Consider the following 104,959-nt stretch of genomic DNA (forward strand, 5'->3'; position numbering starts at 1 on the left):
AAGTGTATTGTGCAATAAAATATATGAAAGTGCTGGAGTGCAGATTTACACAGTGCATAATTGCAATCGTCTCATAGTGTCATGCAAGTGTGATGATGAAGCAAAATAATTTTTCTGAAAAATTGTCTTATTTTCCGAAAGTTTCAAATCATTAGGCAGAGAATTCCAAAATTTTGGTCCCATATACTGATTAATTTTTTGGGTTAAGGATTTACTGTAGAAGGGAAGGTAAAAATTGTTTTGATTTCTTAGCAAATTGGCATATCTCGATGAATTGATGAAATGAATATATCTGGAATAAAAAAATAGCATCTTCTACATTGGTCAATAAAAGAAGTTAATCTAATAGTCTTACATGGATTTTCCATTAGTAAAAGATAATATTTAAAACAAATTATTCGTTTCAATTTGTTTTGGCAATTGTCAAAGCTTTAACATGTTTTGTAATTGTTCTGGAGCTAATGTTTGCTGTTATCTTAAATTTTAGTTTGATTTTATATAAGAGTTTCAATCAATGCTGTAAGTGTATTAGCTGAATCAAAGGCTATGGCTGATGAAGGATCATTTGATCCATGTGAGTGCATATGTAACACTGAATGGGCCATGAGAAGACTGCTATCTATACTTCGAACTTCTCAACAATACTGCTTTGACAATGAATGCCTTGGCAATCCATCTGGTAAGATAATGGTGTAATGTTAACAGCACTGTATGGGCTATATGGGTGGACATGGGTAGAATTAAACTTCTTTATGAAACATATTTAACATATAAAATAAAGATTTACATTTTAAAAGACTCCAAACAAAACAAGCAAAAAACTTCAGTGACGCAAAAAGTTGTCTCAAGACCACTCACATGACCTGCGTTTTTTTAATATGCAAACCGCAAAATGCGTACCAAATTCAAACGCACGTTATTGCTGCTGACTCTGCTGAAGATTTAAAAATGTTTTACTTGTGATCGAAGACTAAGACACTCCGTTAGTAAATAACATAAAAACTTTTTCGAATTTACCAGCGTAGAACGTACCACAAAAGTTCAGACAGCCAATATGAAACATGTTATCGGTCTAAAATCAATAGCCTAACAAAATACGTTCGGATGAGAAGGTCCGACCGCATGCAATGAGCTTATCTTTAGCATATGGTTAGATAAAAGATAGGTCAACAAAAGGACATAAAAGACAATAATTATGTTTTGTTTGTTTCTTATAATGACTTGTGCGAATTATTTTGGGACAAATCTGTGTGCGCCCGATTTAGGACGTTTTACCATACCTGAATAAATATGTTATGTTTTAATAGATTTTATTGTGCTATTCTAGTACTCATTCCTCATTGAGTGAACTTGATTTATTGCATTGCTAATATATTGCTTAATATTAGAATACCAGTTATTTACTGGCGGCATTTGACTTGTCATAGTAAGATAAACATTTTGGGTTTTAGAGAATCAGCTGCCGGATTTTTCTAGTGAAGTGTTTCTGATTTCATTTTGGATCCTGTTGGTTGCTTTTCTCTTTGCTAGCAGACCCAACAGCATGAGGAGACAAGTTGGATCAGTTCATAAAAATCCTCCCGTTAGTATGACACTGTTTATTGATAAGCTGTGATTTAAATAAAGCGATGTTGTTCAAACAGCAAGTTTATAGGACATAGATACAAAAATGTTTGGCAATGATGTGATATAGTGGTGTTAAACAGTAACCATTTTATCCACAATTACTACAAATGCAATTTCAATGCTTTTGCATCTTCCAATATGAAGAATTAGCCTCCATGACATTTACAGAAGATATTAGGAATTTTACAAATTAAGGACATATGTAGAATACAGATTTGATTTAACATACTCAGTATGAGAATTCTTAAGGTAAATCCTTGTATAAAATGCAGTGGTACATTTTTTGAACTATTTCCTTGTACCATGTGCATGGATAGTGGCCTTCACAAATTGCATTTCTAAGGGATCAAACTCGTTCTTCACCATAAGATGAGATAAAAAATCTCGCTTGCGCTTCTAAACTTTAATTATTCCTGCTAAAACTAAAAATCCCATGTTTTGTCTAAAATCTCACAACACTCTTAGCCGATCTCCCGACACCTTGTTTTTAAAACTCTGCCCTAGACATACAAAATTTCATACAGTGAAAGCTCTCATTAAATCACTTCAGGGATCTGAATTTGGTTTGTTCGCATCAGTTATGTTAACTTGAGTTGTTCAAAATTTTTTGTGGAATAAGTTAAAAAGTAAATGATCTTCCAATGTATTACAATGAAGAAACTAACAGTTCATAACAACTTCAAACATGTTTAGGATTGAAAGTAACGGTAATAACAAATAAAGTCAGAAATGGGATAAGGATAATGTGATATAATTAGTAACCCACCTGACAATGGCCTATACTTGCATACTTTACTGTGTACGTTAGCAGTTATCTTTTGAAGAAATAGAAGTTGATATCCTTCAGTAGACGTTAAGAGCCATCTATGTGATTGGAGATTCTAAACATCCACAGGTGCCGAACCAGTCGTTGTTGTTAAACTTCATGAAGATTTTTCTCATCACAGCAAATTCAGACTAGTTTTGTCAGACAATTTTCCATCTTTCAATAACTAGGAATTTAAAGCCCCAAATTATTAGTATTTGTTACACATAAGCTCTTGTTTTAGCGGCACCACAGTTGTACTGTATTACGATACTCTTTGTGTCAAAGTGTATCTCATGTTGGTTTAGTGACCATGCTTTATGCTGGACTAGAGTCTGAAATTTCACACAAGGGAGTTCACAAAAATCTTCATTACTTTATAGTTTTAAACTCAATTTAAGTAAAATTTGTAAAATATATTATAGAAAATGCTTAGTAAGTGAATGTTGGATTTATGTGTTGTAGGATAATAGAAGAGATCCCCCTCCTCCTGACATTCCACCAGTTGATTAAAGAGAATACACTTGATACTGGTTTTACACAAGCTTATCTAATAGTGCTTTATAACATAGTGCTTTATAAATAGATTTGTGTTTGTTAATATGTTTAGTATAGGCTTACTTCAGTATTACACAACACATTGCCACTTCCATGTTTTATGAAGTTTTTACTGAGTTATTATTTCTTTGGATGAGCACTTTAACATTTTAAGGTGTAAATAGTTTCATCTCTTCTGTAACACTATTGCTATGACCATGTACAGTTAAATTGTTGTAAAGGTGCAATAACTCTTTATGATAGATTATAATAGATACATTATGGATTTGTATTATAGAATATGGTGAATAAATACTATAAGAAGTGTAGTGTGTGTACAAATTTACAGGCCAGTAATGGATCAGCCCATAATGTAGTGGTATTGATGTGTAGTAATAAAAAGCTGTATCTGTTAATTGAGCTATGTAAACTCAGGGACGGGGAACTTGTCACAAGGGCTGGGAACTCACTTTTCATAAGTGCAGAAATATCTATTGTGCTGGAAATTTTGAAACATATCTTATTTGGCGACAAAGTATGTACTAACAAAACCAAATTCAAAAGAGGTATACTTGAAGCTTACAAACCTGCGCAAAGTCATTTTACAAAATACTGCATTGCGCAAATTTGGGGAAAACTCATATGATATTTAAATAATAAACAGAACAATATTTCACTTCTTGTTATTACTGGTTGATGTTAATTTCTTAATTTTTCTGTTATTAATCATGTAATGTGTCAGGAGAAACTTTTCAAATATTAAACGTTTTAATTCGTTTCTTGCAAAGCAATTAAAAGCTGTTAGCATGATCAGCAATAAAATTGAAATGACAAGCAGAACATTTTTCTTGTAATAAATTTTTATATGAATCGTCTGCATCAACCTGACTGGCCGCAGTGGTGAAAGCTGAATGTTGGTTGAGTTTTGCTTTGACCGTCTCATCGTCTGCAATTGGTGTGTAAGACTGCTCAGCAACTGCAGTCGCCAAAATTGGGCTGGTACAGAAAGACCACCACGATCAAAAATTTCAAACACAGATGACCATGCTCTTTCGGATCGTATGCTTCAGGTTGTGGTGTGTAAGTGTCCACAAGTAAATGTTTGCAACCAGAGCATTTTCTCCTACGAGAGATACTGCAGCCAATATAGGTACTCAGTGATTTTTTAAGGTTTGACTTAGGCGATTGCTAACAAGTTTTAGGGGACCACAGTTTTGTTATTTAAGTATGTGAAATTAACCATAGCTGCTTAAATGAATTATACATTATTAACATATCTTTCCAATATCGAAATACTTACTAAATATCTTTTCTGGTGTAAGTTAAATCTGAAAAACTAAACACTATACCGCTGAATTCTACGGTTTTTCTTCTAGCTATTGTAATCGACTAAACTTTCCATTGTTATGTGTGTGTGACCTACAGATGGCAAAACAGTTGTATCATCCAAATTGGCATTGTTGTTTTTTATAATTTTATGTCGTCCAAAACCGGCCAACTTTGCCAATGCATGTCTAGACTTGTGGTAATTCCCTTTCCTTGCCTTGATTTCCTTTCTTTAGATCTGATGAGCCATGACCTGCTTTGCTACCATGTGCTTTTTAACCCCCAGTTTCTTTGTGTTATATCCAGTCGCGCATCAGCTTTAATCCTAGCCAATTTAGTATGTGTCTTGCAGTTGTTAGCCTGACTTGTTTAAGTGATTGTTTGTATGAAGTATGATAAGTTAGTTGCCAGTAAACTTGTTGTAATGCCTATATTTATTAGCCGAGTGATTGATATCTAATCTACTAGTATTGCCAATTATATCGCTATTGTGTGCAGTTTCACAGGGTAGTGATGATTTCCTTACTTTGGACTTGTTTGTACTTTCAGATGATAAGTAATATTACCCTGGGTTCTGTAAGAAATCACACCCACCCCACACCCATACACGCCCACAGGTTTGTAGCTGTTCTGTTCGAGTGATCCTTTCTTTCTAGCTGCTCAATATAAGACTTTCAAGAAATCCATGTACATTTCAAAAATGATTTGAAGAATCCATTAGAAATCAAAACGCATCATTTTAGATTTCACGATCACTTACGGAAATTGTTCACAGAGTTATTACGATCTATCTCTTCTCATTCATCGAACTTTTAAAGCTCTAAACTGCATACCGAAAAACTCAATACTGAAATCATAGCATGCAACGGTACTTACATACACTGAAGGGAAAAATTAAATGATCTGGAAGATTTATAAGTTAAGCGTTAATTATAGCAATCTGACATTTTATGAAAGGAATTAAATGTCATTCAACAATGTTCATTTTTAAAACGACAATGCGGTTATTGCGGGGTCAATCGTACAGGAAAACATATTTACCAATGAAATCATTAACATTAGAAGGACCGCGACTTTCACACACCTAGAAAGACCGGATGCGTCAATTGACGCAAAATGTTGAACAGCTCAAATTTAATCACACAGGGGTTGTTTTGAGTTCAGTGAGTTAATAATGCAATGAACGGATACTTTAGTACAGTGAGTTCAAAAGTACAAGGTAGGTAAACATGTTTACAAAACAGCTCGTAAATCAACTTTTCTTCAATTGAACAGCAATCATGTTTTGAACAGAGAATGATCTATAGTAACTATAATGTTATGCCTAGGGCGGTAAATAGCAGATACATAGTTAACTAGTTATACAATCACAACTTGGAAGACAATGGAAACAGCGTCTTCCGATTGAAACGCAACCTTTGATTGGAGTCAAAAATGACGTCAGCTTAGAAAAGAAATCGTTCCGTTTTGTAGTGTACGTGAATGATACACTTCACGATGGTGTTCAGAAAAATGTGCGGCTTTCGACGTGTTGTGCTACTGTTACCGCCTTTTAACCAACATGGGAATGCTCTTCTCCGCTTCGAAAAGTGGCATTCTTTCAACGACAATCAACATCGCTCCGACAAGGAGTTGCACCGAATGGATTTGACGTCGTTTTATCTGTTCGGCAAATTTTCAGGCACAGTCCAATCTTTTGAAGCATTGTTCCACGGCGGATTAACACAAAGGCGTCGGTACCCAACTCACACGGAAAGAATTTTATGAAAAGCTGTACTGTATTATTATAAACGAACGTACACTGTAGTTTTGATGGTTTATATTTGTCATTAACTTTTTATCATGTCAGCATAGTAGTATCTTATACTATGAAATTTGTTTAAACCCTGTTGTTACAGTTTCGCCCTATATGTAGCAATAAAATAAATTTTAATTAGTTTGAGAAAAAATTTTTGTTTGGGTGCTATTATCCGCATACGAAGGCAACAAGACCCAATGAACAATTCCAAGGAAAATGCATGTTTATGGTTTTATTTGCAAGACATACGCAAGATACATCAATCGTAAGTGGTCAAAAACAGCATAACAATAAAGTTACTTTAGACCGGGGGTGTTCAAATGGCGGATCTCGATCCGGATCTTTTCAACTTTTTGTGTGGATCCTTTTTCTCACTGAAACAATCTTGCAGCTGTAGCACACTTCACTTTTGACTTTTACTAAGTTATTAATATGTTGTAGGTCCTACAATGTAGGGTACATTTACATAAATAAAGCACCATAAAAATTAAAGCATGTCCAATATGTTTACTATTCGTATTTAGTGGATCATCATGTTGTCAGGTTTGGCTGTGGCGGATCATGGCAGAAATCATTTGAACACCCCTGCTTTAGACTATAGCTTGCCCATCATAGAATTGCACAAGAACACTTGCAATCGTGTTTGTTTTGAAGCATTTAAAAACGATTTAGTTTATATTTTGATCAAATAACGATAACGGTTACAATAACAGTTTTATTTTTAGATGAAAGGTTCTCAATTCGTCCCATTGCATGTACAATTTTCACAAGAAAAATCATTTTTGCACGATCCGCCGTATAATATAACTTCTTCCTTGCACAGCTAAATAAATGTTGGCACAAAATGCAAGAACCGACAACAAAGTTTTGCGCTAATTTTCTTGTTTGGCACAAAATTGCAGTCTGAAATTCAATATTCTATTGCAAGAGTTAGAGATATATAATTTAATTAGGATTTAATGAAATAATAACCAAGGAATATCAAAGTGACATGCAAAATTTTAGGGATTTTTCGATTACTAGTAATTGCAATTTTAATAATTTCACCTTATAATAAAATAAACAAAGAAATTAAGCCTTTTTACACGCATACATGAGGCCTTAAGTCGTGCAACAAATTTCATCGGTTCAGATAAGGTTGTGATACCATACCATAAGCTAAACTAAATGATAAACTCATTCTACAACAATTTATTTTAATGGCAACTACTGGTGTGCATTTTCAAATTAATGGTAAAAACTTTTCAGTGTTTAATAACATTACAAACGTAAAATCAAAAACTTATACAACTCTGATAAGTGTGAAGAGTCGTCATCAGAACTTCTATAAACTCAGTTCCTAATTTTCCGTGGTGATCTGCAATATGAAAAACTGTTGTTTATATTATAACCTCTTATTATTTTCAGTGAGTCATGTTTTGTTTAGTGTTTACAGCCTGTCTTTAGCACCAAGCAGTTGTTTGCATGTAGCATGCTTTAAACATTTAAATTTTGCCACATTTTCTGTTCATTGGTCGCACTGTGTCCATAGTGTGTATTACTGGTTAGGCCTACCACAAGGGCAAGTTTTTGAAACTTTTTTTATAGCTTCCTAAATACTCAGAATTTATGTATTACGATGTTTTAAGCTGCTTTCAGGAATTTTATATTGCAATTTTTTGCAAATTATTTCTTTTTTACATGCAAATTTTATCAAGTTTTGCACAAAATTGTAATAGGATCACCGATTCGAACTGAGTAGTGACCTAAAAGCAATTATTATAGAAATGACCCGGACAAACATCAGTCCAGAACTATTTTCTAAATTTTTAAATTGCCGAGCAACTTCATGCACAGTGAAACGAAGTTTTAGCATGCTACGCAAACTGTTGGCAAAAGATCGCCATTTCTTCCCAGATAATGTTTGGATATATTTAGCATTATACGTAGGTATATAGATCGCTTGAGTAAATCAATTTTGATTAAAATGCTTGTGCATAAATGCAAATTTTTCACAATTTTAATGCAACATAAACTTGCCGTGGTTATGACACAAAAAACGAACGTAAAGATAGTTAAGGATTATTTTACTTTAACGAATTCAATGCCAAAATAGCACAAACAACTATACTGTTGGAAAATGTAGAGGACATGTTCCCTAACATTTAAAACATGGATTTTAATAGCCGAAAAAAATATATAAAGTGACATAGTTTGATTAAAATGATAATAAATATTTTAAGTGCACAACAAATGGACGGTTAAAGAAAACCGCACAAAAGAAAATCCATCCTCGGGACCGAAATCCCGTTTCTGTGGCCAAAAGAGATCACAAGTATCGAGGCTCACAAGAGGCGCCTCGGTCCATCCTGTTGCTCTGTATATGTCCATGATGGCTTATGAATGATTTCATGCGGGTCGAAGTTTGAATGTGTACAACATCAAGCAGACTTGTTATAAGTAGGCCTACCTATTTTTCAACTCACCGAGTTTAAGTCGTGCAAAGACTTCCTTTAGTCCAAGGATAAAGATTATATCAAACAATACCAATCTTCACGCTTATCTATGGTTGGTTTGCCTGCGGCTGAGGTCCCTTTAACCTGACACTGGTAACTGTCCTTATACACACATGTCATGATGCTGATACATTCAAGGTTGCTTTTTAAACAATTTCTGTTTTATTGGCGTTAGCATGAAAAGGGCAGATTTTGAAATACATAGTCCTTTAAAGTGGCACGATAGTGTTGCGCTAACTCTCCGCCAATTACTTAGGAACAATTATAATGTACAAATACAATACCATGATAGTGCAAACTTAGTAAAATATTATGATATGTTCATATATGAACAAGGCGTATAGTCGTATACCAATGCCAACATTATCATCATATATAGGATAACTATAATCAACAACCAACTTCCATTCCACTTAATATTTTAACTTTCTTCGACTGCATATTGCTAGTTATTATCATGTGCAGTAATTGGAGACACATGGTATGACTAACAATATAAGATTGTAACATCATGGGCATAATACGACAATATAATACGACATAATAAAGCAAAAGTAGTGAGAGGAGGTATATCTAGACGGCTATATTTTGAACACTGTTCTCCAGTAAACAGAATGAGTGAACTACAGTACTGTTTGCTTTGGTACACATTTAATTCATATCTGTAATACTTTGTAACCAAATCTTCACAGTTCAATCACCTAAAATCTTCAGAATTTGGAGACTGCTTTGTCTGTCCTTTTGGGAACAAGTCTAAATCAAGTAATGATGTCACCACATTCAATGCTGACAGCTCAACCAATCCTTTAAGCTTTTTTGTAGTACTTGTATAACCTGGCGAAATACAAAACATCATCAAATTAAAAAGAACATTTATTTAACTTTATTTCGCAAATATTACATTTGCAAATGTTTGAAAACACATTTCTTCCACAAATTTTGTAAAGTTTTGACTTTAATTTAATCCTTGTTGGATTGTTAGTGCAGTAAAATCTACTTAATAAATCTGTGGCAAGGTTATTGAGTAGTTTGATCCTGGCCCCAACTGATTATATATTTAATAAGCAGCAATTTTAAAAATCAATGCACCAAAACTAAGGTTGAAAATGACAAAAACCTGACCAGAATACAAAAATAAATATAGTTTAATAAATTTTTGGCTGCATAAATAAAAAACTGCAACAATACTGCTTGTTTGTGAAATCTTAACTGAAATTCTTACTGGCATGTTTGATATCGGGTATATTGTGTACACAATCCACAACACAATCAAATAAATGATAGACCTCTTGTTGAGTAATTGTTGATCGGAATAGAACATTTTGTTCACAGGAAGCTAAACGGTCTCTAAACGAACAAATTTTTTGTGCAAATTAGAAATACAATTCGATTTTCTGAAGCAAAATTCAGATTCATTAATCTCGCCATTAAAAATGGACAAAGGGAACATTTTAGATAAAAAGTTTTGTAGTCACATATTAAGAAAAGTTATACTGTATTGGTAAAATGCAAAAACATCCCTACAAAACATACTCACCTCAAGGAAAACTATTTCGAACCCTACTTAACCAGGCATTTATTTAGGACTGTCCCATAAATAGTAGTTAAATGATCAATTATAATTTAACAAATTGAAATTTTTGAAGAAAAAATTTTTACAAATAGTTTTCTTGCCTACTACAATTTAGGTCATTTACTTAAAGTAATTGCAATATTTCTTAAATGAATTTTTGTGTAAAAGGACAATTCAATATAGGTTAAATTTTTCAACCAATTATTGTATGCAAAAGAGATGTTTGAGCCATTTCTCTTTCAAAGTTTGAATGTTAGCATTAAAAATTCTATCAAGGAAGTTTTAGGATTCTTCATAAAAATAAGCTGTAACAATGAAATGTCTGTCTAACAATGTCACAACTGCAATCTAAGGAAAGTTAAGGTTTTTATGCTCTTTTTCATCTCCTGAAAAAATTTTGAAAGTGGAATGACTGACATTCTAAACATGTTTCGTACTGTATTAACATTTAATATTAACAGTTTAGCCATGTTGAGCATCTATTTTAGCATCACATTCAAGAAACACATTTTAATGTAATTAGACATAACTGTTCATGTCAAACAATACAGCTAAACATAAAATATATCCTTATAATTACAGTTATATAATGTCACAGATAAAAATTTACAAAGATATTTTATGTAATTATAATAAATTTCATGAAGAGAGAATCTGTAAAAAATTGCTTTAAAAATGAAAATATCGGTTTATATCAGAAAACTTACTTAATAAACTTTCCAAATCAGAAGTTGTTATTTCATTACCAGTTGTACTTCCATCTAAACTAAAACAGGATAACAATAATTAATAATTGATTAACTAACAAAAATATATTGTGCTGGTATGATAACACAGTCCATGATTTCAATTTTAGGCACTATTTTGCCGTAGATACAAAGAACCATAAACCATTGAATAAATACTACTACTGTATTTACAGATTATGTAAATTTAAAATTCCATTTAAAATCCATTTACACATTGGTAATTGGTAGGTAAAAACATTATTTACATTTAATACAATTAAAAAGCTTGTGGAATTTATGTTGAGTTTTAACTTAAGTTGAATTACCTTTGAAAATCTATAACCTTTTTTACTATGCTACTAATGTTATCATTTAACACTTGAATGTTTGTCTGGCTGGTGTCACTTGTGGATTGAATTCGTTTCAAAATTTGTTGAGTTAATGAGTTGACCACAAATTGACTAACTGCTGCATTAACAACACTTTCCAATTCACTGCCAGAGTTTCTGATGAACGTAATAATACAATTTTAGTATGATAACCAGAGTCAATTAACAATAACACTCTTACATTGCTTCTCCTAAAGACTTCTCTGTTATTTGTCCAGCTAAACTGTCCAATGCGTCATTTACCACTTGAAAAGATGTTGAAGAAGTTACAGGTTTTGGGTCATCTGGAGACCTGGTAGTTTCCTGGGCAATCAAGCTTCTCAGTGTGTTTTCAAAATTGGTTTCATTCTAACATCACATAAAAGACCACTAAATGAACTAACAATAGAAACATGGTACAGTATACATGTTATTTAATCAGTTTGTTACTTTCACTATATGAAAAACACAAACAAATTGATAAACACAACTCAATTAATTCTAACAAAAATGTTGAAGGTACATAAGCGTAATTGAGGATCGATATAAGGTATTACCACTAGTATAGGTATAGTGATATACCATTGATTGTCATAATAACTATAGAAAACATATTGTCAGTCCTCTGCTATAACCATGAAGGTGCAAATTTGAATTATACAGTAGAACGTTTCAAAGCTTTGGAACAAAAATTAATCCTTGGGTTTATGTTTTAATGACAATGTCATTATGTGATCATGAAAGTGTGTCTAACTTTTTTAAACTTTTAAAGGATTTACGTTGGTCAATTTGCAATTTAGAGAAAGATCTGTGAAACTCTTTAATTCACCTTTTTGGAAACTTCCCACACATACGCAGATTTGTGAAATTTGTTTCATTCGAGCATAACAAAATCTTCTAGAGCTCTAGAAAGATTACTTTCTTGGAAGAAAACACTTTTTTAAGTCAATTAAAAAATTTTCATGATTCTGCATGCTGCTTTGCACAACCACAATCAACAATCAATACTTATGTGATTACAACAGTGTAAAAAAAACAAAAAAGATCAGATTTGTGATTTCGTATTTTTCTAAGACTTTCAAAAACTTGAGTTTAAATATATAGCAGAGCAAACACCACAGAATGAGGTGATGTCTCAAAAGCCAAAAAATGCAATTTTGCTACTGTAGTAGAACACTGACAATATGACAACTCATTTCTTCTATTGAATTAAAGCATTTTTAATAAAGGAAGACGTCTCAAATAAATGTGACATGCAAGTAAAAATATAAAGCAAGAGCAATATCTTTTAAAATTGTTTTTTTTTCAGTAGAATTAGAGTAAATTCTGACTAGAGTAGCTGCTCCTGAATTAAACTATGTTAAATCATCTAAATATCATTAGATATTTTAAAATATAGCAATAAACGCAATGTGATAAAAAAACATCTCCTTAGTTTTGCAGGCATTGAAATAAAATTTATCCAATTCGGAAAAGTGTGTTTTTACGTCTAGAAGTCGATCACTTTTTGAACACATTTTGAAAATTGCTAGAAAGTAAAGCATTTGCACACCTGTTCTTTAATACTTGAAAGTACATCACTCGATTTTTGGAAGGAAAAAATATCATTAGATGATTGACATAGTCCACCTTCTACAGATGCAGACATACTATTTCCAGAAGAATGAGATGTCTGCACATCTTCTTGGTGCAAAATTTTCCTAACATTTGAACATTTATCACATCATTAAAAAAAAACACACATGTATTTTTGCCACCACATAAAAATCAGGTTTAGCTTCATTGGCACAACAAAATAAACTTAAAATAAAATTGCATAATTAAATATTTAACCAAAATAGAATTGCTCAATATTACAATTACAGTAAAAATTGTCAATAGAGAAACCTGAAATGACCTTTGAAAAAGTGTTACTGTAAGCAAATATCATTATTTGTAAAGTCAAGGAAAGTGGTAATACTTTACATAGCGATTTTTTACAATGCAAAAATTATGAATTATTATCAAAATGTAGGCTGCTGGATGTGATAGCTTATGTGTACAAACCTACAAACCAGAGTTGACAAAAATGATGACCTGTTCATTTTAATCAATAGTAGGATACATATGTTTTTCTGTGAAGACAACTATTTCTTATAAAAATCAAAAATCACTGGTTGGATTGGTTTTTGAAAAACTTTTTCAACCAATGTTTACTTATGAGTGTTCTTTTATGAAAATTTCAAGCTCAAAAGACAGAAATGTTACTTTAACTGTTGTGAACTGTATTCGAATTCATTTCTATGCAAACACATAGTTAAATCATACGATCAAAAATCATCGAAATTTGAAGGTAAGTTTGTGAACATAAGCAGGTAGGTATCAGTTGTTTGTGAGATGAGAGAGAAGAGATGAATATTACCCCTGTACTAGAAGAAGGGAAATGAATCAGAAAAATCCATCACTGTTACTCGGCTATGATAGTCTTTCACAACCGAAGATGTGAATATCTCATTTATTACCAGTAAACATTTCTATGTGTTTGACATTCTGCAATTCTAAAAGCTCATGGAAAAATTAAAAGCTGTCCAATTACAAATTTTAGACAGAAATTAAGTAATTTGTTAATACCTAGCTAAATTTCTACTAATACGTGTCACATCTTCATCACTCATGTTGTCCAAGTTTCTTTGAGGAAATTTGAAAAATGCATTCAAGTTGATTAACTCTTTGCAAAACTGTCCTGTGGTCTCATCTTTACACCATGCAAAAAAATAAATAAAACTTAAGCTAATATTGTAAAAAAAATTATATTAAATGTCAATGCCGACTAAATGATACTGGATGGTGTCAATACGTTTATTATCAGTGTTTCACACGATATGAATTGATAAACAAACTGTCATATACAAAAATGCCTACTTTCACACTGCTTGTAGTTAACCTTTGACTTGTGCCTATTTCCAAGATTGTGTAGAAGTCTGTCAATGTCAATCAATGCTTTGAAAATTCGCACAATTAATATGGTCATTTTTTCTTCACACAGAGTAGATCCATAAATGGGGTACTTTTTATCTGTGTTAGATACACACCTCTAAGTCAGCTAAAGTTGTATACAACAACACACATCTGATGAATTTAGTAACTAACTAAAGAAGAAATTCATGATAAACAAAATAAAGAGGCTATTTGAACGTAAGTAAGTTACATAGTACAGGATTAAAGATACGTGGTGATGTAACAGTGCTGGGTAAGCAAAAGTTGATTTTAGCTATTTCGGGTTCAGCAGAAGTTAGATGTAGAACAGAAGGTTCAGTTAAGTGAGGTTTAGGTTACTATGTTATAACATATAAGTTAGAGTAACAATAAACAATAAAAAATAGCTTTTAACGTACGATTGTTTAGACAAATAAAACTTTTTCCAACCAGGCTTCGATATTTGATTCACCCACAGGATTTCATTTCACATTAACAACCATATGAAATCAAAGCACCTTAAGCTACTTAAATTTTACTGAAGTACGGGCAGACCTCACTAACCTGAACCCAGAAAAAAAAGAATGCACACTATCTGAGATACAGTAAAATTGTTAGAAACGAATTTCTTCCCATGCGTTTGATCATTCTAATACAGAAACCTCGCTGTCCGACAAAGCAATTTAGGAACAAATATTTTAATTCAATTTTTTTAAACCAATAATCCGGATTGGGACAAGTGTTGAATATTTGTACAGGATCGTTTGTCATTCACTAAATTGAATGTTTACGCAACAATGAGAATTTTTAAACGAGATCAATTGCATGCACCAAGCGAGTGAAATACTGTCACTGTTCTCTCCTGTCATTTTCCTTTTTCATACCTTCGTTCATTATTTGGAAATCAATCCAGTAATTTATTACATTAAATGTTGGAATCAATCTTGTCATGTGAATGAAAGTGTTTCGTTTCTTTGACATCAGTTTCTCTGAATCGGCAATTTTATCTGTTCCCATTTATGCTACGATTAAGGTAAGTTTTACTTTCGCTTGTAGCACTCTGTAAAGAGCTTCACTATAATATTCTTACAAGCTTGCTACTCCAGAAACCCTGCTAAATCAACATGTTTCAGCAAAACAAAGTAGTCTGCATTACAATGTACTAGTTCTATGGAACAAAAGTCAGAAATTGCTGCATTTCTGCATTCAATCCCATTTATAAATCAGGTAGCTAACTGATTAATATTATCAATCACTAATTTAATGCATAAGATATAATTTTTTGTGCGAAATTTCTAAAAGCAAGAAACATAACAATGTCATTAAGCAAACATTATGACTTCATAAACACTAAATAAGCACTATTACCTTTAAATAAGCATCCAACCAATTGTGCAGCCAATTCAGAAATCTTCAAATTAAGAGTAACAGAAATATCTGATGCATCGGTATCCATACTGGATGTAGAATGTTGAGATTGTTGTGCTTGTATAATCTAATAATTTTCATTAACTTAACTATTGGCATAATTATAACCAAAAAAAATCCGAGTGTTTAAAGCGTCGGGCTTGCAATAATGCAGCCCATGTGCAACACCCAGTGGCACTACCATTGTGAGACATTAATAACACTTGCTCCTGTTCAGTGGTTCTGATGAACAGTGTAAAATTTGGGCAAAATATGTCCATCGGTCTGTGTCTTTTAACGCAAAATATATTATACCTTTGAAGTGTTACAACATACTTGTTGAGGTATCTGTATCCCAGGTTGAAACCACTTGTTGAAGCCTACTCTAGTAGCATAATAAGCATAACTCACATCATTGACAACTTTCTCAGATATTTCTTTGATAATAAATGCCAGGCAATCAAATACTTCCGTCCGCGAACAAATCCTAAAATCATCTTCAAGTATTTTTAACGTAGATTTTATAAAATTAACAGCAAAGGTGCTGGTATTGGAAAGATCCTTTAGCTGAACTCTTTTATAAGATTCCTCAGAGTCCAATTCAGTTGCTAGGAAAAGAAATTAATATAATAAATTATAACACCATAGCTGTTCAAGCCACAAACTTAGTTTCAAAGTTTAGAGTAAAAAAGTTTTAGTATTCAAAATTGATGCTACATACACTTAATATCTATTCATATTAAATCATTCAAAAAATACAGATTGCAAGAATTATCACAGATAACTGAATTGCTCTGGCAATTTTAATCATCACCTGCTTAATAACACTCTTTATCATATATTTTTGGAATTTTTTTTAAAGATTAATGAAAAAAATAATAATTTAAGGTAGTAAGTACAACAGCAACAACAATGTTATTTAAGTCTTATGATTGTACCATTGCTAAAAGCACTAAACACATCATGAACTATGTCTTCAGCAAGAGAACTTATTGCTTGGGCAATAGATGTAGATGACTTCTCGAAATCTGCAGTAGTTATTGATGATACTCCAGCAGCATTAGTATGATTTCCAGTGAAGAATTTTTCATTTGTAAATCCAATAATTTTATCAACCATATCTGCAGCTATAGATGACATTGTATCGTTTACGTGAACTCTAAAGAAATATTGAGAACAATGCTATTCTGCTTATACTAAAATAAAAATTTCATTTATTACCAATAATGCCATCATAACAAAACAATTAATTCCAGTGTACATAAAAGTGTCATTTTGTACATAAAAAAGTACAATAAGCATGTTGTCATGAGACAAAGATTATCAAAAACTTTTAGAATAAATTAAAACAAAAGCTAGAAAATAATTCATATCATTTGAAAATTAAAATGGTATTTTCAGGCCTGTCCATGTCAAAATAGCTTTGAACGTACGATTTTTTCTGGTTGAATAGTGGGATCCTATATAATATATAAGGCAAATAATGGAGCTATATTAACATTTTTACTTGGTGCAATGCAATGACCAATCTGAGTTAATATGACAAGTGCAATGCTGCAAGTTGATCTCATTATAAAGTCAGTTTAATTGTGGTACCAATCCAATTTTATTATGGTAAGTTAACTTAGACCTGCTTACGCAAAAACTGAAGACTGTTGGTGAAGATTAGTACAAAGAGAGAAACTCAACCCTTTTAGTTTGTTCTTTGATTATATTTAACACGTTTCACTTTCAATGGTGCTGGTTTAATGTCCTTAACACCATATTTGTTGTACATGTAGATGCGATCAGCTTGGTTAGTTTACAACAATCAATAAGCACATTTTCAAAATAACAGTATGCAAAAAAAAAATTGACTGTTAAAGGTCCACAAACTTGAAAAGACACAGCTCAAAATGGCACTTATAAATGCTTAGGGTATGTTAAGATTGAATGAGGTGACAGCTAAGACTCATTGTTTGCCAAAAAAGTAAAGCAATTATATCATCTAACAAAGACTTAATTGAAAGGGTGAAATTTAATACTTTATAAAATATTGACGCTGCAATAAAACATAAATTTTGGCATTGCATCAAATTTTACTTCCTGCCTTGATAAAATTTCTAATTTAAAGCACAAAAGCATTATAATAAACCTTATAAATGCAAAGCTTTACAAAAAATACCAAAAATCAAACAGTAAAACTTTACTTGTCATTAGTTTTGTAAAATTGCTGGCGTAAATCGGCAATTTCTGTTGAATTGAGGTTGAGCATTGAAACAATTTCATTACACACTCCATCAAATATTCCAAGATGTAGGTCACACAGCAAAGAAGCAATCTAGTTGAAAGAACCCAAAAGTTAAAATAATTATTGCTCATTATATTCATAAGTTCGTAATGCAGTTTTATTAAACGGAAATTCGATAAATGGTATATATTTTATGGAAAATAGCAGCAAAAACACACATGGATTTTCTAATTGATGTACAAAGGGGTACGAGTTTTTTTGCTTATTCCTTATTTAAACCAGTGCTATTTTTGTCACTGAAGATAAGATTCATCAGTAACAACTTAATAATACAAACCCAAAATTAAATTTGATACATAATTAAATTAATTGAAAATACATAATTGAACATAACCAACCAAACACTTCAATTTAATGAATTTGTTGTAATCATGCATAGCAAACTTATAACACAATGAAAGTAAAATATGAAAGAATTTGCATATATTTCTTAATACCAGCACAGCAGAGATAGACGTGTCAATAAAAAAGGATGATGATACCGACGCCATCACCGACAATATTGATGTACTAACTCTTTCAAGAAAGTTACTAAACTTACAGGTTACATGCACAAACACCACAGTAACAGCTGGAGATGCATGACAGAATTTTTACTGTTGCACCAAATAAGGATCACATATTTATCGCATAGTTTTTTGTAACTGAGATGCCTCAATTTCCTTAAGGCCAAAAATGTAATGTCTGTATGTAATGTCAATTTGTTTGATCATAATTTGATATGGTTCTAGCGACTCATTTACCATTACTTTTTTGAAACGTACCATAAATACAAAGTCTATGCAGCTCTGTAAAAAACAATATTCTAACTCTCTTAACATCAATTGAGGTGCATGTTGACCATACCTTTTGGGTGTATTTAGTGATTAGACTATCACTACACCTCAAAATGTGTATATAATGGTAGGTTGTAGCAAGAAATATTCGTCCATTTATAACAAAATCTTTTTGTGTGTATTACTTTGATTTACAAAAGGAATTGCATAGGTCAATTACTTCCAAGCTGGACTTGTGAAATTTCCCACCAGTTAAGAACTGCTGGTGTAACAAAAATTGTTTTATTTTTTTATCTTGGTCAATCGGTAATAATTTTTTGAATTTGTAATTTAATCTAGAAAGCATAAAAACAATATATTTATTCCTTTCAATTTTTCAATTCCAAATAGAGATAATGTAACGTAAAAAGAGTAGAAGTCGACTTTAAATACCATAAAGTTGCAAACAAAGCAACTAGCGCAGAAAACATAAATTTATTAACAATGTATGAAAACTAACATGTCCTTTCAGAGCGAGAAACGAATGTAAATGTTAAAATCAATATTGTGTAAATATTAATAATGATTCCATACAATAGTAGCTGCAACAGAAAGGAAGGAGGAAAATTTAGAACTTCCAGACAAAATGATACAATAAACGACAATAATAGGTGCAAAGCCATTGCTCAAAATAACAGGCTGTGACGACAGAGGAAGTTGCAAAATGCAAGGTGCAAAAAATAGCATTGAATGGTTAGATAATGTTGGAAATAGTGTAACAGAAGTAACTATGGGCATCGGATAAGCAGATTAGTTATAAACTTTTAATAAAAATGACAAGCCATTTTCATTGGCTTGTTTATTAAGGTTGGATTCAATTGCTTACTATAAAGTGCTCCGTGAATCTTGTATTCTAATCTGTTTTGCATTTGCATAAAACGTTTACAGTAAAAAGTAAAAAGTTTTCGTCGTGATTTAAACTAATGTATGTTGAGCATTTCTCAGTATGATTTTTGACGGCCGATTTGCCTGTTCGATCTAAATGCATATATTCTATGATCCTCGTGTGACAATGGCCTGCAATCTTACCAATGAAAGTACAGCCCACGTAACACGGGCTTTTATATTGGTACACCTCATTCGACAAAAGGTCACTGGGCACGCGGACTTTATTACTAAAAGTAGTTTCCAAATTTAAATGAGGAGTATATGCCAAGTGTTTCAATGTTCAATTTACACTTTATGAGTCTATCCTATTTGCCTATCATGCAATCGACCCATCATCATTGACAAAAGTTTATTTATATGCCTGTTAAACCGCACATGGACCATTTGCTCTAACAAAACTATCTTTAACACAGACATTACCAAATTACGAAAATTTTTATTAATAATAGCTACCCCTATGAACGTGGACACAACGGAAACACAGAGATCTATTCTCAAAATACCTTACATAGGCAAATGTTCCATGTATTTTTACTCCACAATCTAGGGATATTTTTGATTAACAAAATCGAAAAAATTTCAATGTAAACGGCAATCATTTATTTATTTCTTATTGAACATTGATAAAAAATGTTGACATTGAGACCGTTCCTGATTTCAGTACCAGAATACCAAATTTGCAAAATTGGCTGTGAAGATTTTAGCAGGTGGGAAGTGAATCACCGCCTAAGTAAGAGAAGCAGTTTACACACTGTTTTTGGTATTTCTTGTTACTACTGCACTAACAGTCATTTTTAATGATAATTATGTTTATGTTTAACATTTTATAAAACAATCTTTATAATTCAATTCAATCTTTGCCATAATATAAAAAACTAATGACTGCCACAAAAATGGTAAATGAAAAATTTATGGTTCTCAAACAAATTCAGTCCTAAAAATGTCCGCAAACATTCCAACCGGAACATCTACGAAACCATCTAAAATATTGTCATATGTAAGCATGAACTGGAGTAATATGAGTGCAACACGCATGGTAACAGAATATTAACAAGTTTAACAGTTAAACCCATTGTTGTCAAATGAGAGTTTTACTTAAGACACTCCACTGTATAAATATATACAGTAGCATAGACTAGAAAGGTTCATTTTGATAGAGTTAGGCCTAAGTTGTAATATAAGCTTCTCTGCTAATTTTTATGAGTTTACATTGTGCTCTTTTCATAAGGAAATGAACTACATGTTACTCCAGGTAAAAACAACTCCCTGACTATTACCAGTCTTGACTATTACCAGTCCCAACTATACTTTATCAGCGATTTGTGAGTGATCACTGACCATGCACAGTCCCAATCACTCTTCACCCATACTAGAACAGCACATAACCTTATACTTAGCAGCTGGACAAAGCAATCAAATTGACTATTTTTAAATATACAGACAGAAATGAGATAAAGCGACCACCGTATCATGAGGTGATATCACTGAGTTTCTTTTATCGAGAGTCTTTCACACAGAATTTTTTAGTTTCATTACAAAATGCGATTTGCACAATAGTCACGGACTGCTTCAAACTATGAGCCGCCGATTAACATGGGCAACAAACTCTTGCCTCGAGCAAAGCAGGTATTCTAGCCCACTCCTAAGGGCCAACACTACACAATAATGTTTTTGTGACAGGCTCTTATTCCTACGACATTTGGTTCATATTGTAAAACTACTCCAAAATAAAGGAAAATCTCAAAGCCTTAACATTCATAATGCATTCTTTAAATCCCGGGATCGGGTAAAAAAAAAAAACAGTTAAAATCCCAAAATTTGGGGTAGGAATTTCCTGGATCCCAACCCGAATACAAATAGAAAACCAGTATTGAAGATTAATAAAGCCAAAACAAAGCTAAAACGTACATAGCAGTAAAAATTTTATAAGTTATATAATTGAAAGAATTAAATTAAAAAACCTTTTAGTGTAACGGTTAACACTAGAAAGACCAGCAGTCATTTTTGGCTGCTTTGCAATTTTCTTTTCTTTATTACGGCCTTGACTGTTAAAATTGGATCTTGGTCACCCTGTGAGTTCTACTAACTTTGCTAGTAGTGACAGGAAACAAAGAAATGAAAGGGACCCAAGAATTTCCAGAACGAGGTCATTGAAGCAATATACCTAAAAAACCAGCGGTCAAAATTGATCGCTGCATGCTTCTTCTTACTGTCTTTAGCTGTGCCAGGCAGTCAAATGTTATCACAACAGTGCGAGTGAGATAGAAAATTACTGTTTTACTTCCTCGTAATTACCGTGGCAGTGTTTTGTTCAAAAGTTTGAAGCCTTTATCAAACAAGGTTTCAGAAATGTTGTGAAACTAACTATAACCATTAAGTTAGTACATTTCTGCTGTTAAAAGTTGTTTTATAGTCGCAAACAGATACGTCAAAATACTGTCAAAATCGACAGCAGCGGCCGTTTTAGGTTGAGGAAATTCGCGGCCTTTCTAGTGTTAAGCTGATGTTTTTGATATTTCTGTGCTTTTCTGATAACAGCATCAAATTTACAGGAGCGTTACGCTATGAGCTGAAATATGTTTTTACATATTTTCCTATATAGAAATATTTTTTTATATATTGAAGAGGACATTCATTTTGCAGGTTGTGGTGAAATTAACTTGACCATCCTGGACACGGACAAATAATAGATATTTGGCAACATTAAACTTCAACAGACAAAAAGAAAGTTCTTAATTGTTTTAGAGCAAAGCTCACAGCTTATGCTTGAGATGAAGAAAAAATCATAGTAAACTCAGCTCCATTAAACAAGCACTTTAATTGTTTGAGCCAAAAGTAGCTTGTAACCCTATCTTTCTTTCCTGTCTAAAAACGAACTTTATATCACTAAATAACCTGAAAAGTTGGTGCTTTTATCACAAAGTTCACTATCAGTTTCCTTATCCTTCACTATTTGGATATTACTACCAAACCTTTGTATCTGGAACCACTGTTTTTGTTTGAAGCTCAAATACTTGTAGCAATGGAAGAAGCAACATACTGGAATTTTGAATCACATTATTCACAATATTATTTGCAACCACTTCTATGTTGTGAGTCAGTGAAATCAAATCATCAATAAGACAGAATGAACGACCAGTTAAAATGATATCTTCACATGCAAGCTGTGCATGTTTTGAAGGTGTTGCTACCCATGATCCAGTAGCGTCACCTGCACAATTTTCTTTGTCATCTGATACATTTCAACATATATTAAAGATTTTTAAAACATATATGAAAAACATTAATACTGTATAAAGGATATGATTTAAAACATCTTTTAAAACTAAACACATAACAATTTACGTTCTGTTTAAAAATTTACAAAATACAAGCAAGCTGATAAAAACTTATGTTAGCAATAGAAAAGGGACCAAATATTAATTAGAGGTAATGCAGATAAATGTCATACGTATTTCTACAAACCTTGAGATGCAAAACTGTTTTGCTCATCTTGCCATAGACGATCTAATAAATCATTTGGTACAACTGCATCGTGAAATCCCAAAATACTTAATTGATTTTGCAGAAATATCCCAGTCCTGGTTGCCGCAAGTGATTTGAAAAACAAACATGATACAAGAAAAATAGCAAAAGTTTACGTACGACCGTAAATGTCCCAGCTGGGTTGTCACAACAGTTGGAACATTTTTTCAATTTAAAGTCAGAATGTGATAAAGCCCAACAGGAAGACTGCGTGTGCTTTTTTGTTTAACTTAACTTGACTAGTATTACCATCAAAATTGATGTTGTCTAAACCGTGTTAACCAAATTTCAAAGTAAAATAAAAAAGTAGGATATAGTTTGGCACACTGAAGGTTACTTTATATTTCTCCACAGAGCTTTTGCAAGCACAGGCTTGCTTCTTCAGGTGTGCTATGAAGCAATAGATATTACTATTTATATTTATTATCATATAATGATATTGCTTGAATGCATGTAGATATTAAGTCACAATTGTGTTTGTTGTTTCCAAGCAGACCTTTACCTAGAAATTTTTAAATATTTCTTGCCACTTTGCAGTACACCTGAAGAAGCAAGTTTATGCTTGGGAAAGCTTGTGTAGAAAAATATAAATAAAGCTAACCTTCAGAGTGCTGAAGCAGCATATCTAATCTTGTGTAATTGAGCAACCCTTGGAGATGAGGTGGTATTGCCTCATTTTTATATGTTCCAAAAACTTGTTGGCAATGAAATATTTATAAGTAATCAGTAGGACGATTATTTTTTTACCTAAAAATTGAAACTTTTGACAAAATTTGACAGTAAAAAGCTTTTTTTGACAAATTTTGACGTGTGAAGAACACAAGTAGTTAAATTACGCATTATTGTACAAAAAGTTAAAATTTATTTTATTAAGAAGGGCAAAAATCTGAACACAGACCTAGCCTATTCTGAAAAGGGAAATGAGCTAATTACAAATCACTGCCAAATATCTGCAGCTAAGACACAACAAAAATTGTTCAATACATTTGTCTGAACTAAAGATACATCAAGTATCTAAAGCAAAACCGTAGCAAGAGCTGCACCTAACCTACAGCTGCCGCAAAATGACTTAAGACCTACTAGAAATTTTACACGTTTTGAGGTGTGTTGATCATCGCACCATATCAACCTAACTATTTTACTTAATGGTTTATGATTCACAATAAGTAGACAATGGGCCATTTACAACAGTATAAAGTAGGCTACATGGTGTAAAATGTAAAATGAAAAGTTCACCGACAGTGCAACCTCTAAAACACAACGACAATGCAGTTTGTAAACAATTTTGACTTTGTAAATAATTTTGACAATTTTTGACCTAATGCTATAAATTTTTACCAATTTTTGACTTTTTTTGACAAGTCAAAAAATAATCGCCCTAGTAATCACTCATATTGTTAGACTTTAAGTAGCTGCAATACTTACTCTAGTTCAATTTAAAAGTTAGTTAGCATGAACTATATTTTATCTCCACAAACAATAAGGATAAATAGAAAAACCATTATTAACCTAAGGATTTACAAAATTCTGTCACTATACATCACAATGTAATAAATTCACGGTTGTTAAAAAATAACAATTATTATGAGCAATATATGGCTTTAATTAGAACCATATATTTTTGCTATTACTGAACTAAATTGCGCACTGTCACTAACTAGCTTACTTATGTTTGGTGTATGTAGGATATGAATTCATCCCATCAGTCCAAACACGCATACCTTTCTTCATCTGCTTATGCTTGTTTTTATGCTTTTCATGTTGCTTTACCATAATTTTCTTTAATCTTTCTAAAAATTTAAGAAGATTTAGTTTGGGTATATTTTACGGTAACCGTTAGTTTTGCATTAAACTTGGTAATGAAAATTAGTTGAATTTGAGGTTTTTTCCGATGCACCAAACCTTTTGAAATATTAATTGTAGAACAGAGAAAATTCTTTGCACAACTTAAAATTTTGTAAGGAATCATAATAAGGAAACTTCACTGTTATTGTTCGGACTTTATGATTACGCCGTGACATAAAACTAGATATACATTTTTAACGACAAGCCAACAGGTTTGTAATGTTCTGTATATTCTTTTTATGCTTTAGACCAGCGGTCCCCAACCTGTTTTGCGTTATGGACCAGTTTTCATCTGAAAATAGTCTGATGCACCGAGGAATAACAACATTTTGCATCATATATTCTTGGGTTTAAAACAGAAGGATCCAATGGTATACATGTAACTTCTTATCACGGTTAAGTCACACTTACAATTGTGAGTTGCTGGTTAGAATAAAAATCTTCATACTTAACACTGGTGGTTAAATTGTGTCCTGTGACCCGTTCACATGTCACTCATTTTTATGAAACCATAATGCTGTGTCTTTTTTTACATCACAACAGTAACAAGTCGCTTAACCGGTCGATTGCTGTTTTGTTTTTACACTTTCTCAATTTCTCAACAAGTTTGGAAATATTCATCGCATAGGCATGACATTGATAGATACATGGAAAGATGACTGCAATTGTTTTCACTGGGCTTGATTTTTAAGATTAAACACTTTCAACTACCTCACACTCTCACCCAGTTCCAGTTGTTTTTATGTATGCAATATGCAATTAACCTTTACTAGTAAAACAAACCATACATTTTTACAATGGTTAAAAAGATTTAAAAATTGACTGTATGTCAGCATTCAACGTTTAAACATGCTATAAAAACTCACGTTGCTGCTGCTTCAACGTCCTGGCAAACCGATCTTCCCACAGTTTAATATTTCTTTTTCGGTTCTGTTTTTCTTCTTCAAGTATGGCTTTAAGCTCAGCTATCTTTAACTCATGACACCTTTTCTTGTTCTCATATTTCTCTAGTAATTTCCTGAAAGCAAATGTAATAAAACAGGTTTATTTTCACAATTAATTATTGTGTTTTAAACACTAGTAACATTTAAAAACAAATACCATGTACAAGCTTCAATATAAACTCTTATCTTTAGTAAGTTAAGCTGCAACAACACCACCATCTATTCTATCCTGTGTCCATTGAAATATAATTTATTGAACCACATCTAGTATATAAGCGGGGTAGTAATTTACTCATTTGAGAAAGTTGCACATTTTCAACCGATAAATAGTATATTTATTCTAACCAAAAAACGTTCCTACTCTCATCAAATTCACATCCCAGAGTAAAAATATCAGTATGTAAATTAATGCAAGTTTTGTCAATCAAAAAGGTTTATTTTTTCAGTTGTATTATCTGCTATTTGGACATAATAGTATTGTGATGATTTCATCACGAGTCACGAGTTGTTTTCGAGATGTTTGATATTTAATTTGGAATCCTGTAATTCAGTTGTTGACCAGATTTGCGTTCTCCGTAATGACGTCAGATAAATTTCCTCGATTGAACTTGTATGCCACATATAAAAACCGATGTTTTGTTTACAACCTCCCCTTTTCCCTTTTACTGTCTCACTTGTTACTGAGCGCGATGTAACATTCAGTAAGATTTGCCCGAAGGCAAAAGCCTTTGTGTTGTAATAAATAAAATGGGAACTTTATAATTTAGTAATTTGTATAGACAGAATCAAGCAACTAACAGCATAGTCACGCCGTTTGAGGAATGAGAACTCATATCATCGAAGCAGAAGTAAAACAAGTTATCAACCTATCAATCGTCCTCGCTCATATTCAAACAATTACCGCCAGCATACGCGGTCTTTATGACAGATGAGTTTATTGTGTAATACTTCACACAAGTAGTGCACAAGCGAATTATAAATATTTGTCATAGTATTACCATTAATAACACAATTCGAATAACCATAAAAAATATGATTTGATCTCAAAGTCGAAGGAAATGTGTAAGTTTGCCACAAACACAAACAAATTTTCTTATACCAAAATTTTTTTCAAACATAATTCCAAAATTTTTATCTGTATGCTAATAAAATATCATTATTTGCATACATTACACCAGTGGTTCTCATACTTTTTCTTACTTCGTATAACCTCGAGGTTCTGTGATCTTGTTGCGTACCAATAAATTATCGAAAAACTCAACTTTACGCAAAATGTATATAGGATTATTAACACGGGCGTATTAGCAAATAAGCTGGCCCGGTAATTTCAAAATTACAGTGTCATTGTAAAAAGACACACTACCCAACTTTTGGTATCAACAGGCGCCGGACAAATACTTTTGCTACTGGTAGGATTAGTGTCTCAGCAATAGTATGAGCCTTCAAGTTTTGGATCACGAGAAGGGAAACTTCATAGGATGGTTTGACAATCTCTGCCATCTTTTGGTAATTTCGTCCTGTCTGGTCTAAGCGCTGTTCCTTTACATTCTCAACAATTTGCTTGAAATAGCTCCCATTTCCACCATTCTTTTGTGGGTGGTTTAACTCAAGATGGTGTTTACGCAGACCAGACTTTTTTTCATTGCCAAGTTCGGAAAAGTTTTTAGGCCTACTCTGCATTGTGGCAGATATTCTCCTCGGTGCTCAATAGCAATAAAGTCATATTTTATATATTCAGGATTATACTTTCGCTTTGACATTTTGAATAAACTTGGCGAGAATACTATTCTAAAAGCCTAAGTAAAAATTTTATTAAAGTATTTAAAGTAGATACTGATCCACCCTCAGTTATACTACATACTACACTGATTATTTTTTGGTTACCTTTTTGCCTCATTAAATATTAAACGCAAATAAAAAAGAGAACAGCTATTTATATTTTCACATCTTTCCAAACAAAGTGGAATACAGTATTTTGCATCCCCCATGGTATCTTTCATTTCCCCTGTTTCTGTACATTAGCCTACTGAAATAATTTGCTTTCATATCTCACCAGCTTCAACTTCTGCTGTCTTAAGCATGATAATGTATGTCTCTTTTCGAACTTATGCAATGTCGTCATCGTAATTTGGATAGAACCCAGAAAGATAATAATTCCAATCATTGATGATGCATAAAATATTTAACTATGAGTTACGATGACGACATTTAATTCATTAGAAAAAATAAGCTTAACATTTTGTTAAAACATTGATTTAACTTAAACATAAATGCATAATTTACTGCGACCACCTGAAATGACCACTAGTGGTACGCGTGTCACAGGTTGAAAACCACTGCATTACACAAAACCATAATGATAATAATGTTAATTACGACACAATCAAGTGTAAAAACATTAACTCAAATTTTTGACTAATTGATGTCATTTTGTCCATCTTTTAACATGAGCAATGCTTCATAGTTCAACAATTTTTAGAAAATCACTCCCATCCCAAAGCAACCAAACCAATGAATGCTAACCGTGATATCTTTTAAACCTATCCCTCATCATTTTAAAATGGTAGACGTAGCTTTACCGATATTTTAATATGTTTCCTTGGAAGTGTAGTTAGAACATATAGGAGAGCAATTGATATGTCATCACAGCAGAACCTTAATTTTTGGTTGGGAAACTGCGAGTCGTATTTTGAGGCAAATCTATAAATCCATGATTGATATTAGTGTGAAACTGTAACAAGAAACTGTGTGCATATAAAATTTTGTTATTTAACTGTCAAAGCTGAAAGGTTGATTCCTAAGGCACATCTACTAGGCATGTACAGTACTGTATACTATATATGCTGTTTATTTTATCAATTGTTGTGTTGCTGGTTACACAAACTTTAGGTATTCATACTAGAAGACCCTACCACACCTTGCAGAGCAATCATTTGAGTAAAATTTCATTAATCTGTGTCAGTCAGGTCACATTATTGGACAATTTTACCTTAAATTTTCATTTTCTTGTTTAATTTAAATTCTTTCCTTAGTTACCTTCTTTTATAAGCATTTACATTTTTAATGACATGGCATTTAATTACTTTACAATTATCAGTTTGATCATGTTTTTTCATTTATTTGTGCTAATAAAGTATTTACCAGTTTTTCATCTGTTGGCCGTTCTGCTTATAGCACATGCAATGCCGATATGTACACGTAGTCTTCAACATCATATGGAGTTAGATATACACATGCCTTAGCAATTACACATACAATCACAATAATCCTTTGCACATACACATGCCTTAGCAATTTATCACCTGTGTTTGCTTTCTACTACTAGCTTTTTTCTTTCTTCCATTTTCTGGCGTCTGTGCATATCTTCCTCATGTTGCCGAAAAAGCAATTCTTTTCTTACCAAACACTCCTATTTTGAACACAACAGCATTTTCTGAGCCAAAACTCATAAATTAAGAGATGTTATGTGAATTTTGCATAAGCAAATAAAACAATTTTGTTACCAACGTAGGAGTCTCTAGCAAATTATTTGCAAACTTCTCTAGAGCAGAACTTTATAGACATAGTTAGCATTTTAATAGTGTATATAAATACAAACCTAAATCCTAATGATCACATTAAAAATAATACCTGTAAAAATTTTATTTATTATTGTCAGGATTTCTGATTTTACCTGTCACCACTTTAAGGAACATTTTCAGAATAGCTCGCCCAAAAATCAAAATCAACTACCATTTTTATTTAATTAACCTTATTTTGTTGATTTTGTGCCACCTTCTTTAACATCTCACGTCGCTTCTCTCTCTCAATTTCGGCTTCTATCTTTCCTAACATGATTTCTTTTTGTTTTGCTGTCCTATTTTGTTGGTCATCTTTTGCTAATTGAAGAATTGCTTTGCTTCTTATACTCTGTGATTTTGCCATCTTAGCTCTTTGTTTTCTTGCTTGATTAAGTCGAAGGGTAATTGGGTTGTCAGGATCCTACAATGTAAAGCATGAGCCCAATCCAGTTCAACTAAGCTTACTGAAAGTTGTGTAACTGGTAATTTTAAATATGCTCAATGATTATACCAACGAAAAATAACAATACAGTATCAGAAATTTATGTGGTATGAACCTCTAACTATTTTAATTATATTCATAAAGGTTAAATGTTGTTTAAACACAACTACAGTACAATCCTTTTCTTAAAGAAGGTTTGTGTTGGAGGTTTTCATAACCGGGCTTATTGCTTTCTAAGTTAGGGCACAATTATTACGTTCAAATTATTTTAAACATGTTTCTTAAATATATTAAGCCCTAAACTTCCTTTAAAAAAAGTTCATTGAAAAAGAACATTATTGTGTAATTTTCAGTTGTTAAAGCATCAAAACTGGAGCTAATTCCAACTTTAACCAAAATCTTGAAATATCTGCATGTTACATTTAAAAATATGGAAGCTACATGCAAGGAGACTTTCCTTAAATTTTATTTGGCCCAATCCAAGGGTTTGTTAGCTTTCTAGAAAGAAGCTTCAAAAGTTTCTTTTCAATTGTTTCTTATACAAAACGTATTGAATTGCAAAGCCCAAACTCGTAAAGAGCAAACAATTTGCAATCTTGCATTTATGTTGCTCTTCAGCGTATTGCATTGATTTTTAAAATAACGGAATCACCTAACCAAAAAAATAAAATCTGTATTCCCTGCATACTTTGTTTATTAAATTATCTATAGCTAAATACCAAATTCAAATTTTCATTTTGTAATGACAGTAAGTAACCTTTAAACCAAAGTGTTAAACTGCAATTGAACTTTTAAACTACCATTGAATTATAAAACTTCCTAAACAAAGCAAATAGCTATTATTATCAATAAAATGCTCAGAGTTAAAAGATTAGTATTTACAAAAGGCAGCCGAAGGAAGTAAACAAAAAGGACTCTATTGTTTCACTGTAGCCTGCATGTGCGAGCTTGCAAAAATGTAAAGCTGAAACGCAAACACAAGCTGGAATAAAACCAATAAACTAAAATTGTGCAAAATTTACAGCAGGTGTAAAGTTTTTCCAAATGGATTTCGACACCCTGTTTTATACTGCACATCAAATTTCATTTTAACAAGGATTTCTGCAAAATATTTAAAAACTAACTGGAATAACGTAGTGTGTTGTTCTCAGATTAATTAATTAAGTAATTCCAATTAATTAATTTTCTGATTATTTCACTGTTTTATCAAAACTTAAAATATTTTTTCTTTGTTTCGTTGGAGTTTAGGTGAAAAAATATCCAAATTTAAACCAGCACATAAGATGCTATACATGCAACAAGAAATATAAGTTTTTGTACACACATTTCTTCTCTTTTCTATATTGCTGAGCCTCAATTTTTCTTTTTCCACTCTCTCTTTTTCTTTATTCTCACAATATATCATATTCCAGCGTTGTATGCTGAGGTGTTTCAGGTATTGCCGATATAAATTGTATTCTTTCAGTGAACATACAACCTTCACAAAGATTAATAGTTTGCAGTTGCAGAAAATATCGCTAATTTTTAGGTAAGAAATAATAAACATGCATAACACAAAATAGTTTGAAAATAGATATATTTATGCACATCCTTTCTTTTTTCATTTGCCAGTTTTATGGTTTATCTCAAAAGGGTGGGGTGGTTTTTCAGTTATGTACCGTGGATAACTACTATTTTTACACCCACCACTTTAATCTAGGCTGATAAATAAGCACTGCTTCCTTTTCCTTATACCATAATGGAATGATGAAGCTGTAATGTATTTCGGCCTACAATTGAAGTTAATATTTGGCTATTAGAAAATCAGTACTAGTTTTTCTTTCAGTTACTTAACAACTAAAGAAAACAAAGGCAAGCTTGATTTCTCCACAATCAAATAGCATTAAAAAGCATGTGGAAATTTATTATGACTAAATAGGCCATTTGGCAAATCTAAACATAGCATACCAGTAACTTTACGCTTGCTATCTTTGTTAGAATTGTGTTTGATTGTTATTACTGCTTTGGTAGGAGTCCAAAAGAATTTATCATGCAATTACAATAATCACTTAATTATACTAAGTGTTATTTTAATGTTGGTAAATTGGCATAGAAATACAGTGATGTCAAACAGTTTATAGATTTTCAATAAATCCATAAACAACATAAGTTGTTTGAACTATCATAAGGACTAGGTACAATAAAAAGTGCACCAGACATCCATGCAAACGCAACATTTGGTTTTGTGAACATGTCCACCTGACTTGAGTAGGTGAAAAAAAATCTATGTTGCTGCCTTGGTAATCATTTTGAAACAATGATTAATTATTGTTTCAAGATGTCAATTATGATGAATGGTTGTTGCTGGTAAAACCAAAATGCTTTTTACTAGGTTACAGCATGTATTTCTGAAATCTAGAAGTAAGAATTTGAAGTTGCTTAGTAGTTAAATGGACTACAAGTCATTGCTGGTCAACATAAATATACTTTTTGACAATTATATGACAGTGTATACTCATGGGTCGTTTCAGCAAACACCACACATCTTAGGTAGACAATTCCATCAAAAAATTATTATTACACTTTAAGAGAATATTTAAAAAAAATTTCAGTTCGTTTAAAATTTAAGTTTTTCAGCTTCATTATAACAGTACAATGTTTTAATTTTAGTCAATAAATAATTCGAACAACTTTCAATGAACATGTGGGTTGCAATATTCAGCCCACCATTATCACAACTACAAAGGAAGAAAACGTGTGTTACCATAATGTCCAATTAAAATCAAGAAGAAAACTAGGAAACGAGGAAAACCACATTTCCAGATAGGCACAGTCCTATCCGAGTAAAAAGGGAAAAAATTGAACTTTATACTACACTCCCTAACCAAAAAATTTTGTTTATGAGATGCCAGCGATGTTTCAACGGATTAACGGTAATTTGAGATCGCTGATTCCGAATTTTGCATTGGTTTTGCTGAATTGGTTCTAGTTTTCGAGATCTGGTTATTTTCTTTATTTCAGCATTTTTCACTATTTCTGGCATTAGTGACAGTGTTTTAGCTATCACGTCATCGTTTGTGTTTAGGTTGAAACCTCAGAATAGACTCAGTTGTGATTCTCATTAAATAAACCTGCCTTATTTGTTGATGTTCTGACAAAAATTCGCTAATTCATCCTGATTTCTTGAAATATTTAATGCACTGAAGGCAAGAATCGCTGACCTTGCTATCATCAAGTTTGCTTCTTTCGAGTTGTAGGTGTATAAAGCGTTACTCTTCTTGAAAGTAGTGAGTAAGGCGACCGGTTAAGCACTGCAAAGCATTCCCGTACCTGCGTTTACATCAGTACCAGATTTTCAAAAAACAGATAATGAGGAAAAGCAAGAAACGAAACATAGTGAAGCAAATGGTGACAGTTTTATTGATTACGAAGAAAGCTCTTCCACTCCTGAACAGTTCACACAAAAGGAGCTTATCAGAGACCTTAACTTATCAAAAGAAGCATGTGAGGTTTTAGCTTCCAGACTGAAAGAGAAGAACTGTCTAAAGCGTACCGGACTGGAGAAGAGGAACTCTTTACCTTTGTATATGGAAATGATGTAACTAGACTTCTCCTCAAAATGAAAGTCCTAGACTAGAAACAAGAAGACTGGCAATTGTTCATAGACAGCTCTACCAGAAATTTAAAATGCATTCTGTTGCATAATGGCAACTGCTATGCATCTCTTCTAATTCCTCATTCAACAAAACTGAAAGAAGAGTATGAAAATGTGAAATTAGTTTTTACGGAAGATCTGCTATGCTGGGCACCAGTGGTCGATTTGTGTTGACTTAAAGATGGTGAACTTTTTGCTTGGACAGCAAAGTGGATACACTAAGTATCCCTGCTTTATGTGCTTGTGGGACAGCAGGGCAAAGACCCAGCACTGGATAAAAAAGGCATGGTTCACAAGAGAAGACCTGGAAGTAGGCAAAGCAAATGTGATTAAAGAACCTTTGTAACTTTGGTGGTTAGCATCGTGCTAACCATCCATATTCAAAAAGCAACACTGGAATGAACCACTTGCGAGTTTGTTACTAAGCTGCTCGCATTGGCGAATTCCTCGAAATGAAACCTTAAAAAGTGACACCACCCTCAAAAATATTTTAGACCCGCCCCTGAATGAAACTGTAACATGTAATCTAATGTATTTGAAAACTAACCTTGTAAACCACAAAACACAAACTTTTTTGTTATTCTGTAAACGCGGCTCTTGAAATCTTATGGGCAGGTGATCAGGTGACGTGTTATAAACTTTGATTGTTTGATTTTTGATATCTCTTACCACTGTTAGCACGTTAATTTTAAATTTGCAATAAAACCGTATGTATCCTTACAACACAAATACAGTGTAAAAAAGTTTCTTAAATTCGTGGAATCCCAAATTCATGCCCTAAAATTTAGAAAGTTAGGCACCTACATATTTATCTATATATATATATATATCTATAATATATAACACAGACATGATATAGCCTAAAATATAACAAATATTGGTAAAGGGTCATAAATTTTATCAAAAAATATTTCAAGGAACAAACACTTACTTTGTTGTCTGTAGTAAGAAGTCCACATGATATTAATTTTTTGATCATGTTTTTTCCTTTTAAAAAATAATGACATAAATGGGAATCATGTAAACAATGGTATTCATTGCTGATGTAAACATCACTCCGGGGATATGTTCTATCGAAATCACAAGATGTCCGATGTAACTAAAAGTGTTCATAAACATACATGACATGTTAATAACTACTTATAATAAACTGATCAATTTTCCATAATATTTTTATAAAAACTATAACTACATAGAATAAATTATGTTTGCCAATACTGTATATATTATGAAAAATAAAATGTTACTGCACTTTTATCGTCAAAGTACTGTTTCATACTTTAAACGCAGAAATATCCAAGTTGTTATTCATGATTTTTAAATTGGTCTTACTATAGTTTTCCTTACTTTCACTTATAAAACTTACACTGATCCTTTATTCATATATTTTATTATTGGTATATATGTCACAAAGCAGGCATAAAAAACAGATCTAGTTGATAGTATTGCACACTAATCTATAGGAACAATTAACAAAACTTAGAAGTCTTAAAATGTGCATGAAAATAATGACGTTATTAACTTTTTGGTGAAAAATAACATGGCCACTAAATCTCCCAAAAGTTACTTATTTAAAATCATATTATTCAGATGACAGATGAGCAAGAGGTGTGTTCTGGCAACAGCTGGTCATAGCCATACCATAATGCTGTACATCAGTGAATGGTAAAAACATACCATAAAAGAAACCAAACCTCGAGCAGTAATGTGCTTTCTGGCAAAAACCATGGTGAAAGAGTGGTGGTGTTTGTGACAAGTCCTAGATTAATGTATAAAGCAAAATCGCACAGTGATAATGATCTTTGAATAGCAGTAACGATATTGCTTCCCCTGGCAGGATGGTATCATGTTATCTCGATACTTTGACAGTGACAGAAAAATGTCATTAACAGGGTTCCAAGCCGGTCGAACCAAGATTTGGCCAATCTAGTGATGGAGTGGAGTCTATTTCGTGCTTTAAGCTATGTTTGAAATGTTACCGTATTGTATGCTGTGTGTCATTGTGCGATAACGGTTATGTTTTATGTGAAGTGGACATTAATTGTGTCAGAAATGTTATCGTTGAGATTACCTTTCCAGCAGTCTGGGCATAGGTTACATTTTTCACACAAGACCGACTTTATCTGTAAATTGAGAAGCTTGGTTGTTTATTTACCCAAGATGATGCTGTTTAGTTTGTGACTATCTGTGTTATCCTATCGTGCATTATCAACTGCGTAGCTTATTGTTAAAGGTAACTACCATATTTACTCGATTGTAAGCCGCCCTTGATTTTAAACTGTCCTCGATTGTAAGCCGCCCTTGATTTTAAACCGTCCTCGATTTTGAACCGCATATAATGGTTCAGAGTAAGTCATACATAAACAATTCAAGTTTTAAGTCATGTTTCACAATCAATATTCTTTGCTTGTAAACTGGTTGGGGTAATTGTTATTGCTAATCAATTGTTATCAATAGGATTTTATTGGTAATCGAATATGATTCGAACAAACTTAGTATTCGCCTTTAATAGTCAATTGATTAATTGATTGTTTAGGCACTAAAGGCGTACTAATCGATTGATTAATTTCATTTGTAGGGTACCAAAGTGAAAAATTGTCGATTTATTTGTAATAAGTTTGCGGTTAACTCAAATTGTAATCGATTTCCCAGTTATATATATAAAGATTAACTTTTATCTCACGTAGAATTACATTTCAATGTTAACTACTGTGCAGTTTTGTATGACAAACAATAAATAGTTGTTCTCAACACTGTGACAGAAGGCACTGTTAATCAAGCATCATCTATTGTAGTGAATAATGCCACTGAAGAATCATAATAATGTTAGTTAGATTAGCCTAAAGCCATAGGCTATTTGGCTCCAACGTTGCCACTTATTTTGTATTCTGTCCTATTTCTATTCTATTTTTCGAAATGCCGAAAACATCAAATACGCTCAACAAAACTTGGATTTACATGTACTTTTTCTACAATAATGCGAAATTTAACTACTTGAGTTCTTCATACTTTAAAATTTGGGGGAAAAAAAGTTTTTTAAAGTCAAAATTTGTCAAAATTTTCAATTTTTAGGTCAAAAAGTTTCGATTTTTAGGTAAAAAAATAATCATAATACTATGACCAGCAGATTGTCGCTTATGACTTTAGTTTTATACGGGGAGAAGAAAGCAATGCTGTGAGGTAGTGGTTACCAATGGGGCTCATTTGCTTGGGGTCTCGGGGTCGAATCTTCCTATAGCTTGGCTTATTTGTCCAAATTTACCAAATTTTTCGTCCAAATTTTGGATCTAATTTAGTCATGAAAGATGAAAGTTTGGGTCGCAGGGGATTAGCTTTAAATTAAAATACTTTAGGAAAATGTGATTTTACGTTGAAAAAGATTTGTTTCAATTTGCAGCCTATCTAAGTAATTTTATCATGACATGTGAGAGTTTGGGACAGAGGGGGGGTAGTTTCAGGTTAAATAATACTTTGAAAAAATGAGTACATCATTTTAAGTTGAAAATTAGCATGCATTTTAATCGACCGTCAACCCACTTTGATTCTTATCTAAATTACAAGAGTTCTGGGCATTGGATTGTAAATATTTGGCTCGTGTGAGTTGCATATGAATTCCTTTACGTGATAAAAAAAATTGAAGGTAGACAGCGCGTTTTGATCTAGAGACAGACGACCGTTGTTCAGCGCCACTTAGTGGTTATTACGTGTCTTGCTGTATTTTGTATGCCATACCTCAAAAACAGTTTGGGTGATCTCTATGGCGAAATAAGTTACTTCCAATTAGGGTTGCCATACGTCATCCTTTTGGAGGATACGTCCTCTTTTTTCATTGCAATTGAATTATCCTTGAGGACGCACTAAAATTCCAAAATGCTTACATTGAACTTGAAAAGCATTCAGAAAGTGTTAACTTTTGTTTGCACCCAGGCAAGCAATGGAACGATAAATTCAGTTTGGAATATGGATTTGTTAAAGTATGAAGTGGAGTTGAAGATGTCATTTGTGGAACATAATGAATCTTCCATACTTTCCATACTAAACTTAAATGCACATTTACAAAATTGAACTAAATTCTTGCATTCCCAAAACAGTATACGCACACGCTCATTCACATAATCAATTGCGTTCACCAAATATTGGAAAATCAAGTGCCTTCAACACAAACTTTTAAAGTTGTAATAGTGTTGTTTCTTCTATTTTCGACGCTGTTAGTATTGTACAAACTATGAAATAAGGAATAGAAAATTTTTGCGATGGAATATATCTAGGTATAGAATGAAACATTTTGCTGGATATGGTAAATTTCTATTTCTTTCCATTCCATAGCGTGCCCTGGTTGGCGCCAAGGCAATGCGCTTAGTGTCGCAGTACGTGACATGATCGAAAACGCTGCATAGTGTTGTCACAAACGCTTTGTTACAATTGTTCAAAGAGTGATGTACAAATGATGTTTGCTTGTTGCATTAGTTTTGGAAGATTGACCAGAACCAATCTCTTATTCTTTCAATCAACATTGCGGTTATAAAAAATGCAAGTAGATAAATGAAAAATTGAAGATTTTTCAGTGTTGGTAGTTGCAATCATCGCAATTCAACTAACTTATTATCAGAAATAAAAAACGTAGTTAATCTGCATACGTGATTTTTTCGGTGTTTTTTTGTACAGTAGTGAAGAATAAATGGTTGGCTCGGCTACTATGGTGCTTTAGCAGTTAATTAGTTCCTAAATTTAATCAGACGTTTCCTGTATTATTGCGCAGATATTCCAAATTTCATCAAAACTTATTCTAACAATCTGACTTTAGGAATGCAGCAGACAAAGAACAAGAACTAAGTTTCTTTATTAATTACAATACCACTGTTAATTTACTTTCATGTAAAGCAGGCATGTGCAACCTTTTTCACTGGAGGGCCAAATACAAAATTTTGAATGACAACGCGGGCCACATGATTTTTTCAGAAAAAATTAGTATCGTAAAACGACTTTCCTATGCAGTTTATGTTGCGAAATTATGCAACGCAGCATTCTTGCATCACAAAGGGCAATATTTCTATACACAGCGTGCGAAAATTTCCATTGTTTTGATGTAAACTGCATGAAATAGTGATGGCTAGTATGAATTTCTAACATTTTGCTGAGCACCACGCGGGCCGCACGGAACAACCTGGCGGGCCGCAGTGCGGCCCGCGGGCCACTGGTTGCACATGTCTGATGTAAAGTAAATATATATCACGCATCTCAGCCAATTAATGCTATAAGTGCTCTAGCGAATTTCGGGAGGGTCATGGTTTCAAAATTTTACACCATAAAATGCCGCTATTGTTGTTTAAATATCAAAATACAATCCATTTTAAGGCGTAAAAACTCAAATATTTGCGCTCCGCGCCTTTTCGATGAGGTTAGCATTGCGGGTGGTTTAGGTATTGTGTTAAGTTAAAGAAACCTTTGTCTCTCTCCGCAATGCAACCCCAATTTGTTCCAGGCATAGTGACGTCACCTACAGTAGATTTGGCATGACTCATCGTAAGCTTTCCTTCGAAAACCTCGGATACTGCGTTTGAAGTCAGGAAATATTTATATGGTTACAAACTGAAAGAGGAACTGAAGTCATTTACAACCTATTTTTTTAAAAGGATAAAAATACGCTGATAACGAAAATATAAACCAAATTTCTCTATTTTATTTCGTTAACGAGTTATTGGCAATACTATTTTCAAAAAACTGTGGTGGGGCGGATGTGACGTCACCAGGGTTTTTGGTGTTTGATCATAAGTCAAGCGCACATGATATCAGATCAATGGAAAGTTGCTATGCAAGACTCATTTCGCCGAATTTAGTGGTCGTGTTAGACAGTTTTTTTTTTATTTTTTCGGTAATGGATAACTGACTAATTACAAGAGGCGTTTTTAATTGAATTAATGTTAAGTAATGTGCAGTGTGTGGCCTTTGCTCGAGGTAGTCTAAGCCTAGCCTTAGAAAATATATAGACTACAGTTTTATCAGGTCGATTTGACTTTCAGTTTTTCAATAATAATCGTAAATGCAAACTTACAATACAAACCCTCATAAACGTTATCGCGAAAAATCTTTTTTCCTCCAGCCCCGAAAATACCTGGGTTTTTCCGTTCTATTTTCAATTTGTTTTTTTATCATAGGTACTCCGGCTTATTTCGTTCCGAATTGGAAACCCTAAGTCTAATTCGTTGTGTTACTTTTACGCATCGGCCGTAACGGAAATAAGCTGGCACCGATTCGGAGATTCCATTTATATTGCACTTAAATTAGGCCGATTATTTTTTTGTGTTTGAAGAAAAAATAATTTTTATCTTAGTGTTGAAACTTAATTGAAACAAGAACTCTATCAACTCGAGTCAAGCCATGTCACTTAGGCAGCTTTATAAACTGGGATTCGAGGCAAGTCTAGCCTGCAAAAAGTGGCTCAATTTCATAACGGTAACTGGTAACTCGGGTATGTATATGAAACTTTACAAAATTTTACAATCTATTGCCCAAATTGCTTGCAACTTAGAAAAGAATCGAAGTTGGGTGATAACTTCCATTGTTAAATTCTATAGACAATGGAAAACAATTTGCTGGTACCTAAAAAAGATGGCTGTGAACTCGGAAAGGGTCTATTTTCCATGGCAGAGTCATACCAAATCTCCAAACTGAAGTTGCAAATTTGCTATATTGTAGCCTAACATTTGAATTAGGATAAACCATGAAATATAGCTTTAAAGGGACTACTATTTCCGATGAAATAGTTGTACCTTAATATTTCTGCTTGGCCCTATCTTCAAATAACTTTTTTATCGTAAACTTGTAAACATTGTATGACAGTGGTGTCACAAAACGGCCTATTTTTGAGCTTGCAACAATGCAATCGCAAGCTTTAATAAATCTAAGTTAACTTTTATGTGATCCATAGTTAAATATATCCACAGCGTTCCTCTGGAGTGTGCTGGTTTTATTTGTCGCTTATAACACATGGCATTTTTCACGCCCGTTCTGCAACGCAACTATAATTGTGTCCAAAATTAACAACGTTGGTCATTTTCCTGTCAAATGTTGTTTTAGTGCTGAAAAGTTTACCCGAACTGAAAACTTCATTTTTAAACCTAATCTAATTTTTTTTCATTAACATTCTCGCTGCCAGTCAATTTTACGCGTCGGGGTTGAATATGAACAAATTATTACACACAACATAATGCAGCTTTCTTACTCTATACGAGTAAAATCGAGTTAATAAAAGTTTTCCTCTCGGAGTGCTACCATGTATATTCTTTTTTTATTGTACATTATCATATACTGAGTCAGAGCCGGAATTAGGGGGAGAGGGACGGGCCAGTATTTGACAAGCTACATTGTGTCACAAATGAGCAAAAATAAATTAGACCAACCAGACTCCAAGACGGACAACGTGGTGCGAAAAATCTCGTGCCCTAAATCCACTAGATACGATAGTCTACATTGTGTTCATTATGAAATAGACCGTGTTGAAGTTGAAGCAGAGCCGGATTTAGGAGTGACCTGCATGGGGCTCCCACCAATGTTTTGGCTAACTACGTTGCGTCACAAATGAGCAAAAATAAACTGATGTACAATGCAAAAATATTCACCAAAGTTAGAGTCTTGCCTAAATTTAATCTTGAACTTTTCCAACATTTAAACTGCATTGCGTTTTTTTTTTTTTTTAATAGTTTCAAACTGCATTAAAAAAAAATTTTTTTTCAACTAAAACTAATTGAATGTTGATGGCTACACACGTCAATGACTCAAAAAGGACTTGATAAGACTAACGTATTTACGGATGAGACCATAATTCAGACATAGACCCCCTAGAACGGATTAAATTTTTGGATCATATAGGTGTTTCCACGTCGTTTTGTTTATTGCGTTTTTCGTTTGCGACCCCTCTAATTGGCTATGTTAAATTGCTATAATAACCACTGCAATGCTGTATATTAAACTAGATGCCATGGCATGAAAGCTTCAGACAGCATTATTATAAAACAATGACCCAAGTCAAGAACATACAATTTGTTGATTGTGAAAATGACAATTTTTGGTTATCAAGCATCGAAAGAAAGTTTCCAAAGAGCCGACTTCCCAACAATGCAAATTGAGTAATGCATTTCCTGCAGTTGCTCATTACGAAGTGAGTACGGCGACGGTCCCTACCTAACACAAGCTTCGTTGAACGTTATGCCCAGATTTTTTTTTAATATATGAGTGGTCAAGAAAGTATGAAAATCTCGTTGATGTCACTAATCGTGGTGGACCTACTACTCAACTGCATAGGTCTTTTCTAAATATATTTGGGCCGAATCTATTTCAGCAGATTGCCGTAAAAATGCCTTTGTGATAAATGTCAAAATCTTAAAACATTTTTCGGAGATCCTTTTATTTACCATTCTAAATACTATTTTATGCTAACCCTGCCGTAGTTAGGGTCGGGGCATTGGACCATATAAACTCCCTCACGAACCTAACGTTTTTAAAATATAGGCCTTTTTACATTTTCAGTCGTTTTCCTTTATTTCATTTCGTTGTTTGTGACTACATGTCAGCTAAAACCTACACAGAAAAAGATATAACATTAGTAGGCGGCTTGGCGGGATTTCAAAATCGATCTAAAAGGCCTTGCAAATTGTACACGGCATCTCAAAACTAAAAAATATAATTTGGATAATGTATTGTCTAAAAAGATATGAATATATGTAACCAAGATTTTCCTTAGCCAGGAACCTTCCCGCTTTACAGCTAGTCAATTAGCTCGGTTTTCTATATTAACATTTAATGGCATACATCTTAGATAAAAACGACCATCTTTCCACCATAAAGGCAAAACGTAACTCTCGACAACCGTCGCCCAGCCGAGCACAGTACTACACCAAACAAATTCCACGCGATAAAGGAATCAACGTGGAACGTAAGACACGATACTAATTAGACCTTTGGGGTAACTACGTGAGACGTCACGAGAAATCTGATAAAAACATGTGTACAAAAACTAGTAAAAGAACATAAACAAGTAAAACACGGCAGACCGTGAACATGCATAAAAAGAACACAATACGAAGAAAAGACGGTGTATAATGTGGTGTCTACAAAACAGGTGCATAAAAATAATCTCGTGACATATACAATTCATTTAAAGCGGTATTTGAGGAGCAAAGACACAAATTGTTTGCACTTCGCGCATTTTGGGTAGACACACTCGGGAAATTTAAAGCTAATTTTTCAAGCTTTTGGGATTACGTTAACGTAACCCTAATACACCACTACATGCTAACTATACAGTTATGGTTATCGCAACATTGCAGTGATGGTTATCGGTATTTTAATATTTTCACACTAACGCTGTTATTTTAAGTATAGTTACGCAAGACCCCCTGTCGATTGAATAATACCAGCAGCGGGCTAAATTAATTAGACCGACAAAAAGGTGTTGGAGTTCATAAAAATAAACTTGGCACATATGCGCTTAACTTGTAATATTATTAACGAAAGGGATCCAGCATTGGTGGGGGCACTCCACCATATGAACTCGGTTAAGACGGTTTAGGCAACAACTTCGATTACAGTCTCAGACATGGATGGTGATGTAACAACAAGTAAACTTCACACAGTTAAAATTAGTTTTTTTCATACTCATTCTTGGCTCTCCTCACCGACTACCTTTAAGAACAGGCCGCAACCGCGTAACCTAATTAAAGTGAAAGAAGCGATTTTAACACAATCTCTGGTTACCTAATAATTTTTCGGCTAAGCAATTCTAGAAATAGATTTAAATTACTACTAGCGTAAACTAGGAAAAATTTTTTTCAGTTACGCAGAAATAATGAATTTCAACTACGGGAGACGGCTTATGGCCACCAAAGTTGCAAAGCAGAATTTGCGTAAACGGAAAAACGGTCACCAAATGTCTATTTCTAGAATTGCTTAGCCGAAAAATGGTTACGCAATTGCGATTTTCGAGCGATGGTAACTATTTTCCAGTGAAAAAATCACTCTCTTAAATACATGCTACAACACTGTCAATGTCAAAGCGTTCTTATGAACATTTGGTCAGGCAACAATCATGCTTGTTTGCTTCTTGGTGCAAGTAATTTGATAATGTGTTGACCAAAGTGAATTTTGACTGTTTTGGCTATTTATATTCATTAAGCTTTAAATATAGGCTTTTAGCTGATATGTTACTGGTCATCTACAGCTACAGTATCTGTATTGCCTATTGGCGTACTTACCCTTTCTCCTAATTTAACTGTGTATAAAAGAAGTTTATTTCCGGGTATTACGGGCAACTTTGCGCCTAGTGGTACTTCTTCTACGTTTGGTTCTCCATTCAGAGCACTTTCTGCTGAAAGACAAGTCCGTTTCAACTTTGGCACCATCATCAGATAGCTTTTTCGTTCTCTCTGTTTAGCATTAGGCCTATTCTTTTTGTACTCTTTGGACTGCCAAAGCATATTGATAATTGTTTGACTACCGATACATTGTAAAATTAGTAACCATTTTTTTGTTAAACTGCATGAATTCTAGACCAACTCTGCTAAGTTTATCCTGAGCGTTGCCAGAAGTAACATGCTAGTATTATGACGTCACAAACCCGAGTAACAAAAACCAAAGAAACCAAACCTTGGTAAAATTTATGGGCTCTAACTTGCTACAAGCAGGAACATATCAAGTAAGTCATTGTGGTTAGTTTTATGGTTAAGTAACCTACAAATTTAACTTTTGTAGAGCAGTAACTATTTACAGAACACAAACTTTCTTGTCATCCAAAGTTAAACCGTGCCAACAAAATTGAAGAAGGTTTTCTAGGACTCGCCTTCCAATCCGTCAATCCGTTTTGAATACACCTACTGTTAGCTGATTCGTTTGGACGCGTATTATATGAGTCTCCCTTTTCTCTGCTCTAAATTTAAGGAGACGTCAAACCCTAAGAAGAACCCTAGAACTAAGATCTTTATGAATTTGTTGGACGTCCTACGTAGGGCTTTAAAAAACCTATTTAAACCAATCAGAAGGCAGCACTGTTGGTGTTGTTTTCTAGCCTGGGAATTACCCTAGCAGTTGGCGCGCTTCAATGTCCCAGGTCGCATTCAGAATTAGGCTCAAAATTAGCATGAAAGTAGCTAAAAGTGGGTTTTTTAAAACCAAAAATTCTGGTGTTTATTTTGCGCCCCTGTAAAAAAAGTTTGAATTATGGTTTTTTGATGGCATTTTATGGAAGGATAGTTCAAAGCATACTAAATTGACATGAAAAATTTCAGAGAGCCCCATGGAGGATTTTTCGAGTAATCAGTCTTTTAGTAAATTCACTCTATAATAAAACAAACAAAGATTTTATGGCATTTTTGGGGGTTTGACGCCTTCTTAAGATGCGACTGCAAAGGGCTATTTCACTTAATTGACACAGGTCTGCAAAATTTGATAAAATTTAAGAAACAAGAATGAAAACCATGTTTTCTAGCTAATTTGAGTACGCTGATTTTAAAATTGCTGTCGGCTTTGCCGTAATGGGTCGCAATTTTCCGAAAATATAACTTCAATTTTTTGCTGTTCCACACAGAGAGACATAAATTAATGTGAAACTGTGAACACAAAAGCACGTACTAAGCGGCATATATGTTAAGAACGAAATATGAAACAAATACTTTGGACGTAATTTTATGGCAATAGCTTTCTTCTTTTAGATTGACGGGTGTGTTGAGGATCCGAACATTCACGTATCAAACTACAGTAACAGTCCGTTATCATACTGACATACCGTCGCTCCTGATGCCTTTGTTTCCATCACTTTTATGTCTTGGTGAAATCTTTCAGCTGGTTCTTCATTGAATGCCCCTAAGTTTTCTGGAAAATAATCGAGGTGGCTACGCAGGAAATGTAATTTAACGCTGATGTTACACTGTAGGTTATGAAAAACCTGTAATACATTTTCAATAAGTTCGCTGAAGTTAATATAAATAATAATAGAAATTAATGCCTCGTCAGTCATCAAATACCGTATTTGGAGTCCATCAAAAAACCTGCTTTGCTTTTTTCATAAGTAGCGGAAACTTTGTGTATAGGTATTTGAAGCGTTCTCCCTTTTTGTCCAACTGCTTTATTAAACCCAATTTGATATGCAATGGTGGTAACAGTGTTTTCTCTTTATTAACTATTTGAACGTTCTTGATGTTCTTCTCTCCTACTAGGAACATCTCTCTACTTGACCATTCATTAGTATTAGTAGAACCCTAATAGGCCCTGCATTGGTAGAACTTGTTAACTACTACAAAACTATCCATGTAGTCAAGGTTTTTAGTTGCCCCGGAAAAAACTTGAAAACCACAAGTATCATATTAATGCCTTGTGGTAACTGCACTAAGACTTTCAAAAGCAGTGCATCTCATCAAGATAAGCTACCACTCTTGCTTGTAATAAACTGTTCTAGTGAACTCAAATGAACGGAGCAGTTTCAGCAAGAATCTCGGCTTCAACGCTTTAGTCTACAGAAAGTAAGATACTTGTTGGACAGCAAACTGATATACGGCTCAGAAAAAGCGATAAAAACAAAAGCAGAACGAACAAACACGGTCAAAGGTGTCGCACAATGAAAATTTTATGCGGAGAAAATTGGGGCACCGTGAGTGGGTGAAAAATGTTACCTTCAATGACGAATGCTGTTGTATTGATATAATTTTAGACAAGCTTGCAGACGTTTGTGCAAAGATTTTAAATATTGCAATATCCAGAAAACCGGTAATTGGTTTCCTTTGGACTTGTTGTATGATAAATGGCCTTTTTAAGCATTTAGGGAGTGTGAACATTACGATTATTAAAAACCGAAGGCCGATACGGAAAAATGGAGATCAAATTCGAAATCAGCTCTTCAAAATTAGCCAAGGAGGCCCGCTCTCTTTTTTGTTTCAAAAATTGTGTAGACCAGTGTCATCAACCATTCACAGATAGTTTAAGTTTGAAGAACCCTTTTGACTTATGAGAGTATCTTAACTTAATTTACCTGTTGAATTATCTGACTCTATTGTTGCATTCGGTTTTAATATTACAACAGATATAGCTCACAAGAAGAGGTTTTTATTATAGCTGCTGTACAGTTTTCAATGTTACGAATAACCAAGAACATAAATAATGCTACTGCTTCTAGTATTCCTATTGAGTTGCAATCACCATGACTATCTTAGACAACTCATTTGTTGATTTCGATGATTCACTCAGCTAACTCCCTCAGCTCGCTGGTAGAAGTGTGAGTGTACACGTGAAATCGATCGGAGTTAAAATGTTCGACATGAAAAACGCGGCAAGTCGAAGAAGGTGCAGCGAGCGAAACAATGTTTTGACAATGTAAGATACAAATAGCTACAGCTGACAAATTGAGACATCGATAAATAATATAATTAGTCAATGTTAAGGTTAAGAAGTGGGCATTTCTGATAAAGACTTCTTATCAGCATAGATGCTGGAAAACAACTGGGAACGTACTAAAAGGAGTATTTACACGAAGTTAATCAGAACAAGTTTACAACTACAAATTCACAGTTGAAGTGTTTATCAAAAAACAAATTCATAGACTTCAATCAATGACTAGGAAACACTTTTGCAAGAAGTAATGAAATGGTATTAAAAATTACCACCCAGGCCGATACAAGTTAATCTCAATTTAGCGGCCACAACTAAATATGATATCGTTGTTCATTTGCAATGCTTACAGATAAAAGTAAAATCAATCCTTACACTGCTATAAGTTATAGCCTCCTCGGGGTCGATGATGGCTTCCGGTAAGTCTTTCAAACTGTTGATCGTAAACCCAAGTGATAATCCACTTGACAATGACAAATATAAAAGTGTAATAATTTTGAGAAAAATTTTGCTTTGTAGGCTATCATCTAAAACCATTTTGATTGGATTGGTTAACTGAATTTAAAATTTAAATAAATCCAATTAAATTTCATTTTTGATGATGATTTGAAATTCGTTTTCGTGATTTGATTATAAATCAGGTCTTTTACAACAGGTAACCGGTGATTTTTGGAAATACCACTTGAACCGCAAATACGTAGCTGACAAAGTAACCAGAGAACCGGGAACCGGTTTAAAGTTTTGAATAAGAATCCATTATGGAACCTGTAACTATATAAACCTACAGTACCTTCCCACCGATTCCAAGCAAGCGTGTATGACGATCCAACAGTGCATCACGTGATCAATACAATACGTAATCGGGAGAACTTCAGGCAACGATGTAACGATCCTGAAATCCCAGTAATCGTAAAAGCCAATATGATTAATTCGGCAAGCAACAGGACAATTAACCTACTTTCACGTTTGGTGATTGATGTACTATTTGAAATATCAAAATAGTTTTTCTGATCGAGTTTGAACTATGACGCGGTAGTGAAGTAATTTTAAGTGGTTCAGCGGTTGAAATAGCATTCAAAGCTTACATAAGTACTGATTTCTGGATTATGCTCCGTTGGCAGATATTTCTATGACGTAAAACTGCGTGATTGTTTAAAGCAAAAAATATAGAACGAATATTTTCGTTGAATCTCCCCTTCCAGAAAAAAATGCGATTTGGAAACATACAGGCATAACTTCGCAACTTGCTGTTTGTTTGGAGAACATCTAGAAATGATTTTGGAATGAAATTCTTTTAATACATAGTTAAAGTGTAGCTACAATCCGAATATAAAAAATTTGGTCATTTTATAAACGTTGTGGAGGAGAAGTAAACAAAAACCAACAGAAAAAATAAGAAGAATAACAGAATAAGAATAGACAGACAGACAATCGAAGCCTTTGGCTTTACGTGATTCCAATACATAAATAAAGCCCCGTCATTCGCTATAACATTCTTCAGTATGACGAAGCAGTTATGCAAGATCGAAGATGTTTTTGTTTTCTTGAAGTGCAAAACTTTAATCCATGGATGCTCAGATTAACTGGTTTCATCCACGAAATGAGAATCATGACAAGAATTCATCCACCTGGAAATTCATGTGAATAAATGTGATGGCAAGTGGGCAAGTCACAACTAGCAGCCAAAGGAATCACGTGTTACCATATTATATTGACCAATCAGACTCCAAGACGGACATCGTGGTGCGAAAAATATTGCGCCCTAAATCGATTACATACGGTAGCCTATATTATATTGCTATAACAACCTCTGTAATTCTGTACATTAAGTAACGTGTTTAAAATTTAGGCCTTTTTACGTTTTCAGTCTTTTTCGTTTATTGCATTTCCTTGTTTGAAACTATATGTCAAATACAACCTACACAGAAAAAGGTATTAGATTAGTAGGCGTCTTTGCGGGATTTAAAAATCGATCTACACGACCTTACAAGTTGTACAGTTGTACACGGCGTCTCAAAAGTAAAAAAAAGTAACTTGGTTAATGTTTTGTCTAAAAAGATATGAAAATACATTTCGTTTAAAGCGATATTTGAGGAGCAAAGACACAATTTTTTTGCACTTCGCGAATTTTGTATGGGAAAAACAAGCTAGGGAATTTTAAAACCAAATTTTCAAGCTTTTGGACCTCCGTCAACGTAACCCTAAACACCACTGCATGCTAACTATACAGTTTTACCTGCTAACGCAATATTGCCTTAATGGTAATCTGTATTTTAATATTTTCACGCAGACGCTGTTATTTTAGGTATAAGCTAGCTACATAATTCTTCATCGATTGAACAATAACAGCAACTGGCTTATAATCCTACAAATAGGCGTTGGAGTTCATAAAGCTAAACTTTGCACATATGCACTTAAATCATAATTTTATTAATAAATGATCCTTACCAATGCTGGGCCCCAGGACATTCCACCACATGAGTCTGGCGCTGAGTTAAAGACACAGAGTTAGTTCTAGGGCAGATTTTGAAATGTAAGAATCGACGAAACCGAATCAGCACTTGGAGAACTCTATGCATACGTATTTGGAATGTTGGTTGTAACGTTCTAAGTTATGACAATTTATAATTGGACAGTAACTTTATGACTGAAGCGTTGATGGAGGTTATTACTTACGAATATTAACATTAGTGAAGATTGTGTGTGTGTGTGTGTGTCGACAATACATACCTTGTACATTTGCTACTGGAAGTGTTCTTTTGTTCTAGAATCCAGCGGTAAATGTAAGCGAAATAAACATTAAATAAACCGGCAGAAGTAAGACTGTTCCTAAAAAGACTCATACTTCATTAATTAGTGATCGACGAGGTAATCGACAATCAATTAAGACGTAGACTTCAATTTTTGTCACACACGTTTCAAACCCGACCAGCTAGCTATTTTTCTTCACGGAAAACAAGAGAGTCAGATAGAAATCCGCCCTTAAACACCTTATGGTTATAACCAGTAATCTAACACTTCTGGGAAAGTCATTTTATTTCCATTCTTCCAAGAGAAAAATTACCATTAAATCATCAATTTTTTGTCGATTTTAGTTATGTTTATAACACACATTGAGGCAGTTATGCAAGTTACCCGAAATAGCGTATTGTTATGTAACTTTTCACAGAAAATTTAGCAACAAAATTGTATGAAAGTTACCTCGTAGAAATAGACACCTGATGTATACGCAGATCTTCCATATACCCTACTTATTTCAATGGTTTGTCTTTAATCAAAAAGGACGTTTTTTTTGAATAATATTTTCCATATTTCTGAGAAATATCCTTAATTTTGACTTACGTCCTTATTTTGTCCTCTGTTAAACTATACTGCAATTTTAAATCCGAAGTTTTTTTCTTTTCATCCTCCTGCATAACGTTTTATCAGCTAATGAAAGAAAATATATTTAGCGTTTTGCCACCGACATAAAAGTAAAAGTACTCTGGCAACATAAAAGAAGATAATGCGAATACGACACAAAGAGCAGAGCATTTAGCATTGCTTACCAACTAGGCTATTTAGTAAGGCTAGTTTTAAATTGAGGATTTATTAGAGCTATAGTATATAAGTTACGTATTTTTAGGAAAATTGATAAATTTTTCTATGCTGTGTCAGCATAATTTCAGTAGTCTACGATTCCGTGACGCGACAGTTAATCGAAAGATAATTAATCAAACGAAATTTAATCGAACGACAGTTTATCGAACGACAATTAATTAAACGACAGCTGATCGAAACGACAGTTGATCGAACTGACAATTGGTCGAACCGACACTTGATCGAGCCGACAGTTGATCGAACAGACAGTTGATCGAATCGACTGTTAAAAGAACGACAACTGACGAAGTGCACATTTCAATCGCATTCATTTATTTACAAGTTGTGTGCAATTGCTCGAAGATAACTGTTTATGTTAATATTCGTTGAGTCATAATTTTCGACTATGCTCTTCAGCCGTTGGTTGACAGCGTCGTAGCGCTTCTTCCGAGGTGGGCCAGCAATTCCAGCATTCAATTGCTCAATGAAGATTTCGTTGGAACCTTGTTCCTGCTTAATTTTTTTGACGAGTCTGCGAAGCGTCGGGTGGGATATTGAAACACGCTTGCTGAACGCATTATGCCATCCTTCAATACTATTATTCGTTCGTGGAAGGTCATCTTGAACCCGGTGGAAGACATTCCAACACCGGATAGGAAATAGAGGTTGACGACGATTCCTGCGACCCAATCGTCCAATCCAAGTAGTTTCGAAATAGTCAATGTATTCTGACAAGTGCTGCTCATCGTCGTCACTGAACGTGGCCAGGAAGTCCTCGAACCGTTGTACAACGTCTTCAGGCGGAACGAATGCCAGTGCCTGGAAGCATTTTATGCGAAGGGCGTGCTCTGCATCTTCAGTGAACCACCGCTGCAGAGAGAGGGCCTGAATTTTCCGGAAGCTACATTGGCCAAAATGAAAAAGGCAGCCGAGAATTTCTGCCCGAGGGAAGCTGGAAGAAATAGCATTATATGCTGCCATTTCAAAGTCTATTGTTACCGTTTCTGGGGCTATTCCTGGTCGCTGTTGTTCCAATAAACAAAGGATGCGATTGTGCACAGCTTCAGATTTGTTCTCTGTCACGGTGTATACGAGTGGCACCGTGCGATTTTCATTGACCAGCGCGTGTATCGTGTACAGCTGGTATCCAAGTGGGGCAACATCAAATGTACCGTCACAAAACCAATTAGCGCAGTTGTTCAGTATATCCAGATTCTTTTGAGACGCAAACATATAAAATTCGTTCTGATCATCTTCCTCGAGAACGAAGGCTTCTCCCCTCGGTGTCACGCGGAGTTCATCCATCAAGCCGTTTCCTTCTGGACATACGCGCTTACGCTGTATCATCCACTTTAATGATGTTGCTTTAGGGAGAGCACCAGCGGTCGCTAAGGATATATCCTGCGTTTCGCTCTGAATAATGTTTGAGGTACGTTCATCTGACTTGACTGCTCGATCTCGCATGCTGGCTTTTGCTCTCGCAACTATAACACGTGCAGGGTTTGGTGGATGGCTGTGTTCAGATGGTGTTCTCATGAGGCTGTCGTCCTCGGCTGTGGATACACGGCTTTTACATTTGAGGTAGTCCTCACATCTCCAGTAAGTTACGCCATTTTTTGTTTTGTTACGAACGTACATAAAACCGTTCAAGGCCAACTTTCGTTTGCCTTTCTCACTTGAAATAAATTCCATTTCGAAATATATTCAATCGTTATTCACGTGGAAAAAATTACAAGCATTCGTAAGATGTCTGAAATCAAATAGTGTGGAAGTCTAGGTATACACAATATGCTCAAATAATGTAATTATAATAGTCATATAACTTCCCATAAATAAATGAAATATTCCTTGTTGAATATTAATTTATAGCACAGACTACGGTAACATCTTTTCCCTTCTAGCGGTTAGTCACTTTACTTACTTACCAGATGCCTCTCGCAGCAACGATTTTTCAAGGCTTAGTCTACTCTATATGAACCTAATAACGGATAAATATAGCCTACGACGATTGTCGTGACGCGACACTTAATCGAACGACAGCTGATCGAAACGACAGCTGATCGAACCAACAGTTGATCGAACGACAAGAAATCGAACCGACAGTTGATCAAACCGACAGTTGATCGAATCGACTGTTGCTTCTCCCGCACACAGTCATAGCAAAACGTGGCGTACAGTTGCATTGTTTGCTGTAGAAAATTGAAATTTGGTGACTTTTCATAAAAAATGTTCAGCTATTTGTCCATGTTTGTTTGATAAAGTTGGATTTTGTAATTTTTGAGATATTGTGATATTTCATAAATTTGCTCTCTCTCCGCATTGAAGCGCATTACTCATTTACGTACCAATAACTCGACTAACTATTCTCTTTCGTTCTCTTCTCGCGGTCAGCTGGTTTTCCGCACAGCGGGGGCGCGGCGTAACAAGAAGAATTTCTAGAAATGTGTCACTTTTAGAAATACCTAATTTACACTAAATTCACTTTCTTTAGTTTTACAATTATTATGTATACAGGAAGCCAGATGATGTTTCTACTAACCTATAAAAATCTGATCAGTCTACGACGTATAGTTTTTTAGTAATTAACGATTGAAAATGTGTGTGGGTGGGTTGGTTTTTAGTAAACTCGTTTTTTACCTAGTTTTTTAGTAAACTCGCGAGCCTGGTTAGGATATTGTTATAAGAACCACAATTTAACGAAACAACTGACGATATGCACTGTTAAAAGAACCACAATTTATCGAAACAACTGATGATATGCACTGATACAAATATAAAATATAGATATAAAATATAAATCGTCAACTTTATGATATAGATATAAAATATAGATATAAACTATAAATCGTCAACTTTATGATATATACATCACAATTCATGAATGCACACCGTTACAAAGACCGCACATCACAATGGCTTATTGTCTCAATGTTTGAGAAACACGCAATTAAGATCCGAGGCTTAAAATGACACCGAGGCTTAAAATGTTACACCTATAATTCCGTGACGCGAAAGTTAATCGAAAGACAATTAATCGAACGACAATTAATCGAACGACAGTTTATTGAACGACAGCTGATCGAACCGACAGCTGATCGAACCGACAGCTTATCGAACCGACAGTTGATCAAACCAACAGTTGATCGAATCGACTGTTAAAAGAACGACAATTTATTAAGGGGTCACTTCCCAATAGAAAGACAATTTTGAGCCGGCAACCCGGTGATTGTTGCGTGTTCGCTGTACTCAATGCATCATATTAAAAAAACTAAGAAATTTTCCGGTCCAATGCGCATGTGACGTCGATGCGAAGTAATTTGTTGTTGTTTTGGCGACAGCTGGTTCCAGGTCTAGGCTAAGTTGTAAATTTTGCGTGGGTTTGAATTTTTGGTATTTTGGAGTGTTTGTCCAAAAATTTTAAGCTAAAAACTTGTTGTAAAGTTTAGGCAGTTGTTATAGAAAACTGAGAACATGGATTTTGTCCAAATTAAGACTGTAGGCAGTCATAACCTAGATCTCGTTGCAAGCCAAAATTCAAGGTAGGTTTATGATGTAGTTTTGCGTTGGTAGCTTCTTGATATCTCTTTGAATTGGGATGTGACCCCTTAAAAGAACCACAATTTATCGAAACAACTGACGATATACACTGTTAAAAGAACGACAAGAACGACAATTTATTAAAAGAACCACAATTTATCGAATACAGACAATCTCGTACTTAGTACGAGATACTAGTCTAACGCCTTCGCACCAGTTTTATGGCGTAACAATAGACTAGTACGACGTACTTATGGCGTAACAATACCACAATTTTTTCAAACAGTGCTAACACTGCAGTTTGAAACTCAATAAGAAACGGCGGGCCGTATTCTTGTGATAACTAATTGTAATTAATATGTTTCGGGCCGGATCCGGCCGCCATGCGAAATCGTCAACTTTATGATATATACATCACAATTCATTAATACACACCATTACAAAGACCGCACATCACAATGGCTTATTGTCTCAATGTTTGAGAAACATGCAATTAAGATCCGAGGCTTAAAATGTTACACCTATAATTCATCAGTGTGATATCATAAATCGTACTTGAAGCTATTGTCAAAGTTTGTCGTTCGATAAATAGTTGTTCGATCAACTGTCGGTTCGATTAATTGTCGTTGGATTAACTGTCGCGTCACGATTTAAAACACCCAATGTTGGAACTTGTGTAATATCGTGAACAATGCATCCTTTCTTTATATGTTGGATGAAAATAATATTCTCTAAAATTGATAAATATGTTATTCTTTATGCTTTATGTATGTACTAATAATCTTACAAACTTTTATAACCAAGATCATTATCATCATTTTCATCAAACATATAAAAATCAGATCATTATTAAATGGAATATCATAATAAGGAGTTTCAATTGCATGATTCATAATATCATAATTATTTTATGAAAAATCTTCTACAAGATATAATTTATGTATAAGTAAATCTGGCTCGTAATACAATATTGTTGGAAAATCATCATTATATTTTTCATACACTTTACAACAGTGGTTCCCAAACTATGGTACGCGTACCACTAGTGGTACACGAAGGTCTTCCAGGTGGTACGCGAGCAACTTATCAAGTTCACACCAAACGATCACAAAAGATCTTTTATTGTCGTCGGCATTATTTTAATTCACATAAATTAGGTAGAGCGTGAAATTTCATGCTTTATTCCCTACTGAATACTAATTCCTTAGGGTATTGACGCATTGGATTGTAAAACAGGGTTTCTTTGTAACGAAACAGAACGTCATTAATTACTACGTAACAAATCCTTGAAGTCAGTTTTTGTAATACCTTAGTTATACTGTAGCACTGTAGCGAGGGCGGTAAAAGTTCGACTAATTTTTGTTTAATATTCACGAGCCTTTAGTAAACATTTTGCCTATCATTTTTTATTTTTGAATTCTGGAGTTTTGTCGGACCACCTACAATGTAGGTGGTACGAGAACGCTGCATGAACCAAAAAAATGGTACGCGAGTAGATAAAGTTTGGGAACCACTGCTTTACAAGCACCTGGAAAAAATCTTTTAAATTGATGGAAAATCATCTTTTCTTGTATATCAATTGTATGACTATATTGTATTGTAGCATCAAACCCTTCAATTTCAGAATCATTATATTGATTACCTAGATATATTGGACTTAAATATGGTTTGCCATCTGAAGCACTTCTATGAAAAGCAATACAGTATGATAAAAATTTTCCGAACATAAATTATACATAAAAAGTCCTGTTCTTCAGTGAAATTCTGAAAAGTAATTATAATATTACTTTTTGAAAACTTTGCATTATTAAAGGCATTACAATGATTACATCATCTGAAAATCTTTCTAAATCTATCTATTGCCGCTAATAACAATTTGTGGTTGATTTGCCATTTTCTCTTTTTGTATTATAAAATATTTTATCTTAAAGAAATTTTTATACTTTTCTGTAGAAATTTTCTGAACAATTTCTTTATTAATTATCTGTTAATTTATTTATTAATTTATCTGTAATTTTTCCATGACGTCATTCAGAGTTGTTGCAAACCTGAAATAGGAATCCAACTATTAAAAGAACTATTACAACCTTTCCATTTTACTAACGCTAATTTCTTTTTATTGTCCTTATGAATTAATTTTTTAATTTTAAATTTATCTTAATTTGTTTTCAAATGTTCTTCTTCACAAAAGCACCCTTTAAATGTTCATTATTTATATCTTTAATTAAACATGTAAATAGACTAGTATTTTGAATTTGAATTATAATAAATATTTCTTCTGTCCAATTTGGTCTGTATCCTTTATTGAATATTTTTGTTTTTACTTTAATTTCAAACTGTATCACCAACTTTAAACTTTGGTGTTACGTGTACTGCTTTGATACGAACTTCGTTCGCACTTCGGGTGTCACCATATAACTAAACATAAACAATAGATTCCTATTTTTTTGCTTGCTTCTACAGGTGTCACTTTAACAGACCTACAAAAACTATTATTGTATTTATTTAACATTTCAGGCAACATTTTTAAGTATTGAGTTGAATTCTTTTCTGCAGACTTTCTCCACATTTTAGCTTGAATTGTTCAATTCCAGCGCTCATCCACAGAACTTTTTTCTTCATTTTCATTTGAGTATAATTAAATATGTGCTAAAGGAATAGACGGTTTTATATTTCCATTGTGCAACAACACAGCTTTCAAACTTCTCTTCAAAGATTCAATGAAAAGTCGCCATTCATCAACAATGTGTGCTTCCCCTAATTTTCGAAACAAGTCTGTAATGTTGGAGCGGGAAAAAAACCGAACAGAAAGTGAAACATCTTATGGTACAGGTCTCCTCGCTGAATCTAAGCTGGCATTTGCAATTTTGCTTTCAGTTTTTGAAGAAAACCCTTTTACATTGAAAAGGCAAAAAGCAGTCCTGAATGTAGTTTTTTGGTTCTCGCCATATCATGAAAATAGCAAAAGGCATCGATGACGTTCGTTTGTGTAGCCAATTGTGTAAACCAGTTGAACAAGCTGTAGGCCTACATATTTCATGTGGTGCCCACTTTTTTTCTCATCTTTCATCAGTTTTCTTTTGATCTTCATCAATGGAGTTAGCGATAGGGCTAAAGATTTCTGAAGAAGATTCTTGTAATTTTATCAATCTGCGAGTTTTAGAACTTTTAGGCAAGGATGTGTGTTTCTTACCCACGTATCGGTAAAGAATGCATCAAAGTGCTTTTGCCTTTCACATGTGCGTATTTATGTGAATCAAGGTTTTCCACTTTGTTGCAGATAAAAACAGAAGCTCTAAATCGTCTTAATGTGGAGGACGGTATGCCGTGTGCACTTTCTTCAACCTCTCTAAGATTTCATGCATTGGTCAATAAAGTTCAGCTGCAAGGTTCTCACTAATTCGTAGTTGAAATAATGTTTTGCAGTTTTCGTGTTTTTCAAATCTCTTTTGTAGTTTTCCCCTTGTACACTAGAGTGCAACAGACCACAGGTTTTTTGTGCAACGAAAAACGGGCTACGTAAGCAAAAAGGTTGAGAACCACTGGTGTAGAGGAATAGAAATGAGTAGGCTATCTTGGTTTCAATCTGTGTCTATACGTATTTTGTCTATTTAGCCTGCTTATTTTTAACACTGATGTGATGCCAGTATTTGTCAATAAATCTTGTGCTTACATAACGTCTAACAGAATTTGTAATAAAAACTTACGCAATGATAGTGTTTACGGCTTGAAGTAGTATACAAGCAATCGGGGGTATTGTTTTGTCATTCGAGGTTATTTCTTACGGGATAAAGTCGTTTGAAGAAAAACGGTTATCCGGTATTCATATTGAAATCTCTGATCTTGTGTCACAGGCTTATCCTTTTGTCTATGTTTATTTAACATTTATATCAAGTACAACCACAAAAACACTTAAAAAATGAGCGCTTTTTATTTTTTACAACATTTCAAAAATATCTGTGTTTTAAGAAATAATCATACTTTTATGCCAAACACAAAGTTTGTGTCTCGACCATTATCTAAAATTCTAAATGAAATTACATTTTTATCTGGTTATGTCATAGAGCCTTATGACATATCCTACCATATAAATAAATGTACGTTGATTTACAACCCGATTGTGATAAACAATTCAATGCTTATCGCAAACCAAAGAGCTACAAAATTAATAAAAGACGCCAGAATGGGGGTGGTTTGCTGAATAAAACCCTTGGGTCTTGTGAGCGTATGGCGTGGAAGAAGTGGAAGCGCACATGCTGTGCATGGTAGGTGTCTGAACTTGCTTTTCATCCGCCAAAAGTGTCTCGTGAGATATGGAAGAAAATCTGTTGGCAAAAGAAGAGCCAACAAAGGTCGATCCTAAGTTAAAGCACAGTGGTATTTGGGTACGTCCTAGAGCAACTGCTGATCTATCAAACGGGGACATTATGGGAGAGACATGCAGTCCGGGAGCTAACGGTGGATTTGAAAACGCTGTTTGAAAAAGCATTTCTGTCCCATTTGTTTTTATACGCTTGCAGTCAGCTGATAGCTGCGACATCTTTCTTTTTTCATTTTTATCAGATGAGCTGCAGACTGATGCATCACAGTGTTGCATTTCATTTGCAAAAAGAAAATGTTCTATGGCTTTCATAGTATCGCCATTGCACCCCTGTAGAACTAATTCAAGCACAGATTGTTTTTGATTGGGAAAGAGTCTAGTCAATATTTCCATGTGAGATAACTTTCCTGGACGACATGTTGCAGCAATCGATCGAGAAATATTTACTTTTTCTTCATTTTCATTAACTTGAGGATTGGAAAATTTGTTTTTATCTTCATCCTCTGCAGTTTGATTTGCGTTGTTTTCATCTTCCTTTTGTACATCTGAATCAAAGCAAAAAAGTATAGGCCCACACTATAAAAAATGAATGATCAAATGTAATTGCATTTAAAATAAAACTAACCCCAAAAGATTTTGAGGAAATCTGAACTAGAAAACATAGCCAAAAACAAAATTGAAGGGGAATGCGCAGCGCGACAAACTGACTGACAACAATACAACGCCTTTCAAAATTTGGGTTCTGATAATAAATTTTCTTCATTTTGTCACAAGTATGGAAATAAAATACAACATAAAGTTAGCATGAATTTTTGTAGTTTTTTTATGCAATTTTTTTGTTGGCTTTAAAAGCCTCGAAAAGTGAGTGCAAGGTTTTTCAATTCACAAACGTTCCAAGTAATTGTTTGATAAATGCGCTCACGTGAGAAATTAGGTAAGCTATTTAAATTTGGTCACATGGCAAACTAGGTATTACAAAATATATTCAATGTATTTTGTGCTTGACGCTTGGTCTGCGGTTGAAAAGTGTTAAGAAGCTTTTAATGAAACGTAAGCCAAGACAATTCCCATACAATAAGAAAACGTGACAAGAGATATACGCCCAGAGATATATATATAATTGTCAATTAGGTGATTGAGGATTAAAAAATATGTTTTAGCTGTTATGAAGTAAGACTGTAACAAGTTACCGGGTGAATGGTGCTATCCTGGTTCACTCATATTAACAAAAGCACCTGTTTTACTTGTATGGCTATTGCTCTTTTCATTGATGTTTGTCTCATCATTTGATAATGTAGACTGAGGAGTTTTGTTCCACGTATATCCAGAAGAAGGATCAGCGATTGCTCTTAACCCTAAAGCAATGGCGTCTTCTGCCGCTTGCTGACGTTTGAGAGCAACCTGCAAATAATTTGCATCAAGAATCCAAATTGTAAAAAATAACACCATGGAAACAGGGTTTGGCTTACATTAACCTAATAATAAAATAACCAATGAAATACACATTACTTTAAAGCGATGTTCTCTTTTATTTGGCATTTAGCAATCATTGTTATACAAATAAATCCAATAATTGATCCGTAAAATTTAAATAAATAATCAAAATATTTTTTTTTAATCGATGCAACAAATTAAGTTGTTTGGACGAATACATCAAGAACTAAAATTTTCAAGAGGTAAACTGCATTTAACAATAGCATGTTTAATCGGGGACTAGTTAACATATTTTCCTCCTCCCTCCGTAAAAACTTAACCCTGGAGCTACAGCCTTGAAATTATTAATAAGCTTGTTAAATTGTATTAGAGTAACAGAATAGAAATGTTGTTGCATTAAACAAAGTTCTTATAAAAAATCTAAATAAGCTTAATAGTTACTCTTCTAAACTAAACAATACCGTGAGGCTTGAATGTAAAGCGTAACAGTTGATGCAAGCGTGAAGATTTGTATTTAGTGTATTGCTCGTGCATAGCGAGTAACAGATAAAATCTTGTTTGCTACTGTGAAATTATTTGATATTTCTAAGCATTCCCATATTGATTCTAAAAATGCTCAAATTTTTCTGAGCCGTGTAACCATGCTCAACTTAAGTGTGTTCATCTAGCGAAACGATAAACATATCTACGTATTTTGTACTTTTACTTACCACATACTACAATAAACTATGTAGTACATTAAATGTTTGATACGATTAAGAATAAAACATTAATGCACACACTTCCCAGGACAAGACATGTAAACATCAGCCATGCTTATTGGTCAAGTTTAATGTTATAATGTTATGGTTGTTATGTTATCTTTAAACTTACAGGCCTATAACAAATTATGTCTTATATCAGTGACATATATAATAACAAAAACTTCATAAAAGGAACACTGCTTATGGTATATTGCCTACGTGTGTATTTTTATGTAAAGCGTTCTGTTAAGGCCCGTTTCTAAACGTAAAACAAGTGCCAGACCCATTCGCGTGTTGGTTTTCTAAAAGTGAACTAAAAATAACCACCCATAACATTGCTTAGTTGATTAATTTCATCATGAGTATAGTCGTACTTTTACACACTCATGTTTTGTACGAAACTTCCCTTTGAAACTTTTAGTTACTTGGCCTTAGGTTTTTTAAGTTCCAACATAGTTATTAGACCCACAGTAAGTGGTAGGATTAAAATATTTTCACATCCGGTTCTCTGACTAGCAGCATGCCATATTGACTAGGGGCCGATATACTCATAGGACTATACATACGCTTGTTTACAACTGGTTCACGGAGGTCATTAAAATTCTAAGAGCCGGTTCGCACGAACCGGTGTGAACTGGCTGAATCCCACCACTGCCCACAGTTATGGTTTCTTACAAAGTTTCTTAACTTGTCAAGCCATTACTTTGTTTTTTAAATGTAACTGCGTCGTTCTTATTTAAAAGAATGACAGCATTGAAGGTTGAACCTAACAGCAAAGTTTTAAACAAAACCTTTCAATTATATGCATGAAACATTTTTAAAATAGAAAAATAAGATGTTGCTTAATTTTTCATGGACTTGATTTCGGATAGAGATTTTAACTGTTTTTTTTTTACAAAAATACGCCTAAATGTAATGTAATCTAAATATTACCAACCAAGATGTATTACACTCTAGAGTCTAGACTATATTACTACACCTATTTCGTTAAACCTTAAGTAGAGTACCTGTGCCGCCATGACTTTTTGTCTTTCCGCAATAAGCTTACACTTTGCGCATGTGCAGTCTCGATAAGGACATTGTCGTTTATGCCCCTTCAGCCAGGATATCGTTCCATGATTCCTACATCGAGCACATTTAGGCTTTCTGGTTCCTTTTTCTGTTTTAGGGTAAGATATGATTCCATTCATGATAGCTAATCTGTCATCAGTCACTACTTAACCCGTTAGTCCGAATTTAACCATTTGCCTTCATCAAGAAATGTCAGTTACAGACAAAAATATATGCCTAAAAATTCTGAATCAGATATATAAATCATTAAATTACTCGGATTTTTGGATTTACCGAGATTCTTATTTTGTTGATAAATTTCTGTGGTCATTTCTAAAACTCAAGGATCTATTTTATTTCCTTGCACACTCCTCAGTTATACATTTTCTTTTACAATAACTGCTTAAATTATGAAACGTTTTCTAGGCACCACTTAATTTATTGACACAACAATCTTATCAGTGTTATCCTTGTTTTGTAGCCAATTTAAAATGGATGATGTGTCAGAAACATAGGATGCTTGTTTCGTAAATTAAAACGAACAAAAGGAATATCCACAAAGGACACAAAAGCTTTCAATATTTGTTCTGTTATAAAGTTACGACCTTTCCCTGGACAGAGTCATTTGATACAGCGTTTGTGTTTGTATACAATGTTTAAGTAACAAAACGTTCAGACATGGAAGACTTAAATTACTTTCTTGGTGTATCAAAGGAAATTGTTATTTGAAACTACAATTAAATGCAATCAGAGAATTATATTCTGAAAATTCGTTTAATGATGATTTGCTAGGGTTGCTGGACGTTCGAAAAAGCACTTTCACATTTGCCTAAGTCTGCTTATGAAGCATTTGGCATAAGATTTTTGCTATTAAGCTTAGGTAATTATTTTGACCAGACCAATGTAAATGTATAACTCGTCAACAAAATTTACAGCTTACACACTCAAGTGTTGTAAGCTCCTGTTATTGCACTCAAATAAAAACTACTTAATCGCTTCAAAGTTCAAAATTGATACAAAAAATATACGCATATCTCACAATCGTGCTTGACGTTCGCTTTACCTTCTGTATGAACTATAAGTAACTGGATGTGCTATCTTATTATCTATTTTAAGCTCAATAAACAAACCTACGTGAAGAAATCTGATGATGACATCGTATCGGACAGCCGAGAAAACTGAACAACAAACATTTCAGAATACACTTTGATTCTTAAAGATTAAATGAAGCATGAGTATAGTATAAAATATGGGGGTGCCCGCGCAATTTCAAAATAAACTCCTTTTTTGTTGTAATTTCAAAATGATGTTGTAAATTCAGACTGACTGATTGGTCAAAGACAATTTTTGTTTTTGATAAAAATTTGAAACTTTGTTATGAAATTCGAGAGGAAATTTTCGAGCACATTCAACTGATTTTGCATGCTGCTTGCGGAGAGCTTTTGGTTTGCATCGCCAAGCCAACAGAAAGCGTAAAGTTGAACTGGTTGAACCTCAGCTCAGAATGGGTTGAGCGGTTGAAAGCTAATGTTGGAAAAATCTTACAGCGCAAGATTGTATAAAATTGCTAACGTAGAAACAGAGCATACCAGATTCCAAAAACTAACTATTTTCTTCCGAGAAATGTGTAACTGCATCCTGCAAATTAATTTATTGGTTTATTACGTCTCCGAGTAAACTAATCCATTTCATTTTGGGTGGTAAGAGAAACTGCAATATTTTGAATTCACACGACATTGCATTAAATTAAACAAACACGTTAATTTCGTTAATCAAACAACTTTCACAAAACCCCAAATCATACGTTGCTGTTGTTACCATAATATCAATTATGTCGTTATATCCGGCAGATGCAGAAATCGTGCTTGGGCCTGCTGCAGGTTCACCCTGGTTTTCGTTAATTTAGTCTGACTATTTTCGCTCTTTTTTCGAAATACGTTTTGAAAATTGGCATACAACATTGCTATGTGCAATAGCCTACAAGAGACTTGAATAAAGAGCGTTTGTGAACAACATAATACAGCACAATGCATTTGTCATAAAGTTGTCAGGGGCGGGCCACACTATGGGACCATTTTATTTTTCGTTTAATCTTTATTTGATTACCTTACTTCAACATAAGCCTTTTTAACCACATGGCATTTTATACATTAAAATTAATCATGTGTTCGATTAAGTTTACATTGTGTAAACTAGTGCTAATAAAGTTGCTGTCAGTTTTTCATCTGTTGGCCGCACTGCTGGTAGTACGTGTGTGCAATACCGAGATCTTCACGCAGCCTGTGACATCATGTATAGTCAATTATAGTTTACGACTCTACGTCTTTTCATATCAGCATTTCGCAACCAAGGCAGACGGCCTCAAGTTAAAAAATACATTTGTATAAAGCTATGGTATTAGAATCACGTTTCATATTTACCAGTAATACAACTTTTCAATAATTCTTTTCAGACATCTCCACCAACATATGGCTAGTTATTAATAAATATTTGATGCAAAGTCGTGTCACGCGTGTTGTAAAGCATGACGTAAATTGGAGCAACGTAACTAAAACAAGAGATTGAGTCAATCTCTAGGTATATGGATTGAAATCGGAGAAAAATTTCTCAAGCATAAAAACATTTAAATCATCATCTGAAATAATGTTATTGACTAAAGAAACGGTTTGTAAGACAAGTACTCTTTCCAAGAAATTCTCTCGGAAACAATTTTATTCTAGAAATTCTTTTAGCCACTAGAGGGCGTTCTTATCATAGATGGTGGAATAAGACTCATTCATCTGGTCATTGTCAAGTACCATCGCCAAATCCAGTTCAAGGAAACTACCTGATTATTCGTTATTTCACATTTCCATCACTAGAAGGTGAAGGATCTTGGTTATACGCTTTAATGTGCAAAATTACTTAGCCATCCAAACAAAAACAAACATTTTAAAAATATTTAACCGTTTTTCGTCTTCTGCCACTAGATGGCGATATGATAAAATTCCCCATTCGGGATCCACTTGATGTGATAGATCACGTCAATGTGCTCACAACCTCCAAGTTTTGAGTCCAACGCTGCACACTGTACAAAGATGTGCCTCATCTTAAAAATTTAAGTTTTTTGCTACTAGAAGACGAAGTGCATCATTTTTCCGAAAATCCTTGCATCAGGTGATAGATCATGCTCATCCCCTTTCATGTGCAAAGTTTCGATCTCACACATGCTGAAACATTTGTTCTAATATTTTCTTAATTCTTCAATCCGGCGATTGAGTTTTTCTACACCAGAGGGCGAAGTGTTAAAATTTTTCTTCCGAAGATGATTCGAGATCTCGAAGTTAGATCTCGTCAGGTAGGTTCTGCGCAAAACTTCACAGTGATGCATGAACTAAGTTCAAAGTTATTCAAAAATTTAGTTCTACCACCGGTGGTCGATAGTATACACAGGCACACCTAAACGACAAACTTGTCCCAAATATCGAATTTAGACACATTCCTACCAAGTTTCAAGATCATAGGACAAACGTAGAGCACATAATCGTCAGTCATAACCAATAATAATAATGATAATAACCTGAAAAGCAAGAACATGTTTCATAGATTCTGATACATAATTGCGTTGATACGTCTTGCAACTACATTTTCAGTGCTCGCAACGATCATGTTTTTATCCGACGTCACTTGGTAGTTGCATGTCACGAACGCTGCTGGGCTCCACACTTACATGTGTTAGCAATTAACAAGTGGATGGTACCATGAACAATAGCACATGTTAATCGCAAAACGCAGTGCTTTAAGCAACCCATTGCAACAAAATAATGCAAGTAGCAGACGATATAACTATGACATTTTAGTGAGAACTCAAATTTCATTCCATCTGCAGTAGTATTGTACGGCTAATTCACCAATCTTATAAAATACTGAAGTTTATGTATTAAATAATTGTTCATTAACCGTTGAGTATCTATTCGACTTTAATTACATTAATAACTTAGCTACTGTATAAAAACAGCTTTTAAAAGTTGCGAGTTAAAAAAAATATTCTAAAGTAAGTGGACTAATTCCTGCATTATCAATAACACGAATCTTAATCATACAGCATGGCACAAACAAACATGTTTATCCAAAAATTCTACTTTTGCATTTTATTTCATGTACCCTTTCTCGTACAAACTAATTCATCACAATTAGATTAAATAATGATCAGAAAACATTTTCGAGAGCAACAATGTAGATTATTTCGGCAGTACAAAGCTGTTCACCAGCAAAAATTAAAAAGCTTCAAGTTTACAAAGCAATTCAAACTTCGCAGTTAACTAAAAAGTGAAGTTCCACAACACACTTTAATTCAAAGAAACGAGGCAAAAGATTAAATTAACAACAGAAAGAGTTCAAATAACAGAACAGGTTTCTTATTCAATATTTCGAAATTGATGGATGGCAATACATGGATATTAAAAGTGGACTCAAACAAGCAGAGAAAAACTAACAATCAATGCCTTTTCCAAAAATACTTCTGTAATGATTGTGTTGCTTCAACAAATAATAATTCTCCAGGAAAGTGCTTAAAAATAATTTCACCAATTATTACGTATACAAATTAGGGCAATTATCAAAACGATGATTTTTCTTGATTCTTTTATCACCGACCAAGTTTACCCTTATTTAATAATAATGTTATTATTTAATAATATGTGGCAGTGGTTCCTGATTGTTAGATTTCTTTAACCCCCAAACAAATCAGAAATCTCCCTCAAACTCCTACCACTGACAAATGTATAAATCAGAAATAACGGAAATGCAAAGTATCACAATGATTTAAAAACACACAATTAAACCAGATTAAAATCCAGCATTGTTCAAAAAACACTTCAAAATAAAAAATAGCAGATCAGTTGTTTTTATTAATCATTTCTTCTTTCTTAAATGAAATGCTTTCATATTCTGAAATAGCACTTAAAATTTTTTTGCATTAAATTTATTGCCACTCTAGTCCCACAATTTTTTCAATTGTTGCTTCATTGTTTCTTTTTAAATTTTCACAGCAAGTGTTTCTATAATTTACAAATATACTAAAATGATCATAATATCAGAGTTTTATAGTGCGGTTAGAGAAAAATGTGCTTCCATGAGAAAGTTGTAATCAGGCACCTTAGGGTGGCAGCTATCATACGCCTAAAAGGTGAAAGTCAAGGGCGGCTGCTAAATAGGTAAGAATGAATGTCAAACATTGGCCCACTGTGAGATTTAAAAGAAAATTATTATAGAACATTTTTATAATTTGTTGAAACACTCTTGTCATCAGCTAAGAACCACTGTCTTAAAGAAATATTAATGACCACCTCCACCGCTAGTGAAGGAGGAGGCAGCTGAAATATCAACATAACAAGGAGGAACAAAGGCTTTTGGATCCATAATTCCTTTAATGGCAGAATAAGTTGCTGAAACTCCACCAATGACTCCAATCACAATTATGATGACATGTAATGGAATTTCCCACTTTGGCATTTTCCTGAGTTAAATTATATAAAAAATGAATACATTTAGAGTGCTATACATTCTACTTTTTTATTATTATACTATTGAAGTCCACATGGTTTAGCAACCATCAACATAAATCCAATAATAATATATTAAAAGTTTACGACAGGAATATAGATGAACGAAATTGAGTCCTCTTTCTGCCCAGTGAAATGCAAATTAAATTGAGAGTAATTTTGAGTGTTTTTTTCGCTGTTTAGTTCGCTGTTTGCATTAATATGCAATGTTTCATATCAGAAATTTTTATCTATTGATGATTACTGATAAAAAGCTTATTGAAGCTATTAATCATCATTGGTAAATCAAACAACATCACAAGGGGATTTTATGTGATAAAGTACATTAATACTACACAAATATGTAAAAATGTGTTCATATTTTGATCATGCCATCTCTGATAGCTACCATGGTCCATGACTCTTCTATTATATGTTGTTGGGTGGTATAGCCCACTAACATAAAAACATTAACTTTAATCTGCTTTTATGGAGTGGTGAAAATATTAACTTTTGTTTGCGTGAGTGACACGACGAGAGAAAACGAAGCATTTTCAACTTCATTGTGAACATAAAAAAATCTAAAAAGTAATTCTTCAATAAACAACATTAGTTAACGAATGCAAACAAATGAAACATCTGACAAACAAGCAAATTGAACATATTTAATTGTCACTTTAAGCTGTGATATTAATGTTACAGCATAAAGTTCACTGCATACCATCAATGTAGTATAAGCCACTACGCCTGTCTGGTATTGGTTGTGCTGGACTCACTTCCAGGATTTTCTCTTCAGTATATCAGACAGCATCTCATTGTGGCTCAAGTTTATACCAATTTGAGTTACCAGTAGAACTTGCATGAATAAGGCATTGTACTTTGGTAAGGCCTCTTTGCACCTTTCTCTGATTTCCAGAACAACACTGGTCAGTTGTTTATTTTCGTAGTGGACTTGCACCCATTCTGTTGGTCAAATATTGAAAGGGCAGTGAACAATGTATGACTGAGCCATATGAGGTGCTATACTTTTATGCTGCACTTTGTCCGACTTGAAATTAAACTCTCAATGATTTGCTGATAATGTTTGGTATAAAATACAATGTGAGTTCACTGTTTTGAAAAAATGAGCTTTTCTTGTACATGGTATACTAGAAAATTCATTGCCATTCTGAAAGCCATAATGCCACAAACAATTTAATTAATCTTTTTCGTTTGTTATTTCTTCTTATTTACAAAAATTTATGTGGATATTCTAATAAGTACAGTATTTTTATCACAAGTTGCAAATTCCATTGCAGTTTGGGGATCTATTTAGCGGGCTCGCATTTCTTCTCATATTTATCTCTTACAGGTTGCACCCAAACCATCAACATTTGAACATTTACCATGAGATGTTGCTGTAAAATGCCATTCAGTCAGAATTTTTTTTCACATTATGCTGCACAATGTATATTTTTGTTTAAAATGTTACCAGTAACATTGCTTACGAAAATTTGCATCACTGTGTTTATGCTTGAATGAGATTCTTTGAAGAAGTCTTGAAAGTAGCCCGAAATTTAAAGTGTAAATGGTTTGACGTAGTATTTTCTAAATTTTTCTACTTGATATCATTAAGCTACTTTTTGTACCATGGGAATGGTTATTTTGCCCTTTAATAAATCCTATGCACTTTTATTTAAAATTTCCCGGTTCTCTAAAAATTCCAAAAATTTATATAAAAAATGTGAGTGATACAACATGCATTTGATGGCACATTAAAATTAAAATAAATTTATGGTGCAAATAATTTCTGCCTGAAAGGTAAATGAATATATCCAACATAACCTACTCTATTAATATCAAAACAATAGTGGTTAGAAAAAGTTGCAATTAGACAATCAGAAAAAAATAAAATTTTTCAAAAGTTTGGCAGTTGCTGAACATGCATAGTGGTAACACTTTGATGAAGGTTTTCTGGAAAATGGTAGCATAAAACAAGCAGTTTTGTGAAATTATTATGGGTATACCAACCAGTTATCATGTCGTGCACATTATAAACAATTTTTCGAAGTTTGAAAATTCACATTAAATTTCTATTAGGCGTGAAAATAACCTTTGGTGATTTTGGTCATATTCCATTGAGTGTTCACTCTTATATGGGATTTGTTGAGTAATACCTGTCTTACTAAATCCGGTATACCTTGAAACATGTTCTTTTTGTATTTGTTTCAATGAATAGCTGAATTTCTGTGACCAATTACAGTACCACTTCTTGGATATATAACATTGCTTATAAAACATTAAAATTATTTATCTTTAACTAACACAAAAGGTATATGTACCTAAACAGATGATCAATTACAGATCTGATAAAAAAAATTCAATACAAGCTACGTTATTATTTCATCCTGTCTTGCTTAGCATTGAAAAGAATTGTGAAATCTGATGTAAGTCGGCCATATCAATCAATAAACTCCTTACCTACAATTTTTTCTCGCAGAAGCAAACAGAATGCTTCACATTTTTCAATATAAAAACAGAAAACCTGACTTGTGCTTATTAAACTCACCCCTTAAATCATGGGTCATTGCTTATGCTTCTGTGAGAAAGCAAGGCAAACACAAACGAATACCTACTAAACAAGTAGCCGCTCACAACAAGCCGCTCACTATACATGCCATAAACGTTTTTAGCTCATAGTTATTTGCATAATTATTGTTATGATGTATATGTAGATGCATATGATTTTAGTAACCATAAAGTGACCTTATTAGTTATTACCTATCACTCTGTCAAAAATCATTTAATGACAAAACTCTCTCAAACGAAAATTATAAAGAATTTGAAAAATACTTACGCTCCATCCCATTTCCCACCAAATCTTGTACAGAAACGCCAAAAGAAAACAGATGGAAAAACAAAGGTATTGAGAGTAACTGCACTTCCACCTACTAAGGCAAGTATATGACCAAATCGAGGACAACTTTCGGCAGTAAATATTACTACAATTGTAATTGCAGATCGAACAACAACACGCTTTACTCCGAATTCTGAAATTAACAAAAATAGGTTAACCAAACAATAAAAAGTCATGGTAAGAGTATATTAAAATTCGATAGTTGCAATTATACAGATATACGAAATATCTTTAAAATTTTCTCCTGAATTCTTGAATTTTGTACCACTCTTGTCTTGCGAAAAATTGTTTACTTTCAACTAGGAGGCTGAATTTTTAATGCCGAGAAGAGTTTGCCGATGGATTAATTTGTGGAACTTGTTATAATAATTTAATTATTTATTATAAGTTGTGACACATTCTATTGTTGTTGCTGACACGTATAATTTATTCAAAACTTTATGATATCACTCTACATTCCACTCAACTCTGCTCTTGCTTATCATCTTTTTTAGCACAAGAGAGTAATGTAATTCATGACTCTGTCACGATTATAAAACTGTGTATATGCATGCAAGGTATTAGCAGGACAATGAAAGTAATTTAAGATACCTAAATTAAAGTCATACAGAATTATTACCAGTGCATCTTCACATCTTCTGTTTAAATATGACTAAAATAATCCTTCTGAACTGGCCACTTTTTAAACCATGGGTCGTAGGCTCTCTCACAGCAAGTCCAAAGATTAATTGCATTAAGTATTGGACAGTTTTTACATATCTACCAAAGTCATTTTACCAAGTTACTTCAGTTCACCAAGTCATTTTTTGTAGGCTTGACAGTACGACAGTACTGAAACTTACCGTCGGGTAGTTTGAGAGGCATTTCCAGAACCTGGCTTAACGGGTTTTGTATAATGACATATGCACAAACTAAATGCATTGTAATAAGAATTGTAGCAGTGACTTGAAGGGGACCTCGTGTTAATGAAGAAAATATATTGTCAGCAACAAGGTCTCCATACACACCAAAGCCAATTGCGCCAATTGGAATATACATCATCAATATACCTACAATACAGATGAAAAAGGTAATTACTTTTAAACATTTGTAGTACAGTCTAATCCAGTTTATCTGGATATAAATGAAAATAGTTCAAAAAAGAATATTACATAGCATAACCAAGCAATTAACATATTCATGCCAACAATACCACAAAAAATACAGAAAAAGTAAACTTGTAAGATATCCTTAGGGATTAATAAAGCATTTATTTTGCGGTTTTCACCACCGTTCCTGTTTCTACGAATAAAAATCAAAATAAGGTGTTACTCGATGACCTGTTCTGCTGCTATGCAAAGTGCATATTCCAAAGAATAATGGTCTTTCAATTCAAGTAATGTTAATATAGTTTCAGACTGACCAGGTTTCTAGTTAAGTCATGGAAAATTATAGCAAGAAATTGAGTAACAGGAATTGACACTTTGGGTTAAAAGTATATTATATAGCCTATTTCACATCACAATAAGTGAAAAAAGTAGTTATTCAAACTTAATAGTTAATTTATGAGGTAGACATAATTTGGCTTAGTTTGTGCATCTTCTTATTTGATTAATACTACTACTACAGTGTGTAACTTCAATATATTAATGTTCTTTTCTGCATTTTTACAAATTTGCTTACCAGCTTAAAAATGTGCCAAAAACAGTAAAGTTTAGCGTGTTTGTAAATCTTATTTACTTACTTGCCATTGCTATAACAACTGACTTTGGGAATTTTGCAGGTTCTTTCATATCTGCCTGTATAGTGGGAAAAGCAGCCATTCCACCAAAACAAAACAAAATCATTCCAAATGCTAAGAAAAACGTTTGGAATCCTCTCTGAAAAGCTTCATCCTCTAAACATATTCATCATTTCAGTCAGTGTTAAAAAGCATATATGTAAAACTAACCTTATTTATAAAAGCTACAATTTTCAAAAGTTTTAACAAACTCTTTGCGAAAATTGTTATTTTACTGAAAATTGCAGTAAAAGTTGGACTGATTTAATACGAACCCAAATTGATTCGCTGAATATTGAAATATAACATTCAGGAAATATTGAACTGACAGACCCCAACACAACCCTACATAAAAATCTGTTAACTTCTGTGAAAAATAATGATATATTTTGGCAGCTTAAATGATGTTAGGCTCTCAATCACCATACAAACCTTATTTCTTCGGATTAGCAATGGTGGCTTGCTATTGGCAAAACTTAGCAACTTATTGGTAATATTTTTTTTCGATTGGTGATGATATGAATACATTTGTGATCTATTTAAATGTTAACCTTTTTGATAATTGTATTAGAATGAACCCTTGCAGATCATTCCATACTAAAGTTTCATATACATGCATGACATGAGTTCACATGATGAATGAATTTTGCCTAATGTGCACCATGTTGTTCGCACGCAAGAAATTATATACTATTCATACCAGTACAGTATGTCAACAGCTACAATGGCATGTTTCAACTAGGCTTTTATCAAATTTTCCATGCTGTAAACTTCAAAAAAATTAAATAACCTTATAGGTATTATGATGTCACTGTATGTGCATTCTTGATAGCAAGTATAAAAATATAATTTACTAAAAAATCAATGATATAACATGAGCAGTCAATCAATTTTAAAAGCATTATTGTTTATTGAGAAAAAATTTTTTTTGCTTCATATTGCACTGGATGTAAGCTAACTTTTATCCAGGCTGAACAGACATTCCACTTTGAACAAAGCAGTCCTGTTGTTTTCGTGTATTTCAGTTGTCTCATTGTTTTAATAAGTCAAATTTCTTGTCCCATTCTTAATGGGTTATTGATGAAGCTGATGACTGCGAAACATTTTCACCCAAACTCAGATAGTGCACCCGACTTCACCATATATATTAAACACCAAAAGTCATAAAGCAATACCAGAAGCAAATCAACATCTCTTAGTAATTTAAACATTAATTTTAAGAACTGGTGATGAAACACAGATTATAATAAATCTTTATGTAGCATTGCAACAGGATACTGCTTTAAATGCAACACAACAAGCAGCGAAAAAATGGCTAAATTATATATACATCTTTTGCTGTAAACTTAACCATTATGTACAGAAAAAATTGGTTTAATAACCACTGGAACATTTTTTTCATTGAAACCCCTTTCTTAACTTGCAGACCTGCATATAGGTACCACATTAACTGTAATGTCATCCACTTATTCAAGAAAAATTTTTGCTTTCTGAAATTGTAAAAGCCTACATGAATAACACTCATCTCAGTGAAACTTTTATTTTAACTTATAAAGTTTTACAGTATTGTGATAAACTCCTGATGATAGTTTAATAAGATCGGTGCCAGTGAATATGAAGAAATACCGGTAGGTTTTTTACTTTGGAAAGTATTAGCTTACTCCATAATATTCCTGATTTCAAACTTGCACAAACAAGATATTGTTGTAAAAAGAATCTTAGAGAATTTAATTACCAATTAAAACATATAAACAATACTTTTACAGTTACGCATATACTAGCAAAAAGGTATTTTCTTGAACAATGTAATAACAAAAAAGCTGTTTTATATGAAAACCTTTGGCTAACCTCCATCATTAATCCTGTCCCAATATTCTTCTGTTTTGTTTCCAGCAACTTCAATGTCCAGCAATGCTTGTACAAATATGAGAACACATGCGACAGCAGTAGTGAGAGTGGCTCCCAGAGCAATTGGCCTAAAAAAACAAGTAAGATATGCAAATTAAAATAAGTGAAAGGTTAAAAAAAGTAATAACTGTGTTCAATAACATCAAATTATTTTTGTTGGAAAATAAAAATATCAAATGGGACTCATATTCGTGATAAGAAATTTGTGCTAAAAATCCATTCATTAATTCATTCAAATACTTACAGTAACAAAAACAAGACAACAAAATACATTATTACAAAGTAAGTAAAAAAGTTTAACTAGAACCATGATGTAGTCACTCATACATTGCAGTTTTAAATTGTAAAATTTAAGACACAATTTCTCTTAAATTGTGAGAAAATATGATAGTATGCAGTAATCATTGGGCAAATATACTAAACAAGCAGTCATGAGCAACAGGCTTGCTATAAGCAAAGGCATCAAGTTTTGAAAATCTTCAGGTCTGCCAAACTTCGAAACGTAGATTTTAGATGGCAAATAACAATCGTTTTAGTGCCAACAGCTTGTTAATTGCAACACAGGTAAGTGAAACACAGCACCATTTGTGACTATGTCACATCTCCTGTACAAAGTGACGTTTGATAAAATAACGATCATAGCGAGCACTATAAATTCATTCAATGGCAGATATAAAATGGCTGATTGTTTACTCTGCTTTCAATGTTTCATTTTTCACAAAATATTCAAATATTCATGCATTGAACAAGGTGGATGAAACTCGTGTTAGTCGCAAAGTGAAAAACGTACCAATGTTGTTACGTTAAGCTAATTTAAGTCATGCTTAACAACACCCATGATGCGATTATCAATATTTGTGTAAATTTACAAGAATGTCATTTCATTATTAACAACTTGCCACATGTTGGCGAAAAAATTGAAGGAAAAATAATTTATTGTAAAGTTGTATTACTGACAGGCTAATTGTAAAACTTGCTTCTGATATCATACATTTATTCACACATTGCGCAGTGAAGAAGGTAATTTAATATGCCAAATTCCAGAATGCAGATTCAACACGAGATCCAAAATAACGACAGCTATAGATAAATCAATTTGTGAAAACCAGGGTGTATCCTTTTTATGAGTGCATTGCAACCGCACAGTTGGATAAAAACTGAACGCATATTTAAGGTTTGTGGACTTACAGGTTAAAAAAACACTATAATATCAACGAAGTTTAACCTTTGATTTCCGGCTTTGTGGCGTTGGTACCGGTTTTTAACAAAACCAGGGCATGCGGCATAACCAAGCATGATTTCTGGATCTGCTGGGCATACCCGGCAGACCCATGCCTAATGCCTATGGTTTTAAGTATTATATAGAAAGAAGTGTGCACTGCTGCAACGGCACACTGCTATACCGATTTAACTTACCAAAAATCCTTAGGACTTTTCAGCCAACAAAAAGGAGCAAGAACACCACCGATAATCATGACCCAATAACATAAAGACATTTCCAAGTCAACCTGTCAATATATTTCAATTACAATCTCCCTACTGACTAATCATTATTACACAATTAGCTTAAACTATACATTGTTGACAATATTGAATGTTTGTCATATAAGTGCTCTCTTAAAAATATTATGGTTGCCAGCAAGCGTAATAACATCAAATACAAGGCACAATAGGTCCACAAATCAAACAAGCAGCAAGACTAATGAAAAGTTTTGACCTCCAATACAATGTATTGAAGAAATATTAAAAAGACATGAAAGCTAATTGTTTTAATTACTTTTGGAAAAGACATGTCCTAAGTGAAAAACTTGGTCTACAACAACAATTTTATTTGTTGTACTTGTTTGATTACAATGGGACCTTGATTAGAAGCCATACAAAATGATTAAAAAATAGTGTAACCATCCTTAATCGGAAAAGGCATGAAATGTTGTTAAAGAGTTATCAAAATAGAAGTGTCTCACACATAAGCACTTAACTTTCGAAAATCCAGCAATGCTGAAAGAATTGAAAAAAAAGAGGAAATTCATAAATAACTGCCTTAAGAGGTCACTTACCATTGGGAAGGCAATTTTAAGCGGGCAACACTGTGTTTATGACGATGCCGCACACAAAACGTCATATTAAAAAAAGTCAGAAATTTTCCGGTCCAATGCGCATGTCACGTCGATGTGGGCTAGTTTGTTATGGTTTTGGCGAAAGATACTTGCAGGTCCAGGCTAAGTAGTAAATTTGCTGTGGATTGGACATTTTGTTTTTTTGAGTATTTGTCCTCAAATTTTAAGCTTAAAACTTGCTGCAAAGTTTAGGTGGTTGTTTTAGAAATTTTAATACAAGGATACTGTCCAAACTACGACTGTGGGCAGCCCTAACCTAGATCTCATTGCAAGCCTAAATTCAGGGAGGTTCATGATGTGGTTTTTCGACAGTAGCTTCTTGGATTAGTGTACTTTGCATTGCAACACCTATCTCTTTAAATACGGTCATGAACCCTTAAAAATAATGACGTACCAAGTTTCTGCAGCAATAAGTTGTTTAGCAGTACTTATACAATGAATGAACATTCTTATTGTCGTACAATTATGCATTTTAAATGTTCAGTAATGATTAGGGCGATTTAAAGTCAACTTCTTTTTATAAGTTTCTGTTTTTGTGTGAATGTTTTGTTGTTAGGTCAATTTACATTATCGTACAGATAATGCACATTTTATTACATAGTATTTTCTTAACACTTCTACTTTTGAATATTCCTAAAAAGATGATAAAATAGGTTGTATACTGCAGATGATTGCACAGGGCATAGCAATTTGAATACCAATATCATATATTTATGACGCAATAATGCATTTGTTACGGTGCACAATTCATCAGTCTACTGCTCGCTGTAAAGTTGCCAACCAACAACCACTTCAGAGGTACAGATTTTTTACATGCTCACTAAGCTATTGGCCAAAACCAGAAACTTGCTGGTGTAAATGCAAATACTACATCTTTCAAAATCACAATTTAAGTAGTAATTAAAGCGAATTTTCTATGTTTTCTTGTTTTGTCGTTCTTTTTTATAATTTGCTGAATAAGGTCAATAAGGTGAATAAGAATCGTCCTAGTTATCATTATAAATCACAATAATCAGTGGTCACTAGTCATATAAATGGAACAACTTTGCTTGTCATATTTTTCCATATTTCAGGATGTGCTATGATGTCATTCCGTGTGCGTATTAGCGACTATATTAGTGTTAGGGAACCATGTGAAAACCGCATTGGCTTAGTGGTCTTATCTACAACTTACTAGGGATGTGCCGAATCAAAGATGAGTCTGAATATTACGCATAAATATTGACAAATTTTGTTTTTCATACAAATACGAATATTGCAGGGAGATTCCGGTTGAATCCTATGTTATGCTAAAAGTAAGAATTAAACTGCAAAACACTGAAGTTTTTGTTGGTATGATCGATTAAATGGTTGTAATAAATTTTGGTGAATTAGTATAATAAAAAAAAACAGATATATTTTTTCATTCAACAACACAACAAGTTTACAGTCATGCTTATGCTGCTCGATAGGTGTTTTGATATCTTTAATTTAATTTATCTTTAAATTTTCAGATAAGAATGTACTAGGCTAAGAATGATTAGTCTTCTGAAAAAAAGTGCATACATTTTTAGCTCATTAACCAATACACTATGGATGGTTATATGAAAGCAAATAAAGCAGGAGTGAAATGAAGTTGGCAAAATTTTTGTTTCTCAGAGAATCCCCATTTTCAAAACCTCAGAGAAACGAAAAACCTCTTTAAAATTTTTTTATATCTGACCCTGGTCACAGTGCACGATTCGGAAGAGTGAAAACGATGTCTTATTAATAAAAGTGACTCAAAGAAGTGAGCATAACCTATCCTAAGCACCAGCTGACAAACAGGATCGGAAGCATATATGGATGTGAAAGTAGAATACTTCGCAATTCTAAAATGTTGTAGAATACTTTTAATAGCTGGTTGTTTGAATGCCAATTTATAATAAATAGGCAATGAATTGCAGCTTCAGTGCACACCATCATGTCAAAATTTGCATCTTTGCATGCAGGACTTCTCGTCGAAAACATCAGTATTTTTGGAGAATGGAAAACAGAGAATGGTTAATTTAGTAATTTTTTTAAGAAATATAGAAAATGATCAGAGTAATTCTATCTAAAAAAAAAACAGTCAAAAACAAAAAAACAAAACAAACAAAGGCACGAACCATTTTTAACTGACTGTAGTGGTACGTAGGATGCTGTATGTCCAATGAAAACATGTTTGAAAGCTTTACGTAATACATCTTTGATAATTTAAGTCAAAAAATATAATCCGAGATGTAAAATTACCTTAGAACCACAAATGCTTATATTGCAGCCATAGCTGTGATATTAACTATAAATGGGATGTAGCTGTTATTTTTTGGGTTGTAGACATTGAACCGAAGTATTTTACAAATGGTTTAGGATTGTAAAATATTTTGGTTGAGAAACGCCACTAACAATCCATTTTACTTGGGTTACAAGAAACTTTTTATTCCAAAGGCTGACAAAGGAAACACCACCGTAGTAATGTATCTAGCAACATATGATAGAAAAATCGAACAAATACTCTTCGACTCAAAAACTTATCTAAAATTAAAGCAAGGCCCAATGATGTCTACGGAAAAAGCTTTGAATAAGTTGATTTCCAAGAACTCTATCTCTGACAAGGATAAGCTTTCTGCCAAGATTTCTCTTTAAAAAGTTCAGATGCTTCTGCACCTCGCGTGTATTGTCTTCGAAAAATACACAAACCTAACAAATCTTTGCGTTCTATTGTTTCTTTTGTTGGTTCTCCCACATACAACCTTCCCAAGAAAATTGCTGAATGCTGTTAACAAGATATTCAGATTTACAGAAACTCGAATAGTTTTTAATTCAGCTCATCCCTAGACGCCCTCATCCCTCATCCATAAACGCATTTTGCAAATGCATTACTAGATGCTTAAGGCCTACTAACCAAGAGCTTGTGCCTGTTTGCTGGTATCCCACAAGCATCTATCATAAGACTTCAGTAAGCATTCAGCAAGAAAGAATGTCTTCATCGGAACAAAAAGCATCCATTATGGCCAAACAATCCGCCTCTGACTAAGAAAAACCCTTCTTACCAGCACTGCTGCAGAAACCTAGATAAACAAGTCGAAATAAAACTTGCAGATGAGTGACACCTCTGTGAACTACGGACTCCACTAAAGAGGAGCCACCAACAGGATCTGATGGGACATGGACAGAATAGAAGTGCCTGAACCGCAAATAATAAACATTCTACAGTGCCCATTATTAGAGGAGCCCTGCAACACTGACGATCTTGCAGATACTACTCAAATGTTAGAAGAAACGTCTGGCAAAGTACGTCTGGATAAAAATTCTGAGATTTGCATAATGTGAGGACTGGAGGATTGACCAACTTATCTGGAACTTTCACATTTTACATCAAAACCACGGTTTAATGCAAGTGAGCATGAGCAGATATTTATTGTTACTCGTATTATTTTGTCTGGAATAAATTAGCTTTGATTTGTGTGATGATGTAATTAATTGTGAAAAGAAACAATTTATTGTTTAACAACAAACAGAATTGTAGTCTATTTTTCAGTGAGCAAATTAAGCTTAGAAAACATAACAATGTTCTCCAACAAAAAAACAAAATACTTTCAAAATTGATGATCAAAAATAGTGTTAATCAAAGAGGTTATCATTACGGCCAAAAGTTACTGTAATGCAACTTACCTGGGACAGGAGTGTTTGTATGTTTCCCGATGCAATAAGAAGTAGTACTACACACACTCCAAACAAGGTGAAATACACAGATATGTTGACAATAATCCTATCAGCACAACATACAATGAGTACTAACACAAACATTCAATATGTATATGTACATTTATGTTCATACTGTATATGTCTGTTGTGCATATATGCAAAATTTATAATATAGTTATTTTAAATCTAACTACTTTGGTTTGAATGATTATTGATTATTAATCAATTAATTAATTATTGATTAAGATTATTTCATTAGCATTAGCATTAGCTGGCAGGTGACACTTTAAAAATATCCTCTGAAGATATTAAAAGAAAATTATTTATACCTAGAAATTTTCGTATATGTGAATTGAAATGTTTTGATTTTGAATTGTTGGTCAAGAGCCAATGTTTTATTGCTTTTCTTTATCAAGTTCATGTTACTATTGAGTGCTTTGAAATTGTAGCATTGTTTCTGGTAATATTCTAATAAACGGTAAGCTACATCTTTAAATTTGGATGTGATAGGTACCAAATAACATCAGATTTGAAATCATTGACACAAATTTAGTCAAAATTAGCTGTTAAACTCCATTCCAGAAAAATTTTGTACACCAGTGAATAGCAGCGATCTTTAACAATGTATCATATTGTTTGGTTCACTTTCATGAAATATGAGTATATACTTATTTTCTTATCTTCAATGATGCAGGTAATAAAATGAAGGTAATATTAAATATGGTATAGTATTAACTAATTTAGTAGTGAACTTTCTCATAAACATGTATAACTGTACATAATGTGGGTGTTACAAGTAATTTCCAAGTCTTCTTACCTCCCCACACTTCCAAATGCAACATGTGCGATTGTTGGATAAGGATCTAAACAATGTTCAGTAAGACTTCGCCTATTTTCTCGTAAAAGTGTCCAACATCTTCCAAGAACAGTTCCAGTAAAGGAGGATATGCCAGCGCACATGAAAATAAGAAATATTCCAACCTAAATACAAGTTTAACTCAAATAAACAAAACTCCATGTATAATATTTGTTTCACTTCACCTGGCAGAGCTGCCAGCACTGTATAATGTGTACTGTAAACACATGCAAAAGTAAAACTGTTACGTTCGCAACCAACATTTGTACGTTGGTGAAATTATATGGAACAAATTCATTAAAGATTAAACCACACATGATGAAAGATTACAGTGTGAAAAATAAACAGGACGTTTAGTGTATAATTTATTGCTGCATTAGAGCATCCAAAAACCTCAATTCATCTTACATAGTCTGTCATATAAACAACTATGATTGGTATGGGACGATCGGACGATAATATTCTTTTTCCTTGGATTGAGGAGAGAATTTGCATGACTTACACTCGCCGATGAGTTCCCATTGGTCGAGCCCCAGTTACCGAGCAAGTATCGGTGCAAGTTTCGATTGTCACACCTTTTCACCGTTTTTTTTGTTGATAATTTTATATTGTATTGCCGGAATTTGCAATTTACATTTACTCAGGCTGAATTATTGCAAACTCAGCACACTAACCACTTGGTTATGGAGCATGTAGGACTAGCTAAAAACACGCATAAAACTGAAAGAAGAAAAGGAGAAGGTTTAAATTGTCTGTCAATAACAAAAATTTGTGTCCTTCAGTAACCTATACCTAGGCTTACCATACGTCCCGTTTTAGGCGAGACAGTCCCGGTCAGTCAACCAAAAGTCCCACTTTGGCATTTAGCCAGCCACTATTGCCCTATGCTTAAGGAGTATTAGCATGCTGTGATTAGTCTGATTAGCCAACTTGTTAAAGTGTGATGCCTCAAGCGTGTTCTTGTTTCATTGTATTAAATATGAAAGCAATTGTTACGCCATTTTAGCGGGTAATTGGTCCAGTAGTGGGTTGATTGTTAGCGCATTCGCTAGTTCAGTAATAGCAGGCTAGTAGGAGGATGTGTTCTTTTTGCAGGTAGGTTATTGAAACAACTTATTTCGTACCGGTATATTTGTTTGCATTTCTTAGTACAAAAATCATTTGAATGTGAAAGCCCCGTATCACTTGCAAAATTAATACTGAATTTTCCTGCTGTGATTCTTTTAAGAAAATAAAGTTGAATGAAGACTTCTTGAAGAAAGTATTGTCTACAGAAAAATATGATTGGGCGACTATTTAAATTTACAAATGCTTTAACATTGTTTTTTTTTCCTTGTAAAATGCATTATTTTTAGTTTTCCTTGGTGTCTTACTACTGTAGTTGTAAAGTGTCATTGTAAAATCGGAACCACATTTATCTGATAATTATAATGCTCGTTGTTCTGAAGCGTCCCGGTTTTCAATCACAAAAATATGGTATGCCTACCTATACCTGCACTAGAGCTGAGAAAATGTATCTGCCTGATACCGATCTAGTGGCTTAAGCTCTTAGCAACTAAAAAATTAACTAGTAGCCAAAAACATATGTATCATACTTAAGAATATGGGGCAAAGTTTTTAGTAGTCCATAGACCCACAGGACTTTGCTGTTCTATTAATCATAAATATGTTAAAAGTTTTTATTTTCAAAAATAAACCTTGAAGACTAGCATGACATATTTTGCTGAGACAACAATTTTCATGCCAATTTTAAGGTAAAAAAGTAATAGTTTTACCTGTAATCAACATTGGATTTGATGCCCTAGCTGCATTCGCAATCCTTTCCAGTAAAAAGCGGTAGGACACCAAGTTTGTTTACAAATAAAATCATGGTGTTTTTCTTTTCTTCCAGTTGTACTTCGTACCAGTCATGTTTTAGACAAGGAGGCGGACGACGTTCTTTAGAGACATCTCTCCACTTGAAGATATACATGTGTTTTGGCAAAATTATTGTTGTTAATAAACACCAGTCAGCTTTACTTGTGGAACAGAAGCAGCTTAACGATATATGTATATACAGTACTAGAGGGTCCACCATTCTCTGGATGGCAAAAGTCATCTGTTAAAAGCATTCTTCACCTGTTTCTGAACTGCATTACTAAAATGGTGTAATGTTATTTTGGACGCATGGCCAGAGCATAATCAACCATATGCAAATCAAATGCATTCTTTCCATAGCGGCTGTGATGCTTTGTTGACAATAACCTCGCTAGTGACATCACACTTACAACGTGATTATACTGATTAGTTTAGCCAAAAGTTTATTTTTAATGCTTCGACCCCTCTTTAATATTTTCTTCTGTCTGTTTAACGTTCCTTGAAAGTGTGCCGTTGATTATTATTTCATTCATGTACAAATTGCCTGAGCATCATAACATCCGTTATTGTGCATGTTGTTAGTACTGTGTTTACGTGGTTTGTTGTGTAAGCTACTCATAGCGGCAATAAGTAGCCCGAATAAAACTAAACTAGTAATGTAATTTTTTGGCAAACTATGTTATTTCGGAAGGATATAACTGATCTTGAATCTAGATTTCTGGTCTACATAACATAATCTTGGCATTAGTCTAGTGTTTTACAGCCCAATACGCCAGACTGAAAAGTACGGCAGTTTTCGTCCATACAAACATGCAAATTTTGGGACAATGGTGTGCACCGAAGCATCAAATCTTTGTTTATTTATTATAAATCGGCGTTCAAACAATTAATTTTTCATTGTTTATTTATTATAAATCGACGTGATGAGTAAAATAGTTGTTTTGCATTTTGATGAATCTTGTGTTTGCAGGTTCCACACTTTCCACTATGGCCAATGCCTTGATCACAATCAACTGTTAGAACGCAAAGGCCCTAGTGCAGTGTTTCTCAAACTTTTTGCGATCGCGTACCACTCATTCGTTTTTTTTGCTACACTGCGTACCACCTGGCTCCTGAATGACTTATTTTACTCAAATGTACCGGTATTTATTATTTATTACCGTTATTACTATACCATAACACCAATGAATAGCAAGAAAACACAATTTAATTTGATAGAAGCAACTGTTTCTTCTGCACAAGCTTGTCTATCCGGGGCAACACATTACTCACAGCACATCGAAAATCATGTTCAGCGGTACGCGGTACCACTTAAAAAGCTCTCGCGTACCACTAGTGGTACGCGTACCACAGTTTGAGAACCACTGCCCTAGTGGAAAGTTTGTTATCAGTGCACCGGATACTGGTAAATGTGCCAAAAATTGTAATGCCAAAACTTGTGCCATGTTAACAACATACTTATGATGTAATATAGAATACAGAGGTTTTAGATACCGGTACAAACTGACTTGACTTGACTCGTGACATGAGACATGAGTTACATTCGTGATCTTTGCCATTTGGTGCAGACGGTACAGATAAGCAGGTAATCCTCAAATTCATTGCCAGACGACAAGCAAAAGTTTCATAGACATCAGGTTTCATAGACGACAAGTTTCATAATTTCATGACCAATAGACCTTTCGCACCAACGATATAAAGTTGTTCGCACAATCCGTTGTGTGCATGCGCCAAAAATTGTGTTGGCCAAAAAATTGATGAGAAATGAGCTTCAGGTCCTTGGAAATGCAAGCAAATTTTTTTTGTTTAGTGTGTTCGTTTCTTTTTAGATCTCGGCATCATTATAATTTATCAACAAAAGCTACAAATTACGAGCTCATATATACATTTCAAAAACCTCGGATCCTGAGAAGTAAATCATTCAAAAGCAGCGTACTACAGTATTTCATTGGCTGCCGATGACCGAATTAGGAAAAAGAAAGCTACTTTGGTAAACAGCTAGAGTAGCTAGACGGTTACGCAATTTGTATTTTATTACTTCGCTAAACGGTGGTCGGTGATGTAGAAACTTATTTTACGGCCACAGGTGAACTCGGAAAATGCGAATACGGTAAACAGCAGTTAAGCTAGTCTGTGAATTGACATGTAAGCTAATTTTGAATTTATACCGACATAGGCTACTAGTTTTTCCAAAATGTAATTTAACCGAAACTATAGGTGGGCAGTACCGAATTACTGTACCGCTTTACTTTTTCAGTACCGCAACCATCGGTGCTTTTGAAAAAAGTAGCCTCTAAAGTCTAAACGAAATGTATTTTCCTATCTATGTGGAGTGTGACGAAAGTTGATTGGTTGGTTGTTGATTGAAGTCTATGTCAGAATTGATTGTTGATTGCATTGTCGATGGCTAATTAATGGTTTTTCCTTGAATGTTTTGATTTCGTCCCACCCCAACGCATTTTTTTGGATCCGTCTGATCTGAGTTGCAGCATCGTAGCGCGAATCGGTAGTTAGCCTATAATATTGCTTTCTGTTAACATTTGAAAGAAGTCGCTTTCGTTTACATGTTTGTGCAGTATTCACCTGTCATTAGTTTGCTACGAAAACGACACTACAAAAAAAACAAACAGTAAATAACTGCACTGAAAATGTTTTAACTTGTGAAACTCCGTCATACGTTTTTCGTTTGATTAACGTCGTAAAATCAATAACCAGATGTAAAACAAGGCAAAAACTATAACCCGAATCTTATTTTTAGTCTTTCAAAGTGTCATTTTGACAACTGATTAACGATACTGTATATACAGTGAACAATTTAGGGTTTTGTTTTGATACTTGATTCAGACGCCAGGAAGGATCCAACCTTTTAGATTTACTTCAAAGCAAAAATTATAAATTATTAAATTGAAAAAGTGGTGAAAATTTTTTATAAATATTCGGCTAGTTTCTGAAATGAAGCATTATATGAAATGTTTGGCCGAAATTTAGTAGTTTATAGCAAAAATCATATCAATTTTAGGCGATGTTTGAAGCATGGAAGCGACAGTTTTTAGAGCCTCCCTGTAAAACAATTCAAACATTTTAAATTTTAACAAGTATTACGGGCACTGCTGGGGGTGGTTACGCGAAAACTGACTTTTCTCCGGCGATTTTTCAGGAGTATTTCAGTCAATTCAAGTTAACTCCCTCAAGAACAAGCTGGATTTCGACACGGAAGATCGACCGCGGACCAAGTTACTCTCTTGACTCAAGAAATCGAGGACAACTTTTCGGCTAAGAAAAAAGCAGGTGCTGTGTTTATCGACCTCACAGCCGCCTACGATACGGTTTGGCATCGCGGCCTCACCTGCAAGCTCTTGCGCCTACTGCCGGACAGGCACATGGTCTCTCTAATCATGGAACTTGTCCGAAACCGCAGTTTCACCCTCACCACCGGTGATGGCGCAAAAAGCAGATTGCGACGCCTGCGAAATGGTGTCCCACAAGGATCAGTCCTGGCTCCCCTCCTTTTCAACATCTACACGCACGACCTGCCAGAAACAATTGCCAAAAAGTTTGCTTACGCTGATGATTTGGCAATTATGCATAGAGCAGAAAACTGGCAGGAGTTGGAGGGGTCCCTAACCCAGGATATGGCAACCATATCCACTTATCTTCAGAAATGGAAGCTGAAGCTTAGTGTAACCAAAACGGTGACGGCTGCCTTCCACCTTTACAACAAGGAGGCACAACGTGAGGTCAACATCACTGTTGATGGACGCCCTCTCCCTTTCACTGCCGAACCAACATACCTTGGCATAAAGCTGGACAGAGCACTCACGTTTCGTCGACACCTGGAGTCACTTCGCAAAAAACTAACAACACGCGTTGGGCTTTTGAGACGACTGGCAGGATCTAGCTGGGGTGCTGGATGCATAACACTTCGCACAGCCACCCTGGCTTTGGTCCATTCTTCCGCCGAGTACTGCACACCAGTTTGGTGTCGTAGTGCTCACACTCGTCTCATAGACAAGCCGATTAATGACGCTCTGCGCTTAGTGACTGGATGCCTGCGCCCCACACCAACAGACAACCTGTTTGTCCTAGCAGGTATCCACCCATCTGAGCTTCGCCGCAAGAGAGCCACACTGTCTCTAGCACGCCGAGCACTGGAGCCTGGGCATCTTCTGCATGACCGGCTCCTGTCTCCTCCACTTAGAGGACATCGGCAGCTTAAGTCGAGGCACCCATTTGTCCCTGCTGCTTTAGACTTACTGGATGACTTCAAGCAGTCAAGCACAAACGTGGCAAGCTGGGCGGATTACAAATGGAGCATGGAGTGGCAAGAAAATTCCTCCAGACTCCATGTTTTTATTCCGGAGGCCAGTACATCACCACCGGGAGTGCATTTTCCCAGGTGTGCTTGGACTAAACTCAATCGCCTTCGAACTGGCGTTGGCCTCTTCCGCTCAACCATGCACAAATGGGGCATGGCTCCATCTTCGGCCTGTGAGTGTGGTGCAGAAGAACAGACTGCAGACCACGTCATAACATCTTGTCCGACATACCGCCATCCTTGTGGGAACCGTGGTCTGACAACAATGGATGAAAACCTGGTCAGCTGGCTGACAAACAGCTGCCCTACAATATGAGGTCTTTGTTCCCTCTCTGAAACTAAAGAACCATCTACTCCACACGAAGAAGAAGTTAACTCATATTTACCATCTTTAATTCCACCTCGTTTGATGGTGGACAATTAAATGAATATAGTGGGCATTAAATTGTTTTAGATGGCTCGTTAATTTGAAATAGATTATTAAACATTCTACAACACTAACCATCACAACACTACACTAGCCATCAAAAGTAAGTACGGCATAAAACAAAACAAATGCCAATAAAATAACGTACCCATCCGGCATCTTTGACTGCTTTAGGGAGAGCTAATACTCCACTGCCGGTCATTTCACCGGTTATAAATAAAATAGCTGTGACAACAGTGAGTCCATTTTGTGGTAACATGTTCTGTGATGAACTCTTGAAAATAGAAATATTTGCTAGTAAACAAAAGATTTGTAATAGTTAGTCAGAGCGTTAGATGAAAATACAATGAAGTATTTGAAATAAAGCTTAAAAAAATATTTTTAGTCGATTGTTTGTATTTATTATTTGACTTAAGTTTTGCCATTAATATACTACATATTTGTTACATAACGAAGTAGAAAATATTCATATAATGTTCAATATGGGAAAATTAAATAAGGTACTTTTTGATCTTTTTTTCCCATAAGCTCCACAGATTCTTTTGGAATATCCATTGTAATATATATTTTTATTAGCTATTTAAGAATTTTAGTTTGAACAATTTTAAACCTTACTTCTAAAAATAAAACACAAACTCGTATTAATATATACTACTTTAAATGACTTTATTTACCAATTCTCAATAAAAATTAGAGCTTTTTCTAAATGACAACATGTTACTAAATACTGTAGGTATAAATCAATTTGAATTGTTACGAAAGCAAATGGCAATTTAACTAAAACAAACCGACAAATAAAATTCAAACATATAATGTCAATTCTTGACTTCTTATCTTTTAAGTCTGATATCTTTATCTGATAACTCTTGCCTAATATTATTATTTATCTTTTTAAGAAGTATGTATTAAAATTCACGCAAAGCTACTGAATTCTAATTAACAAAATTAAAAAAATTAATTGTGTTATACCATGAAAACAAAATGCATTAACAACCTACACAGTTGGTTACATAGTAGGTTACACAGTAGTAGTAAGTTAACGCTAACTTAAAATACGGAGTGACTATTTCACCGTAAGTAGGTCACGCAACCCATAGTTAAAGATAGATGGTTAGGTTAGGAGAATGGGAATGCAAAAAGTCGACTTAAGCTATTTAAGGTTTTATTGAAGTTAGAATTGGACTAGAAGGTAGAATTAGGTTAAGTTTAGGTTAATATATTACAAAATTTAGGTTAGGTTAACAAGAACCTGTGAAAAATACCTTTGAACGTACGATTTTTCTGGTGAAATAGTGGCAGCTTTTAAAATAAAACACCAAACTATATTTATTTATATTTTTAATAAATTATAAACCTTATATTCAACAGGTGTGTGTTTACCTCATCTACAATACATTTTAAAAACAAAGTAAAAATATTTATGTTTTAAAACATGCAGTGCAGACATGCATACAACAGTACAGGCAACCAATAAAATGGCATTAAAATAGCTATGTCAATCAAAATCTTTCACTGTGCCAGAAGCGAGCGTTGCTTTTTTAATGAGAGGTCCCAAAACAATTTATTACACTTTATAAAGTTCAACAAGTTTTACTGAAAAAAGCAAACAGTAAATGAAGAAATCTTTGGAATGTGCATCACTTTGTGCTCGTTAATAAACAGGCTGTTGATAAAGCATGTCAGCACGTTGTTCTAGGATAAACTGTCCTGGTAAACTCTCATTAGCCAGAGGTTTATTGATAATTTGTTTTCCACTTATCACAGTTAAAAATACTTGACATTATGTAAAATTTGTTTGCAAATAATTTCCCAAACATACTTCTTGTTAATAATGATAGATAATGGAATGTTAACAATAAAAGTAATTTTTGAATAAAATATTATTAAAACGTAAATCTTTAGTTTCCATGTATAATAAAAATAAAAATAAATTGCAATAGACAACTTTTTATCACATATATGTAAAATGAAATAATCTTCACAATGTGGTACATTGTAAGCAACTTTTTAGCAGTGCAAAGAACGTAAAAACAAAAATAATATAAAAAAATATATTTCATAAACCTGTATATTTGCAGTTCAGTTGTTTTATCTAGGACAGAAATTTAGCGCAAATTAACGTCATTGGCGAAAATGTCAACCGAAAAAACTGTTAATTTAAAGATTGCGTGTTTTGTATTTAACATATTCTTTCTTTGCTTCCGTCTCAATTAACGCTTCAGCACGACTCTTAAACAAGCAAAAGCGTCTAAAATACATATTGACAAAAATTCCAATAACGATATACCACCAGTCCACCATAGTCATAAATAGGTTTAACTCGTATGTAGCGCAAAAATAAATAAGCCCAACAGTTATCAATAATTTGCTATGCGTGACACAGACACACTTAGTAATTAACCTTCTGTACATTTCAAGTAAACTACTTTCAATATATTGCAAACATGCTCGCTCCGGCTAGGTGATTTTTATCTCAAAAATGCTTGAAAGTATTGTATAAGTTATTACCAGGGATGTAATTCATGATCATCATCAGTTGAAAAGTTGTAATCAAAACAAGTATCTTGTTATGTTATATTATTGAACAGTTAGCGCGTAATGTTGGGGTACCATGTACTGTAACTTAAGTGACTTGAACAAAAGAAATCGTTTACAGCTGATTGATATTGGTTGGTCCACTTCCTATTCAAATGCTTAATTGCAGATTCCATGATTTTACAAGACTATTTTTAATATTGGCCATCACTTGAAAACTAATTAAATAATTTATAAACTCATTATAAACCATATTTAACGATTAGTTTATAATGAGTATATCATCTATTAAACTTGGATTCTAAGCTTTGACGCTTTACTATTTGTACTTCTCTCGCAAGGTTATTACCGTAAGGTTAATAGCCTCTCCATATTTCAAGAGAAAACAGGCGGTTAAGGTAATTTGGCCTTGCTAACGAGAATTGGTATGCGTGCCGAGAACATGGACGCAATTTGTCAACATATGCTCATTGAAGATAGTCAGCTGAAATGCTAATACATCTTATCATCCTTAACCATCATAAAGTTAAAACGTCACAATGCAAAGAAAGTCACGTTCTACTCAACTTGCTAAGTACGAGACTTGCCTAATAGTTCTCCAACACAGAAATACATTTGTATAAATGCAAAAGTTAACGCATGCTAACCACACACTTGCGTTAAATGAGCAGTAACAGTCCGTCTACCAGGTTTATGTTTACAAGGAACATTGTGAACGAGGTAAGTAGCGAGCGAAATCAAAAGGAAATATATACCGACATTAAAAATGCTTTCTATTTCCCCCTTCTGATTAGTGATTACCAATCCCTTTAAGTATATATTTGCTCTACTTTTAAGAAACCCTTAAAGTAGCATAGTGAACTGGCAGCAACACTCCTCCGGTTAATGAATTACCATCGGTCACAGATTAGAATTACAAAACAGGTTAAACGAATATGAGATATCAGATAAGCAATTGCAATCAGTACGGACTTTGAACTCTACTTTTCACTCACTCACGAGACAGCTTTTTTTCGTAATTAACGGCATCACCATATCTTCCTATCACATCCTTTTTTAGTTTTATATACGGTCACCGGTCACTCCACGTGCTCAAAAACCTCCCAAAAGAAGTGTACTATCTGCTATACAACCAAAACCGCAAGTTCGGGATTGTGGTAATTTTTCACATTTGTTTGGCGAAAAGTGTTAGATTGACACTCGAGATATATCGCTTGCCCCCGTGCTTTAAAAATTTAATAAATACTTAGATAAATACTTTCTGTAAAAAAGAATCTACTTTTGTTAAAGTTAGTAAAAATAACTTAAAATAGCCAATTATAAATTAAAATAGCCTTAGCCAATTTTTAAAAGATGGCAGTAGACATTTATAGGAATATTTGTTGCGGAACAACCAATTAACTTGATAAAAATGATAATGTTGTACAAAACAATAGTAATTTTTTTCTTAAGATGGCTACATGGAATGCTGACAAAGAAATCCACATTACCGGCAAAAAGCTGGACAAACTCAGAAAGTTCTTTCCCTCAAAACATCAAAGTCAAAACATGTTCCAAAGTATATCAGAAGAAACGTTACCTGATTTATGATTCTCGGAGACTTAGACAACAAATACATCAGACGTATTTCAGATGAGCATGCTAAAGGTATAACAAAAGAGAAAATGCAGTCGATGTACAATGAAGTAACTAAAGATCCTTTTCTTTCTTGGTTTTAAGCAAAACAACGAAACACATACCTGTTATGTAAAGGAAATGCTTTAACGGATTTTGGGTTGAGTAAATGCTATACCTTTAAAAAATACATTTTTATATACAGTAGAATTCGCCTATAGCCCTATAGTGACACCTGAAGGGACCGCGGAAAAAGTGTCACTATAAGCGAAGTGTCACTATAGACGAAGTCAAGGTAAAATGGCCGCAGATGACTACAGTAGAACTCGCATATAACGGACCAGTCGGGACCAGCGAAATTCGTCCGTTATATACGAGGTATTTTACATTGCTTTCCTCAAAGGGCTAGATGCTAGATCGACAAACTATACAATGACAATCAACCTGGCTTATGCGGAGAGAACTGAGATCAAACTCACAAGAACAAAAGCCTGGAACTAGCCTAGCAGCCACAGTAGCCTACGCTTTTTTTACATCACAATTATGAAGCCTGCTCATAAACCTTTTCTATCATCTTGCTTGCGCATGGATTAAGTAAACTTACAGTATATATTATTGCATCACAAACTAACGAGTGTCCTTATACGGAAATTTTTGAGCCCAAGGGACAGAAATGTGGTGTCACTGTAAGCAAAGTGTTCTTATACACGAAGTCACTATAGGCGAAGTCATTTCTATGCAAAACATATGGTTTGCAAACGGGACTTTGCAACAGGTGTCACTATAGCCAAAGTCACTATAGGCGAATTCTACTTACTGTATACTATAAAATGGGATTCATAACAGAAGAACAACTATGTAAACTAAATAAAATTATTAAGGATTATCTTGAAAATCGAAAAATACAGAAAGGTAAATTACTAAAAAACATAGTATAAACAGTCAAGAATTGCTGAAATTTGCCTCAAAAGCTTTTCAACCAACAACTAAAACAACAGAAGAAACTCGGAAGAAAACTGATGAAAGACAAGAAAAGCTAATAGAAATATTACAAGAACAGTTTCAACAGTTACCACGACAGCAATTAGCAACAGAGCCAAAACCAACAAAGAAATTTGTTGTAGACTTTCTAAAGAACTTTACTATCAAAGAACAAAATTTACTAACAGAATATGAATTCGAAATGGATCTCAATGTGCTTGAAGAAAAGGTAAAGATTTCATAAATGATTTAATGAAAGAAACAATAAGAATTAATCAATCTTTAGGTGGTATGAGAAAACGCCGTGATGCTGACAAAGGTGCGGTTGAAAAATGCATAGCCTTGTTCAAAAAATATGGAAAAAAGTTGACAAAAGTGTTGGGTTGTTTAGAATTTGTTAGAAAGGGTCTATAAGGACCAAATAAACTTGGCGAACGACATTACTTACTAACAGGTAACAAGGAAGCTGAAAATAACAACAACCGTTTGAACAAAGAAATCGGACAACTACTGAAAAACACGAAAGTCACACAAACGCATCTCAAATTACGATTTTTAAAAATTATGTGGTAATATTTAAAACTTAACATCCATACGCAATGCAACTTCCGTACCATTATTTTTTTATTCTAGAAAAAAACAAGGAAATTTAGAAAATTTTGTGAGCACTTTTAATTCACCATTACAACTTGATATGTATAATAACTATGAGCTAACTTTAATTGTTTCTCAAATATGGCATTCCTGGCATAATATCAAAAAGATAATAATAAATTTTGTCATACACCATCCAGTGAACATCCAAAAACAATTGCAATTCCACCTGGAAGACTGGAAGACTGGAAGACTGGAAGACATGACTGACAAAACATTGTAAATATTACGAATATCAATACACTTCATATTCATTGCATTTAATTGAAGGAGGTTATAAACTGGCACGTCAAGTGATTGGCTTCATAGTGTCAGTCCAAATGTTCCACCTGGGTACTTTATTCAAGTTGAACCCAAGTAAACCATTTATGTTCCAATAAAAAATTTAAGTCAAATTGACAGCATTCGGCTTTCTGTAAAGGATCAAGATAACAACTACATCGATATCAACAATGAACAAGTTACTTATTTCGTTCATCGATAACAAAAAAAGTACTTCGATTTCAAAGCAAAGGATTATATTGGAGAAAGTTTCCTCAAACACATTGATGATAAAGTGAAAATGTTATAAGCACTGTGTCAAGGATTCTTAATAGAATACCAACTGGAAAAAGTCTGAAATTAAAAAAACTAGCCACTCCTTTGTTGAAAGTTTATTGATCCAGCAAATACAGCAACCCAGTATTGTTGGTACCCAAAGGTAAAAGTAAACACAGGCTCCGTAGATTACAGAAAACTGAACAGGAAATGCGTTGAAACGTCGTTTCCTGTTCCACTTTTACATAGTTATTTGGATGATTTATATGGTAAAACCATTTTTTCAAAGATTGACCAAAAAGCGCCTATTATAACATCACCATTGCTAATGAAGACCAACAGAAAACCACGTTCGTTGTTCCAGATGGAAGTTATTATTTTTTTCGACTTCCGTTTGGTATTTCCGTCGCTCCTCGTACGTTTTGTCCATTAATCGCTGAAGATGTTCGTCCTTTGAGAGACTTGGGCTGTTACAGTTATTTTGATGACATTATTTTAAGCTCTTGTAGTATGGAAGGACACCTCAAGCATTTAATAAATATTTTTCAACGCCTGAATGAATTCAGTTTTCCCATTAACGCAGATAAATGCGAATTTGCCAAGACTGAAATATCGTTTTTGAGTTTCACAGTCTCTGTTTAAGGGATTTTCCCCAATGAAGGAACGCGACCCTGCAATTCTAGAGTACGAATGTCCTGCTATGTATAAACAACTCAAACTTTATTTAGGTGTATTCTGTTATTATTTTAGATTCTTTCAAGCCATTGTTAGATTTAGTTAGTAACTATAAAAAAATGACGCTAATTTAGTTTGGACTGATGAACACAAACTTTTTTTTTTAGCTAAGTAAAAAGGTCATGGCTAATGCAACCACTTTATCTTATCCACAGTTGGACGCAGAAACGTTTCTTACCACAGATTGTTCTAGCGTTGCTATGGGAGCTGTTTTAGAACAAAAACAAAAGGGAATTTTACGTCCACTTGTTTTCTTTTCCCGTCCCCTTTCAGCAGCGAAAAGGAAATACCGCGTCTTCTATCGTGAACTACTAGCAGCATACAAAGCCCTTCGTCACTTTCGCTATTTTTTGGAAGGTCATACATTAAGAGTGGATAACTTACCCCTTTACAGTGCAATTTTATCGGGCGAAATCACACATTTTTCGCTGCGTCAATATAGACATTTGCTCTATATATCGCAGTATAACCCAAAAATGATCCATCTTTCTACAGTACTGATGATATAATCAAGCTGCAGATTTTTTGTCACCTACTGTTGCACTTCAGTCAATTCGGTATGGACGATTACGTCACCGGTCTTGGGTTGTTTTGTAAATGCTAAAATTTTATTTTGGGATCTTGCAATTAAGTTGTTGACCAAGCTTAAATTCTCCTTAATAACGTTCAGATAAAATACCTTGCCTGAACTGGTGTGCCACATATAACACTGCTGCAATGTTTACAATCATCCTCTTAACTTTTTCACTTGTTACCAAGTGCAATGTAACATTCCGTAAGCTTTGCCCTAAGGCGAAAGACTTTGTGTCTGATTATAAACAAAATGGGAACTTTATTATTTAGTAATATGCATAGACAAAATGAAAGCAACTAAACAGCATTGTCACGCCGTTTGAGTTATCAGAACTCATATCATCGAAACAGAAGCAAAACACTTTGTAGTTATCATCTTCACATATTGTAACAATAGCCGCCAGTGTATGCAGTTTTTATGGTGAAGATGTTTGTTGTGTAATACTTCACACAAGTAATACTTCAATGGAATTATTAATTTGTCATACGGTTTTATCGTGTCCAGCGCCTATGGATTTTGCGGCAATCGCTAAAGCACAACTAGGAGACTCATCAATTGAAAAGCTGCGCTCCGCCAAAACGTCACTTCAGCTCAAAGATTGTAAATTGCCTGATCAGAAAACGTCGCTTCTTTGTGACGTGTCCACGACGCGTGAACGCCTCATTTTTCCTGAACGCTTTCGCCAGACCGTATTCGAGCATTTGCACAATACTGCGCACCCTGGGACGTGCGCCTCAATCAAACTAATTAAGGAACATTTTTTTGGCACATCTCGCTTTGGGGTCTTGTCCATCCTGTCAGAAAAATAAGGTCTACAGACACATTCGCTCGCCCTTAACGACATACAGCTCACCGGAGGGGTCAGCGGAAATGTTAAATATTGATTTTGCAAGGTCACTTCCAGTTGTGCGTCATTACCGTTATACTATGACAATTATTTATCGCCGGGCTCGCAAGTTTCAAGCCATAGCAATCCCTGATTCAAGTGCGTTTACGTTGTGCAAATACTTTATTAACCACTACGTTTCTGGTTACGTAATTCCGAAAGAAATTATTTCAGACAGCAGATAGAACTTTAAATCTTCCACTTGGGCACAGGAAATGAATTATTTAGGACGTAAGTTCAAGTTTACCACAGCTTATGCGCCTCAATCAAATGAACTCAGAATCGTACAAAGGTAAGCTCTCGCGCGCCATCAAGTGTGCAATTGATCCAGGTTAAATCAAAGACTGGTTAAATCACTTTGGCCTCGCTGTATTAATTATAAATAATATGTTTCAAAAAGAGATCGGTTGTACACCAGCTGAACTAACATGCAGACATTCACTTCGTTTGCCAAGAACATTTTTTAGCAAAGAAAAGCTTAAAACATCGTTTGACACCTCAGAATACCTTAAATCTTATCACGCCTTTGTTAATAACCATCAATATAAACCTACATCGTTTTCGAAACACGTTAAGTCATATGTCGCCCTAAAGCTTTTCACTTGCGAGAAGGTTTATGTCCGTAACGACCATGTGAAACCGAAATTCGTTCCTAAATATTCAGGTCCCTTTCATGTTCTTCAGCGCTTTCCTAAATACTTTATCCTCTCCATAAGTCGTGTTATAAATTTCGTGATTGTCTATGCTGCGTGCATTATTATAATTAACATTAGATTACCAGTAGCTTTAATATAGGCCTACAAAGTTTTTCAATTCAAAAAAGTCTACTAAGACCAACGCTATAGCATGCACGTCTTTATGCTGTCGCTGTGCTAATGATTTGTGAATATGTAATCTAATATGTAAGCTTCAATATAATCAGTATATACCTGTGTAACCATCGTTCAATTCGAAGTTCTTCAATCTTTAAGACCTTCAATTCTATTTGAAAAAGTTCAGTGTCAAGATAGACAAACTTGTCATTTTAACAAGACAATTTGTGTTAAGCTGAACAATTAACTTGAGGATGAGAAAATCATTACACATAGCATTTAAAACAAAGTCTAAAGATCTTCAGACTTATTTATAAATAACAATAGGAATCCAAAGTCTTTAATTAATTTATTATAAATCAATATTTAAAACAAAATCAATATATTTTTGTTCTATTTTGTTTGTAAACTATTCGCTTTTTCTTTTCATCAAGTTTTCATCAAGACCAAATTCATTTTTCGAAATAATATTTTCGCTGACTCACAATGTTTGGTTATTCCAGCTCACGGTACCGACAAACATAATCACAATTAACGCCTCTAAGAATTTTTGGTTAAGTTTCGCCCTTTTTGCGATGTTTGACTGCAATTTTGGACAAAGTTGCAAAAGTTTAAATTGAACTTACTAGTACTTGTTAAAAAAAGAGTATGTCTGCTCGCTTACACCATATAGTGTCTGCTAGCTTGACTCAGGTGCGCCAAACAAGCAAAAATGTGGTGTAAACCTAGTTGACAAGTGCGGTGCGTAAAAATGCTTAGACACAACGAAACTGCGCAATTACATCAACAATGTACGTAGTTAGACGTATTCAATATTTAAATCTATAAAATTGAGTGCACAGACGTTTTGTCAACGTCATACTTTCGAAAAACGCACCTTAAGTGTAGCACTGATAGCTAGGCCTATATATAGCATACACTGGCTTCATCAAATGTTAATCTGTGTGTTTCAGCTTTAATATCGGTTAGCATGTCAAACATCCATCATAAAGTTGATTGGAAAAAACGTGTACGACAAGAATACTTTAGGCTGCGGCAAATAAAAAAATTTCAAAGAAGTGATAATATTAAAACAGCTTTTACTTCCAATTTGTCTTGTATTTCTGAAAAACTTGATCAACTTCAAGAACACTGTTCTAAGCTTAAAGCACAAAAGATATCCTCTGGTGGCTCATTTGCTCATGAACCAGTAACAAAGTAGGTAAACCGTATTGTATTGCTTGTTTTTTGTCGTTGTCTGTGGGGGAACCTCATGTGCTTGTATAAGCCTTTTCGAGTTGCCGCCGCCATCTTTTTAGATGTCAACTTATGTTATGTGATAAACGTAGCATGCGATGTAAAACGCGTAACAGTTTGCATAGTATATGTGGCATTTTCGAATGTAATAATTCGGTTTGTATTTACTTATATCGGATTATTTTAAACATTGCTTGACGTGCCAAACAAAATTGTAGCGCGCCGCAGATTAGACGCAAACTCTTACACATTTTATGTTGCATTCTTCGCTGACTACATATCTAGAAGTCATATCGAACAAGCCCAGTGCATAGGATTGAAACCACTGTAAAACAAGAACTAGACAACGTATTTTCAATTTTTTTATATGGTTACAAAGGAATTCATAAGCAACTCATCTGACAGAAAGTTTTATGTAATCCAATGCCTAGAAAGTTTGTAGTTTAATAAAGAATTCAACAATTTCCATTGTTAAGTATATATAAGTACAGCATGAATGATAGTTTTAGGCAACCTTTTTTGCCAAAACATCAAAATTTGGTGTTAGCTTGCTTGTGGAAATTCTTAGAACAAATCTGAGGTTTGCATCAGTTAATTGAGATCTGTGACTAGATTTGTTGATGTTCATCAGGCTGAACATTTGTTCACAAATATATGTGGAGCTAACAAGACCAGCATTCTCTGCACCATCTTTCGGATTTTTGGAAACCGGGTATCACCTAGGGAAGCGTAAAATTCTTTCAGCTTTAAGACGTTGAATTTCTCTTTTAAAACGTGATCAATTGATTCTAATTGTAACTTTTGTGGTGTTGTTTGAACGATTTGTGAAAAATGGCAAGAGACGGTCTGAAATGATTTTTGTAGTTTTTCGAAATCAAGGCATCGACGGCAGAATTTTTGGTGCAGGTCATTCAGTAATTTGCTGCAGTTTTTAACATGTTTAGGAGCCTCTCTCATTGTCGCGAGGGTGAGAAAATGGACAAAATACTTGTTAGACATTTGTTCTGAGAATAAAGTCAATTTAGCTTTGAAAGCTCTCACGTTTGTGTACATTTCATGAGCAAATTGCTCTTTCCCTGTCAGCTTTGTCACAATTAGTAGATTGAGAACCACTGGATTAAAGTTTACCGAAAACTCTGTCACTCTGTGCTACAACAAAACTTTCAGCCGAGGTTTCATCATAGATGATTTCAATAACAATATTTGATCTGTTGCTGTTATACACTCACCGTACCATCACTAACGAAAGTCAAAATTTGATCAATTAATGAAATTGGACAAAATGCACAGCGAAAAAACCTGACGTGATAGAGCAATTCTGAGCTCAGAATTAGATTCAGCAACCAAAACTTAGCCTAAATCAGTCATCAAAGTTCATGCCGCAAAAAATTTTTTTGTTTTTGTAGACCAGTGTGATAGAAACAATACTCACCCCGAATAACCCAAACTAATTGGTTTCGCCAGTGAAAAAAGGGCTATAATTAATCGACAAGTTGGATAACTTAATTGGACATTATGAATTGGCAGCTAATTTTTCTTTCACACCCTCAGAATTTAACTTAGCTGTTTATGTAGAAATAAATATAAAAACACTACACATGATGCGGAGTGCATCACGGGTGTCAACTTAGGGAGTGCAGCCATGCGCAGCGCTAATCCTCTGTCGTTTGGCAAAATTTTCTCACTTATGTATTTGAATTCCTTCTAGGTGAGCTAAGTGGCTCTCGTTTAGAATCACTAACACGACTAATGTTAATGTTAAATTAATGTTAACAAATGACACCAATTTATAAAAGAATAATCAACTACGAATATAATGATGTCCATAGCGACCTTTGCCAAATTAATAAGGTCTATTTTAGATATGAAAATCTTTGTGTACAAGGTAGCTGCATTTCTCTATCAAAATACTATAACACAATTCATCACATTAATACCAAATCATTATCAAATTTCAGTTGAATTTGATTTGCCAGTGTTAAGTACGACAATGAGCCTTGTTACATCACTTCATTCATGATACCTTGTGTGCGTGGCAACTTTTGTTGATTGTGTTACGCTTTAATAAAAGGCTGTACAATTTTGATTGCCCAGACTGCTGACCTGCAACAGGGTTACTACATTTTTTGTCAAAGCCCGGAATTTGCTACTGAAAAGCGCATATATTGTTTTTGCAAGTGCCCAATGACTTCAAACATGAAATTCAAAAATTCTATTTTTAAAAAATGAATGTTCTCATTAAAAATTAGATATTAAATAAATTACTGCAGCAAATTATTGTAAAAAGCATTTTTGAAAAAACTTTTTAAAAGAATTAAAAGATGGATAAATTGATGATAAAAACCCCAGAAAACATTATATCGCAGGGGTGGCCAAACTGCGGCTCTTGAGCCGCATGCGGCTCTTTGAGCCTTTGATTGCGGCTCTTTAATGAATTTGCGTTGATGAATTAGACATGCATTTTCCCGGTCTAGATGAGTTGTTTGATTAGATTATGAAACAATGCGTTCTATCACACGTAGTAACAATGGACTCATTGTTAGTAATAATCAAATTACACTCCAAAAAGTACGTTATTGTACAGAAGTGTGCTAACTTGTACACTGTAGTTACGTAAACTGTCAGATTGAAGCTGTACGTCAGGGCTGACCTAGTTTTAAGTCTTGGTTACGGTTATAATAATAATTGCAAAAAGAGTTGGTGAAGCCCAGTTGGAGACTCATAGTCATAGTATCACCACGCAACACTAATGTTAATCAATAGCTACACTTTTTTGTGAGTGAATAAATTCGTGTTTTTTATTGTGTTTTTGTTGTGGCTCTTTTAAAACTGGAATATGTTATATGCGGCTCGAGCATGAAGCAGGTCTGGCCACCCCTGTTATATCGTATAAGAAAATTCTAATACTATCCATAATGAGACGGATCTAAAAGCAGCCCAAAAGCGCAATATGGTAAAATGGTAAAAAAGAATGTGAATGCTGCCAATTTAAAATATTTCATGATTAGATGATTCATTAAAATGAAAATTAAATTGAACTTTTTTATTGCAGGTCTTGCATTGCCAAAAGCAGTGTTCATTCTTTTCGAGATCAAGCTGTTCCACTAAGCACATTGAATTTGGTTCCAAATCTTCCAATATGCTACACATGGGTGTGTTTCCTTTTTGTGATATTACCAGTTAGCAATATGATATGTCCGCTGTTGCAAAATTGCTAAAACGAGGGTCTCAAAGAATGTTTTTCACTTGAAGTTGAGAATTTGAGTTAAATTTTTCTCATAATTTACAACTTTATGTAGGTGTGACTGCCAAGAATAACAAGATCCTTTTTAGGTTCCTGTGCAACAAAATTTCATGGTGGAGGATGAAACAATTTTGCACAATATACCATATATGGGTGATGAAGTAAATAGTTAAATTCCTTTTATATATTATAATTACAATTGCTTTTGCTGATATTTCAAATGTTAAGACATCTGACAGTGTTCCCAGAACAGTTTTTCAACACAATATTGGCATTGTGCAGTTTTAAGTACTTAAATTTTAGCGCGTAATAATGTCCTGAAATATTTTTTCAACCAATAAGTGTAGTGGTACTTGTCCAGTCGTTGCAGATGAAGGTTACACTTTTGTTGGATTTTGTTTTTATTTGTCCGCCTTTGTCAGAACTTTAAATGGACCAGATTTTATTATGAAGTTGCTTGGTTTTGCAAAATAGTTTATGGTTTTCAGTTTTGTTTGTCATCATTGTAGGTTTTGGATGAAGATGGTGCTTTCATTGAAGAACTTATTAAAAATTATGATGGAAAAGTCCACGGTGATCGTGAAGGAGACTTTATAAATGATGAAATTTTTTTGGAACTTGTTGAATCTTTAAATAAGCTGAATGTCCGAAGGTAATACACAAATATGTTACCTATACTTGTTAAACGCACATTAACCTTGCCTTTTTGGAAAACCCAAGCTTTCATTTTGTCATAAATTAAATTAAAACTAGAAGCTAATTGCAGCTAGAGGTATGATATTTAAGATTACATTAGCGACAAAATTGAAGCGTGCATAAACTAGCAATTCCAATTAGTAGAAATTTTTACTATTAGTGATATGCACATGTTTGTTTTCTATGGCTAGTTTAATTTGGATGGAATATATTGTTATGCTATGTGTTTCAGAGGGCGCCGGCCAACGAGAAAGCGTGCAAATGAAGGTGGAAAACACAAAGCAGCTTCTACGGTATCGTATGTCTGAAATATTTGTGAATGACTACCGGTTATTTATATGAAATTATTCATTTATAGCCACAAATTTGTCATTGGCTCAAGTCTCATCAGGAAATATTGATAATAGTACTTTCATGTTTGGGAAATTTATTTTGAAAATGTTGTTTATTCTGTTACGAATGATAATTTTTTATTTCTGAATTAGGCGGCTGATTCTAGTAACGAAGATGAAGATCTAACATTGTCTGATGACAGTTCTGATGTTATTTTCCTCACATTTCCCTGTGATGACATTTTTTCTGCTATTGCTGACCTGTTTCCAGACAAAGGTTTAATAAGATTATCAACCATCTTTAAATCCTTTTTTTTCTAAAAGGCTTATAAATACAATACAGTGCTTCCTGGATTATCCAGTCTAGTTGGGACAATGTTTTTAAAAATTTTTAAAAATAGGCAAGAAGTCCAGAAAATTAATTCTTATATTAAAAAATAAAATAAAACAAATTTTTATGTTTCATGTAACCGTTACAATATGAAGCCATCTCAAAAATTTTAAATACAGTGTAGGATTTAGTTTTAAAGATGAAATGCAAGTACTATTACATTAATGAGAATAGACTATATCAGACGTACACTGCATATAGCTAAAGCTACAGAGGGCTTCACAATTGGTTTGTTTTATTGTATTGTTATGTCATAAAACCACTTCATCAGGCGACCAGATTATCAAATACTGGTCAAACGGGGATGGATATAGAGCAGGGGCAGGCAACATACGGCCCGCAGACAGTTTCCGGTCTTACATGATAATGTGGACTGCGGAAACAGTCTGCTGCAATCCCTCACTACTTGCTTACTACGTCAAATATAGTGATTGTTAGGCTAGTTAGTTTTTAAGAAGAAGTGTATCAATCTGAATGGTGATGTCACATAAAGATAAAATAGGAATTGATGATAATGGTATGGATAATGGATTGATGATGGAATCCGGCCCACCAAGTACTTCATTTTCTCATATCAGGCCCGCCGACCGAGGAAGTTGCCCGCCCCTGATATAGAGGAAACACTGTGTTATTGCTTTTAATTAAATTTAAACAGTAGTAGTTATGATATAAAAGCAGTTAACTGCCAAAAATTGAAAATAATTAAATCGTTGCAAAAATTAAAAAGATTGAACTTTCTAACATATTTTTTAAAGACCTAGTTATAACTTTTAATTCCCTGATAAAGACTTGATTTATGTGTGTAGCTATGTGCAAGCAATGTGTAATGTATTTGCACACCTATCAAAACAAAGGCTACTTTTACTTTTAAATGGAACACAACCTATCTACAGGTGGGATTAACTTATGAATTTTTTATCAACTTGCGATGGGTTCCAACTAAAATTGTTTGACAATTTGTGTGTGCAACCTAACACAGGTAACAGGACGCAAAATATAATATTTTGATACCTGTCGGCAATATCAGGATCCTTGGGTTTTCATTTTCCGCAAGCTTTCCATAATCGTTGTGGCCAGTGCTGTGAACGCCAACTCGAAAGAACTGATCATTTTGCCAAACTTGATCTCGAAAAATAAAAATTCCTGAATTTTAACTCGAAAAAAAAAATCATTTGAGTCCGAGTTCACTAACAGAATAATCTCCATATCTGATTATCTTAATCTATTTCCTACATCTGCCGCAAAAAAAACATCGCCATTGGGTTTTGCCCTGTAGTGATTAGAAGAGGCTTCTACCCACAATTGAAAGTGGGTAGTGCACTAAATGGGTTTACATGGACAATTAATACGACATTTATCAGAATTGTTTGTTGGTAAAACAAATATGTCAACTCATAAGAAAATGAAATAACAATGGATGCCCCACAACTGGCAAGAAATTAATTCAGAAGTATATTACTAGCTTGATATGCTTGTGACAATTGAAGTGCCACTCAGAGGATGTCAACCTCCGTAGTATTTTGTATATGTGGTATTTTGACATGCATTCAATTCGTAAATTCAAGATAATTTGCTTTCAGGCACAGTTGAAGATTTAAAGGAAAAATATAAGGAATTGACTGAGGTTTATGATCCAGATACACAGCTTCCTGATTGTACTCCCAATATTGATGGTCCTTCCGCTAAATCAGTTCCTAGAGAAAGAGCTTTGCATTCCTTTCATGAACTATTTTGTCGTCGGTGAGATATTTTTTTCAATGCTTCTTCTTTTTCTATTAAGAGCAGCAGCAGTAGATATTAATGTTTAATGCGTGCTTTTGTATTATTTCTTGTTACCCAGGTGCTACAAATATGACTGCTTTCAGCATAGCCACACACATCGTCCTCCAGCAAAAATAAACAGACGTAAAACACTGGATATACAACCACCCAGCACTGCTTGTGGCCAATTTTGTTTTCTGCATTTGGATGGGGCCAAAGAATTTTCAATGGTTAATTATTTTGTAAATATAATTATTACTTTCAATGTTATTGGATTAATTATTATTGCTTCAGTTGAAATGAATTTACATGTGTAGTTTTACTTTAACACGCAAATGCTATATATATATGTATATATATGTAGTATTGTTATTGTGTATTTATGTCATTAGTTTCATAAGAAATTGTCTTCAATAAACACTCGCAAACAGCAAAATCGCACAACAGGTTGTGGGGGTGCTTCTGGGAGCAGTAGTGGAAGTCGACCTAGTACACCTACTCCTAGTGAAAGCGAAACTGACACAAATGAAGGTAAATTTATCAAATTATCACCCTAAGATAGTGCATTAAGTCATTTATATGTATTTCCAATTCTACATAGGGTAGATGTGTTACTGTATGTAACATCTTTATGTTATTTAGAAAAAGATGTGAGTGGAGATATCATAAAGTTCACTGACCTACCTGCCTCCTTGCAAGACATTGAATGGGATGGGGCTGAGTCAACTTTGTTTCGTGTTTTGCATGAGACTTACTTAAACAACTTCTGTGCTATTTCTCAGTTGATACACACCAAAAGTTGTCAGCAGGTGCTTTAACTTAATGGAGCATTGAAAAATAGGGTAAGCAGTTATTACTTCAAAAATGTTTTGTAACATAGGTGTTTGCTTTTGCTCTTAAAGAGAGCGCATCTTTGACTACTCAGCAAGGTAGTGGAACTATTGCCCTTGATCATGAGACCATAGAATTGTCACCACCAAAGAAAAAGCGAAAGCATCGGTTGTGGTCATTGC

General features: G+C 34.0%; 5 protein-coding genes and 2 long non-coding RNA genes across 13 annotated transcripts in view; 4 read left to right on the forward strand and 3 right to left on the reverse strand.

Moving 5' to 3' along the window:
* Positions 1 to 459: 459 nt before the first annotated feature.
* On the forward strand, positions 460 to 3,297 carry LOC143449681 (small integral membrane protein 14-like). Its single transcript, XM_076949980.1, has 3 exons — positions 460 to 679; positions 1,452 to 1,582; positions 2,897 to 3,297. The coding sequence occupies exons 1-3, from the start codon at positions 547 to 549 to the stop codon at positions 2,942 to 2,944; spliced, it is 312 nt and encodes a 103-aa protein (XP_076806095.1). The 5' UTR covers positions 460 to 546; the 3' UTR covers positions 2,945 to 3,297.
* A 3,099-nt stretch (positions 3,298 to 6,396) lies between these two features.
* Positions 6,397 to 44,101, reverse strand: LOC143450476 (uncharacterized). Of its 2 annotated transcripts, none has more exons than XM_076951040.1 (21): positions 43,812 to 44,101; positions 34,493 to 34,660; positions 31,252 to 31,404; positions 29,676 to 29,906; positions 29,228 to 29,334; positions 25,848 to 25,999; positions 24,803 to 24,926; positions 23,077 to 23,192; positions 22,584 to 22,822; positions 17,808 to 17,938; positions 16,557 to 16,777; positions 16,030 to 16,226; positions 15,580 to 15,706; positions 14,158 to 14,310; positions 13,867 to 13,990; positions 12,809 to 12,956; positions 11,459 to 11,625; positions 11,215 to 11,394; positions 10,868 to 10,926; positions 9,289 to 9,421; positions 6,397 to 7,449 (listed from the first exon to the last, which is right to left on the reverse strand). In XM_076951040.1, the coding sequence occupies exons 1-21, from the start codon at positions 44,031 to 44,033 to the stop codon at positions 7,425 to 7,427; spliced, it is 3,177 nt and encodes a 1,058-aa protein (XP_076807155.1). In that variant the 5' UTR covers positions 44,034 to 44,101; the 3' UTR covers positions 6,397 to 7,424. The 2 variants fall into 2 exon arrangements, with proteins under 2 accessions (XP_076807155.1, XP_076807154.1); XM_076951039.1 differs by having other exon boundaries at positions 22,584 to 22,843.
* Positions 44,102 to 53,789: 9,688 nt separating this feature from the next.
* LOC143450827 (uncharacterized) lies at positions 53,790 to 57,440 on the forward strand. Its single transcript, XR_013114781.1, has 2 exons — positions 53,790 to 54,050; positions 57,329 to 57,440. It is a non-coding gene; the product is annotated as an uncharacterized LOC143450827 (long non-coding RNA).
* Positions 57,441 to 57,611: 171 nt separating this feature from the next.
* Positions 57,612 to 62,191, reverse strand: LOC143450823 (doublesex- and mab-3-related transcription factor 3a-like). Its single transcript, XM_076951545.1, has 3 exons — positions 61,554 to 62,191; positions 59,605 to 59,770; positions 57,612 to 58,914 (listed from the first exon to the last, which is right to left on the reverse strand). Exons 1-3 carry the CDS (start codon positions 61,734 to 61,736, stop codon positions 58,214 to 58,216), a joined length of 1,050 nt encoding a protein of 349 aa, XP_076807660.1. The 5' UTR covers positions 61,737 to 62,191; the 3' UTR covers positions 57,612 to 58,213.
* Positions 62,192 to 65,711: 3,520 nt separating this feature from the next.
* Positions 65,712 to 87,577, reverse strand: LOC143450821 (uncharacterized). 2 transcript variants are annotated; one of them, XM_076951539.1, is made up of 10 exons: positions 87,463 to 87,577; positions 87,107 to 87,232; positions 80,321 to 80,484; positions 79,471 to 79,567; positions 75,098 to 75,189; positions 73,622 to 73,749; positions 71,738 to 71,890; positions 70,857 to 71,063; positions 69,955 to 70,147; positions 65,712 to 67,093 (listed from the first exon to the last, which is right to left on the reverse strand). In XM_076951539.1, exons 1-10 carry the CDS (start codon positions 87,511 to 87,513, stop codon positions 66,913 to 66,915), a joined length of 1,392 nt encoding a protein of 463 aa, XP_076807654.1. In that variant the 5' UTR covers positions 87,514 to 87,577; the 3' UTR covers positions 65,712 to 66,912. The 2 variants fall into 2 exon arrangements, with proteins under 2 accessions (XP_076807654.1, XP_076807655.1); XM_076951540.1 differs by lacking the exons at positions 87,107 to 87,232; positions 87,463 to 87,577 and adding an exon at positions 82,135 to 82,305.
* On the forward strand, positions 75,620 to 82,464 carry LOC143450825 (uncharacterized). Its single transcript, XR_013114778.1, has 2 exons — positions 75,620 to 76,596; positions 82,251 to 82,464. It is a non-coding gene; the product is annotated as an uncharacterized LOC143450825 (long non-coding RNA).
* A 9,481-nt stretch (positions 87,578 to 97,058) lies between the features above and the next one.
* Positions 97,059 to 104,959, forward strand: part of LOC143449415 (histone-lysine N-methyltransferase EZH2-like) — a 9,146-nt gene continuing 1,245 nt past the window's right edge. The window contains exons 1-11 of one of the 5 annotated variants that reach the window (XM_076949611.1): positions 97,059 to 97,077; positions 100,575 to 100,674; positions 100,856 to 100,927; positions 101,276 to 101,418; positions 101,695 to 101,755; positions 101,948 to 102,071; positions 103,766 to 103,925; positions 104,026 to 104,176; positions 104,339 to 104,477; positions 104,589 to 104,755; positions 104,827 to 104,959. The exon at positions 104,827 to 104,959 is cut by the window's right edge and continues 75 nt beyond it. In XM_076949611.1, coding sequence (XP_076805726.1) covers positions 97,076 to 97,077; positions 100,575 to 100,674; positions 100,856 to 100,927; positions 101,276 to 101,418; positions 101,695 to 101,755; positions 101,948 to 102,071; positions 103,766 to 103,925; positions 104,026 to 104,176; positions 104,339 to 104,477; positions 104,589 to 104,755; positions 104,827 to 104,959 — 1,252 coding nt within the window. In that variant the 5' untranslated portion in view covers positions 97,059 to 97,075. Of the gene's footprint in view, positions 97,078 to 97,158; positions 97,484 to 99,991; positions 100,484 to 100,574; positions 100,675 to 100,855; positions 100,928 to 101,275; positions 101,419 to 101,694; positions 101,756 to 101,947; positions 102,072 to 103,765; positions 103,926 to 104,025; positions 104,177 to 104,338; positions 104,478 to 104,588; positions 104,756 to 104,826 lie in introns of those variants that run through there. The other 4 variants (XM_076949609.1, XM_076949610.1, XM_076949612.1 and 1 more) reach the window with 4 other exon arrangements.

Source organism: Clavelina lepadiformis, chromosome 3, assembly GCF_947623445.1.
Source record: "Clavelina lepadiformis chromosome 3, kaClaLepa1.1, whole genome shotgun sequence".
Lineage (NCBI taxonomy): Eukaryota > Metazoa > Chordata > Ascidiacea > Aplousobranchia > Clavelinidae > Clavelina > Clavelina lepadiformis.

What these genes read in the sequence shown, in the direction of transcription:
- LOC143450821 (XM_076951539.1), bottom strand. Translation starts at nt 87,513, where the DNA reads ATGGATATTCCAAAAGAATCTGTGGAGCTTATGGGAAAAAAAGATCAA. An exon ending in GCATTTGGAAGTGTGGGGAG is followed by an intron (nt 79,568 to 80,320) that starts GTAAGAAGACTT and finishes TTGTGCTGATAG; the next exon opens with GATTATTGTCAACATATCTG. An exon ending in AGTTGTTATAGCAATGGCAA is followed by an intron (nt 71,064 to 71,737) that starts GTAAGTAAATAA and finishes TCTGTATTGTAG; the next exon opens with GTATATTGATGATGTATATT.
- LOC143449681 (XM_076949980.1), top strand. Translation starts at nt 547, where the DNA reads ATGGCTGATGAAGGATCATTTGATCCATGTGAGTGCATATGTAACACT. An exon ending in ATGCCTTGGCAATCCATCTG is followed by an intron (nt 680 to 1,451) that starts GTAAGATAATGG and finishes TTTGGGTTTTAG; the next exon opens with AGAATCAGCTGCCGGATTTT. An exon ending in CAGTTCATAAAAATCCTCCC is followed by an intron (nt 1,583 to 2,896) that starts GTTAGTATGACA and finishes TATGTGTTGTAG; the next exon opens with GATAATAGAAGAGATCCCCC.
- LOC143450823 (XM_076951545.1), bottom strand. Translation starts at nt 61,736, where the DNA reads ATGAATGGAATCATATCTTACCCTAAAACAGAAAAAGGAACCAGAAAG. An exon ending in AAAAAGTCATGGCGGCACAG is followed by an intron (nt 59,771 to 61,553) that starts GTACTCTACTTA and finishes AATTATTTGCAG; the next exon opens with GTTGCTCTCAAACGTCAGCA. An exon ending in TAGCCATACAAGTAAAACAG is followed by an intron (nt 58,915 to 59,604) that starts GTGCTTTTGTTA and finishes GCTTTGATTCAG; the next exon opens with ATGTACAAAAGGAAGATGAA.
- LOC143450476 (XM_076951039.1), bottom strand. Translation starts at nt 44,033, where the DNA reads ATGCTTTGGCAGTCCAAAGAGTACAAAAAGAATAGGCCTAATGCTAAA. An exon ending in TTCTTACTACAGACAACAAA is followed by an intron (nt 31,405 to 34,492) that starts GTAAGTGTTTGT and finishes ATCTTTGTGAAG; the next exon opens with GTTGTATGTTCACTGAAAGA. An exon ending in TGATTTGGAAAGTTTATTAA is followed by an intron (nt 9,422 to 10,867) that starts GTAAGTTTTCTG and finishes GTATTTCGCCAG; the next exon opens with GTTATACAAGTACTACAAAA.